Source organism: Sceloporus occidentalis, unplaced genomic scaffold, assembly GCF_023333645.1.
Source record: "Sceloporus occidentalis isolate IW3139 unplaced genomic scaffold, rSceOcc1.0.p SCAF_7, whole genome shotgun sequence".
Taxonomy (NCBI): Eukaryota; Metazoa; Chordata; class Lepidosauria; order Squamata; family Phrynosomatidae; genus Sceloporus; species Sceloporus occidentalis.
In genome coordinates this window covers 43657264-43768226 of record NW_028316987.1, presented here as the reverse complement: position 1 = coordinate 43768226, position 110963 = coordinate 43657264, and the positions used below count along the sequence as shown (strand labels likewise).

Below are 110963 nucleotides of genomic sequence, written 5' to 3'. Positions count from 1 at the left end.
GGATATGCTTGGGTGCAGTCTTAAAGGGTTGTTTCAGTTATGTTTGCAAGGCAAAATCTATCTTGAGACTGATGTTTCAGGTTGACCCCTGTGGCACCCCTGTCAGTAGATTTTAGCCGGAACTTTAAAGGAGCTATTCAGTGTGCTAAACCTATTCTGGAGACAGGGATCAGTACTCTGAATACGTTCTGTAAGTTTAGACTAAAACACAGAGAGCATTCCCTGTCCCACTGTCCTGGGAAGTACCAGCAGCCATTGGTAAACACTAGACCACTGCATGAGTCTGTGCTGAATGGAGTTTTGTTTCAGGCAACCTCAGAAAAGAAAAGAAGAAGAAGAAGAAGAAGAAACAGTAGCAGACGTTCACTACTATTAAACGTGTGTGTGTGAACTGTAAAATTTGTATCAGGAAGTTGGGGCTGTGTTTTATGAAAATGTAAAAAGACACTACATTGGGTATTATCTTTCTTGAATTTCATGGAACATCATTTCCTAGCAATATCACAGCTTTCCAAATGCATGTTGTTTCTCAGCAATAAGATGACATTGCCTTTTGGGTAATAGGGCTGTTTCTGTAGCTTTCATGCATGCAGACCATCGTGCAATACAGTCTTCATTCAAATTACTGGATTGTAATCTCTTTTAACAGAATTATTCCCATCTAACGTCTTACCTGGTTATTATTTTCTGCTCTGATCATTTCTGTTCTGCTAATTTATTCAGTGTATATATATTTTTCTTTCATTTTTTTAAAAAAACAAGATATAAAGTATTGCCTTAATGTAGACATAGCTGTTGTAAATATTTGTGAGATTGTGTATGACTGAAATCCTCAATGTAGTCGTAGAAGAATGTACATTTCTTATGTTACTCTGACCTAAGTGTAATATAGTTGATACATGTGTTCTTTATAATGAAATAAATGATGTTTGCCATCATAATCACTTGTCTTGATTGTGAGTCCCCTTTTAAATTCTGGTTATTTATTAGCATTTCAGCTAATTACACAGTAATTGTGGGACTGATTTCAGGTTGTTGTGAGTTGGCTGATGACAAGTAGGACACACAGGAAACCTGTTGGATCTTCCTTGCTAATATGAGTGTTCCTACTCAAAGTTCCATCCATCCCATTGTTCTCTTTTTCTTCCCCTTCTAGTTTTCCAGTTCTCAGGGATAATGGGAGGTATAGTCCAACATGTGAAGGGCCACAAATTCTCCAACCCTAACATAGGTCAGCTATTGATTATGGACAATTGTCTCTGGTCACAGAAACTCAGGCATTCTTTCTACAGGAACCAAGATGAACTTCCTTCAGAATTTCTTCTAGTATCACCTAGTATGAGGGAACAAATGTTCTCAAAGGATGTCTTCAGCTTCCATCACTTCAAAAAAGAATGAATTTCCAGAATCATCTTTCTATTCCTTGTGGTAAATTGTTAAGTCTTGAAGTAGAGGTATTCCTTTTTGTCGTTCTTCCCAGATGAAGTATGAAGGAGGACAGGCTACTATAGCTGAGATATGTTCCAATCAGGAAACCCAAGCCCAAAGTCCAGCTGCTTGTGTTGGAATCAGTTGATGTTTCAAAGCATAGCAGTCTTCAGAAGAAATCCTACATGCTCCATTGATCTGGGCATTCCCAAGGTATCTATACTGAAAAGTTAGCTTTTGTGTCAGTCCAAGGTTTATTCTTATGTTTCTATCCAGGTTTACTAGTGATACCAGCCATAAAACCCTCTGTGGTCTTCTGAGAGAAGAAGGAAGGGAATATCTGACTTTTGACATGCCTCTGGAACACCAGACTGGTGTCTGGAACACCAACAATTTAAGATACGCAGATAATACCATTTTGTAGTTTAGGGGGTGCATCTACACTGGAGAAGTAATGCAGTTTGACATCACATTAACTGCCATGGCTCCATCCCATAGAATCCTGGGATTTGTAGTTTTGTGAGGCATCAACATTCTCTGGTGGAGAAGGCTAAAGACCTTGTAAAACTACAGATTCTAGGACTCCTTAGGCTGGAGCTACTGCATTTAAAGTGGTGTCAAACTGCATTATTTCCACATACTGTATATTTGGCAGTATAGACAGCACATTTAAAACTTAGGATAAAACTATTGCAGGTTCACTCCCGTTTGGTTGGAGTGCAACGTGTAAGGAGCTGAACTGAAAAACTGATCCCAACTTGTCTTCACTCCACCCTTCTCATAAACTATACCAAGTTACCTTCTCCCTCCCCTGTGTAACATTTTCAGTTTTAGGGATGACAAATTTTAATCTCATCATTTGCAACAACAACACACAGCTTCAACATCTCATTGTCAATAGTTATGTACTAGTCTGCTTTTATATTATTATGATCTAATATTTTATATTATTATGATCTATTATTATGACACACACATCTCAAAAGAATTATTATGATCTATTATTATGACACACACATCTCAAAAGAACTAGGCTAAGCCAGACAGACTCAATAAAACCCTTGCTGTTTAACCACTCAACTTAGTACTAAAGCAATAAAGCAATAAAAACATCCAGAACATCACCTTTCCAATTGAAGTTCCCACCCCTGACTGGAATGGTTGAGTTCTGCCCTGTGTGAGGGATGAAACATTTTAATTCTTGCATACTCATGTGGAGAGAACAGTAATTATATTTCCCATCCTTTAGGGACGAAAATAATTATGAGAGCAACTGACATCCCAAATAGTGGCAATGACAGCAGCAGTGCCAATGGCAGCAAGGTTCAGGCTGGTACCATCTCAGTTTGCATGCCATGAGAGGAGGAAGAACAAGTGGCAGCCTCCATCGTCATAGTTGCTGCTGTGCTTGCTTTTTAAAATTAATGCTTGAAATAAGGAGGGAAAATGCCAGACATTTCAAAAACAACAGCAAAATGTTGGAACGTAGATAACTAAATATGGCTGCACTGCTGAAGTGGGACAGTTAAGGGGTATATTCTAGTTTATATAGTAAATTGTCTGCACCCACTTTTACAGCAAAATAGCAGACACTGTGCAGCAAGATTAGAAAATGTATGAAAACTCTTATGACAAAAATAAATACAGAACATACATATAACTTAATCTGCTGCTGCCCCACAATTATTTTCTATTTTGCTAAGCAGCTGTTAGACTAGTTTGGTTCACAAACACTATTTCATCTTTGTACTTTGATTGCAAATTACTTTTCACTCTGAAAGCAGTATTGCCTCAAGTAGATTTTTAAGTTTTGATAACTGACTCCCTTTATCTCAGAAGAACATGAAGCTATTTAAAGCTCCCTATGTAGTTCTACCAGTGTGTGCGTATTTAAAACAACCTCATTAGAATTTTTAGAAAACCTAAGAGAACTTGGTAGATTTATTTCTGATGTAAATTAAGAGAGGCAGTTTAGTGACACTTTTCTTAAATGAAACCTGTTTAGATATTGGATAATTAGAATGCCTATATAGGAATGGGGAAAGAATAGTTAGGATAAAGCATAGCAATTAAACACCCTGGAAAAGCAACTTTTGTCTCTGTCCTTTATTTTCTTTAAGCTAATGAGAGCTTGTGAAATTGTGCTTACAATATGCAAAAATTGTAAAATGCTGAACTGTGCTTACAATATGCAAAAAATTGCAGTACTGTATTTCTTTAATGAGAATAAACCATTAGTGAGTATGGCATCTAATTTAGTCCCTTTATACACTATCAGAAGGTAAGATAAATGGTTTATTCTCTACTTCTTGCCTTTACCACAAAAGGGAGATTGTCACAGTGGTTACATCATATGTACCCATCTATCAAATTATTATTCAGTTCGCTGCAAGGCTGCAAACAGAACTGACTTATTTTTGTAAGAGAAGCACTTCTTAGTTCTGACTCTGTGTTCAACTGGCTGTAAGAGATAAAATAAGCATGTTTGTCAAATACCTGCTGCAAATTCATTTATATGATAGTATCAGTATCAGTATTTATTTATTTCAGTTAATGACCAGTAGGAAAAAAAGGAACAAGATAGAATAGACAAAACACAACGTTATGCATTAGAATACAATATTAAGTATAGAATTTAAAACAACACTAACTATAAAATATTTGTATTACAGTAATTAAAAAACAATAAGGCATTGTGCTGCCACACAAAAGCTAGGAACCTCGGTGGTAATCTCAGGAAAATGGCCAGTCAAAATTAATCCATATAAAACCCTTGAGTTCTCCCTGTTATACTTTGCAAATTGGATTAATAAAATGACATTGAAGGTCACGGTAGAAAGAACACTACAATAAAACATGCCCCACAATTTCTACTTTCTGAGTCTCACAAGGACATATGCATTCACAATATGGTACATTATTATTTCTTTCCTTCAATACTGTCAATTTAGCCAGGGCAAATGCTTTCCTGTATTTTGGAGCAGTTAATCAGCAGGGAAAAAAGCCCAGCCTCTGTCTCTAAAAGCTGAAAAAATTGAAGCTGCACCTATGTGATTTTCCAACTCGGTATCCCAAATATGCTGATGCATATTTTCTTTAGCTTTGTTTTATAACCCGTCAGAAGAACGGCATTTTATGAGAATCCTAGACTTCGGACTTTCTCATCTACTGTCTTTCCCCACTTTGACTGAAATGTATTACTAGGGGTTGGAGTGGGTTTAAAATAACATTTTAAACCAAGAATTTAATTTATATATCTGACAGACACTGAGCATAAGCTTGAAAGGCTGAGACTACTTCTCAAAAAAAAATGTTTGAACAGATTCCAGAGCCACAAAATTGCTAAACACATGCACTTGTGCTGCATATAACATTTGTATTAAAATCTTAGTATTAGAATGCTTGAATTGCTGAGGGTACATGCTGGATTCCCTTAACATAAAAAAAATGTTTTACTGGTAACTGAATTATAAGTCTGTTGTGCATTTGTTATGGCACAGGACACTTGAATTCTCCATAAACCTATAGATTGAAAAATTATTCCCAAATATTTATAAAATTTGTCCCATTCAATTGGATGTCCACTAATTTCCCAATGATGTTTACAGTATTTCTGAGTAAAAACTAAAACTTTAGATTGATCATAATTAATTGCCAACTGTTCAGTATTGCTATAGACGTCTAGAGCTCTTAATAGACATCTCAAACCTACACATGACAATGACAGAAGTACTGCAACGTCTGCATAGAACAGAATGAATATGGCTGTTCCTGGCAATTTATGTGGATGGGAATTATTTTCAGAAAGTGTCTCAACTAAGGAATTAATATAATTATTGAACAGGGTAGGGACAAGAACATAGCCGTTTTAACTCCAGTATGTGTTGGTATTAATCTAGTCAAATGACCTTCATGCTTTCATCTCACTGGCAGATACGTTTTTCTCATGAAGACTGCAAATAAGAATCAGCAGGCACCTGTCAATGTTAGGGGCCCTATGTTTATGCAATAATCTGTTGCCTGGGATTGTGACAAATGCAGAGTTGTCTATAAAAGCTGTGTAAAGTGTTTCCTAGCAGACTTCATCTAAGTCAGTGCTTCCCAACCTTCCTAATGCCGTGACCCTTTAATACAGTTCCTCATGTTGTGATGTCCCAAACCCATGAAATTATTTTCATTGCTACTTCATAACTGTAATTTAATAGGTGTTTTCCAGTGGCCTTAGGCAACCCCCGTGAAAGGGCCATTTGACCCCCAAAGGGGTCCCGAACCACAGGTTGGGAACCACTGATCTAAGTTGTTTTGCCAGTCTCCAGCACTATTTTCCAGAAAGTAGCTGAATCATGGGTCAGTGATGTGGCAATTAACTTCTATCAATTCTTTGATACTTCTTCTTTAGTAACAACCATTCTATAGTAAAGATGCCATATCCAACTTTTTGCAACTATATTTTTCAACAAGATATTTCTTCCTATCTAAACACTCTTGGTCAAAACAAGGGTTGGCCATGTAAGGACGGGAGTGTTGTCTTGGAGGGTTATTGCATAACAAACCATTTTGCAAATATATAGTTAGATTCTGATTCGAAAGTAAAACAACTCTGGACAGTTTTACAGACAGCAGGGAATCTCTTAATCTCTGAGTTTTCTGAGGGCTGCAGATTTGTTGAGGCCTGCTCTAATTTAACAGTCCACTTAACAGGAAAAAGTCTTAAATCAGACTCTAATCTTAACCTAGGTACAAACTAGCATAAAAACCTTGTGTCTCAAGATTTAAGGCTGCATTTTAAGGTAGATGATCACTTTCACTATGTACAGCCACTCTGAAACTTGACACCAGATTTAACAAACTGCGAAATACCTTAGGGAATTAAGTGTGCCAGATGGGAATGTAAATTGACACTATTATTTCCCTTTTCTCCCCACATTTAGGGGTTATTCAGATATTGTTTTCCTTATTGTGACTATGTAAATAATCTCATTCACACATTCCGGTTTTGTTGTTCACATTTTTTTTATCAGAGCTCTGCAAGTTCTGTTGCTCACCACTGCGAATAAACATGTGCAGCTAAAAAGGCCAATGCAATTTTAGGCTGCATCAGTAAAAGTATTGTATCTAGATCAAGGGAAGTAATAGTGCCACTCTATTCTGCTTTGGTCAGGCCCCACCTGGAATATTGTGTCCAGTTCTGGGTGCCACAATTCAAAAAGGATGTTGAAAAACTGGAACGTGTCCAAAGGAGGGCAAGTAAAATGGTGAAAGGTCTAGAAACCATGTCCTATGAGGAATGACTTAAGGAGCTGGGGATGTTTAGCCTGGAGAAGAGAAGGTTAAGAGGTGATATGATAGCTCTGTTTAAACACTTGAAGGGATGACATACTGAGGAGGGAGCTGACTTGTTTTCACTTGCTCCAGAGACTAGGACCCAGAACAATGGATGCAAGCTACAAGAAAAGAGATTCCACCTCAACATTAGGAAGAACTTCCTGACAGTAAGGGCTGTCCGACAGTGGAACACACTCCCTCGGAGTGTAGTGGAGTCTCCTTCCTTGGAGGTCTTTAAACAGAGGCTAGATGGCCATCTATTGGGGATGATTTGATTTGGATTTCCTGCATGGCAGGGGGTTGGACTAGATGGCCCTTGCAGTCTCTTCCAATTCTATGATTCTATGATGGAGTCAATGATGCAGATGTATGTGAAACATGTTCAAACCATGCAGACCAGTCAAACTGAATTATTTCTGCAGTGCAGATGCAGCCTAAGTCAATTATCATTTGTAGAAGGAACAAATCAGAAAAACCACATATCTTCTCCATAAATTGCCTTACAGGTATCAGGTACTCTGCTTCTGCTTCAGGGGAAATTCACCAAAATGGTTATAAATTACTTCAACATTTGAAATCACCTGCGAAAATCACAAATGCTGCTGGATACATGGCACTCACTTGATTAATAAACTCTTGTGGCCTGAGCCACCTATCCTTACTTGGCTGTCTTTGGCATAATAGAGGAAGATAAACCTTTATTAACAGCAATGAAAATGAACACAATTTAATAACCAGAGCAATTTCAGTATTCGTCAGGGAATCAATGTCAAAGTGGATAACTGAAAGCTTGGTAGAGATCTTTTAATGGAAGTATAGCAATCTGTTGGATGGCGACACCAAAATCTCCTAGCTGGTTGATCAAGGCTGCATCTGGACAGCAGAAATAATGCAGTTTGACACCACTTTAAATGTCATGGCTCAATGTTATGGAATACTGGGATGTGTAGTTTGTTGTGGCACCAGAGCTCTCTGACAGAGAAGGCTAAATAGCTCTCAAAACTATAAACCTCAGAATTCCATAGCATTGAGCCAGAGCAGTTAAAGTAGTGTCAAACTACATTATTTTTTCAGTGCAAATGCAGCCCTAGACTAGAACACTCTCACCAGATGTAGGCAGAATGTTGGATCTTGAAGTGTATCCTTGTTTGCTTCTTGGGTTAATGCAAAGAAATAGTGTGCTCAGGTAAGCTCATGTGGAAACTGAATAACTTAGAAAGGTTTTTTTTTATTATCTTCTTTTAAATGAAGCATTTTCCTCTGATTTCTGACTATGACACACACTTCCTCATGCCATTCCATCTGTACTTGGGCTTGCTTGTGATCGAAACAGCCTTGCTGAATCAAGCTCCATTCAACAACAGAGACTGTTACAAGGCAGGAGGAGAATGTCTTTCAATACCAGATGCAGGCTTGTTAGGACAAGCTGGCTAGTCTGCAGTGGCAATCTTTAAAAAGACTGCCTGCAGTGATTCTTAACTCAGTGGTAAATTGTGAGAAAGATACTGATTCTATTTTTTACCATGCATGTTGTTATTAACTCTACATTGCCAGAGTTATGATTAATGCCCAGTTGAGACTAGTCACAATTATTTGGAGTAACAGCTTCATTAATGATGGTGTGATTCACGGCATTAATCATAGTTTTCTGTACCTATAGCAGGACGTCTGGCTCTCTTTTTCTCTCTATATATGTGTTATATGAGTGTACATATACAGTCACTCACACCTAAATATAGTGTTACTACAAAACTTAACAATGCGTCACACCCGCCAACATTTCACAGATGAAAACCACAATACGGCATGACCAAGCAACATCAAAGAACGGTTAAAATGGCCAAAGTTATTAATGAGGGAAAGCAGACTAGTTAGGAAATGCTGCAGCAGTTTGCTTTTGCCTGAGCTTACTGGGAGGGACAAAATTCTGGCCCTTCTCTCCTCTTTTTCCACTAAGTTAAGTGAATGCAAACTACTTTTGCACTTTGTAAGCTGCAATGAGTTTACAGCAATTGAAGTAAGCTGAATACAAAGGGAGGAGGGAATGAGAGTAGAGAGAAACTGGGACATTTTGAAAACAGCAGAGGATTAACTGAGATTGCCCCTCCCAAAGGAAAGGTACAATGCTGGTGAAGTAGAAGATCAGAGTATTTTAGACATGGCTCAGGTAAAACCATAAACCCAAATTATATGATATGCTAGATACATGACTGCCTGGTGATATGCCTGGTAACAATTTGCTTCTTTCTTCCTCCTTTTTTTCCTTCCAAAACAGCATCCCTGGGAGTGGAGGTGGAGGAGAAGGTGAGGAGTCAGGAATCAGGATTGAGAACATCATACACAAGAATGAAAGATATTTTTTCCTACCAAAAACTCCATTCCATAAGTGCTACTTTGCCGCACTCATACACACAGAGAAAGGAAGATGCTATTAAACATTTTCTCTACAGTGGCACATAACAGCTTCAGGGGCAATTTTTGATGGATGGTCCTCTCTTCATACATTCAGACAGATCTCTGCTCACATGCTACCAGGTGGGCTCTGGGCTGCAAATGACTTTGAGGAGAGTTGGGCTGCCGCCAGAGGAATTTGGTGGACATTCTTTCAGAATAGGGGCAGCTACAGCTGCAGCGGAGTGCAGGCTGCCGGTGGACTCCATAAAAAGGCTGGGCAGATGGAAGTCAAGTGCTTATGCGGGCTACATTCACCCAGGGAAGGATACATTAGGTGTGTATAGGGCTGGCGGAAGGTGTCCCCAGGGAGGGACAGCCTTCGGTGGTGGTCACATAGGTCTGGGATCTGTGGGCGTGGTTTCCAGGGCTATGTAGCCCTGGATCGGGAGTCCAAATGAGGACACGGGGGTGCTGAGGCCAAGGCGGTGCTGCCATTGCGGGGGCAACATCGCAACAGCATCTCCCGTTGACAAGGGACAGAGAGGCGAACGATCTCATGTGCGGACATGTGATCAACCGCATAGGCGGTTACTGGCTGGGCATTCAATAGGTCTGTCTCTCTGTCATCCTGAAGCTTGGCTGTGACCAAGCACTTGGGTTCATCCATCAACCAGGGGTTGGTGGATGAAAGATCCGTATGCTGTTTGGCCAACCCTACTTTCGGTTGTTTGGGTATGTAATAAAGTTGTGGCCTTTTCCCTCCAATTGTGAGTTTTGTGCTTATTCCGCGGCGGCTTCCCTCCTAGGCAATGAAGGATATCTCTTTCCTACCAAAAATTCCATCCAACAAGTCCTACTTTGCCTCATCCATACACACAGAGAAGGGAAGATACTATTAAATTTTTTCTCTACTCTGGCACGTAACAGCTTCAGGGGCAATTTTTGACAAGATCGTAGTAGATCAACCCTACTAACTCACCTACTAACTTTCATGGTCTTACCATTTCTGATTGACACCTCTGACTGCACCAAAGAAAGAAAGAAAGAAAGAAAGAAAGACAAGATCAATTTGGTTATTTATCTATACATATTATGCTCATCCAAACAGAGATCATTCCAAATGTTGAAGGCTTCTTCCCAGGAGTCAAAGAAAGCCACTCACTGAAGCTTAAAGGAGGATTGAGAAAGAAAGAGCTGCTCTTGTTGGAATTTCCCCTTTCCTTTTTTTCTATTGATGTCAGCAACTGTGAGAAGGATGAAAAGGGGGGAAATCATTCAAGTTGTGCAATACCATTTAGAGATAACAGAAGGAAAAACTCTATTGACCCCGTCATATTACTTCGTCTTTCTATAAGAGCAAACTGACTAAACCCAAAAGGTGCTCACCAGTGGCTCCTGCTCATCCTGGTGAGAAATGACTAGCAGGGTGCCATGGGATTCTGTCCTGGGCCCAGTACTATTCAATATCTTTACCAATGACTTGGATGATGGAATAGAGGGCATGCTTATTAAATTTCCAGATGACACCAAATTAGGGGGAATACCTAATACCCCAGAGGATAGGATCAAAATTCAAAATGACTTGAATAGATTAGAAAGCTGGGCCAAGACTAACAAAATGAACTTCAACAGGGAGAAATGTGAGATACTGCACTTAGGTAGAAAAAATGAAATGCATAGAAATACAGAACTCTATGCTACGTTGGGCAATGTAGGATTTCACTTATATAAAGCAATATCGCAATATGCGCACCCTCTCAAAAAAGGGAGGTGCCTGAATTTGGCTTCTGAGTGTGTGCCTTCTTTTGCCTACATTGCACATTAGAAGCATGACAGAAAGGTAGATGTATTTGCTTCTTCCTTAAACAAAAGCTGATACAATGTAAATATCTGATTTAGGCTGGTATATGTATGTCTTTTAAAAAAAGACATGTCAACTGGGGGTAAAATGGACCAGTTGCTTGCAATTACATTCATTTCCAAGAAACCAAGAGCCAGGACTAGTCTGGCCATTAGGCAGAGGGAGGGAATTTCCTGCCTAAGCTAATAGATGTTGGGGGCACAGCAATATACCCTTCTGAATTCCCTGTTGCCAAGCTTAATGTGCATATGGTCTGTCTTGCACAACTAAACATTGCCAGTTTTACAGTAAGATTAAGCTGCCAGTTTGGCTTTGCCTCAATACTTATGAAAGAATTCAGCATGCTTAGTTGTTGTTGTTGTTGTTGTTGTTTTACTTCTGATTTGATAGAGGTCAGTAACTATTAGGAAGGTACTTCATATCCCAAATTGATTTTCAGATTACTAGAAACTCCATATGAGTTTCCAGAATCTTACTATAGTAGTGTTACTCAGTGGTAGATGCAATTTGCATTTGGTCGAGCATAGTATGCACAGACAGATACAATACGATCACAGTCACCTGAGACTATGTAACCTGCTGAATTACAGTACAATCTGGAACGATCTCTATTTGCTGGCAAAAGAAAAGTTTGAAAAGTTGTTGGTTTATTCATCAGTCATCAGCCCTTTTCTGGAAGTTTAAAAAAGTTAATTGGGGGGAGGAGTAATAGCTTTTTTATATTTATATCACGTATAAACCCAAAGTGTACATGCTAGTGTTAGACGTTCTCCTAAACCTACAGCCTGTCTGTCATAACAGCCCATGTCACAGACTGCATTTGCATTGAAGCATAGAAGGTCTGTTGTGGCCATGAAACATGTAGTGGAACTGGGGCTTTTGAGGTTCACACAGTAGTTTTTTTTTAATTAGCAAAGACTGTGATTTATTATTATTATTATTAGCATCAGCCACCCCACATACTTTGCTTTTCTGTTCCTTCTGAATTTAGGAGTATCCTCACTGTTACTACATGTGGAAATGGGAAGAGGCAGTTAGAAATGGTCTGAGAAGACATGTTTCTCCCTAAGTCTAGGCACAGAACTTTGTAAGAAATCTTGAGCAGGATGTGTGTTCATGTTCATGTTTATACAAAAGTTATTTATACACACAAACGGACCAAGACAGATGCCTGCATTTTTTTTGGACTCTCGTGATGCACAACTGCACTTCGAAGTTTACTACAGCACTCCTGGTTGTAGGAATGTTTTTTTTAAAAGGTATTGCTTTATGTTCATTTTTAGTAGCATACCTTACATTTGAAGATTTTGCAAGAACAGGCTGTTAGAAGGCAAATAAATACAGCTGGGCTAGGCAAAGAAGACCCTGCAACAGTGTGTTAGTAGTGGAAGGAGTTAATGATTCATGGGCCCCTTCTACACAAATACACTGGTCCATCAGTATCCACTGGTGTTCGTTTCCAGGACCCACCACGATACTCAAGTCCCAATATATACAATGGCATAGTAAAATGGTGTCCCTTATATAAAATGGCAAAATCAAGGTTTCCTTTTTGCTTTTCGTTTTATTTGGTGAATACAATATTTACAAACTGTGGTTAGTTGAATCTGTGGATGCAAAGTCAGTAAATGCAGACGGCTGACTGCATGCTGCTTCATTCCACTTCAACTGCCATGGCAATATCCTATGAATCCTTATGGTTTAGTTTAGTTTAGCTTGTACTTTAGTGAAGCACTAGAGATCTCTGGCTAAGATTTCTAAAAGTGTGTGTATGTGTCTTAAAGTCACTTGTTGACTTATGACAACATAATTAATTTCATAGAATTTTCTTTCACAAGTAATACTCAGAGTTGGTTTTGCCAGTTCCTTCCTCTGGAACATACTGCTGGTCCCCCATCCAGGGCTGACTCTGCTTAGCTTCCAAGATCACATAGGCTCTGATGCCTGTCTAAATACTCCTCCCTAACATGCCAATCTCAGGATTTATTGGATGTTGCCATGGAAGTTAAAGGAGAACACCGTACTAAATTTGTGTAATGTCAATGGGACTCTTGTGTCAGAATAAGGAAATTATAGCAGCATCCACTTTAAAACATCTCTGAAATATTTGGAATGTTACTGATACATTTTATATTTCTCTTTATATATCCATCTAAAGACAGACAAAGAGATAGATGTGGTTAATTCTATCTGAATGAATGGAGTGGCATAAAGTCAAGTGTTTTCATCAAACTGGTGTGTTTTAATCAAGTTTTCTTTTTACATACTATTGTGTATAATACAACAGGGCCTGTCACACTACTTCACTATAGAAAAATTATTCCACTTTATCTGCCATGGCATCATTTTTTGTGCATGGAATCCTGGGATTTGCCATTTAGGGAGGGGCATTTAGAATCCTCAGTCAAAGAAAACTACAAATCCCAGAACTCCATAGGAAACAGACTGGACAGTTTAAACAGTGTGAGAGCGGAATCATAGTGCCGTAACTGGGTAGTGTGAAAGGGCTCCCTTTTCCTGTTTCTGCTTTTACATGCAGTTGCTATGGCTGCTCTTCATGAAGAAACTTTAAAAATATATTTTTTTACAAAAGATATTCTAGTCTTAGATGTATGCAAAGCTATTCCTTTAACATACAGGGATAAGTGTGTCCAGAAAAGTTCCAAAGTAAGTTCCTTACTTTTAATTGTGTCTGTGCTCCTTAGTGTTTTCAAGGGATGTGTTATATCCATATCCCAAGGCCTGAAATGTAAAAGATATGGTTGTTCAAAACAGTTGAGAACTGATCTATGAAAATGAAAACACCAGTTCAATTTCAGCTAGAGCAACAGTGACTCCCTGTGGCTGCATTGGGGATGACTTGGCTCTTATACTGGAGTTTATCAAATGGGAGGAATTTCTCTTAAATTCAAATGCATGCGCATTGCGTTTGAACTGGCTTCACATTGCCTGAAAATAGCATGCCATTGCCCGAATTTGTGTGTGACAGTCTATCATGCAATAATGTGAAACCCCATGATTGCGTTCGGACTGACTTCCCATTGCTCGAATTTGCGTGTAGTGGGTTATCACACAATAACGTTAAACCCCATGATTGCGTTCAGATTGCCATTGGATTATACTTCCAATTTCCCTTGTCTGATAAACTCCCTCGTGTGCTGGCTTTCAAATTTGAATAATATTACTTTGGAACTTTTCTGTACATTAAACAAATCTGTCTTGAGTATTCATCGATATCACCTTTTGGTTCTTTCCTGTTAGAGAAAAAAAGAGATTGCTGAAAGTTGTAGCAAAAGATCACATGCCTGTTGTTTTTAAACAAACAATGAAACAATTTCTTTGGGCTCATCCAGACTGATTGAAAAATCCCAGATTTTGACCCCCCCCCCCCCCCCATTTTATACTAGATTAAAGTATTCTGGGATAAACAAAATGTGCATGGCTTTCCAAAATAAAATCAGCAAGAACAGGAGCATAATCTGGGACTTTCTGGTCTTTTTGGATGCATGCTTTGTGTCTGCCTAAGACTTAGGTCCAAAACACGCTGCAGAAATAATCCAGTTTGAGAACACTTTCACTGTCCTGGCTCAGTGCTAGGAAGTCCTAGGAACTGTAGTTTATTGTGGCACCAGAGCCCTCTGACAGAGAAGGCTAAATGTCTCACGTAACTACAGTTTCCAGAATCCCCTAGCATTGAGCCAGGGCACTTAAACCTGTCTCAAACTGGATTATTTCTGCAGTGTGTTTTGGACTTCAGTCCCTAAGTGGAGGACAATGATGCTAGGTGCTACCTGTCTTTTAGGAGGGAAATGGAACACCCCACTTAGGCCAGAACCTGCTCCTCCCCACTTATGGAAATATGAGAAATAAGATATGAGAAATATGATATGAGAAATAAAGATGAGAGTGTGTATCCTTTCCTAGCCAGTGCATACAACCGGTGTTTGTTTGGTTCTTCAGCCCATCAACATCATTTGCAAAGAAGACAAATACTGTAAAATGATAAAAAAGCAAATTGATACAGCAAGGCAATAATAAGCACAGCCATCAAAGCTATATATAAGAAAATTAATAACAGGTCTAAACCTCCATTAAAAGTTTTTCCCCAGAGAGACATTTCAGAGATAGCATACTACAAGTGGAAATGCCTTCTCCTTGGTTGCTCTCTCAACCGGCTCACTTTAAATGACCAGGATATCTGGAAGAGGACATCATCAGATGAGCAAACTACAGGATTTTATTTATTTATCTGTTTATTTAATTTATATACTGCATTTCTCCCAATACAGGGATTCAAGGTGACTTACTGCCGTTACTCAATGAATCAGTACAACAACAAAACCTATTACTTAAAACATAATTAAATCTATTTATTTAATTTATATCCTGCATTTCTCTCAATACAGGACTCAACCATTACTCAGTACAACAAAACCCTGTTAATACAAAAATTAAAACACAATTAAACTTAAGTTCTATATTTTAAAAACACAAGTTAAAACACATTTAAAGTGCAATGAAATAGTAACATAGCAACCTTTATTGAAAGTGCTATCTGTCATGGGATATCAATATAGATTATCACACTGCTGAAAAAAGCTTCTTACCACTGCCGAATTCAAGCTTCATTCGGGTTGTATCCTAATGTTATCACATGGCTTTTCTCCCCAAAACCACCATCTGGGTACAGCCCGGCTGCAATGCTGGTCCCTGAACTTGTTTTGGTGGCTATTTTTCAAAGTTGGAAAGCTCTCGACTTTGAAAAATGGCCACCGAAGCAAGATCAGGGACCAGCATTGGAGCCAGGATGGTAGTTTTGATGAGAAAAGCTATGCAACTACACCAGGGTACACAGCCCAAATGAAGCTTGAATTCAGCAGCGGTAAGACACTTTATTTCAGCGGTGTGATAATCTCCAAAGACCCAATGTCCCCCTGAATGAAAAGATCTTTACCTGCCAGGGAAAGACAGCAATGAAGGGGGCTAACTGGACCTCCCAGGGAAGAGAGTTCCACAATTTGGAGCAGCTACCAAGATGGTGCTCTTGTGTGTCCTCACCAGATGTTCCTGTGATTGTGGTGGGTTCAAAATAAAGTTTCCCCCTACAGATCATAACGTTTGGACAGTTTCATATAGGGAGACTTGGTATTCAAGATACCCCAGGGCTTTAAAGGTCATGAACAGCACCGTGGATTCTGCCCAGAAATGGGTTGGCAGCCAGTGCAGCTGTGCCAGCAAGCGTGTTATTTGTTCCCTATAACTTGCCCCCATCAGCAACCTGGCTGCAGTATTTTGGACCCAGTGAATAATGATGTGGGAGCAAATGTCTTTCAGGCATCTGGAGATCAAGATGTGTAGGGCTCACATGTCAAGGAGATAGATGCCTGTGGAGATCTATCAACACCCTGGGATGTGTCTCCCATGTTGGATCCCAGACAGGACTGCAGCAACTGCATTCTGTACTCTTACTATAAGAGAACCTAGTACTACTTCTTGACACCTGCAAACTTCTGGACACAAAGCAAGATATAATGCTCTACAGTCTATGCCAACAACTATTGCATGTGGGTTCTGTCCACTGCTTTTTAGGCTACGAATAGGAGAAACACATGCACAAAAGTGTATTTCAGCCCTGTTCTTGGGAATGGGATCACAGAATCCAGCTCCCTGCTCAATGCAGTATCTCCAGCTAGAGTGCAATTGTACTTTTGCTGCATTTATATTGGGTCAATTGGCAATGGTCATTCTAGAGCAAAGCTATTTTTAGTAACTAGTAATGACCTTTTCTGATTTCTAGCAAATTACCTGCAGTGCCCTCTTAACCCATTGATTTTGGGCTGTCCACAGTATAACCTTTAGCTCTGAACAAATTAATCTATCTCAACAGCTGTGTGTTTGTGTTTCTGTCTGTCTAGCATAGCTCAAAAAACTGTCAAACGTATCCATCAGAATCTTTGCAGGAATACTAAGAAGATCTCAGACTTCATGACAGGGCAATTCTTTTTTAAAGTGAATTTTACTTCATTAAAATCTGGAGCTTTATAAGAATTATAAACATTAGATATACTTAATTTACATGGCTTTTGGAGTTTCATAAACGACAGAATTTTTCAAATGGGTGTTGGTGGGCATTCTTGTTGGTTCTTTACTCCTGCATACATCCCACTGATTCCATTGATAGGAACTAGCAATTCATTGAAGGCCTTCAAGTGCAGTCCGGTCCGGGGATAATTGTGTTGCATCAACCATATGAAGAGATTATGCTCTTTCTATGCTCCTTTTTATTCAGGGATTTAATTCCTTGTTTCATTTAATTAATTTATCGGTAGATTAAGCTTGCCTAAGCAGATATGGTTAGTAACAGACATAAAAGTGACCCAATTATCATTTTATCCTATTGTGATCCATAACCTTCAATGAATTATACCGGCACAAAGAATGATTTTTCCCAGTCCTGTTTTAGTGAACGATTATCACATAACGCCCACACAAGTCATGACATGCTTTCCTGCGGAACCAAAGCAATTGCTTTAACATGTTTATAAAGCAGTGATGTTATATCTGGAAAATTTCCTAAACCTTGACATTTAAGGATGGCCTGCAAGTTGTAGAATAAGATATGCTTGCCAAGGCAAGAGTTACTTGGGTTGCTCTTCTGGCTGCTAAAATATTCATCATCTCAAGGCTAATAAAATCAGTTTCTGCACAGAATAGTGTGATCTCCTTCAAATGTGGCTCAAACGTGTCTGGACTTTCTGGTTTAACCATGGGCAGCACAGACTGTTTAGGGTTTCATCTTCTTCAGTCACTCCAAATATTTCCTAAGCCTCGGAGAAACTGTTTCCCAGGAAACTGATAAATTTCCACCCAATTCTAAAGTGTAAGATAAAAACAAATGTAAGACTTGAAACTAGAGGAACATTGATTTATAGGCTTCCCCATCCCCATTGGAACCATTGGGAGAGGAAAAATGAAATCTGGGTCATGGATTTCCTTTTTATTTATTTTTTTGTACAAAACAGAAGCATGAGCTCTATATTAACTAGTTAAGCAAAGCAAATAAAGTAACCAGCTGTGATATCAATGTACTGAGACTTGCAGCTTATGCATAATGGATTGTTTATGAGCTGCAACTTTCATAATGCATTATACACACACACACACACACACACACACACACACACACACACCCTCTGAAGAAATTCAACCTCGTCTCAGACCAATAGCCTATTTGGCTCAGGGTTTGGTCTCTGCAGTAGATGCCTCAGTGGAATTGCACTCTTAAGAGAAAAATAGCCAGAGCTGTTGCAATCTGACCTTTGCTAAACTCAGTATATATGGTCCCTTACTAAAGTTGCTTTTCTAGGTATTCTTTCCAGCAAACAAAGTCAGCCCTCAAGAGACCTATCTTTTCTCATATATGGAAGGAATTGTTTTTGAAATGGTTGTTCTCGTGTATCTTCAAGTCAACTCTGATATATGATGACCCTATCATAGGGTTTTGTGGATTTTTTTTGGAAAGATTTATTCAGATGTTTACCACTGCTTTTTCTAAGGCTGTCAGTGTGGGACTTAGTGGGGTTTTAATGCTGGTCTCCTAGACTCAACACTCAAACCACTGCACCATGCTGGATTTTGAAATTCGCTTAACATTAGTGTCCCTCATACCATCATGTGGTAAAAAATTTAAGTCAGCTGCTGTGGCATCCTTTTACTTGTTAGAGAGAAGAAAAGAATCTGCAGCCGACAGCCTGTATTTCACACTAGTCTGATATGTGTGTTTGCTTTCAAATAGTACTTTCAAGGACTGGTGGGAGTTGCAATCTGGCCATACCTGGAGAACCACAATCCTCCACCTTATCCTGCCTTAAGAGTCTTTGACTGGGAAACATTTTAAAACAGGCTTTCCCAACCAGGTGTTATCCAGATGTACGACATATCTGGAAGACTTTCACATTGGGGAAGGCTGCTTTCACAAATGCACAAGGAACTTTTGGGGGTCAACAGTACCGTGCTGGACTACAACATCCATCAGCTTTGACCATTCAGCATGCCAAATTGGGGGGGATGGCAGTTGCAGTCTGACAGTCTCTGGATTAAGTGTTATATTTCTTATATTGTTATGTAACTGAAAATGGCAGTGTCTAAAATTACCCAATAGCAAATGTCTTCAGAAATGAAAAACCTCAAAATATCACTCAAAGTGAGATATTTTAATTAGCTTAAACCAAAGTTGTCAGATGACGTAGTTCTTAAAGAGCAGATGGAGCTTTCTCTTGTTATAATATCATTAAATCTAACTGAAAACATGCATAGTATAAGAAATCTCTTAAATGTGTTTCCAAGAAAAATGCATATTGTTCTAATTTAAGACTGGTTCTGGAAGTCTCTGGCTTGCCCCAAGTTGAACCATACAGCAAGGAAATCATTGCCTCCTCTGCTACCCTTATACAAATATGCAGCTTATGGAGGAATTGGATCAAATAAAGCATTTCTTCTTTCAACGTTAATGATTTATTGGCTGCTTTTCCACTCCAAATTTATAAGTGGCTTATAAATTAGTTAGGACTCCAGATTGCAAAAGCAGGTCTCATTGAACTCAATGGGGTTTACCTGTGTGCAGACTTGCACATGTTTGTGCTTTCAAATATAATTATCTGATAAGCAGTGATGAAACTGAAACAAAACAGGACAGTTTCATTAAACAAAAAAAAAATGCAGTAATGAAATATGAGCAACATTAAATTAAAAATAAAACCCAGGAACAAGAATAAGCAGCATTAGCATCATGCCAGTGTATATGAATGATCAGTATGAAAAACACAGTAAAATAAGTTTGCCACTTGGGAAGGTTATGAAGGAAGAATCCAAATCACGGAGAGCACTCAAGTAAAATGACGATGACTGAGGAATACTGCAGCCAAGAAGCCTCTGGTTTTCATCCTATATTCTTGCCAATTGCACTTGAGTCAGAACAGGGCAAAAATCACAGTGGGCAAGCAGGTTTGTGTGTGGCCCATAAGCTACATGTGGCTCCAAGGCTTTTTATTTTTTAGGTCCCCCAAAGGCCCCACCACTCACATTTTGTATTTTTTATTCTGGAAACCAAACTGGCTGGGAGATGTAAATGTCCCCATTTCTGCAATATCTGTGGAAAGAGTGTAAAAAGTTTCAAGTCTGCTTTTTTACTAATGCGTTAATGTGTGCATCATCATTTACTCTCAGAAGGGTCCCTTTTGTTCTCTGCTGGGAAGGAGTTTCAAAGTGTCAAGAGAGTCTTAATGACATTCATCTAAACATTCTGAAAATAACTTCAAACCTGGCCAGGGCAGGAGAGTGTTTTACCAAGGCTGCCATCCTCTGCAGACCTTTTCTGCTGCTACCCTTTTTCATTCATGTGATCTGATTACTACAACTTTTAAACTGCAATTAGACCTGGAAAAAAGAGGCTTTGGAAATACTTATCACATAATGATACCTCTGACCCATAGCTGTGGTTAGGGCATCCCTTTTCATTGATGGGCGAAACCTGTCAATGAGCTCACAATCACGCTAGTCCCCAGGTGTGTAAGGTCACTTCCGAAACATCCATGTTATTGACAGTTACATGGTGTCAGTGTCCTCTTCTTTCCCTTTCTCCTCACTATTCCTCGCTATCCCCAAGCAACCTGGTTGCCTTTTTTCCTATTTTTTTTTCTTTTCATTTTTTAAAACTTAAATTGTAGAAAGAAAACCCAAAAGGCATGCTTGGTTGGCCATAGGCCAGGGAGGCAGGGTTAAAAGGGAATCGGGAAGAGAGCACAATGGTGGCAACAGCGTCAGTTGTGCAATTGCAAAGACATGGTACAGTTCTGTTTTTGTTGTCAAGTGCAATTGTGGTGAGAACAGGACTTGTGCAGTAAAGCTGCTAGTGGCACCAGCAGACAGCCACCGTGCTTCTCACTTCTGTGAGATCCCATTTATCTGTCCATACAGGGATGGCTCTACCACTAAGCAAAGTGAGACCACCATCTCAGACAGTTGTTGCTGAGAGGCAAAGGTAGCTGGATCTGGCTAGCTGGTTCTCCCTAAGCTCACCATGTACTTGTTCCCTTTTACTAGAGGTCAATATATGCCACAAGCCATTTTGAGCCCTAGCTCCTTGAAAGATTAGCTAGCTGCTGCAGGTGTGTGGAGGATGCCATCCCATCAATTGCTAGGTCCATCAGTGTCTCCATATGGATTGGAGAGAGGATGCAATTTTATTCTGTTGGAGTCTGGGAAATGCAGATTTAAAAAGTCACTTTTTCCTGCTGCAAAGTAGACTGTGTCTGTATATTATGTGCCTTCAAATCTATTCTGTCCTATAATGACCCTAAGGCAACCCTATCATGGGGTTTCCTTGGCAAGATTTGTTCAGAGGGGGTTTGCCATTGCCATCCTGAGGCTGAGAGAGCGTGACTTGTCCAAGGTCACCCAGTGGGTTTCCATGGCCAAATCAGGATTTGAACCCTGACCTCCTAGTGCTCTAGTCCAATGCTCAAACCACTACACCATGCTGGCAAAGCAGATTAGCATGGGCCACTGATGGGCCTGCTACTACATGACTATCCCATTTCACCCCCTAATGTCTAACCAGAATATGGTTTTACAATACAGCTTGCCTTCCATCTGTCCCCATTTGGCAGGGACAGTCCTGAATAATCTTCTCTTGTCCCACATTTTCAGCTACTTTTAAAATGTCCCAGTTTCTCTCTCCTCCACACACTTTCCCATTTGTCTTTCTCTTACTTCAATTGCTGCAAACTCACTTCAAAGTGCAAAACTAGCTTGCACTCAGTTAACTGAGAGAGGAGCGGAGGGGGCAGAATCTTGCCCTTCCCTGCAGCCTCTCCTAGATTGTGTGTTCTTTTTCATGAATATCTTTTGCCATCCTGACCACACTCTGATGTTGCTTGACCACATGTGTCCCAATTTTCATCTGTGAAATGCTGAATGGTACGATACAATTAACCTACTAGTTAATCAAGTCCTAGGAGATGGAGCAGATGTTATGACTCTCTCATGTCTAGATATTAGAATATTCACATCTTTCAAAATGGTTACTGATGCCAGTGCTGTCCAGATGGGATCCATTTGTTTCAGAGAATTCCCATCTCAGCTCTTTTATATAGAGCCAGGGTCCTTGACATGAAAAAATAAATACTAGAGAGTTCTGGACTGGGCCCAGACATCACATATACACAAAAGGCCAACAGCTGTATTTCTATTGTTACTACTTTCCAGCCACTCTTCCAGCTTCTTCTGTCTTGCTTGTAGAGATAAAGACAAAAGCTTATGAAGTCATAGCAAGAAATTGTGATTGGCAAAATGGAGAGATAAGTGGCCCTAACAAGAGGATGGGACATGATGCTCACAACAAAATGGACACGTTGCTAACAACTCCAGTTGGTTGTTACACTTCAGGAATAGTAGATACTGAGGTCTAGTTGATAAGTATACTTCAGAGAGTGGCAATTACCAAGTACTGAAGGATGCATTGACCCAAGGATCTCGGAGAGTGGTGCCCTTGCTTTCCTATGCCCACTCATTTTGATTTTTAAATCTCACAATCCCTTGCCTATGTCCTCTAGGAGGCATGAAACATAATTATTTTCAAAAATTGAGCTGAGATTTTTTAGACCCTAAGAAAGCCTTGTTAAAACCAGGAATTATTTTTCTCCAGTTCCAGTTCACATCCTGGTTTTAAAAAGGCTGTTCCTGGACCTAATACAATTTGGAGGTGTGTGTTTGTAGATATACAGAAAAATTGCTACCGCCTTCTCCCCAAAGGGCCTGGGCAGGGTACTTTATAGTTTGCTCATTTGTACTTCATTTTATGCTGCCTTTCTTCCAGAAAGGGGACCCAAGGTGGCTCACATATAAGAACATTTTAAAAACTTTAAAATGAAAGTTTTTAAAACCATTAAAAACACCAAAATAAAAACAATATAAAATGTCATACGTTAAAAACAAAAAACAAGCCATAAGTACAACACACACACATATACCACACACCCCATAAAAAAGCCACCTTATGAAAGAAAGAAGGTTTAATGGAATGTAAATGGAGGAATGAGAAAGGTGGAAGGACAAGAAGGATAGAAGTAAGAAGTACAGAAGTAAGAGAAGGAACTGACAAAGGAAAGGAAATAGTTAGTGGAAGGGTTTGGGGAGGAGGGACTGAAAGAGCAAGAAAAAAATGAATTGCTAGATAATGGTATTCAAAGAGATCTCTACCCGATTTGTTATGATTGTTGAAGATATGCATTTGTATTTGTATTGGTATTTGTATTTATTTTTTTAATGCTTGTTTTAAAAATCAATAAAGATATTTTTAAAAAACCTCCCCATGATTATGTATTAAAAGCCTGTCTGAATTTTAGCCTTGCAAGATTTGAAAACTGGATTGGTTGCCTTTCCAGTTAAAGGCTGTATAGAAGAAGGGATTTTTGGAGGGATTGCTTGTCACACAACAAGGTAACTAGCAATTCTTGTTGAAATTCCCTCTTCTACACAGCTATTAAAAAGACAGGAACTGTCTCCTGTTTTCAACCTGGCAACCCTAGAGAGTGGTGGGCCCTAAAGGGGGTTAAAATGGCCTTGCAGACTGTGACCCACAGGTTGTCATCTGCCCATCCCTGCTATAATGAGAGAGACCCATGAGACAATCCTCATCTGAATTGTTTTGGATGAGTTAGTTACAGTTATAGCCCCACTTTTCCTCCAGTGATCTCAATGCAGTATATGTTCCTAGGGGTGCCAGATCAGGTCTATCTCAAAATCTGAGCTCCAGTGACGATCCATTGTGATGCCAAAGAAGATGGGTCCAGGTGCTGCTGCAAGGTGCAATGCCTGGTGATGTTCTTAAGCATGATGCATTAGGTATGATTCACATATACCCAGACTATGCTATTCATTAAAAAAAAACTTGATTAATGGAGAAAAGTATACCCACATACATATTTCAAGAAAACACTTTCACCCTCTGAGAACTAGATGACTACAGGACCTGAGATGTGGGAATCCTTGATCTCAGCAGGGAGAAGGATCTCCTTCTCCCCACTTTATCCTGACAAGGCATGCTGAGAGAAACTGTCCTAAAGATGCCCATTGGGTTTTTATGCTGAGAGAGTGGGGTGAGGAAGAAACTAATTTGTCCAAGTCCTACTCCACAGTTCTGATCACACCAGCACACTGCTTATGTAATACCCAAATGCTGCCAAGTTTTCCATGTTCTAATTTAATGCTTTTCTCTGGGCACTTTTAAATCTAATAAATGAATGGATGGATGAATGAATGAATCTAAACATTTCAATACATTAATGAAAAAGACAAACATTAGGAAAATCAAATCAGGCATGTTTGTTTAAAAGTAGACTGTTCTTGACCCCCGGGTCAAAGAAGGTAAAAGAAAAGCATTATTGTAAAGTTCATATTTTTGGGGTCCACTTTAAAGTACCTACATATTTTTATGACTTATTGAAGTAATAAAACATACTGTCCATAATTTGTTGACTAGATTTGTTGTTGTTGATTGATCAGATGGGAAACTATCATTTGTGTCCAAATAATTTGCTTGCACAGTTCTAAATCAATTTAGTCACGCAGCTGTTGCCAGTATTGTGCTACATATTAACAGACATCTAGCTTGTGCCAAGTTACATAACTGACATATACACTCTTACCCCGGGTTACGAAATTAATTCGTTCCGCCGCCATTTTCGTAACCCGGAAGGCTTCGTAAGCCGAAAAAGCCATAGGCGCTAATGGAGAAAAGCCGCGATTTGGTGCGAAATAGCGCCGAAAAGCACCAAAAGGTTATTCGTAACCCGGAATAACCTTCGTAACCCGGAAATATTTTTTATTTTATTTTTTTTTCGTAACCCGGAAATTTCGTATCCCGGCGCATTCGTATCCCGGGGTAAGAGTGTAACCATAAATGTTAAAATGATAGATTAATGGATAGTATGGATGTGTGTCCAATTCAGATGAAGCCCAAAGGATGAGCTGGACTGACCCATTTCAGATTCAGATAATTTTTCCCTTGAAGCAAACAAAAACAAAACTGGGCCTGCATGAATTTAAACTTCATGTTTCTGAAGTGTCTTTTTTAGATTTGGCTTTCATGAAAGCACTGAAGGTGGGAGAAGAGGGAATGAGAAAATGGTGCTGAGTAATGGAAAATCCCACCTTCTAATCCTGGAGTACAATTTGACAGATTGGTGATGAGTGATTGATAGATCTCTTTTGGATCTTGGGATATATACCCAGTCCATGTGCTCTGAGTGACAGACTGGTGTTATTAGAAAAATTACATTTGCTCACACTTTCCTTTGTTCAGTTGTTCAGCAGAAAATAATTTGCAGGGTAGGTGTGCTTCAGCTATGGTTTATGATTTCAAATCTTCTCTTATTATCAATATTTTGATCAATGTTTAGACCTTTTCCGGCAGTGAAAAAGATATCTTTTAGTCATTATGGTACCCTTATGCTTGCCATTGTTTTCTTTTCTTGGGTCTCTTTCACACAGGGTTGCCATAAGGCAGGACCTCCAAACCGGGACAAATGTAGGACAAATGTAGGGCCACATTTTCAAATGTAGGACACATTTTTTAAAAATGGAGGACACATGAAAAAATTGATAATTTTTTTAAAATGTTAATATAAATGCATGTTTCTTAGGCATGCTCAAAATGGAGGACATTTTGGCATTATTCCTAGACAGAAGGCTGAAATGTACTTCTCTTTCTGGCCAAACACCACCCCCCAATTCTACAAGAACATTTCCCACTCCCAAGCAGGCATAGCATTTGCAAGATCACAGGCAGTCCCTTGTGCCATTGCAAACTACATTTCCATTTGCAAGATCACAGGCAGCCCCTTGTGCCACTGCAAACTACATTTCCCACTCCCAAGCCTTCTTAGCAATTCCCCCCTTCCTCCTTTTCCTTGCCCCCTCCAACCCCCCCCAAACCCCTGGCCCCTCTTTTTCCCAGGTATGTCTCAACTTAGGAGGGATTTATGGGACAGATCCAAAGCTTTTTTTCTTTTCTAATGGGGGCAAAGCCTTGAGAAGCCCTGGACCCCTGAGAAGAAGAGGAGGGGGGCTTAGACAGAGGAAGAAAGAGAAAAAGAAGATGAGGAGGAGGAAGAAAGGAAGAAAAAGGAGAGGAGGAAGAGGAGCAGTGTTGCCAACAAGCCTCGGAGATAATTCCCGGAAATGCTTGTCCAAAACCCGCTGAATCCCCTCACATCACACTGAATTTTCAGTCACAATTCCCAGAAAATTCCCATAATGTTAAAATGGCGGATGTTTTGCAAATAAACGTAAATATAATTGAATAAAAATAATTGTAACTTATTTCAACTCTCAAAATCACCATTGAACCAAACAAAGAATCTTTCAGTCCTTTTAAGATATTTATTTTGACATGAAGGGGGTTCAGGAAGCTTTGTGCCAAATAGAAATGTGTTCGGATGCAACCGCACTGCAGAAATAAATCCAGTTTGACACCCTTTTAATTGCCATGGCTCAGTGCTAGGGAATCCTGGGAATTCTAGTTTTCTGAGACATTTAACCTTCTCTCTCAGCAAACTCTGGTGTGACAACAAACTACAATTCCCAGGATTTCATAGCACTGGGCCATGGCAGTAAAAACAGTATGAAACTGGATTGTCTCTGGAGTCTGGAGTGAAGATGCAGCCTGAGTTGGGTCCAAGACACACAGAAGAAATAAACCAGTTTAAGACTGCTTTAACTGCCCTGGCTCAGTGCTAGAGAACCCTGGGAATTGTAGTTTTGTGAGAAAGAGCTCTGGTGCCACAATGAACTACAATTCCCATGCATCTGAGGAAATACGCTTAAGTCTAGGAAAGCTCATGCTGCCAACTTTTCTTTCAGTGAGTCTCAAAGGTGCTACAAGATCTCTCTATCATCATCACCATTATTATTATTATCATTATTATCATTATCAAATCCAAATGCAGCTTAAGAACTGGACTTAAATTGGCAACACTGAATCCTGTAGACTCATTCTCTGGGGCTGTGATATGGAAGTGTGCAGGCAATTCCCTTGTTCAACCAGGGAATCCTGGGAATTGTAGTTTGTTGTGACATGAGACACTGCTTTTACCGGCAGCCAGGGCTCCATGCATGAAATTCTGGGCTTGGTGGTTTGTTGTGCCCAGAATCCCATCATCGCAGGGAGCCTTGCAGTTAGAAGCAGTGCCAAACTGGATTATTTCTGCAGTATGGATGGCAATGGAAAAGAGAACGAAAAAGAGAGCCACAAAACAAACTTCTTGGAAGACAGAGCAGGGATGCCAACTTACCAGGTGCTCTGCCCATGCTCAGAGGCATATTTAATCACTAACACACACACACAGTCTCAGGGACATCACATTCACATCACACAACTAACTAGTAGGGCAGCCCATGGAAGGGAGGGAAGATGGAGATAAACACATCCCTGATTATTCTACCCAGGTGCTCTGCCCATGCTCAGAAGCACCTTTCCACCTCTTTTTCTCCTCCATTCTTCTACTTTTTCCCTACTAGATTTTCCTCCCATCGACCCAAATGGTCCTCCTCACAGTACAACAACAACCCTGAGAGGTAGGCTTGGGGCACTCTGCCCAAGCTCAGGAATTCAGAAATTCAAATGTCACTCTCAGGCACACACAGTAGTCCCAACATCAACCCATGATACCATTATCAACTATTGCCTTTGTGATTGTGTGCCTTAAAACTTATGGCTTACTTGGAAATTCAAGGCAATTGGGATTAAGCCAGCCAAATCCCTCACTCCTCCTGGGCAACACTTTGTGCCTGGGTTGGTTGCTTGCCCAATGCCTGCCTCTCTCTCTCTCCAGCAGCCGCTTTGCCTGGAGCGGAGCCTGAATGCCTGAGGGGGGGGGGCAATCAATCACTGTCCTCCTCTCTCTCTGATTGGCTGAAAAAACTGTTAGTGTGATTCCAGAGTTGGTTGGTTTGCTCTTTGCTCCGTTCTGAACTTCTGGCTCTCAAAGGGAGTCGTTGGAGAGAGAGAGAGAGTGTGTTTTTTCTTCAGCCCTCTTTCTGATTGGCTGAAACTGTTACAATCCAAAGGGTTGGTTGCATGCTGCAGGCAGCTTTCAGGCTGGAGCTGAAAGTCGCCGAAAATGCACTGAAATAGAGGAGGGCACGGAAATCACACGAAAAGCTCTGAAAAGTCACCGTTTTCGTGTGAAAGTCGCGAAATTGGCAACACTGAAGATGAGGGGAAGAAAAAAACGGAATAACAAGAAGAAGAGAAGGAGGGGAAAGAGAAAGAGAAAGAGAAAGAGAAAGAGAAAGAGGGGAAGAACAAAAAGCAACTTGCCTGCAAAGCCCTCTCCGCTTGGAATTTGGAGCATCATGCCCAAATAAGGAAGCAAAGGGCTGGCCAATAGAGGCAGGGCAGTGCAGCAGACCCCGCCCCTGCTGGTTTCAGTCCTCCTGCTGCTGCTCCAGGCATGCTTCACAGGCAGCACTCTATAGAAGGCAGGCAGCAGCCCTGGGAGCTCAGAGTTGGGCAGCTCCCCGGGAATGGGGGTGGGGGCGGGATGGGACCGGGCACGCCTCCCAGGGGGCGGGAAAGTCCCGCCCACCACCGTGAAATGGCAACCCTACTTTCACACTACATAATTATAGCACTTAAATCCCATTCTAACTACCATGAAATCCTGGGAATTATAGTTTAATGAGGCATTTAGAACTCACTGTCAAGAAACTCTAGTGTCTCATCTGACTACAAAATCCTGGAATTCCACAGGATGAAGCCATGGCATTTAAAGTGCATCAAAGTGCTATGATTGGGTAGTGTTGACTCTGTGAAGCATATGTGTGCATTGACAGAATTTAACCAATGAACCATCCTTTTTAACCCAGTTAGAAAATGAACCCAGTTTTTCTAAAGTGAGTGTGTATTTAGTTAATCATCATGGGGCTGTGCACACAAGCCATTAAGGCGGAGTCAGGGCATGGTGTCCACATGATGCATGCCCTGACTCCACCCCCAGGGTGGAGTGACACTGCGTGCTGCTCTACATGGCGCACGGCACCACAGCACTCCTCTGGTACTGCATCCACACAATGCAGCACCAATGGAGTGTCTTAAAGCCACAGCGCCATGGCTATCACACCCTGGAAAGGCCAGATTGGGGCCGCGGCGTGCAGTTGCCACAGACCTGATCTGGCGCAGCTGGAGGCGGCTTCAGGTCGCCCCTTAGGGGCAGTCTGCACAGCCTCCATATTACACTACTGTTCTGTTTGTTAATAAGTACCTTGTTTTCCATGCTTTTGGGCAGAATATAACATGAGGCAGACATTTTAATTCAACACTCCCCCTCCCACCTTATAAATGGGGGGTAGAATCTATTTTGGTTCTATATTTTTTTCTTTCCCTATTTTAGCCAATAGTTCTTCACTAAAAATTCATTGCTATTGTTGTCATCTTCTACCTCCTCCATCTCCTTCTCCATCTCTGTTTGTTTCTTTCCCAGCCATTCTTTTAAAATTCCTTCCACTATAAATCAGATTTGATGAATTGCAATACAGTAGTCCCTCCGCATTCACTGGGGTTTGGGGTGAAGGACCCCTGTGAATGTGGGGAAAATGCAAATTAAAAAAAATATATTCTTTTTACCTAAGAGTAAGAATACCTCTCTAGCAATCTTCCAGTGCAACTCTGTGGTCAACATCTGCCAGAACTTGATCATAGAATCATGCTGGAGGACCTACAAATGCCTAGAGAAGTGTTTTCTCTAGAAATTTCTAGGTTCTCCAGTACAACTCTATGGTCAACTTCCAGCAGAATTGCACTGGAGGACTTAGAGATTCCTAGAGAGTACAGATTAATCAAAATACAAAGAATCAAATCTGCAAAAGTCAAAACTGTATATCATTCACCATAGAGTAATCTAAACTTAGGCCTGTTACAGACTGCCAAAATAAAGCTGCTTCAGGTCTCTTTGGAGGTATGCTGTTTAAATGATGCATGCATCCTAAGAATCCAGAAGCTGCACCAAAGCTGCACTCCAGTGCTTAGGAATGGAGTGTGGCTTTGGCGCGACCTCCGGACTCTTAGGACACATGCATCATTTAAATAGCATACCTCCAAAGAGACCCGAAGCGGCTTTATTTTGACAGTCTGTAACAGGCCTTTATTTCTTATGTATCTTGCTGTGGTTTATACATGCACACCAATGTACCCTTAAAAGCCTGGGTTATTGTCATGTGTGCCTTGCCTTCTCTACTTTACAACAAAATACAAAACCCACGAAAGAATGATACCTTTATTGATGAACATATATCATGCTTTATTTTCTCTACTTTGTATCCCATGCAGATACAGAATGGAATTATCCATTCTCAGCTGAAAGAAACATAGGGGGAAAAGGATAGAACACTAAATCATATTGAAATAAAACGATCAGCCTCCTTTATCAGGTGAGTGAGTCATTCAATGACTCCAGATTGAGATGTACAGCAAAATTGTGTGTCCTCCAAGACAAAACTACCAGTATGTGTTGTCTCAGCTTGGAACAGTGACTTGCACAGAGACAAAAGTGTGTCTCTATGTCTGAGTGTTGGTAATTCCCTTACATTTGCTCTAAAACGGGGCTGGGAACCTATGGCCGTTTAGATGTAGAACTTGGACTCAGCTCCCATCAGCCCCAGCCAGCATGTCATGGATGAAAGACACCAGAACCCAACAGCCCTGGGAAAAGCACAGGTTCCCTACTCCTGCTCTAAATGTTTTTCAGAAGTCATTCAGACAGTCAAAAGATCTCCATTTTTAATTTAAGAAAGTGAACTTCATTTCTCAGAAGTGTGGAAAACATGGTTGTGAGCAATTATCAAAAAGGGCTGTTCAATTTAAGAAAATGTAACCCCTCTGAGTCAAAGGGTCTGAGTTAATGTTGGCCTTAACGTGTTATGTGGAAATGCCAATAATTATCAACTAAAGATTAAAAGAATCAGTTAGTTTAAAGGTCTTTACTTAAAGTTATCCAAGAATGCTGATAAATATTGAGAAAAATCATAGCCAGATTCAGCAAATATTGTGCAGTTAGATTCTGTATGCAACTCTGATACATTCTACCTGATGGATTAGTCTGAACAATGCATTAAAAATACTAGTCAAGACCACACTTGTAACAAGTCTTTTTCAAAATTTATTCTAGTTATCTCAACATAAAGTGACAGTGATAATCACAAATGTAAGCACTTCTAGATTCTTCTACCTTACATCACTTGCATACTGTATGTTTTCTCTCGAAGTAGCCAACTGAAGCATCTCATTAGTGGATTTTAGCATAGGATCCACCACACTTCAACAATCTGTTCCAAAGAGTGGGATTTCAATGCACATTATCTTCTCTACTCATTTAAAATGGAGGAGACTTATCACATCATTTTAAGTGAACCAGGACTTTGCGAATGGAAGTGATGCAGGTGTGCAAATAAACAAGTCCTGTTACGAAGAGCCAAATGTAGAATTAGGCTGTCTGATCCACTCTTCTTGTTGTGGCAGGAAGCACTTCATGAACAGTGTCATTTTAGCATTGCAGAAGGAATGAAATTACTATCACCACCACCATCACTACCACCACATATACTGACTTACTCTCCTTTCAAGTGCAGCTGTGCAGGAAGAATTACTGGGAGCTATCTAGAACCTTCTAATATCCTCCATTTACTCCTACATGACAATGCTATTTCCCTCCCTTTTGGTTAGTCCTATCCATACGCCAATCATCTTCTTATCTCTTCTGAAAATTCTGATTGTATTTTTACCCCGAAATGCCCAGTAGAAATTAGTGTAATTTAGAACCTTCCATCGAAAAATGTCTGTCTCTAAGTGTGTGTCTCTTTGTCTCTCTCTCTCTCTCTCTGCTGTTTGTTGTGAAAGGTTTGACTAATTCTTCTTTCTCTCCTGTTCTTTAAATTGGCATTCTACAACACTGTTGCTTAGACAGAGGCAACTTCTTAAATGTCTCATTTCAGCGGACTAATGTGGGTTGGCAATTTAGCCATTAGGAAGGCAAAACATTGAACAATAGCCACAGACAGGGATCATGTGCTTTCAGCTTTTTAGTCCAAGAAATGAGAATAAAGGCATTCAACAAATGATGTTTCACTTTGGTGCAATCAGCAGGGGAAAAAAAAGAGGAATGCGGAAATGTTGCATGAATGAATGTTTGTTTGGATTTTTTTTCCCAACATTCAAATGGTGTTCCGATGCTGAAGGCATTCTAGTGCATTTTGAGAGTAAAAATATATCTCTGTCTATAACTTAAGCTTTGGTAAGAGAAATGTAGTGGCCTACAGTTTTGATGTATTCAGCCAATTGGATTTACAGCGCAGATATAATTCATTCTAATCCATTATTAAGCCAAGAGTATGTGTCTGTGTATATGTGTGCATGTGTATTTGCTGCAGATATGTGTGTCTATTTGTGCACATACATATATACACACACAGGTCTAGCCTGAGTGTCAAACAGAATGCCTTGGCCTATACTTCCATATTAGGAACTCTATTATTAAACAATCATGAACTGGCAGACATAAGGCAACTGGTCTCTGCACCTCTTGTCAAACCACTTGCCAACAGCAACCCCTGACAATGCTACACAGTTTTCTAGCTTCCCACCATCCGGCTGGGTTGTAATCTCTGTTTCCCAGTTCTTATAACGAATGGGGCTGCTTGTCATGTCCACCCATTTCCCTTCAGCTGCCAGGTCATTGATGCCAAGCCAAATCTCCGTTTCTTGCCCCAGGCTTTTCCTCACGTAGTCATAGAGAGCATCATTTTCATCTCCTGCGTGGGGAGTACTAAGGGTGCCACCTTGTGAGATGCAGTCTTCACTGGCTGCGTGATAAGTCTTGGCATCCGGAAAAGCCAGGAAACATTTCAGATTGAACTTGGTGCCTTTCAGACAAACTAGTAAGAGACAAAACATAAGGGTTGTGGGGTAATCAGAAAAGGACCACTGTGATTTGGAGTATAATAGAGTGGGCCCTCCACATTCGCTGGGGTTAGTGGTAAAGGACCCCCACGAAAGTGGAAAACCCTAAAATAAAAAACACTATAAAAAAACTGAGATAACACCTCTTTAGCAGTCTCTAGGTCTTCCAGTGCAACTCTATGGTCAACATCTGCTGGATGCTGACCAGAATTGCACTGGAGGACCTACAAATGCCTAGACAGTTATTGTCATTAAGAATCTTTAGGTTCCTCAGCATGGCTTCTGGCGGATGTTGCCCATACAGCCACAGTGGAAGACCTTAGAGAGAACATGTCATTCAAAAACGTGAAGAAATCAAACTTGCAAAAGTCAAAGCTGCAAATGTGGAGACATGGCTGTACTGAAATCTCTGACACCAGCTGTTAGATTAATAGGAAGGAGGGACCTTGACATTCAACTTGCCAAACCATTGGTAGATCTTCTTCAAACACTTAAGTTCTACAACGATGGAAGAAGTTGTGGTCCTCTAGGTGTTGCTGGACTCCAAGACTCATTATCACTGATTGCTGCCACTGCTCATGGGATATGCAGTGCTACGATGTTTAAAGGGTCACACACTGCCCTCTCCCCCCATTGTACCCTAGGTCAATGATTGTTACCCAGCTTTTGATGAGGCCTTGGGAAAGTTAGCCTCAGTAGTGGTCTCCCTTCAATGCTGCTTCTACGCATTCACGCCTCTTCCTCCAGATTCAAACAATAGTCAGTCAGTCAGTCAGAGGGAGACGTTGTAGTGAGCAAAGGTTGCTGTCATTCCTAGCTCTCCCAAAGTTGACAGGTAGGAAGGTAGCAAGGTACAAAGAGGAGGCCATATAGCATGGCTAAAGGTCATGCAGTAGTCCAACTACTAAGCCCCGAACCTTAACTTGTGCCAGATCTTATGCCATTTCTTACCACCCCTGAGCCCTGACATGCTGTTGCTCGACTGCTGCTACTTCTTATTACTTTTCCCCTGATCATTGTGACAATGACAAGGAAGGCACGCATGTTGTAGCAGCACAGCTGTTGTGGACAGATCTGATCAATCTTTGTGGTATACATTTCCTTTCCAGAAGGAAAGGAAACAATGTGCAAACAAACAACCTGCTTTTGGAGAAGGCAATCAATGTGCACCTATAATTTTTTGGAGAAGCTCAACATGGCTTTCCCAAAAGCAGTCCTTTGGTGCAAAGAAATTGCCTCCACTCCAGCAGTAAAGCCAATCTTTCCCCCTTATCCTTCATTGAGGTTAAATGCAACCTCAGCCATTGCCTTGGGCTTCCATGATTACACCTGTTGAATGGGTTTTGTGTTTAGTTGAAGGTCTGGACTCCTCATTTATGTCAGCTGAGATCACAGAGTGGGATCCCACTGCTGCTAAGATTGCTTCTCTCATCTTCCAACTGAGATTTCCCCTATTTGAGGCTGCTGCTACTGGTATCAGAGAAATAATGATCTCATCTGTCTGGAGATTGCTGGGGAAGGTTGAAAATTTCCAATCCCTTAGCAATCCCCTCTGCAATCTTATCTGCATGCAAAGTGCTGGAATGTGTGACAGCCAGATCCACAGTCTTCTCACAGCCCAGCTGATGTCTCAGCAGTTGCGCTGTGGGATAAAGTGGATACGGCTTCTCAAGCTGTTGTAGCTAAGTGCTGCATAACCCACATTGCCGGAGCCACACAGGCAGCCCTTGGATTCTTCCAGTTAAAGACATGCCCACGGTCCCTCACTGGATAGCTTAGCAGCTGGGTGGTGGAGGTGAAGTTAGGGATGTCATTTGTCCTGGAAAATCTGCAAAATTCCAGATTGAAGGAACTACAAAATGTTTCAGCCAGCTGGAGCAGCAAATCCCGGATTTCTCCTTTGTTGCAGGCCGATAGATAGATTAAAATGTGGCAGTGGTGATGAAGCAGGGAACCATGCAAGACCGGTATTGGCAGAAGCCTCATCCCACCCTGCAGGCTCTAGTTGCTACTGCACAGGCATAACATTGCCACCTTATTCTTCCAGTTCCCATGCTAAATAAGTTCTAGTTCCTGCTTTCGGTAGTTCAATAAATTATTCACTTGGAGTCAATGGATCTAGAGACTAAGGAGTAGATATATTGTTTTGTGCTATATCTGAAAGCATCCATGGACACCAGTTTTGTGGTGTGTTGTATAAAACCTCTAGTTCTTAAGCCTTATACCTGTTTGAAGTGCTTGCTTTTCCTTTAGCAGAGCCACCTCCTGGGAAATATTTTCTAACTGCTCCTTGAGTTCTTCAACCATTTTGAGGCTTACAACATCTATTGAGGAAATAAAGAGAACAAATTAGAACATCTACATGTGTTCAAATAATGCTGTTAAATGTACAGATGGGGTCAGAACATCTGCTGCTGCGAGTCCCATGGCTGAAGCAACAAACGGTAAAGTGAACAAAAGGAGACAATGTAGATTATGCTCACCTCTCATAAAGACTGTGACAAAGTGAGTTATTGATAAAGCTTTTAAAACATGATTTGTAAGAGAGAAATGCAGCAAACAGGAAGTATTTTTTTCAACAGTGATACCTTATCAGTAACTGGGTTTGTGTTTAAAAAAGATAATCCAAGCCACTTCTATCTTTTCTTTCTTCTCAAATCCGTTTATACACATTTTTCTTTGATCTCACTATATTTCTAGTATCACTGTCCCTGCTTTATACTGCACTGAGTTTGCACAATTAAGTGATGTTCATAATTCCATTGAGACACATTACGAGGACCACAGACACCTGGCTGTCCTTCAGATATTGTTAATGCAAGACCAGTTCTTGTTTATATTTTGCCACCACAAGTTACTTTTAAATCACAGTATAACTTCACTGATATATCATAACTGTTTGGGGGGGCTGAGCATGGAAAAGTTACTTTTTTGAATGACAGTTGCCAGAACCATCCTGGCCAGCATGACCATTGGCCATGCTAGTTGGTGAATCTGGGATATGTTGGTTGAGACTTAAGACAAGTTTATCTCAAGGAGAGAAGTAAGCCAGTATTTCAGTTTATGATGCCCCTTTTCCTTAGCTTCTAATAAACCTTTAGATCGCACAATCAGATTAATGGAGCAAAGACTAAAGCAACTTTAGTAGTTGTTAATACTCTATAGCAACTGATTACATCATATCCTCCAACTGTCCTGAATTGGCAGGAACAGTCATGATTAATCCTTTTTCATTCCACTTTTTGGGTTGCTTTTTAAGTGTCCCAGTTTCTCTCTCCTTCTCCCACGTTCCCTCTTTTTCCCTCATTCTACTTCAGTTGCTGCAAACTAAGGCGGGTTACAGACTGCCATAAGGGACGTCCTTAGGACGTCCCATTTTGAAAAAGGGCCATCTCTTCCAGACGCCCCTAACCCTATCACGGACAGAGTCCGTGACAAATGGCGGCGGCTGTTCCACATGGCCGCCACCATATTGACATAGCGGACGCTGTGCGTACGCACGTCGCGCCCCAAAAGTGATGCCGCGAGTGTGTGACTAGCGCCTCGCGGCATCTTTTTCGGGGCCTAGGAAGGAGCGCAATTTCCGTGCTCCTTCCTCGGAGCGTCCAGGAGCCACGCGGTTTAAAGGCTGCGGTTCCCGGATGCTGCAAGCGGAGGCGGAGCCAGGCCGCCGCTTCTCAGCGATATGTAACCCGCCTAAGTTCAAGATGCAAAAGTAATTTGCACTCAACTAACTCAACAGGGGAGAGGAGAGGAGGGAAGAGAATCTTGCCCTTCCCAGCAGGCCTGGGCAATAGCAAACTTCTGCAGTCTCTCCTAGCTTGTATACTTTTCCTCATTAATAACTTTTGCTATCGTGACAACATTTTGATGTTGCTTGGCCATACATGTGCTAGTTTTCATTTGTGAAATGTTGGAAATCTGCCATATAAATAAGTCTTGGATAGAACAGGGATATGGAACTTACTGAGGTAGTCACAATCATATGCTTGTATAAATAGTGGCTTTTCACATACAATAGTAGTTGAGAATTTTTGGCCCTCTGGATGTATTGGACAATTCCCACAATTCAGACTTGCTGGGTGGGACTGGTTCAAGCTGTAGGTCAAAATATCTGGAGGGTCAAATGTTCTCCTATACCTGACAGGAAAAGAAAGAAAGAAAGAAAGAAAGAAAGAGCCTTTAGGGATGAAGGGCGGAGTATAAATACCGTAAATAAATAAAATAAATAAAGAAATAATTTTATATCTGGTTAGAAATGGGACTCACTTCCCACAAAATAAATGGCAAGAATTAAGAGTGTTTTGTAGACAAAAAAATAGCAGATTATATACCACTATTATTACTATACTTATTGCTCAGTTACCATTAATGGGCTTCATTAACTCTACATTGCACATTTATTACTATTTTCTTTTCTCTAATGAAAACACATTCTAGGAAAACTTCTATTCAATAGTGCTCTAATTGAAGGAAATAATTCATGATATATGACCGCTGTTTATAATAATGTTTCACTTGTCCCTACAGAGTATATAGCAATTTTAGCAACTGGTCTTTTGTTGTATTCATTGTTTATTATTATTATTATTATTATTATTAAAATACCCCCATCCTATATCAAAAAGATCTCTGGGAGAAAGGTGGCATATAAATGAAATGAAATAAAATAAAATAAATCAATCTCAGGGTGGCCTACATATAGTGATCACTGGAAACCTATGTGACATGTTATGTGACATAACATTAAATCGATTTATCACAACATGAATATTATTTATGCAATTAGTGTTGGTGAGAAGTTTTCTGCCCTCCCTACATTGTCAGACATACATTTAGATGCAAACATAAATAATATGTATAAGTTTCTGCCATTTCTGCTTCAAATTACAGTTTCATATAAGATGAGCCTTGTCATGGAACTGACATATGAACTCAGCACAGTAAAGGAGAATGTCTGGAGAATGTTAACAACTGGTGACTGTTTTCTGTAAAGATATTTTTTTTAAAATCTGTCATTGTGAGAATCCGTGTCCAAGTCAAACAAACAACTTGTAGCCTTCCAGATGTTGTCTGGCTGCAGTTGCCATCATCTGTTATTGTTGGCTACATTGGCTAGAACTCATGGGACCTGCAGCCCATTAACATCTACAATAGATTCCCTCTTATTGTACATACAGTACTTGACTATAAATTGACCTCATATATAAGTTGAGGGAAAGTTTTGGGGGGCAAAATTGTGGATTTTGATGCGACCCATGGATAAGTTGAGTGTAATACTTAGGCACATATAACAAAGGATGTAAAGAACGAAGTAAAGGAAAGCAATGCCAAAGAACTTACAAAATCACAGCAGGCTTAAATATTTGTGCTCATACTAAAAGCTGGATGGATGAGAGAGTAGAAGGGGATTAGTGCTTCCAGGGCAGAATAAATTCTTGCCTTTCACCATATATATATATATATATATATGTGTGTGTGTGTGTGTGTGTGTGTATATATATATATATATATAATATGTGATGAACATTAAACTACAGTACTTACATTGACCCGTGGATAAGTCGACTCAGTTTTTTTGGGTCAATTTTTTAACCTAAATTTCTAGACCTATACAAAAGTATATACAGTATGTTCTAAGTCAGTCTTTCTAAGTCCATTCACACCACAACATAACAGCAGAATGATTCCATTTTAACTGCCATGGCTGCATCCTATGGAATCCTAGGGTTTGTAGTTTGGGGAGGTTTCTCAGCGCACTGGCTGAGAATTGTCAATAACCATCCTCCTCTTATGCTGTAGGTCAAAAATATATTTCCCAAGCTTTGCCCCTGCAAAACCGAATTTAGCTACATTGCTTTCTGTGTGTGTTGGGTGCCTTCAAGTCATTTCTGACTTACAGAAACCCTGTTTAATAAAAAGTTGCTGTAAGATACATTCCAGCATTATGGAAGGGAAAGACACCGCATATCAAAAAAATGGAACATTAATCAATTTAAAGAAGCAATTTCTTGCTGTAGCCCTTCAAACTTTAAATGGGGGGAAATCACACTTAAATACTTGCTTTGATAGCAGGCATTTCCCCCATTCATTAAAAAAGAAAAAGAAAAACAACACTTAAGGAAGAAGGTGATTTGTGCATGATTTTTGCGTGAGTGTCCCTAACCACTAATAGGAAGTGTAGAAACCAAATGCTACTGTTTCTGACGCCAGTTCAAAGAGGGATGAGTAAACCTGTTGCATCACCTTCCCTGAAAATAATTGAGTGTGCTTGTCAGTCTGTTGCTTTTTGCTTTTGCCTCTGTGTTTGTAGAACAGATAAGCTGGAGCAAATTAAGATACATTCCATGAGTTAAGTTAATGAATGAAATATTCCCTTTTCTCTCTCTCATGCTGTATACTCCAATTCCCCTTAACAGTACCACACATTTTCCTATTAGGAAGATGATCAAGCTTCATGGTCAATTTTAACCTAACCCCCCCCAAATCCATTCTTTTTAATAGACCTAGTAGATACAACTAGAGAACTATATACAGTATTAAAAAGGAGCATTAACATGCATGACTTGAATATCTTTTGGTAATTGCTGATAACTCTTCCTAACTCCAGTGACTGAACATGAAATCCCTTTTAATACTACTTAATTCGAATCTCCTACAAAAGATAGCAAAGCCCACTTAAATTCCCCAGGGGCTTTTCCATAATTAATTTTAACAGAAAAACGTATTAGTAATTATTCATTCTTTTCGCTTTTACACTTCATGTGTAAAAGGTTGGCAATATCCTCATCCCATAAAAACAGCCTCTGGTGTAAATCAGTCAAAGAAAAGAAGTGAGAGCCAGAAAAATTAAAATACACCTAGAAGCAAATATAGAAAACTATTCTGCATTTTTGCTGTCATTTCAGCAAGGAGGTTTACAGCTCTGTAAAAATTATTCTTGTGCTTCTCTCTGTTGTATGAAAGTAGCTGATGGAAAGTAGCTGATCTGGTGCTAACTTCTGGTTTGACATAGCTGTCCTATGCTATGGTGTTTGTGCATTGTTACTGTTTTCAGCTGTGACTTTTAATCATCACATCACTAACAACACTTTCACTATTGGGTGACCAATAAATGAAATTTGTTGTTGCTATATGTCTTCAAGTCAACAGAGGGCCTGAACAGACAGGCCAAAATAAAGCTGCTTTGGGTCACTTTGGAGTTATGCTGTTTAAATGATGCATGCGTCCTAAGAGGCCGGAAGCTGTGCCAAAGACACACTCTAGTTCTAAGCACTGGACCACAGCTTTAGTGTAGCTTCCGGTCTCTTAAGATGTCTGTGTCTTTTAAAGAGTGCACCTCCAAAGTGACCCAAAGCAGCTTTATTTTGGTCTGTCTGTTTGGGCCCTGACTCACGCCAACCCTATCATAGCAGGGGGTTTGGGCAAAATTTATTCAGAGGGGCTTTGCAATTAGCTGAGAGTGTGAGTTGCCCAAGGCCACTTAATGGATTTTCATGGCTGAATAGGATTTGAACTCTGGTCTTTCACACTTCTAGTCCAACACAGAAACCATTACACCATGCTAGGTCTTGATAAATGGAATAAATAAAAGAAAATATCTTGGGGCTCATTGGGACAGCAACATTATTAGTCTATGAAATTTGAGGCTGTTGTACTCCAAGACACTCAAAAAGCCAGCAAATGTGGCATCTCTATGCTAGCCGCTCAGTATGCATCTGAAAAATTTTGATGATAAAAAGATAATCAAATCTTTGGCAAAAAGATCAAATCTAGTACTGATGTAATGCAAAACACCTAGGCTATTAGAAAAAATCTGAAATGAAGCCACCTGAGACAAATCTTTCAGCAGTCCCCTCTACAGAGAAATGTCACTGAATTTAATGAGGTTTACAGGATTGGAAGCCCTATTAAACTATGTCTCCTCTTGCACTCCTATTTATGATAAGTTACATAAGTTATGATATTTATGATAATTTACAAAGTGCAAAAGGGGGAGGGGAGCGACATTACTTTCACAACATACATGTATGTACACAGCCACACCTTCTGTTGTTTAATGTCTTGCACACTGAAGAATTCTGGAGAACAGCAAAGTTTGGTCACAATGTTGTGATATTTTCTGTAGTCATTGCAAAGAATTTGCTCTAGTGTGGGCAAATAGACATCGGAATGAGCTGTATTCAGGATGATTTCCATCTGTCTTCCAACACAAACATGGCACTGTAGATTATAACATGTAATATCATACTTTAACTTGCTAATTAGTGAAGTTTTTCTTTTTAGTATATATAGAGAGAACCTTGTCAGACTAAAAACATAGGAAGTTGACTTATACCGAGTTAAGACGGTTGATAATCCATTCTTGTATTGTCAGCTCTGGTCTTTATCATTTCAGGCAGAATTTCCCCCCTAGCCTTACCTGGAGATGCCTGGTATTCCTTGGTGGTTCCCCCTCAAGTAAGTACTCACCAGTTATAATCTTGTTCAGTTTTCAAAATTAGATGAGATCAGGATGATATGATGATTCCAAAAGAACAAAAGTTTTTAAACCACTCCCACACACTAAATTTAAAAATGGAGAGATTACTAGCAGGTGGGAACATGGGAATTAATCATTCTTTGGAGGGGTGTCTCTTACCTCTCCTGGGATCTGCCTTTTTCTTGAGTTTGGTGTTTTGCTGAGTTGTCATCTGTGCCATGCAAAAAAGGCACACAAGAAGGCAAGCTCCTCGGAAGAGCATTCTCTGGCTGCTGCGGTTGCGATCCTCGAGGGGAGTGAAGCTGAAGTGGATTTGTTCTGTCTTCAGCTAGGCTTCTTAACATGGGCTTTAACCAAAAATGTCTGGCTGAGAAACTGTTCCAGATTCTTCTGTAGCATTCCAGTGACTAGAGGATATTTTTAAAGATTGCTGGGAATGATCCAACATCCTTGGGGCTTTCAAACTCTCCCATAAACATGGAGGGTGTGTGTGGAAATTGGATGTTTCTTTCATTTCCTAGGTTTTGTGTAATTTTGCAGGCAAAATAACAAAAACGGAACATTTTTATTTCTCACTGATTCATTGAGACTACACGATAGTATTTCTACCTTCCCCCTCTTCCTTAGATTCTGTGTAACAGCTAAAGTTGCCAGCTTCTTGGCCTTCATCTTTAGCTTGTTCTACAGACATTTAATAATTTATTTGACGCTTTGATTTTGGTCCCATATTTCCCCTCTGATGGGGGCATTCAAGGTAGCCAACAAAACTGGACAAAAAACATCATTAATGGTTTAAAAATGCAACATTTTTGAAATCATGCAATAAATGACGAAACACTAATTTAAAAACAGGAATAAAATAATCTTTAGGGAACCAACTAATAAACCATGAGCCAAACAGATTGAAAAACATGCTGACAAGGTTCAATAGCATGGCATGGAAACAAAATCTGCTGATTCTGCATAGTAAGCTGTTGGTAAAAGGAAGGAGGATGTAGGATGTATTTTTTCCTAGTAAACTGGCAACTGAAACTGAGAGTTAAAATGGATAGGTTCAGTAATTTTTCAAGCTAGGGGATCAATTGGTTGGAGAACTGCATGTACTCAAATGTTGCCACTACAAACATGCTAAAACAAATCTGAGGTGCCCCAACACTCCTTTTTATATTTAAATATGTCTGCCCCTCAGTAATAAATATATTCATATAGCCATCTGGAAGGAAGCAGTGCATGTCAATGTTCATTCTATGTTATTCCTTTTAGAGTAAAACTGAAGCATACATTTGAATTGTTGCTGTTGTTAACTGCCCTTACATCCCCAACTCATGGAGACTCTGTGGATGAGACAGCTCCAAGACCCTTCATCCTCTATTGCTCTGCTTAATCCTGTAATTTCAGACCCATGACATTCCTGATAGAATCCTTCCTTCTGACATGTGACCTTCCTCTCTTTCGATTACACTCCACCTTTCCTAGCATTATTGTCTTTCCTAATGAGTCTTGCCTTCTGATGATGTGGTCAAAGTACAACAGCCTCTTGGCTTCCAGGGAGATTTCTGGCTTTGTCTGCTCAAGGACCCATTTGTTTGTCTTTTTTACTGTCCTTGGGACTCTTCTCCAGCACATTTCAAAGGAATTGATTTTCTTACCTGCTTTCTTCACTGTCCAGCTCTCGTATCTGTATATGGTGATGCAGAATACAATGGCTTAGAATCACAGAATCATAGAGTTGGAAGAGACCACAAGGGCCATCCAGTCCAACCCCCTTCTGCCATGCAGGAACTCTCAATCAAAGCATCCCCAACAGATGGCCATCCAGCCTCTGCTTAAAGACCTCCAAAGAAGGAGACTCCACCACACTCTGAAGGAGTTTGTTCCACTGTCGAACAGTTCTGTCAGGAAGTTCCTCTTAATGTTGAGGTGGAATCTCTTATCCTGGAGCTTGCATCCATTGTTCCAGGTCCTGTTCTAAGGAGCAGCAGAAAACAAGCTGGCTCCCTCCTCAATATGGCCCCTCTTCAAATATTTAAACAGGGCTATCAATCATATCACCTCTTAACCTTCACTTTTCCAGGCTAAATATCCCCAGCTCCCTAAGTCTTTCCTCATAGGACATGGTTTCCAGGCCCTTCATCATTTTAATCACACTTTGGATTTTGGACACGCTCCAGTTTCTCAACATCCTTTCTGAAATGTGGTGCCCAGAACCGGACACGGTATTCCAGGTGGGGCCTGACCAAGGCAGAATAGAGTGGCACTGTTACTTCCCTTGATTTAGACACTATACTTTTATTGATGCAATCTAAAACTACATGGGCCTTTTTAGCTGCTGCATCGCATTGTTGACTCATGTTCAACTTGTGGTCTACTTGGACTCCTAGATCCCTTTCCCTCATAGTTTCATTCAGCCAGGTGTCCCCCATCCTATATCTATACATTTCATTGGATGATTCTAACTTTAGTGTTTGGTTGTACAGTATATCTTTACTCTTTAGGATTTTATCTAGTTTCTTGATGGCTGACCTTCCCAGTCCTAGTTTTCTTGATTTCCTGATTGCAGTCTCCATTCTGATTGTTTGACTGACAGTATGGGAGCTCTTTAACTATTTTGAATTCCTAACCTGAAAATGCAGTCATGGGATGAGAGATAACAAGAATCCCCCCCCCCCCCCAAAACTGAAGGAAACATGCAAAATTGAACTGACTGCATTAGAGGTGGTGTGTGTTTTCAAGACTTTTGCTGAAGTTAGTCATTTCATATTTGCTGAGATTCTCTGTCATATGGTGTAAGTTGTGTCAGAAATGTACAAGATTGTGAGACCTGGCTTGTACATTTTGGACGCATGAAATCATGCACGATTTAAATGTGCAGATGGCTTAAAATGTGTTCAATTGAAAAATTACACACAGGCATGCTATAGTCAATGTGGGAAATTTATTAAAATGTGTACCTGAGGAAGAGTGGGTATATTGTCCTCATTACTTAGGCTTGGTGGTTTTCCTGACTGTTGGCCAAGTTGGCTGTGGATTCTGGGAGTTGAAGTCCAAAATACCCGGAGGGCTGATGTATGGGTGAGCTCAGATTAGTTTCATTTAAAGTGTGTGTCTTTTGCACCGGACATGGTGAGTGGATTTCACAAATTAAATCAAAATAGGCTTCCCATAAACCTAATATGTGCTCACCACAGAAAACCCAGTGGAGAGATGTGGACTGGTGACTGTAGGGAAAACAAAGCAGTCTTGTGGCACATTAAAGACTAACTCATTTTACTTGCCATGATCTTTTGTGAGAAGAAGCCTATATGATTAGATGCATGGGGAATACTTCTTTTACTGAAACATGGCTAAACATGTCAAATAATAAACCAAGGCAGACCTATTGCCCAACTGGGAGAAAATAAATGAACACTGATTTCACCAACAATATTAGAAAGAATTTTACTGACCATATCACTAACACTGGAAAAAATTGTAAGAAATCAAGAAGTAACATCAAATCAGTAAGCCAACAGCCAAATCAGCATTTTAGGATTATGGGGTGAAATCAGGAAGACAATTTGTAGAAGGGGAACAGATGTGTTACTACATATTGTCAGAGGTTAGAAAGTTATGTTTTGGATGATCACAAAAAAAATTATGTGGGATTCTTGGAATTGTAGTCAAGCATCGATGTCTCCACCCTCTGGGCATGGCCTTTCAAGCTTAGTTTGGACACAGCCAGATTCCACATCAGCAAAAACAATTCCATTAGGTCACAAAGGAATACATAATTCTTTTATACCTCAGTAAAAGTGCAGACTGGGACCAAAATATTAGCAAATGTACCCAAGAGGAGGATGTAGCAACTTGTTCTAGATAGACAGTGGTAGGCATTTTATCACATACACTTCCATTATCTTGCAAAATTTGCTGACACACACACACTACTTTACAGGGATTTGGAAAAGGCTAGATAAATTGACAGACCATTGCTAGAAATATTTAAAACTGGTATGGAGCTGGTTCAGTCCACATATTCTTAAAGATCTGAATTTTTATGAAGATCAGCTCCACCCACTCTCTTGTAGTTCTACCTATGCTTAGAGCTCAGCAGTGGTGGTTGACAGTAGACATCACAGCTTGACGTTCATTCCCATGCATTTATCTGGAGGAAGGAACATATGAAGGTAAACATTTACCTGTCGTGGCTTGAACATTGGACTATGACTCTGGAGACTAGGGTTTGAATCGCCTCTGCCATGCAAATCCACTGGGCAACCTTAGCCAGGTCACACTCTCTTAGCCTCAGAGGAAGGCAAAGGCAACTCCTCTCTGGACAAATCTTGCCAAGAAAACCCTGTGACAGGGTCACTGTAGGGCTGGTATAAGCTGGAGGTGACTTGAAGGCACAGAACACTGATTGAAGCTTCCTAAAATCCTATTGCAATTACATATGATCAGGTTCTTGTAGGTTTCTGAAATACAATGCTACATTTGAATGCAGGAATTCTTGCGGCATAGCCATGTGCCTACACTGGCCTGACACAGTCTTTCAGAGTTCTACAATTTAACTGGAGTTGTGGCCTTCTCACACCGCTCATGAATCTTCATGAATTGTTGCTCATGTAACTTTGAACTGATTATAGTACAATAATCCAGTGGACTGAAAAAACTTGAAATATTACATTTGGGATTAATTTCTTACCTAGAATGGCAACATCAGAGGTTTCCATAGCACAAAAAAGCCACCTGCTGCTCTTGATATTTTCTTGAACTATTCTCAGGGTGTTTAGTTCGTGCTCCTAATCACCTTATAATTACCACTGTTTGATTAAGAATAATATTTCTATAGCTGATACATAAAACAATGCAATTTTTTTTTTTACTATTGAACAAATTAATTCTTCTTTTTTACTGAAGCCCTGAGGAGCTACTGAAATGTTTGGCTTATTCCATGAGGCTTTTGGATGTTACATTCTGAGCAAAAGCAATTAAATGTTTCTGGGACAAACACTGAGCTCTTTGCTCTACAGATGTTTCCTTTTATTGCTGTACTGGATGCATGACAAAGAAAACGTGGCAGTAACTGCGCAGCAAAACATGGAAACTTCCACCAGCCCTAATGGCTAAAGCTTCCATGGCAAAGCCTAATCATGGACCAGACAGCAATTCCGGTTGGGTGTGCAGGCAGTTGTCTGTCTGGAGGAAAATGTCTAAGTACATCTATATGAAAGAGTGTGTCTTGCCAAGAAAGTAGCCACACCTTCCCAAGCAGCAGCATGGAACAGACAGTTCACCTCTGCAACATTATTTAGCTCTATGCAGAATTCTCTAAATCTGATGGTATAGTATAGTGTATTGTGCCAATGCCACAAGTGGAATCATTGCGTTCTCTTACATTTTTGCGAAGATGTTAGTAATATCTTCTATTTCACTAGCAGTCTTTAAACTCGTAACAAGAGTTGTCATGAAAAACAAGATACAAAAGATGTGACTTTATTTAAGAATATATATTTATCTTTGTAAAAAAACAAAACAAAACAATAATGCAACAAACAGGAAAAATAACCACACTCCTTGATTGTTGTTCGACCAGATCAATGTAATGATGGAGCTCATCCGAGGAATCCAACCTTTCTTCGTGACGTTCCAAGACTCTCTTCTTTGTCTAAGGTAGCTTGCAAGGAGATATGCAATAACTTGCCCACCCTCTTTCCTGTCTGGAATACACATGGAAACAAAAACAAACACAGTGTGAGGCAAGAGAATCGAATGTGATGAAAATATACCATATAGGATATATTTTACGAAGATATTGTTATTCTTAAATATTAATATGAACTAGGGAAGGTACAGCATATTGATTTAAAAACTGCCCTCTTACAGTAAACAGTCTTGCTTGGATCTGATCACAATGTATGTTTAAAAAGTAATTACAACCTTAAAAAGTTAGGTGTACAGTTATGATCCTGTTCAATGCACAATAACAGCCAACCACACCAAGATTTTCTGGGCTTATATTTAGTCTGTGCTGAACCTGTCTGCATTTATCTAGTCTTGAGACAGTTACTTTTTTGTATTAAAACTCCCAGAATCCCCAGCCTGATTGGCAAGTGTGTCCAGGTTATCTTGGGAGTCGTAGCCCAAATAAATAACTTCTCTAAACTCTGATTTAGGGATACATACATTATCCTCAGGTCCTGATTCACCACAGTATGGCAAAAGAAAAGACAGATGGGAAATTGCCAGGTAGGCTAAAGAGCAAGAATACCATTTCACCAGACTATAATGGATGCAGACTGTAGATATAAAGTGGTGGAAAACAACATGTAACTATAATAAGGAAGATACAGATTTAAACAGCATAGATAATCAGATCAAAATAATAGGTAGCACATAGCATCATTCGCCTTAACCCTCATCTATCTAAAAATTATTTTTCCCAAGGGGGAAAAAATCTCTAAACCCTCACCATTTCAGAAAAATAACAACAAGCAACATACAATTTGCTGATAAAATAGTAGCCCTTAACCAATTATTGGCTTCAGTTAAAGTGGACCATTGAATCAACTCCTGAGCAGGAAGTTGACACTTATGTATATCCCACTCTTTCAATGGGTTTCCTCTAGTTGAATCTAGCAATTTAATTTAGACTGTAATTTCAGTTGTTTTTTTAACTACCATGCAACATAACAAAAATAAAATTGCATTATGGGAGTAGTGTGGCATTTTTTTTACTCCAGTGAGAATTCCAATGCATTAAGGGTGATGTTGAGGACTGTGATTTGGGTTAATCCTTATAAATGAGAATTCCAGTGCTGCCTCAATGGGGGAAAGAATCCAGTTGCCCCCCAAAATGCAATCAACCTATTGAAAACTAGAGCATATCACTCCTGTTACGCCACAACATAGTTCACAGAAATAAAGTATGGAAACAAAAACTTTTCAATGGCAAAGAAATTAAAAATAACAAATAAATAAACATTCTAGGTTGTTATTTTGTTTTGGTTCTTTTTGGTTTGTTAAAAAAACAATCCTGTATGTCCAAGTAGTTGAAATTTGGGGACACTGTTTACAATTGTGTAGATGACCATGCTGCAGACTATCTGCACTGTACATCTATCATAGTTCTGTGTGGATTTTACTACAAAATGCTTCTCAGGAGGACATTCTGTCCTGTCCTGGGACCGGTCAGTTAGTCAAGGCTCAGCACTTGTTAGATATGATAGCTTTAATTAATATAAAGAAATAAGTGTGCAAGTTTATTGATATCTTGCAAAGTAAGATTTTAAACCAAAACAGGTCAGTGCTTCGCCTTGTAGGATCTACTTACTAATGTACACAAAATTCACACCACCCACTGAATGATACCAGCCTTTACAAATGCCCACTGACCTCCATCATCTCAAATATGCTTTCTGGATCAAGGCTTCCTCTTCCAATTTTTTTCATACAGGTTAGAGCACCTCCACTGGTCACAGAAATGAGGAGGCTAGCCAAGGAACAGGCTTCCTCCTGAAGGGTGGCATCTACTACATGCCTATAACCAATCTGGAAAAAGAAACAAGCAACAAACTCAGGCTGCAATCCCAGGCATAGTTTTCTGTGAATAATGCCCATTGAATACAGTGGGACATATTTCTGAGGAAACAGACGTATCCTGTTATTAAGCCCCTATACGTACATGGAGATGATGGGGCTCTTAAGAGTTGTTCAAGATACAAGAGTCTTCCTACTTCATTTGGTGATGGACGCAGCTCTACAAAATATATCCCAACAAACAATCAATACTGTCCCCCTAATTTAAGCAAAAGCACCCTGCATGTCTTGACTGCTTCTACACTACATCAGAATGTCCATGTTCATCTCTGCAGGAAATACCATCTGAGGTGAGATCGATGGATGTAACAGGGGCTTCTTGGTACCAGCACTTGGTTTGTTAAGCACTCCACAGGCAGGTTTGTCTAGTACCTATTTTCTGACCCTCTGAGCATCAAACAAAAAGTTTGGAATCTTCCAGGTATTTTCATGCATTCTTATACATAATGGCATTATGTTTTACTCTGTCTTAAGTGACACAGTTCAACTGTTGCTTTTACTGATTATAATTCTTTTGTGTACCTATTTGTAAATTCATTTTAGGAATAAAAAAATGTTTTCCAGTGGCCAGAAACTCTGTAATGTTTTTAAAAAATTATGAGAATAAAGAAAAAGTATACCACAATGGAAGCCCATGAAAATTGTAATTTAAAGCTACTTTGGATATAATTTCTATCAGCATGAAATTTAAAAACCATCTCAGAGTCTGCCCTTATTAAATGTTAGTATTTAAAAGAGTCTAAAAAAGGCCACTTTTTAGTGCTTCAGATAAGGGTATGTAATATGTATACTGAAGGTCAGTGTGAAATATTTTTTGGGAGTCGGGGGAGGACTATGACTCCCAAAATAGCTACATTGCTGTCCAGGGAATTTTGAGAACTAGGCCAAAAATAAAATTCTTCCAAACTCTGCTAAGACTGCATGCAATCCTCAACTTCAAAAGACCTCTAGAAATGATCGATTCAAATCTGTGGCAAGAATATTGTTTCTTCCTTGACTGCTTTATTGGGTGGGTAGGAAAAGGGAATGGAGAGGAAAGAAAAGTAGAAGAAAGAAAGAAAGAAAGAAAGAAAGAAAGAAAGAAAGAAAGAAAAGAGATAACATGGGCCCCTTAGAGGAACAAGGACAGAGGAGAGCAGTCAAGAAATTTCAGAAGCTTACTTTGCTTAGTGTCACAATGCAGGGGACATTATCCACATTAAGTCGAATACAGTCATAGGGGTCATCAGAGAGCTCGATTTCCCGCGTGCCTTCTTCATTCAAAACACGTACTTTGGGTATCCTGAAGAAAATGGAAGTGAATGTCAACCAATATGCCATCCTTGAGAATCTGTCATGAGGGCCTGCTCCATTTCCTAATCAAAGTCAGTCATCCAAAGATGACAGAAGATACATGACAGAAGACTTTCGTGGTTATGTGTTCCATTCTTAAAAACATGCATAGTCAAAAATGTGCATATAACTATTGTTGTGACACAGAAAGGGGCAAGCTGGTACCAGCAGTATATACAAAAGTTACATTCACCTGATGCACTGTGGCAACATCAAATGTACTGGTTGCACCAATGAAGTTATAACTTCATTCAGTGTGAACTAAGACTATTCCCATTTAGTTGCTGTCCTATAGCGAATTGCTGCTACAATGCAGCACACGCAAATGTTTAATGGATGCAACTGTTTCTATGGTAACACTAAATTATTGATATACTGTTTTATATTGCTGCTAGCAATCCTGAACTCTTTGGAGAAATGGTAGCATATAAATGGGTGAAATAACAATCCTTAATGAATATGGTTCCAATAGTGTGACTCCACTCTGATGTATTTCTGAGACATCTAATATTGTTGCTCTTACCTATAAGGGTGACCGCATCATCTGCTGTGTGGCACCATCAAAACATAGTTGTGTTAGCGCAAAGTCTAGGATTAGCTTATACTGCCAGAATAGTGCTCTATTATTTGTTTGCTTGTTTGTGTGTTTATTAAATTATTTATATCCCCCATTTATCCAAAGAGCTCAGGGGGCTTACAATACAATCAATTTAAAAATATAAATAATTACAAAAGATTAAAAAATATATTATGTAGTTTCTCAATTAAAAACAGACAATTTAAAACCAATTAAAACAGTCTTGAATAATACAACCATAAAACTTATGCAGTCTGGATAAAATCAGTTTGGCTTGAAGGCTTTAAAAAAGCCAGGTTTTAACTTGGCACCAAAAGGAATCTAACATTGGCACCAATAGGGCAGGGAATTCCAGAAGTGGGGTGCCACCGCAGGAAAGGCCCTCTCCCACGTCCTCCTGCAATATATTGTTGGAGGGCCCCTCCAACAGATCTCAATTCTAGGGGAAAGAATATATTCAGAGAAGCACTCCATCAAGAATTGTAGTCCCAAGCCATTAAGGGCATTAAATGTTATTGCCACCATCTTGAATTCAGAAGAGAAATGTACTGGCAGTCAGTACAATTTCTGAAGAACTGGTATTATATGATATCTGAATGGAATTCAAGTGAATGTTCTAGCTTCTGCATTTTGAACTCGCTTCAGTTTCCAAGTCACCTTCAAGGCCAGCCCCATGTAGTCTAATCAGAAAGTTACCAATGAGAACCACTGCCCTACAGTGAAAATGGATCTAAGTGTACTCCCAGCCTACACACCTGCTCCTTCTGAGGGAGTTCAGCCCCATCAATGGCAGGACATAAGAACCATCAATTTACAGAGCCTCCATCGTATCCGGATTCAGCTTCAATTTATTCACCTTCATCCACCCCATTACAGCAGCCAGGCACTGTACCAGCATCTCCACAGCCCCAGCCAATTCTAATGACAAGTAGTAGATTTGAGTGTCATCAGAACACTGATGTCATCCAACCCCCAAAACTCTAATGACCTCTTCCAATGGCCTCATACAGTCTGCCCTCCCCATACGTGGGGGATCCGTTCTGGACACACGCACACACCCGTGTATGGGGGAAAGAACGTATGCTCAAGTAAATAATGGGGCACGTGCGGCATGGGTACTTCTGCCGGGGCTTGCCTTCCGCGTAGGCTCAAAGCTGTGGAAGACAAGCCCGCCTATGGGGAGGGCTGACTGTATAGACATTGAACAGAATGAAGACAAAATGTAACCCTGTGGCAGCCCACAGTACAATGGCCATGGGGGTGAACAGGAATCCTCCAGTGCCACTCTTTGGAACCAACCCTGCAGATAAGAGCAGAACTACTGTAAAACAGAGACTCCTACTTCCATTCACCAGACCCAGCCTAGTAGGATACCATAAATAATGATATCAAAAGCCATGGAGAAATCCAAGAGAATCAACAGAGCAGCACTCCCCTTTCTTTTCTCCAGAGTAGATTGTCAGCCAGAGCAACCAAGACGGTTCTGTTATATATTGGCCTAAAAACAGTCTGAAATCTGTTTCCTCCAATAACATCTGAAACTGCCCACCCATCACATGTTCAAGAACCTTGCTGAAATTAATTATCACCTACCTTTGGGTCCAGGGAGGTCCTCTTCAGGAGAGGGTGCACTACAACCTCCTTCGAGGCAGCAAGCACCTCCCTCTGATGTAGTGAGGCATTTACCATCCCTTGGACCCACCCAATCTATCCATGCCTTCTAGATCTTTACAGTCAACATTAGCAAGTGTTCTATATGGTGGGATGGACCAATTCAAGCATCTTGTCCACATCATCAGGCAGCACTAACCAAAACTGGTCTCAAGAAAATTAACCAGATGGTGCACTGGACACCTTCCTGGATGCTGCTATAACTGTGGCATCAAGTTCTGAAGAAATACAAATGACTTTCTGCTCAAAGTACCTGGCAAATTTATCACAGAAGGCAACCAAGGGTTCTAATCCTGGCTTCTCTGAGCCTGACCACTATAGGCTCTTCACCACTCAGAAAAGCTCTGCTGGACAGTGTGACAAAGTCAGAACAGATGAGACAAAAGATTGTTTTTTCACCTTCACTGCCACATAGTAGGCACAATGAAAGGTCTTTGCCAGTTTTTGGTTGATTTGCTCCATGACCTACGCCATCTGCACACTCTAACCTTTATCCATCCTGTTTCATTGTTCATAGATTTTCTGTAAACAAAGGTGCACTATGGACTCTAGAGCACTGGATGGTCACTTAAGAGCAACTGCATCAATGGCACTTTCCATCTCATTATTCCAAAATGAGTTCAAAGCCTCAACAGAATCACCAGCCTTATCAGCCAGAAAACCCCCACAGCATTCAGGAATACTTTAGATACCATGAGTCCCTGGGAGTGGACCACCCCTGAAGAGAGGGTCTGCTACTGCCAAACCAAACTTCACCCAATACTTCATACATTTAAAATAGGATTTTCCTATCAGGAGCATTGCAAATGTTTTGGACTACACCTTCTATTATCCTTGACCATTGGTCATCACAACTGGTGCTGTTGGAGGTTGTTGTCCAAACCACCTAGAGGGGCACCAGGATGGGGTACAACACTACAGAAGATACAGCTGTTAAATAAAAAACGCAACACAGAGAGACAGACACCCCTTCTTGTTTTATTAATAGCATGATACTTATGATCTACTACCTTTGGCATAAAACAAAATAGCAACATGTTTGCAGCGAGTTCAAAGCTGACAATTTCCATTATTATCATTGGCCTATAGTTAATTTTAAAACATATACAAACATATACAAACACATTCAGCCCATTTTCTGAACAGAAGGGCTTTTCATTAAACCTTGGGGAAAGTTCTGTTCCCCTTTTGTAAACTTTTTACAAATAATATTCTATCAACAAATAATTTAGAACAGCCTTCTCATCTGTTTTTTAAAAAAAGGCACATTCCCAGCATAATACAGATTTATTCCAAAGCTGAGGTCTTTTCAAATAAACAGCCTAGAACTATTTTGTACAGCCTTTCATAACTGTGCCAAACTGCTATGTAAGTTTTATATAATACAGCAAGAAACAAAACACAAGACAAGATGTTTTCAACCAGACTGCTTGGCAAAGTTAGGAAGCCTGATGGAGTTACAGAATTTCTGACCATGGCTGGAGAACTAAGCTGAGGCTCACGGTTCCTTGCATGGAGAGAGTTACCCATCCCTGATATTGGCTAACACATAGCTTTCTACTTCACAAATTTGCTTTTGAAAAAGATTTATCCTCCCTCACCTGGTATGAAATAGTGCTGCCTTCACTGCAATTGAAATGGCATCAAACAAGTTGCCACCGCACTCCAGTAGCTGAAAAAAAAAATAACACTGAGTTGATATGACCACTCCCATAAATGTAATAGTCCAGGACGCTCTGAATGTACAGTTGGCCCTTGGTATCTGCGGGGGATCCATTCCGATCCCTCCATGGATACAAAAATCCACAGTTGCTCAAGTCCTATTGACCCAAATGTGGCGCAGCTTTGTGGCTGCGCTGCTATTAGGGACAATGGGACTGAAGTCCTCCCTCCCTCTCTCCCTTTTTTACTCGCCTTCCTCCGAGGCTTCTGCCGTGGGCTTGCCTACAGAGGTGGAGGCTGGAGTCCTGTTGGCCAGAGGGATCTGGAGCTGGTGCAGGGACTCGAGGTGTTGGGCCTGGGGGTGGGGGGGCTTCGAGACCCAAGCCTCAGCTCCAGCCCCAATCCCAGCCTCCTCTTGCCGACAGGACTCCAGCCTCCACCCCTAAAGCCAACCCTGGGGCAGACACCTCGGAAGGGGAGGGAGAAGAAAGGCAGGCAGGGAGGCAGGCTTCAGTCTCCAATGGCGGTATGGCTGCATACACTGGGAACAGGGAGGGCTTGCCGTCCACGGAAGCTCAAATCTGTGGATGACAAGTCTGCAGATACCGAGGTCCCACTGTATAATATCATGCTGTTTTTCCATCAAAGAAGATATTCTACTATAAATATTTAAGTCACAAAAATGTCCAGTGATAAAGAGTGTTAATCAAATAAGCTTTTACAAAAATATGCAAGCCAAGTCTGGAGATTTCTTGGCTTGGATCTCAGACTAGATTTTTTCCTGGTTTCAGTAATGTTTTAAAAATATTTTAAACAGAACAGAGAACTTTGCAGTAAAATAATAATAATAATAATAATAATAATAATAATTATTATTATTATTATTATTATTATTAGCAGCATCTTATGAATCCAAAAACACTTTGGACAGCAATGGCAAAACCCCCCACTGTTTTTCCTTTAAATCTGTTGCCAAGCTACTGAATTTTAGTGTGGAGCAGCTGCAAAAAATTCTTTAGAACAACCACCCATTTTAAAGTAAGGTGTCTACTCCCTGTATGTGTTGTTTATAACAAGGGACACAAATCATATGACCAAAGGTCCCTTGTTTTTGTACCCTGGGCTTCCCTACAGTTCTCTTATGCCTTCCTATAGCCTTTTTTCCAAGAATGTGGGCTCCCGAAATGAGAATTTCTGCTCCCAAAGCCTCTAGAAGTGACAAATTTCCTCAAGGTGCTGAACCCATGTATTTTGTTTTGTCCTCACCACAAAATCTGGTGCTATCTGGCCATGGAGGGAGAAATGCAGGCCCAGCTCCATTGGGCCTGGCCTCGATTAAGAAGCAGAGCCTTCCCTCCAGTCCATCTGCCTTGGTCCAGGCCTCAGAGGTAGAAAAGAACTGCTGGACCTGATCCCCTTCCCCACCCCCATTCCCTTCTCCTTTTGTGTCATGTCTTTTTAGATTGTAAGCCTGAGGGCAGGGAACAGTTTAATTAAAAATAATAATTGTAAGCCGCTCTATGAGTCTTTAAGGCTGAAGGGTGGGATATAAATACTGTAAATAAATAAATAAAGGGGGTTTGGGGGGAAAAAAACCAAAAATGGACAGTGTGTGTGTGTAGCCTGTATTTTCTGGGGCTGATGCAGCAAGAAAACTGGCCAGAACTCAAAGCAAAAATGCTTGCTTTGAAGCATGTGGGTTGCTGCCATGCCTGTGAATTTGGCTCCAGTGAAGGTGTGTATGATCATGATGGATTAGGATCTTCATCACAAAGAGCCATCTTTGATATCAAGGAGGATCAATATAATGACATCTATGGGTGTGGTTACATTTAGACTATCTGTTCTGGCTGTGGGAGAAATAAACTCATGACTATTGAACCAGTCAGTGCTTTGAGAAATTTCCTGAAGCTCACATTTAAATTAAGCTTAAACTTGTTTTACTTACCAACACATCAACGTACAGCACCCAGCAGTGCTCTCTGGGACTAATGCAAAGCAACTTCAAGTCAATACTGCTCTCATTGTGAAATATTCTGTAGAGAGTGTTTGCTATTTCAGTGCCGAGCTCCTCTCCACCCCGGCCTTCAAACTCTGGAGTAGCATTTGCTGAACTGGAAGAAAAATATATATATATGTATAACTTAGTTAAAAGGACTCTTGGCAAAATCATAACACTATGCCTATTTCCTTCCTTGCTATTAGGCATAAATAAAATTCCAGTTTCACAGTACAGGTATGTCCCAGTTAACAAAGTACTGCAGATGTGTTCCTGGGCATTACTTCTTTGAAAGAAAATTGAGTGTCAGAGGCAGAAATAACATGGAAAGAACAAGGATAGGTTCCTGTACCACAGAAAAAGGAGTTCCCTGTGTTCTAACAAACTTTTTATCCAAACCTAACAACACAGAAATAGGAAACGAAACCTTGAATAAAAAAAATATTAAAAATCGTCTAGACTAGACTACTTGAAAGCTTCTTCCAAAATGCATCAAAAGATGAATTTCCCCCTTTTACCAGCCTTTACTTTTCTTATAATTTCCATTTTGGTGACCAAACCTATAGACCTGTGCTTTTTTAAAACACCAAGGAAACCTGGTGAGATATGCTTATTTGCTCTCTCATTTTCTCTGTTTCATGCATGCTTAGCAAGAGATTTTGGAGGTAACTGCTGTTTACCTTGCCTTTTGTGGGCAGACATGCAAAATTACAGTAGGAACAGCTAGACTGCAATCCCATTAATGTATTTCCAAGCCAAAACTCTATTGCATTATTTAATGCAGAAACACTGCTGCAACCCAATACCCTAAGTCTGTATTTTTACATGCGCGGGACAGAATGTCCCAAAAGGGCGGCCTGCCAGCGGCCTAATTCCCTCCAGAGGGATGCTGCAGCCGCCAAACTGCGCAGTTTTCCTCTGGAGGAAAAAGAACCTGGAAAAAACGGGTTCTTTTTGCATTGCAGGGCCAACATCACGAGTGCAACAATGGTGCACTCACTACGTAAGTGATGTGTGGTGCCGCACGGGCTCCATGCGGTGCTTATGTCACAATTGTGGTGCCCATGTACATGGGACGCTGGCATTGTTACGTCGCCGCACCGTGCTGGTGCTGATTCTAGGGTAGGGACCATGCAGTTGGTGTGCGGTCCCTAACCCTAGAATCAGCGCCAGCACGGCACAAAAGGGTGGTCTGTACCACTCCATAGCCTCTCATCCTCCTTCCTCCCAGTGCCAATGCTGCTACAAAGAACCTGAAGCTAGACTGAGGATGAAGAGGAAAAGAGGGGTTATGTGGGTCTAAAAAGACACAGTAAAATGAATCTTCAGAGTCCGAGAATTTGGTAACTGAGCTATGCTGTGTAAAGAAATCTAGGGGTCTATTGCATTCCTGTCCATGCTGCTAATTACCTGGACTTTTAATTCTCTCTATCTCTCTGTTTACAAAGGGATTTTGTAGCACCTTTGACTAACAGGTGCTTCAAGATCCCTTTGCATACTGATTTTCTAGACCAACATGGCTATGTCTTTGAATTCTTTCTTTGTCACACTCTAACCACCAGATCTGGAAATTTGATTTTTGAAGTTAAAAACAATTGGTTCTTTCTTTATTCAGGTTAAGGAAAAGGAACAAAGATGAAAATTGCTAACAATATAGCCTGTTCAACATGACAGAGTAAGGAGATGAATGCTGTGGGTGGGAACAGATAGTGACAGCATGATCACTGTATGCTTAATTGGCCATTGCTGCACTGAATGTTTCTCTACTAAAGGAATCTCATTAACGTCCCCAAATGTCACCACTGCTGGATTTCAATCTGAAACACATAGAAAGCATTTCAAAAAGGACATGTAGCCTTCTCCCTGATGAAAAAGGTTACTGTTCAGGAGTATCAGTACCCACCACAACTCAGGAGAGTTACTTTTTGGACTACATCTCCCAGAATCCCCAGACAGGACTGGAGGATCCTGGGAGCTGTAGTCCCAAAAATAATTTTATCAATCTCTAGCACCAATCAAAGGGACTTAGTTTACAGTCTATGACTGTCATTATACCCTATTCCAGTGGTTCTCAAATGGTGGGACAGATCCGGCGGGGGGGGGGGGTGGACTTGCTCAAGGGAGCTGTAAGACTTGGAGGCTCTGATCCCCCCTAAACTTTTTAATGTGTAAAATTTACACATGCATTGAATTATATATTGAATTTACATAAATAAAACTGTTCTAATGTGAACTATGTTATTTCTTTATAAAATGCTAAAATATGAATATACATGGATGTGTAAATGAAAATATGCACACTACATAAACAAAATATTTTTATTCATATACTACGTCCAGTGAGTGGGGCATGATGTGTGCAAGTAGGTGTAAAGGGGGGGGGTCCTAAGGGTAAAAAGTTTGAGTACTACTGCCCTATTCTCTTCCCTGACTCAATTTGTATGGGATTTAGCTCCGTACCAAGAGGAAGCAAGGACTAGCTCCTTATCTTCGCTTTTCTCCAGAAGGAAACTAGTGCACAGTGAACATTTCTAGCCAAGACTTGCCTTGAATATCAATCTGAGACAGGCGGAACCACAAGGTGCTGTGGCTAAAGGTGGGGAAGAAGAGATCATGCTTGTGGTCTTGTGGACAACCTCATTCCAAGCATAGGCAACCCTAACATAGGCCCACATTTCACACCACCACTCTAGGTTGAAAAGTGTGCCCCTGTCCCAAGACAGACAACCATGACTGCTGCCCAACCAATGAAATCTTACTAAAGCACTAATGATTACAACTATGGGCAACTGTCAGGGTCTGGGGGCTCCACTGCCCCCAAAAGTGATCTTGGAGTGTTGGTGGAAGAATTATTCATTTATCTCCTGAAGGGTATTAGAATAATTGTTTTGAACTTTGCCCACTCCTTTGTTCACCCATTAATCCAATAAACCTACTTATCAGTGAATACAATAATTCTGAACAGCACACACTTTGTTTTTCAGACGATGCACACCCAGCAGACACCATCTAAGGGAGATATATTCATTCCCTGTCTGTCAAAGAAGGGGTGGAATGCCTCTTCAGAAATGATGTCTGCTACCTCCACTTTGGCCTTAAAAAAACAACCTTGCAATTCAAATATTCTTTTTCAAAAAACTGCTGTCCAGCTCATTGAGGACACCTTTTTAAGCAATGAAAACACTTTTACCTAACCAGTGAAGCAATTAAACACTGAAGACTTCCTTAAAGTGTTCCAATAGAGTCTTTCTTCCTAGAGAACATGCACAAAAACCGTGACAGTGTGGGAGAAGTAAATGACTATGTCAGAACAGTATCAGATATGATTTCCCTTTCTTTTCCCTTTCAGTGTCTTTATGATGTACTAAGCAACCCACCACAAAGCATTATCTATTTTTAAATGCTTTATACTTTGATATGATTTCCCCCCCCTGAAAAATATAAAGAACACACCTGCCATGCATTGTCCAGATGTTGCCCAAGGGGCAACTGGAAGAAAAAAAAAAAGACAGGATGGCCACTGACCTTTATCCTTTGACTGTTATGCTATTCCAGTCCTCAGTTTTTTGGGGAAGAAGGAGACATGGTAATTAAAATATGGGGAGAAGATTGATTCAAAATGTTTCCCAAATACTTGTGCGTCAAATTACAAGCTCACATTTTAAAGCAATAATATTTATACTGTGTGAGCACAAAACACAGCAGCAGATTTCAAGACTGTAGTTGCCATGGCAGAGGTGTTGGCACAGTTATGTGTCCAACTGAAAACATGCATGGTGAAGGCAAACTCAACTAGGTTTACACTAGTTTGAGAACATATTTATTCCAGGGGAAGGGATCCAAAGAGCTGAGACATAGTTATTGCAATTGGTCATGGCATACAATAAGTAGCTGAGTCAGCAACACTGACTCCAATGGGCCTACAGCGTTTGTGTGATAGGCAGGGAAAGGAGGCTCAACTTGTATGACCCATGTGTGATGTGCAGATCTCATACTGAAAGATCAGCATTCCTTCTAATCAATGCAGAATGTATGGCATGTGACTTAATCTGCATTAGACATCCTCAGGTTTAGTGTTAGGACAAGCCAATAAGTACAGTGCATCTGAAAATGTGCAGAGTGCTGTCTTTTCACCATCCAGTAACTGCAATCAGATTCTATATATCTGAGATGAAACAGTCATGTTGGCTCTGTTTAGCCACAGCACTTTTTGCTTTAGAAATTACCCTGCAGTAAATTTTCTCAAGCTAGAAGGGAAAACTAGGCAAATATCATGAGTTTCCTTGTTGCAACAACTGATTATCAAACAGTAAACATTTAAAATGAGTTGGGTCTATCACATAGCCCATTTGGAGTATTGCTGGGTCCTGTGATTTCCCCATAGCTCCTGCCATAAACCAAACCTTAGTGACAGTAGCTCAAAATCACTCCTGACACTACTCAGCTTCCAGTGTCTTACACAGCCATGGATTTTTCTGCTAACACCTCCCTTCTATCACTTGATACCCCAGCAACACTGAAGCCTCATCATACTTAATATGGCTTCTTCAGAAAGGCAGTCAATACAGCACAGACTAAGAAATTATTTGCTGACACATAGGGAGTATAGGAATGGGGCCAGTTCATTAGCTAAATTCTCTACTTTCTTACAGTATGCTAGAGAACGTACCATTGCCTGCCACCCTAAGACCTACAGACAGAGAGCAGAATATAAGTATTTTAACAAAATAAAGCAATAAAATATCTGCTTTTGTATGAGCAGCTTTTAATCACAGCTACAGATTTGAACATGTAGTGCCTATGATATTTAAGTAACTCCTAGGCTTCTTCTGTGCCACAGAGCACCCTTCCAGCCTCTGGAGAAAGGAGTGCGCCTACTCCACAACCATGAAGCTTTATCATTCTGCTTCCCAAATTAATTAATTCTGATTTCCAAGTATGTCAGCTGCAAATATACATGAGTGAAGCTGATAACTGCAGCTTTCAAATATATGGGCCTATTTTAAATTTTTTGTTGTTGTTGTTGTGTGTCTTCACATCGTTTCTAGCATATGGTTAGAAAAGGGGGTTTACCTTTGCCTTCCTCTGAGACTGACAATGACTCGTTTGAGATCACTTCGTGGGTTTCAATGGCCCAGCGGGAATTTGAACCCTGGCCTCCCAGCCACAGTCTAGCACTCAAACCAATACACCACAATGTCTCTTAATACTTAAAATTAAAAAGTATGTATACCATCTATTTTTCAGGTGTCTATAGGTTTCATGGCCTCGGAAATACGGCTGAGAGACAGGTACATGCTCTTCTTTATTACTGTGCACAGCTCAACATCAGTTAGAGATAGCACCTTACATACCAATATAGAAAGGAAGCTAGAAATGCCCCACTACAATCTCACTGCACTGAAACACCACAAGCAATTAGAGCCTAAACATTTGTAACATGCTTATGAAGGAACATTATAAGTTTCCCTTGGGAGAACAGGTATATACATAAAAAGTCTAACTAGTACATAATCTAATTTACTTGCACTTGGCAATTTAGACTATATAATTATGAGCAAACTCAATTTTGAAATTGTAGTAGAGGTTTAATAGCTAATTCACATGAACATCAAACTATATTACATTCATAATGCACTGAGGATAAGCTCTGTGTCATGCTCAATTAAAGGACAAATGTATAGTTACCACAGCAACATCCCAAGCCTATTTATTTGGGCTTAGTATTTTACCACTTTATTATAGGGTTACATTACATTTACAAAGCAAAATAATATGCTATGCTGTGCAGTTACGGAGACAATGAATGGAAGTGTTTTGAATATTTAGCACTATGTAAGTACTATATTAGCATTTAGACTATGACTGCGTAAATGTGTTTTATACTGCAACACTTCATTGTTGGATTGCTATGATTGTTTCTGTCAACATGAATTTATGCTAAACAAACAAAATAATAGGCAAGGTCACTAGTTGATTGATGCTCCATCCAACACCCTGCCTCACCCACCTCATGGGAAACTTGGATGTTATTCTATCTATAAGGAACTTTCCTTTTACAACAGAAGGTGCAGGCTGTCAATGTTCTATAGTCTAAATGATAATTATGAATATTCTAGGATATCAAAACAGCTTCACCCATGAGCATCATAAGTACAATCCACCTACCATGTGATATATATGCTTTCATCTATATGTATAGTGCGCCCTTTTTTTACGTGGGGAATCTGTTCCGGACCCCTCCCCCGCGTAAAAAAATCTGTGTATGCTTTAGCCCCGTTGAAAGTAATGGGGCTTGTGCATGGTGTGGCAGCACGCACACACCATGGGCACATGCCCCATTACTTTCAATGGGACGCGGCACCCCTTGTGCCCCGCATGCTCCCGTGCGGCTTTCAGTATATGCTAAGAGCCATGCATAGTGCATCCGCATATGACGCTGGCGCACTGGATATCTATATAATATACATGCCCAATTTCTAATTAGCTCAGTCAGAGTTCTGTATGCATGGTCACTGGAATACCAGAATACCTCTTGTCTCTCTATAATGGGAGCCCTGGTGGCGCAGTGGTTAAATGCCTGTATTGCAAGCCACAAAATTGTGAGCCCGATCCCACGGCCTCCAAGGTCCACTCAGCCTTACATCCTTCTGTAGATCGCTAAAATAAATACCCAGCTTGTTGGGGGTAATTAGCTTACACATTGTAAACCACGTAGGGAGTGTTTACTTCACTGATAAGTGGTATAGAAATGTACTTGCCATATTGCTATTGCTATAGTGTTCATGCAAATTGTTATAAGATCAACAACTTAGTGGCAGCTCTCAAATTCTTTAGTGTTGGTTGCATGCCTTGTAACTTTAGATGTTGCCCAAACATTTGGCACAGTCATAAAAGTATTCCTCCAGCTGCGCCAATAATTATGTTCAACATATAACCAGATTTTTTTTTAAAAAAAGACAGTTTTCTTGTGATTCATTCCCCATTTCATTAACAATGCAATTAACACATAAAATAAAAATTCTAGTGGAAGACTCACATCTACACTAAACACAAGACAAAGAGGACAGGAGTCCTGTACTTAACAGTGTATCAAAGGAAGAGTTTCAGCAGCTTTAGTTTGTCATGTAATAATGTCTGCTGAAACTAGCTCTTCCACACAGTTATTAAAAGTATAGGAGACATGCCCTCTTTTGTACACAAGCATCTTTTTTACATACCACTCTTATCTCTCTCAGTTAAAAGAGAAAACAGGATTGTACTCAAAATGAGTTCATAATTAGAGTAATTTTTTAAACATGCGTGCTTGGAGAGTACCACCAAAATCTACCCAAAACCCCAATAATTCAACCCAAGGAAGCTGCAGTAAATGATAAAAAGAAAGTGCTGTTGATATTAACATCTGTTCAGTTACCACCATCTAGTGGTAGGCTGATAATGTGGCTTAACTGTTTCTAAATGCAGCTGAGAAACATACATGCATTACAGTTAAGAATGTAGCTGAGAAACATACATGCATTACAGTTAAGAAAATAATTAATAATAATTAATAAAGAAAAGAGAGGTGTTCCTGGGCATTACATCTTTAACAGAAAATTTAGTACCACAGGCAGAAATAATATGTAAATAATGGGAATTGGTTCCTACCTCACACACAAAAATTAGCAGTTCAATGCATTTCAGCAAACTTTTTATTCAAACCTAACAATGTGCATATGTGAACTGAAACAAGCAGGTCGGGGACGCTTTGAGAAAACAAAACAAAACAGAACCACAGTTGAAACCTCTAGCGACTACTTGAAATGGTCTTCCAAAATGAAACCAAGGATGATTGTATCTCTTTAACTAGCCTTCACTTTTAGACTTATAGATCTATTCTTTCTTATCATGCTGGGACATGTAGCAAGGCAGGTTATCTCTTTTCCCGTAGTCTCTATTTTTCTGTCCACACACGCTCAATTTAACTATTTTGGAGGCAGTTGCTGTTTGTCTTGCTTGTTGTAGGCAAACACACACAACTGAAGTAGGACCATAAATGCAAGCTTTATTATTATTATTATTAAATTTTATTTATATAGCACTTCTTTAGCTTTATTTACTGAATTATGGAAATTATGTATTCTATCAATAAACATAAACACTGCTTATTCTACCAAAATGAAGAATTCTGTAACGATCATCACATTGTCTGCGTACGCTCTAATCCATATTTCCTTTCCTTTAAATTTATATCCTTGTATTGAATTTTCTGCTGTTATTTCAGTAGTGGTAGAATAAGCACTGCTTATTCTACCAAAACGAAGAATTCTTTTGAGAAGGCTTGGAAACACAATTCAGAACCAAAGAGAACAGAATCACTTGCTAAAATCTGCACTGTTCCACAAATATTTGTGCATAAATACAGTACGGGTATTCCATATGTGCAAATCAGTGATTCTGTAAATAATCAATAGTTATGTACGAGCAATTCGTTATGAAGATATGTTACATGTTTTAAGTACTTTCAGTATGCACCGTGCAACATATTGATTTGTATGACTAACTGAATACAGTGCACATTTTCAATATGCACATCTCTGGACAGTATTTTGCTGCCTGCTAAGTTCATCTACACCCTGGAATTTACAGAACTGATCAAATGCAGTGGCAAGCTGTGCAACAGCACAGATAAGCTAATAAACAGGATAAAACTGTTTTTATAAAACAGTTTATAAAATCAAAGTTTCCCCCTTTCCTTTCAGTCCCTGACATCCCAGATACTGGATTCAGCAGGGTCTCCTGCTTAGTAGACATTTCTCATGGAATGTGGATCTATCAAGAAGACGATGGAGCAGGTATATTAACTTCTGTCAATCCCACTATGTAATCTTTATTGTGGATCTATCCTACAATCTTTGAACTGGTGAGATGATGCTATCACTCCAACTAGGATATCTGTGTGGCCCTGTTAAAATACAGCATTGTGCTAGACAGCTTTTCCAGTTCATTTGATATTTCACCAGCATCCCATTCTTCTAGTTTCCAAATGCTAATGCCTGGTACACAGAGGAATGAACATATTTGAGAGACAGATAGGAAAAGGGATTCTGAGTATATAAGGACACTGATTATTAGAAAAAGGAAGAAAAGGTTGAATACAAAAAATAGGGAAGGAAAAGCAGTGAAATCAGATTGTTGGGTTCCTAAAATCATGAAGCAAAAATGCACTAATCTAAAAAACAGATATTTATAACACATTCATCTTAAAATGGTAAGAGTGTGTGTGTGTGTGTGTGTGTGTGTGTGTGTATCTCCCCTGAGGTCAATGGAGGAAGACCATAATAACTGCATCATCCTTCTTGTTGGCATGGAAACTTTGAAAATAAATACAGTGTGCTCAGCCTGCTACTAACATCAATTTAACACTGCTGCTATATAGTTTTATATATTATGAGAAGTTTGCACTAACCAATCAACGAAGAATTCCAAGTAGCCTTCATTTGGTTTATCCAACTTTGGTGCTCCCATTTCTGCTTTGACTCCAACTAGGATATCTGTGTGGCCCTGTTAAAATACAGCATTGTGCTACACAGCTTTTCCAATTCATTTGATATTTCACCAGCATCCCATTCTTCTAGTTTACATATTCAGTATTACCCTGTGCTCCTTAAAAAAGTTTGAAGTCACAACATTAGACTCGAAATCCCTTGGAAAATACTGAAATAACCAACCAACTCCAGTAATGCATTGTTATTGTATGAGCTAAAGTACATGAGCACTGCAAATTAACAGTCTGTATTCAATAGTCAGAGATAATAACATAGTCAATAATTGTTGTTCTATACAATAAGCCCATAATACAAATTATTAGCTGGGCTGTTAAAGTAAGTGAGATTATATCTCTACTCTAGAATTCACACAGCACTTGCTACATAATACATTTCATTTTAACAAAGTAGGACACATGCACATATTGTGTGCACATAGTATACCTTCACTGGTTTGACTAAATAGACTGAGGAGATTATCACATTAGCTTTGCTACCAGGACAGATTTGGGATGTAACTTTCTTAAGGCGGATCTTATTGCATTCGCTCATTGCCAAGCAGTATGCAGTCCGTATGCAACCTGGGCTTCTCCCACAGCTTTTGAAGAACAGGATTTTCCTGTTCTTGAAAAGATGTGAGACAAGCCCAGAAAAATCCAGGTTCCATATGGGCTGCATACTCCCCAGAGATGGGTGAATGTGATAAGATCCGCCTTAAGAAAGCTACATCCCGGGTCTATCCGGCAGCGAAGCTAATGCAATCATCTTCTGAGATAACTAAATTTGCAATTCTAAATGGCATATACATATTTTTCTTTATCTTTCATATATGACTAGGACTTTCCAACTATTTCTATGTTTAAGCGTAGGAAAAAAGTTCGCAGTCAAACATTTAACCAAGTCAATCAATAACCACAGTGCAATTCTTCTGACCAAGTTGACTCAATTTGGCACTTGGCTATCCACTTTATAAATACCTATGTCCACATCACTTTTGCTTGTTTATCTCTTTTCTCATAATACCATATGACTCTCCATCAACCCTATTGATTTTGCCCCCTCAGCTCCTTTCACCTGCTGACTCCTATCTTCTCTGATCATTCATCTTTTCTTCAAATCCTTGCTATTTCTACAAGACCTTTTACTCTGATCACTGCTTCTGAGCCAACGCTTCCTGATCTTTAGGGATCTCACTAGAAAGCTCCTTCTTACCTTGCCTGTTTCCTAGTTTTTGGCCTCCTTGCCCAACCAGTAAGCCAACCTTGTAGCTTTTGGCCAGAAGTAAACAGACTCACCTGTGTATATCTTCTATATACAGTACTGTATATACTTATGTATAAATCTAGAAATATTAGTCAAAAAATTGACTCAAAAAAACTCATTGACTTATCCACAGGTCAAGGTACTGCACTTTAACTCTTATTTTAAAAGGAACCATCTCCTGGTAAATGCCAAAAGCGTAATCTGATCTGAAAGTACTCACTCCCCTCTATATTCTCATCCATCTAGCCTTTAGTGCGAGCACAAGTTATGCCTCCTGGAATTTTGTAAGTTATTTGGCATAGTTTTTCTTTGCTATATCCTTTACATCCTTTGTTACATGCCCCTAAACTTTACCCTTCGACTTATCCATGAGTCATATTAAAATCCATAATTTTGGCCCCAAAACCTGCCCTCAGTTTATACATGAGGTCGACTTATGGTCGAATATACACGGTAGTTAGAACCTCTTTCTTCAGTGGCATCTGTTTTCGTCAAGCCTGTTTTTTCAGTACCCACAGTCCTGAAGACCTCTCTTCCATGCACTCTTCCCTTTTGTCCCTGCTTCTTATCCCAATGCCTGCTCTACCTCCCTCCCTTCAGCTACCCTGCTTTTAGACTTCCTGTCTTGCTTTTAACACAGTTGGAGCCATCTTCTCACTCACCTTACCTTGATTTAGGATAGCTCCCTCAGCCATCTCCCATTTCCTCCAAAAGCAGGAAGCCTGTATTTAGTATACTTTTATTACCCAGACAGACCTCTCACATCTTTTAGATAACCTGCATTTTTTGTCCTCAATATTGCACTTCTATCTTACATTCTTGCCTCACTTTATAATGACATCTCCTTTTTGTAGTTGGTATGCCAGGCGGTGTTAGCTGTATCTCTGAGGAAGGAATTGGCAAAACCACCTCTTAATATTCTATGCTTAAAAGTCCTATGAAATTCATGGGGTCACCATAAGTTGACAGGTGACTTGAAGGAACATATGCACACATATACATCATAAATACATACACATTATTTGCCAACTGCATGTATCTGCCCTGGCTTAGAAAGTTTAAGACACAATAAATGTGTTATGTCTATTATTCTTTAAATTTCCACCAGACTTTGTTGTTATTATGAAAAGACAACAAGTCACTTGTTAACATCACAAAGAGAAGCACTGACTCTTGAATTAAAATAACACTACAAGAAACTCATAACAGGATCGGTTAGGTATACTTACAAGTTTTACTCTAGCAGATCCACTTGTATTTGATACTACATCTGTTTCCACTTCAATACACCTGTAATCTTCACAGCCACGGCCATCAACCCGAAGATCCTCCTAAAATACCCACATGATTGTTATCTAATGCTAACTCACATAGATAAATAGAAGTAGAAGATTACATATATTGGTCATAAATTTGTTGAACAGTATAAATGAATGCCAAATAAAAATTGGCCTCTAAGCATAACCAAGGTCTGCCTTCTGTCCAGTCATTATATACTTCGGGCCAGTTCAGATGGTGAGGTATTCTTTGGGAATGTGTGGCTCCCTGGAAGTTATTGAACCACAATTCCCATCATCTCTAGCCAGCTTAGCCCTTAGCAAGAGCTGACTGGCTTGCAGTCCAGCAATACCTGGAAACCCCATGTTCTTCATCACAGATTTAAAATATGATTTAGGATGATCAGAAATGAGCTATGGTAAATGTCAGACTTATTAACTCCCCTTCCTGTCTCCTCCTCCTCTTCAATGTTCAAGACAAAAAATGTTTCTGCTTTTACTTTAAAACAAATTACAGGTCCATAGAATCATAGGTTAGACGGGATTACAAGGGCCATCTAATCCAGCCCCTGCCCTGCAGAGTACTCCTGATAGAGAGTCATCCAACCTTTGCTTAAAGATCTCCAAAGAAGGCGAAACCACCGCCCTCTGAGGCAGCCTATTCCACTGTGGAACAGCTTGTACTTCCAGGGAGATCTTCCTAATGTTTAGGTGGCATCCTCGTTCTTGCAGTTTGAGGTCCATGCTACATTTGAATTCAGAGAGCTAACAAGAAACTAGTTAAGAAATCAGAACAACTAACCATTACTTTTTTCCTGTTTTGTTCTAACAAATCAGTGTCAGTTACAACAAAACACAGTCCCACAATTTCACATGTATTGTGGAACTAAATTTTGTTGTGGCCAACACTTGGAACAATTACTTTTTGCTATGGTAATTCCCAGAATATCCTGACTTTTCCAGATTCTGTTTTTAAAGTACTTCCTTATTGTTATGTATGGAAGAAGACAAAAAGAGAGGAAGGAATTTTGCAACTCCAAGCCTAGCCATGGCCCCCTTTCTGACCCTTAAACCCACCTCCCTTATGCTCTACTCAGCATGCCTTTACAACTTGGCACTAGGAAAGGGGCAAAATTAAAATAGGATAAACTTCTTTGGGTCACATATAGGTTTTAATTAAATATTAATTAATTCATAATTAATAGTAGTAATATTAATTCCATCCTCTTCTTTCTTTGCCTGGCCCTCTCCTCAGGAGAATGATGGGTAGTGGAAGACACTTGCCCATCTTTCTCTTCCTCCACCCAGACTTCTCCTCTGTGCGGTGAGGTTTGTCCCTCTTCCTCCCCCATTGACCTTAGGACAAAGCCAAGCAGCGGAAGAACCTTGCAGGGTGAGTGTTCAACCATCTTCCTCTACTGCCATCGCCACTTGGCCTTTTCCTCAGGAGAAAGCCAGATGGAGGAGCAGGCTTGCAGGGCAGGTGTTTGCCTGCCCCCCTCCTCTGCTGCTTGGCTTTCCTTGGGAGAAACCCAAGCAGCAGAGGAGCTTTGTAGGGCAGGCATCCACCCTTCCTCCTTCTCCTCCTCCATTTGGCCCTCTGCTCAGGAGAAGGCTGAGTAGTGGAGGAGCCTTGAAGTTGTTCCACATCTTTGTGGGCCGCACAAAATCCTTTGGTGGGCTGCATGCGGTCCTTGGGCCATATGTTGTGCAGGCCTGCTTTAGGGCTTTTCCCCCAACTTTTTTCATACAATTCCAGAGCTCTGCAGCTGTGATTTACAAGCTTTAAAAAACTGAAAAACAAATAAATAAAAAGGCTACCAAAGGAAAGGAGCCGAAGGAGGGGACAGTGGCACCACATGACTGCAATTGAACTGGGGATGACTTTTTGCAGCTGTGGCATTGCATGACTGCCAGTTCATTCACAGGTTTCTCGTGTGAATGAAAAAGGATGGCTGGAGGACAGGGCAGCTATGGGTGGGAGGTGACATCACGCAATCAGTATTGCCAAAGCCACTTCCTTCCATGTGAAATTGCGGTTTAAAAGCAGCTCGTGGTAACCTCCAGAGACGACAATCTGAACCAATGCTAGATGGATGGATTCAATTCACGAGTATGAATCTACAGGGCCTAAGCAGAGCAGTGGAGGATAGGGGCCTTGGAGATGTCTCATCCATAGAGTCACCATGGGTCAGGGCCAATTCAAGGGCAGTTAATCATAGAATTGGAAGAGACCGCAAGGGCCACCCAGTCCAACCCCCTTCTGCCATGCAGGAACTCTCAATCAAAGCATCCCCAACAGATTGCCATCCAGCCTCTCCTTAAAGACTTCCAAAGAGGGAGACTCCACCACTCTCTGAGGAAGAGTGTTCCACTGTCAAACATCCCTTACTGTCACGAAGTTCCTCCTAATGTTGAGGTGGAATCTCTTTTCCTGGAGCTTGCATCCATTGTTCCATGTTCTAGTCTCTGGAGCAGCAGAAAACAAGCTAGCTCTCTCCTCAATGTGACATCCCTTCAAGTCTTTAAGCAGGGCTATCATATCACCTCTTAACCTTGTTCTCCAGACTAAACATCCCCAGCTACCTAAGTCTTTCCTCATAGGGCATGGTTTCCAGACCCTTCACCATTTTAGTCGCCCTCCTTTGGACATGCTCCAGTTTCTCAATGTCCTTTTTGAATTGTGGTGCCCAGAACTGGACACAGAATTCCAGGTGGGGCCTGACCAAAGCAGAACAGAGTGGCACTATTACTTCTCTTGACCTAGACACTATACTTCTATTGAAGCAGCTTAAGAGAGGAAAATGCACTTAATAACAATAGCAAGTACTGTACATTTATATACCGCTTATCAGTGCACTTAAGCACTCTCTAAGCAGTTTACGTGTCAGCTAATTGCCCCCAACAAATGTGGGTACTCATTTTAGTGACCTACAGAAGGATGCTAGGCTGAATTGACATTGAGCCCTTGGCTGGAATTGAACTCACAACCTTGTGGTTTGTGAGTGGCTGCAGTACAGGCATTTAACCTCATGATTCCACATCCAGCTCCAGCACTTAAAGCTCATTATTTCTACAGTGTGGACCAGTGGTCCCCACACGGTGCCCCCTTTAAGAGCTTGTGGACTCCATCTCCCAGAAGCCTCAGCCACGTCGGCCAATACCCTGGACTTCTGGGAGCTGGAGTCCAAACTCTCTTAAAGGGGGCAGAGGCTGGGGATCGCTGGTGTGGAGGCACCCAAGGACTCCCGTTCGAAAGCACCGGAGGGAGCTGAGAAACGCTGCCCTTAGACTTGAGAGGCTGAAAGCGTGGCCCTTACCTGGACGCCGTGAATGACGTAGACCTTCTCCGCCTCGCTGAGCACCACGGAGGCCATGAGAGCCACAGGACTAAGCGCTGCCTACGTCGTCAGAAAGCGCCCGCTTCACCCTCTGCGCGCTTCTCGTCGCATTCCGATTGCGTCACTCGCCGCTTTAGTGTGGAGTCACGTGTGAAGGGCGGCCCAATAGGAAGGAGCCTTTCATTGAGGCGGAGGGGGCCATGACAGCAACAATGCCTTTGCCGCCGCCGCCGCCGCCGCCGCAGTGAGAGACCTCCCTCCGAGGGGAGGGGGGAGGAGGAGGAGGAGGAGGGAAACCAAAACTAGAGGCTCACTTCCCGGTTGCTTCTCACTAAGAGCCCGAATGGAGGGGAGAAAGGAGCCGCGGAGTAAGGGAAGAGAGGAGCTTTAACCTCCCCCTCCTCCTCCTCCTCCCCCTCCGCTTAAAAAGAGGGAGGGGGCGTGTTGGCGCGCGCTTGGGCGGATGGAACGTCGCGTCCCTGGGAGGCAAAGGCCGGCGGCAGCAGCAGCAGCAGCAGGAAGAGCGAGCAGCAACACCAGCGGCGCGCGCGCACGCTTTGCTTCCCCTCCAGGCTGGGTAAGGCTGGAAAAGGGCGAGAGAGCGCCAGTGCGCGTGCGCGGAGGCGGTGGTCGGTCGGTGGGTCGGTGGAAGGGATTCTGAGTGACTGAGCGCCCGCCCCGCGCACTCTTTTTTCATTTTGGGGGTTCAGGGTGACCAAAGATGTCCTCCTCTTCCTCCTCCTCACCTCAGAATGGAGGACCTCCTCCTCCTCCTCCTCCTCCTCCCACAGAAAACAGGCCAATCATTAAAAAAACAAAAGACTAAAATAAAGGAAACCCCCCCCCCACACACACTCTTAGAAATATACTAATATAATAATAATAATAATAATAATAAAAGACCATAATAACAAAAGGCTCACAGGAATGTCAATATCACCCTGTATCATTGTAAATGTCACCATTCTGTACGATTCCTCATATAACAATATAGTATATAATATATCATATAAATAACATAATAATATACTGTATAATAATAATAATAATAATAATATAGGAATCGTGAGGTCCAAAACACACTGCAGCTAATAATCCAGTTCAAGATCGCTTTTTAAAACCACCCAGGCTCAGTGCTATCAGGGAATAGTAATAATAATAATAATAATAATAATAAGGGAATCCTGGGAATTGTAGTTTGTTGTGGCACCAGAGCTCTTTTTTTTGACAGGGAATGTCTCACAAAACTACAGTTCCCAGGATTCCCTTCTTCTTCTTCTTATTATTATTATTATTATTTGTATCCCTCTTTCCCCCAGAACTGGGAGTCAGAGCAGCTTCACAACATTAAAAAACAGTACAATTACAAACATAGAAAAAAGGTACATTAAAAAGGAATTCAGTTATTACAATATTAAAACAGATGGTAGTTATTAAAAGAATGAGGCACATTTTAAAAAGCTAGCACTATATATATATATAGGGTATCAAAATGTATTGGAGTGGTACAGCATCCCAGCCTGTCCTTATCACAGTTCCAGCACTGAGCCTGAAAGCAGTCTCAAACTGGATTGCTTTCTCCAGTGGGTTTTGGACCTCATGATTCTACATGAGGGATCAGTAATTTGGGGGGAAAAGAAAGAACCAGGAGGCCTTCAGGGTCACCAGATGTCCTCCTACTTGCCCCAAAATGGAGGACCTTTGAGAGAAATGGAGGACATAACCAAAACTAAAAGAAAAAACCCTCATAGAAACATAAGTGTCACCCTTCTTAGTCCTGCTCAGAATGGAGGACATTTTTGGCATACTTCTTGGGCAGGGAATGTAGGATGTGTCCTGGAAAAGGAGGACACTGGGCCATTCCAGGTCCAGAGGCAGCCTGGAGAGAGTCTGGCAGAGGAGGGCGGCTCCTCTGCTGCAGAGAAAATGCTGGAGGGAAGAGGAAGAATGAGTCAGGGAGTGGGGCTGGGGCTGGCTGTGTGGACTCTGGTTCCCCTGAGAGCAAAGTGGAGCCAAGTGAGGAGACAGAGGAGGGTCGAGGTCCCTTGGAGACAGGTGTTTTGGGGACTTGGGTAGGACGCTTGAAATGAACGAGTTAGAGTCTTGGACTGTGGAGTTTATCACACAGAGGACAATTGGAAGTATAAATGGTGATTAACCCATGAAAATCCCACAATTGTGCTAATGATTTTCACGCAACTTACTCTTCAAAGTGCTATTGTGCCATGAATAAACCATGAAAATCCCACCATTATGCTAATGGTATCCACACAATGTTGTGTTCAATGTGCTATTATCCGTGAATAACCCGTGAAAACCCCACAATTGCACTAATGGTTTTCACACGACGCCAAGGTGAAATGTGATTAAAGTGCCATTATCCTGTAAATAGCCAGGCAAGAAACAGCAGCCAGTCATTCACAGGATTTCCCTGTGAATGGCTTTTTGCTGTTTATTGCCAGGTTATTCCCTGGTTATTCACAGGATAATGTGACTCTTGTGTTAATCTCATTTTAATTCTGTTTTAATGTCAGTTGCACGATTTTCATGGGTTAATTACTGTTTAAACTCCTAATTTCCTCCGAGTGATAAACTCCTATGACTCTGGAGACCAGCATTCGAATCCTGGCTTGGCCATGGAAACCCATTGAGCGACTTTAGGCAAATCACATGCTCTTGGGGGAAGGCAATCATAAACCCTCTCTGAGGAAACTCTTCAAGAAAACCTCATGATAGATTCATCACAAGTCAGAAACGACTTGAAGTCACAGAACAACAACTGGACAGAATGTACCCACATAATTTATAAGATATCTTTATTGAGTGTTGGACTATGTCTCTGGAGACCAGGGTTCATTTCTGGCTGGGTCATATAAATCCACTGGGTGACTTTGGGCAAGCCACACACTCTCAGCCTCAGAGGATGGCCATGGCAAATCCCCTCTGAAGAAACGTGCGAAGAAAACCCCATGGTAGATTCACCACAAGTTGGAAACTACTTGAAGACACACCACAACAACTGGACGGAGTGTCTTATCAGTTGTGTCCACCTTCACTGATAAAACCTGAGTGAATCAGCAACTTCTCTTTCTTTAACATGCCAAAGGCAGGACTTATTCATGGCATGGGTGGCAGTTGGTATACTTTAATATGTGGCTGCTTAGGAGGCAGACATGCTCCAGCATCTTGGCAGCATTGTGTGCCTAGCATGAGAAAATACACAAATGGCCCATTCTCAATTACTATCCACATACCCCCAGAAATGCCAAGTGCTGCTGTCACCACGCAGTACAGCCAAACGGGCAGCTTTTTCCTCTGCGATTTGGAGGTACAGCCTGTTCTATGTTCTGGGCTCCGTTATTGCTTAGTACTCCATTTTTCCCTTTGGAAAAGAAGCCTTCCAAAACATAGCCTAACTGAACAGAGCTTGTAGTTTAAAGGTGAAATGTCAGGAATAAATTCTTCCAGAACATGGCCACACAGCTCGAAGAACTCACAGAAAACTATGGATGCCGACCATGAAAGCCTTTGACTTTACATTTTAAGGTTTCTTCAGCTGGTGAGGACCAAGACATGACTGGTTACTATTTGGGCACCCATTTACTGTGAGTTCATTTGCATTATCATTTGTGCTTTCAGGTTGACTCCAGTTTATGGTGACACTGGCATTGGGTATTCTTGGCAAGATTACTCACAGTATGTTTGCCATCATCTTCATCTAAGGCTATGACTTGTCCAGTGGGTTTTCATGGCTGAACAGAGATTTGAACACTGGTGTCTTGTAGTCCTAGTCCAGCACTGAAATCAGTACCCTACACTGGTTCTCTCATTAGAAATTCTCAAACTGTAATTTATGGATCATTGAGACTCCATGAATTCTATTCCGGTGGTCCATGGCAAGGCTGCAAAACTATTGTCTGTAATTGGTCTTGTACTTTATATATTTTTTTCTTTTTTAAATAATGGTAATTGATGCCATTTTGATCTTTGGAGGATTATTAAGTTAACAGCCAGACATTTTCATGAAACAGCATCTATTACTTTTCTGCCAGATAAAGGGCATCTTTTTAGTGACTTGGCTTAGGGTCTGTTACTCTCACAATCTGGTGATGGTTTTGAAGCTGCCAAAGTAAAAATGTTATGTGGGCAAGTAACACTCTCTCAGTCTCAGAGGATGGTGATGGCAAACCCCCTCTGAAGGAACCTACCAAGAAATCCCCATGATAGGTTTGCCATAGAGTTGCCATAAGTCAAAAATGACATGGAGGCACACAACAACAACAAAGGTGTCAGTTCTGTAGGTGTTCTGTTTTGTAGAATAAAAAAGTGGCCCATTTAGAGACCTTCAACATTTTCAAGGGATCTGTGAAGGAAAGGTTCACGAACCCACCGTACCACCAGAACTTAAACTTCAGGGTCCATGAACTCCCACATTAATTCCCAACAGTGTGTACAGTGTTAGTACTGGCCTGGGAAGACTCTGCGTCAGGTTTGTTTAGCAGACAGGTTTCGGAGAGATTGCTGCACTCTCTCCAGCTTATTTCACAAGGTAGTTTTGGGGATAAAGTTGGGTAACATAGCTTGCCTTGCAATCCTGTTCAGATTCTGCATTTGGGTGTGGTGTTAAGGCTACACTTCCTGAAGAAGGAATCACATGTGTACTTTAAGGTAAGCAGTGTGGTAAAAAGAGATTTGAGGTGGATAAGAGCTGCAACCTGGGCACGTCCTTATAGCATAGCACTGTAACAGACTATGGACTATTGTCAAAAACCATCCTTCATGCTAAGCCATGGAGTTGCTCTCACATTTTGGAGGGCCAGGTCTGATTTTAATATTGCCATATTTGCTGCAGGTACGGTAGTTACAGAAACATAAGGTAAAACTGCATGTTCTGAATAATTAATCTGTATTGCTCATACAGCTAGATGTTTTGGTAATAAACACATCTGGATCTGATAAGAATTGTTATGTTGCATCGTATTTCTCTAGTTCTCAAATTGATTGTGTTTGATGTTATTGTAATGCTTTAGTTATTAGAGTAGGTTTGTAGTGGTAAGTAGTGTTTTTCATGGAAGCACATCATCTTATGTTTGAAATTCCAAAGAGATACTCAGTTTTTGATTCCTAAATTGCTAATTTATCAGTAACACTAATCTTACAGAATTTCAGGAGTTTACCCACTGTGATCTATGGACAAAACTGGTCCAAGTTGTGTTGTCCAAAGTCGAGCAGCAAATGGAGCCTCTCCTCCCCACCAATCAATTTGTTTTGTACTCTTCACCATAAGTTATTTTGCCATTTGAAGAAGCAAATCCCTTCCCAGTCTCAATATGTCTAATAATAGGGCTAGTCTTTACTGTATTTCACAAAGCACTATTTTTGAATTACTTTTATTGGGTGTTTCTCAACAGGGGTAGGGAAAATAGTTTGGGATCTATTGAAGATCTCTGGTTGATATAGAATAGAGCAGCAACATTTTCATACTCATTAGGTTGTATCCACATTACGTAATTACAACAGTTTAATACCACTTTAACTATCATTGCTCTGTCCTATGGAATCTTGAGATTTGATGAGGTATCTAGAATTTTCTGCTAAGAGGGTTCTAGTTTTGTAATTTAGGGAAATAGACACTAACAGATTTTTGCAAAGTTTTTTAAGTACTGCACTGAACAACAAATCCCAGGATTCTGTAGGATGGAGCCGTGATAGATAAAGTGGTATCGAGCTGCTATAATTCTGCAATGCTATAACACTTTGTGTCTCTGCCTGGTTTTAGCATTCCATAAAAGTTGGGAACATTTTAAGACTTAGCTAAAGAACGGACTTATTTTTAGACATACAAATTAATGTCTTCCTTATATTTTTCCAACTTAACTCATATTTTGACACACTAATTCACTTTGATTTTTTTAAAAAAAACCTATTTATTTTAGCTTAATGAAGTGTTTTTCAGGATAAATTATTTTGATTAAAATATAGTTCCAGTTATGATGTTAGCAAACTTTTAAGAGGTAAAAATTCTTAAGAATTCCTTGGTTGAAGGTGGTCTGAAACTACAAAAATAAGACTTTCAATGCTTAGGTGACAGTGATAATTGTATACCGTATATACTCGACTATAAGTCGACCTCATGTTTTACATGCTTTTGTTGGCTGGCAGAAGCTGGGACTAGCGACAAGAACTCACTCCATCCCACAGCACTTGGGCCTTGAACTGCAGACCTACCAAATTTACAGTTGTCAGGAGTCAGCATCTTAACCTCTGAGCCACCGTGTCCCTGGTACAAGTATAAGTAGAAGGACATTGTCCATCTAATCTGTCCCACTGTAACTTGAATTACCCACATTAGCATTCCAAAGCATTTTGCTACCTGCTCTTAATTGAGATATGATATTGTATCATCTCCTCATTTTGCTGAATTGGTAGTTCCAAAGGGTTTTTAAATTAACTAATTTGTCTTGATCAAATGTTAAGTGATCTTCTAAGTCTATCTAGCAAATATCTCGATTTTTATAAGCCTGAAACATGTTTTTTGGACAAGAGGAGAAGCTAAAGTCTTGCCATAGTACAGTGCTACTGAAAGGACACTAACAAACGATTGCAGTGATCTTTAATACGTAAGCAAATTATTTGAAACAACTTATGTAGACATTTTGATTAGCTATCATGCTTATTTCAGCAAATAGCATAAATAGGTTTTCTAATGCTTTTGTTGAACACATAGCTTATATGAGAGCTGTGTGAAAGAAAGAAAAAACAAATTTATGCCTTAATAAACAAAAATCCAACTTTGTTTCAAATGTTCAGAGCTCTTTATGACAGAAACTGTTGGTATTACAGGATGAAGTCATAAAAAGCATTCTGTGCTCCATGCTTTTATGCCCTTGTACATCAACCCATATATCTTAGCACTACATAGGCCATTATTTAGCAGCAGTGATCTTTAGTGCTTTGCACTTGTGCTTTGACACCTGAGAGAGACTGTATTAAGATAATACATGGTAGATGAAGAGTGTCAAACTACAAGAGACTACAATTTCGCCTTGGTCATAAGAACTTGCTGGGGGGCCTTGGGGAAGAAGGAATTGCATGAAGGTGAGTGATTGGGCTGGTAGAAGAAAGATGGAACTTGTTCTCCTCTCCTTTCAGGCTTGGACTTTTACAAAGATTATTATTATAGGTATTGAACAATAGACATTAGAGTAGAAGTGTATTTTCTTAAATTTTTTCAAGCAAATGATATTTTGCAGTGTCCAGATTTTGCACCCTTGATATCATGTATCAGAGAATCAGAGAAACCATGTAGAAACTGGTTCATTACGCCTGGAAACCCAACCTGCGAAGTGACCAGTAGGCTTGGTGTGTTAAGAAAGTTCAAAATGGCCTCCAGTTGTACAGATAGTCTATGTTGCTCGATATGTGTTACATCTCACTTCCACTTTCTGATTTAATATTACTGTGCCAAACTGGTCTGGGGGAAGCTGTCATCCCGACACACTCTCAGTCATTTTTATTCAGTAGCTGACTTTGCTGCATTTAAACAGAGCAATTTCATAGCATAGTTACTGTACACATTTGTGGCATAGATATTCATTAGAAGATTTTAGCACCTTGGAGCTTGAGTATGAATTATATCCTGCCCATATTTCCCAAGGAGCAAATTGACTGTACATTGTTCATATGATTAGTGCTTTAGTATTCAGGGCATGTTTTTTGTATTTCCATTAGCATTAGTTTCACTTTGTTAAAGCAATTTCCAGCTTTAGCCTGTGGTTCTGTAACTTGTAGTACCTTATACATTAACTGCCTTTGTAGTTCAGTTAATGCATCTGGTGTAATAGGATGTTCTTTGTGAATTTGCATGCCATAATAATAAACTGATATGTTTCTGATGCACTGTAGCACTTTCTTTTGTAGCCACCAGTAAACAGAGCAACTTTTTTGAAAAATTAGACTATAGTCAGCCACCCTATACATGACATAACTTGTAAAGAAATGGTCAGTGGGACATCTTGTAAAATTGTGGAAGTGTCCAAGCTCATCAGAGTTAGCAAAGCAGTGCATGGTTTTAAAATTTTAAAGTTAAACCAGATGTACTGTTGAGAAAGAAGTCAGAAGCATTCTATGAAGAAAGATGGGAGGAGAAGAGTTAATTAGTAAATCAACAGTTACCAGTGCATTTTAGTATAAATTGTGAAATTTATGTAAGAGTTCTGAGAATGTGTTCACTTGAGCAATATGATAGGTACCAATTGTTTTGAGGTGGTCATATAGATGTCAAAATTTGGTTAACAAAAGAATTGATGACACATGATAGCTAGAGTTTCTGGCTGTTGTTCCTCCCTCAAGTAGAAGTCAGTTGACTAGTGAATTTAATAGAATTATTGTGATGGTAGATAATTGGTTTCTGGTTTGATTCAGTGTGGACAATAAGGGCTCGATTACTTGTATTTTAATTGGTTAAAAGGGATGCGGCTGTGACTGGATATTTGCCTTGCAATATCTAAACTTGTTATCACAATTGTTCACACAGCAGAGGTTTGCATTTTCCCATTTGTATAGCAGGGAATTATAAACTTGGGATCTAGATGTGAGATTTTCTACCTCCCCCATTTTTTCCCTAGAGGATCTAATTTTCATATGTCCAGAAGTACATACAGTGTGGCCGTGTCATACACGGGTTTGAGCATATGCTCAAACCCACGGAGAGCCGCATGGGGTGCAAGGGGTGACATGTCCCATTCAAATGAAGGGGGGTGCATGCCGCTGCGCCACCACACCACCACCATGTGTACAAGCCCCATTCAAATGAATGGGGCTAGAGCATACGCGTAAGCCAAGGGCGCACTTTACTGTATGATTTTAATTGAAACTTTCACCCAAATTAATTGCCACATATCAAGTTTACTTGAAATTATCTTCTGTGGATTATTGACTGACAGAAGATTTTAAAACACAAATGCTGGCTCTGAACCAGTGTATGCTACAAAGATAACTAAGGGGCTCAACACATGGCCCCAAAGGAGCGGCTTCCCACTGCTCCTTTCAGCATAGGATTGGGGCTACAGCAACCTCATGCTGCGACCCTGATCCGGTGCTTTGCCAGTGGTAAAAAGTGGGAAAATGCTGCTCCTTTTAGCGCCAGCAAAAAGCTCTCCTTGCCGTAGCAGTAGTGGCTTTTTGGTGCTCCTTTGGTGCAGTGTTTCGAAACACTGCGCCAAAGGAGCACCATTACACCCCCGTCGTGTGGTTGGGCACACAGCGTGACACCAGCGTTGGGGTGTGCAGCGTGCGGATGCCATGCCCCCCACTCTGCCCTGAGGCCAGCATTTAACTGCAGTTTGGTTAGCCGCTAAGTATGCTTAAATAGGAGAAAAGTGTTCCTGTTGGCCAATAGAAAAAATGCCACAGGATCTTTCTCTTATGAATTAGGGAACAGTCTATTAAATGCATGATTATAAAAGTCTGCTCTGAATTTATTCACTGATATGAAATATGATAGTATTCTGTATTTTTGTTAATGTAAATGCTGTTTTGCACACCAAGTCAATTTGCATTTAGTGTATTTTTTGGAAGGACTAATTCAGGCCGTGTGGAAATAATATTGTTTCCAAGAGTATGCACATCTTCAAGATATGGAATTCCATTTGCTTTCTTTATTTGCATTTGGACATCTAGCCTAAACTTCAGAATTCTACAAGAGTCTGAATTCCATTCTTTCCCCTTTCTTTCTAATTTCATAAGACACCCCCCCTCCCAATAAAATCCAATATTTGAATCTAGGGGTTCAAGTACTATTTTTCTTTAGTGGCATTTCTGTTGATTAAGGTATTTTAGATGCCTGTAGGATCCAGTTCTTTTGACTATTGAACTTCTATGGCATTTGATTAAAAGTATGACAGGAGCCACATTGAAAACAGGAACCACACCAAACTCAAGGCATGTAAGTCACTCAGGCTCATCCAGTTGACTGCCGAATTCTGACTCAGTTGTTAATACTTCAGAAAGTAAAAAAGAAAATCATATGAGGATGAGGGATCTTGTAGTACCTTTGAGACTAAGGGGCAGAACAGACCACTGCAAATCTGGCTGAGAGAGCCGGATTGGGGATGCAGCAACTGTGGCCCCAATCTGCCTTTTTGCTGGCCCAAAAAGAAGCGGCAAAATGCTTCTTTTCTCACCCCACCATAGCCAAAATTCTGGGTTTTTATATGACCCATGGATAAGTCAAAGGAACCCAGCCCAGCCCCCCCCCCCCCAGGAGAAAGACCATCCCCCCTGCATCTTCTTACGAGCTGGGTTTTCTCCCCAGGTGGGAGCACAACTAGGAAGAGGTTTTATGGGTCAATTTTTTTTACCAAAATTCTTGATTTATACACAAGTATATACTATATTTCTTCTGCATCTACCTGGAAGCATTTCCAGAAGCTGTTCTTCAGCTGTGTTTGTACTTGATAAATGTTTTGATGAAACACTGATTACAAGTTCTAAGCAGCTTTCAGCAACTAGCACAGTATCTCCATTTTCACATGTCCAGTGATCATTCTTAGGAGATTACCACACAAGGGTGTTTTGTGCTGTAATTGTGCAGTTTCTTTAACGTGATTATAACAATAGTAATAATGCTGTTAATACACATTTTCGCATTACATTTCAATAGCATGACCATCCTTGTTTTGTGACAAAATGTTTCTGGTCTTTGTTTTTCGCACAACTCACATGAACCCAACCTCCACCCCCCTTTTCCCCACTGCTTGACACATGTGTTTTTATTTATTTACTTTTCAAAATCTTGCAATGACAAGATTAGACCTGTAATCATGAGATGGTTTGAACAACTCATTTCTGATGATTCAGGATTCTTGAATTCTATGCTGTCATTTTAATTTTGGAATGATATAACAGAGGCAGGGAGGAGGGTTCATGACACATCCACTTGCACCACGGCAACTTCACAATAACACTACTATAGCCCTAAAGTGATCCACACTTGCACAATCCTTTGAATGTAGCAATATTGGTGCTTATTGACAGTTGTCTCTCATTAATGTGAAATGGCACAATAATAATAGTATAACAGATCAACAATAGATGAGTGATGATGCTGTGCAAAAAGGAGAGGAATTGTAGATTGTAATTCTTCTCCAATTCCATCGCTAGCACCTTGCGTAGTAATCTCCTTAGTCACAGTGAAAGTGCCATTTCATACAACATTTTTATTTTATTTCACTTCCAGATTGAATAGTTACAAAAATCTATAGACAGGTGGACTGAGTTGCTACTTTCCCACCATCCCTGCTTCTATCAGTGGGAACTGATTTCCTAAAGCAAGTAAATGCATATTTTCACCTTCATGAATAAGACATTTTACTCTCTTAATAAACCATAGATTATTTTTGCACACGGCAGAGTTTCAAGTTACAGTTTTCTTTCAGTGTGTCTCCCAACAGAGAGAGGGGTTATTTTTCATCTGAGCACCTGCTCCAGCATCCCTGCATTGTATCCTGACCACAAAATGATGTATTTATTCCCCCCCCCCCTCCAAATTACAAGTGTTTGGTATTTCCAAGAGCAAAATGCAGTGGATTTGTGGGGGCAGCTTTAGCCGCAGGTATTGCATGTCTGTAAACAAACAAGGAGAAAGGTGCATATGGCAGGTGGTGAAAACTTGAGGACATGTTCTGCAACTCTTTAAGTGACAGTATTGCAAAATGTTTAGACGTTTTATTCTACATGAATTCTGCAACAAAATGTGAGCCTATCCTATCAGACTAGATAACAGCTAGGCCAATCTCAATTATTGTCAATAGCTATCTTGGCATTTGTGACCATTTAATTTTGAAATACCACTGACATGTTTATTGTCTGCCTGGGCAGAAGAGCTCCTTTCACTGGAGACTGTCTCAGCTCTGTTCAAAGATCAAAGTACAGTACTAAGAGCAGAATTTCTGCCAAGGCTTCTGTTTCTCTTTTTAACAACTTCAATAAAATAAGACTTTCATTGTATAGTTGCCCCTCTGTTTTCATGGATTTGGAGTCTGCGTCCCTTGCCCATTTGCAAGTGGCAAACGGAGGGCAAAATGGGGCTTGTGCCTGTGGCATGCACCCCTGGGTACTCTCAAGTGCGCACCACCATTCAAGTCAATGGGGCTTGAATACGTATAGGCGATTTTTTGTTTTCGGGGGCCAGGGGGTCCGGAACAGATCCCCCATGAATACAGGGGTGACTGTATTATACATAATGCATATTTATGAATATTTTACTTGATTGTAGACCACTCTTTCCATCAGAGTCAAGATAGGTAGCCCCAATATATTGTTCTTGCTTATTCTCAAAAACCAGAATTTGGAAAAATCAGGGACTATAGCATCCAAAATCCCCTAGGCAGCTTGGCCAGTTTCCTGGCTGTGCATAAATACATGTCTGTAAATGTTGACCAACAGATACTCCAATTTTATGGATTGAAAAACGGGGATGGAAACCACAGAATAAGTACTGCTTTTTATATTGACAGGATTGACTACAAAGTTGTGCAGTGCCTTTCAGTTTGAAAGAATACTGTGAGATCTTTATCTATAACTATAGTACTGTGAACTAAAAGCAGGCATTAGGGTTTAAAGAGTTGCCAGTGGTTTAACAGGCTTTGCTTCCCTCAAGATGTACATCTACTTTTTTTTCCCAACTCATGTGTCTAGTCAAACGTGTTTGTTAGGCTTTTGATGGAATTAGATTCCCTCATTGTCTTTGTAAAGGCTTCCCTATTTAGCTTTTGCTTTCCTCCTTATCTAGAATTTTCAGACCCCAAGACAAGAGATTAGAAATGACTTTTCCATTGCAGCAAACTAGATTCCTTGAAGTTTGGTTCCTTATCCATAAGGTAACAAAGGTAGAAGAAAGATTGGCAGATAATGGCCATGCGAAGCCTAGAGAGACCAGTTCATCTGAGAAGTAGGGAATGTTAGTCACTACAACAAGTAAAACTGCATGGAGGCATTGTCAGATGTGTCAGCTTGCAAAGCTGGAATGAGGAACATCTTCTGAGCATTAGTCCTGACTAGTACAGGGTACCTGGTGGGCATGGGGACTGTGGTAAAGGATGACAACCATATATACTGGTTTGTACGTCTAAATATTTATGCCCAAAAATTGACCCTGAAATCCCAGGTCGACTTATTTACAGGTCAGTATGGTAATGTGAAGCAGCTCTTTCAGATTTCCCTATGTGGTGGGAAGATAGTTTCTTTTTCTCTTGAGCCAAGCAGAACGAGTCTTGCTATTAGACAAACAGAGTCCCTCTCCTGCCTGCACTGTCTGGGTGAAGGCTGAAAGCAAAATTGAAACAAACACTGAAGCAAAAAGCCTCAATTAGAGTTTCTCTTGCTGTACGCACACATACACACACTGCAGGAGCCTCCAAGTTTTATCCTTGACTTATCCATGGGTCATGGCAAAATCCATAATTTTGACCCCAAAACCTGCCCTGGACTTATACATGAGGTTGATTTATAGTCAAGTTTATATGGTGTATACATGTTGTAGCACGAACTGAACCAATGAATTCAGTCATCAAGGCTAAATGCTTTCCCCATGTTGTGATTATGGATTTAAGGAAAAGGAATACTGTACTTAATTCCCAGTGTTCCTTGTGTGAGTTTAATTCTAAAAGAATAAATAACTGTAACTTACGCTTGGATATTGGTTTGAGAGTATTTTCCCAAAGAATATAATTTTTGTTATAGTTTTAAATTTACTGTAGCACCTGAACAGTACAGAAAGCGGTATTTTAGTACTTCGGATATGTTCATCCTTAAAGACCTATTTTTCAGAAATCCAGTAGATCCATAATTATATTTAAAATAGTCCAAAAATCAGTAAATGCCAGGCTAAAATAAATGCCTTAATGGGAATTACCTATTCTTGTCATCTTTAAATTGCACCAAATGGATAAGCTTTTCCAGGTATAATAAAGTCCATTCTTTACTCAACCAAGTTGTGGACATTGGGCATTTCCCCCTTTATTTATTGCCTAACAGTCTGAGCCATGATAATTGTATTGCCAACCAGCTTATGGTTTTGTAATGGGATTGTCATAGCTAATGATGTAATAAAGTTCATATTAAGTCAGTGTAACTTTCTAAATGAGTTTTAAAAATTGTCTCTTATGAAGTATGCATGTCTGTCTCTGTCTCGCTCTCATACACAAACACACACACACAGAACTAAATAACTCCTTTCCTTGCTGGTTGCACTTGTGTTCTAAAGTAATTAGATGCACACCTAGTGCATCTGTAGTTAGATGTACAAACTGTATTGGTGTAAAATGAAACATTCCTGAGGAATTACAAGAATTTCCACTTTTGTGTTTGTAGAGTAGCAGATGCTCATGATTTAATACCTGGACAAACTCAGGTTTGAGTAATAGTTTTTCTTTTTATACTTGTTTAAAAACAAACCTTTAAATCATTTAATTAACTCAAATTTAGTTGTAGGCAAAACATATTTCCCCCCATTTTGATATGAACCTAAAGTCTCAAAATGTGATTAGCTTGGGAACTGCTAAATAAGTAAAGAAACACACAGAGAGAGTCATTGTTAACATTCTTTTCTGGCTTGCTGCATCCATTCACCCTCCCATTACTGACCCCTCTTTTATTTTAATCTTCCCTTTTCTACAATTCCCTCCATGAGCTGCATGTCAACAGAGAAGGTCCTCAGTTAAGTTTGTAAAGTGGAAAAAAAAGAGGAAAAAATATTCCAAAACCTATTTTTCAGATCCAAGAATGGACATTATAGTCTATGATGATTACTCCAGTCCACCGTTTCAGAGACATTGAACGGAAGCCGGAATATCTCCAGCCAGACAAGTGTGTTCCACCTCCCAACAGCGGTTCCTCGGGAACCATGTGGTTTATCCGAGATGGCTGTGGTATTGCCTGTGCAGTCATCACCTGGTTTTTGGTATTCTATGCTGACTTTGTAGTCATCCTTGTTATGCTGCTTCCATCAAGAGACTATATTTACAGTGTGATCAACGGAACAGTTTTCAACACTTTGGCATTCCTGGCTCTGGCTTCACATATGAGAGCTATGGTAACAGATCCGGTAAGTTTTATCACTGAAAATATATTAAGCAGCTGGCATTTCTTGTTCTTTTTCTGTTATTTAAAGAGCAAATCTAGCGATAAGGTTTGTATAGACAAGCCTCCTTGAGTGAGAAGGAATTTAATATTTTAAAAGCATAGTTGCTTTTATGAACTGATTTTTTATCATGTACTGCAGTGTATTATTCAGTTAAGAAACTATATGGTGATCTTAAGGAGTCTTCTGAATAAGGTTGAGGATACCAAAGAGGGAGAAAAGGAAATGTCTCCATTCTGTTCTCTCACCAGTATAGGTAATGCTTATGGCATGTCATGGCATGGAGAACAGAAAGCTGGAAAAACCTGTTGTGTGTGCCTGTCACTTCAGAGAAGTATCATTGCAATTAAATTACATTTTGAACAAAAAATACTTGACCTTTTCTTGTTAGAGTGTTCATTATTGATCTGTTCTGTGACAAGGTTTAATCAAAAGTGCATTTCAGCAATTTCAACACTTAAGCTATGCAGAAGAGTAGAGGTTTAAGATGCAGGTAAACAAATAGTTTCCCCATTTTATTTGTGTCTTTAAATTCCATACTTACCAGTATGTGACTTATTCCTCAAATGAACTTTTCTGTCAGACTCATCATGGCAACCTTCGAACCTTCAGCTCCATTTTTTCATAGGTGAAAGTGAAAACAAATCAAAAAGATTAACCCAATTCTGTGAAATAAGTGGGAACAGTTTTATATTCCTAACATTTCTATGCACTAGGAGCTGTTGCTGACCTCAAAGAGGCAATAAATAGGTCCTCTAACCCAGGAATAGGGAATATTTTGCTTTCGTGCAACACGTATCAACATTCACCACTCTTAAGGTTAAAAAGGGTGAATGGGAGGTGCGGTCCAATAACATCTGGAAAGCCAAGTTTTTCCCTCCCTTAATATCTACTGCTGCACACACCATTTATCCATTTACAGATAGACAACTGTTTGATTATGGATGAGTCTCTTTTCTTTTTATAACTGTATGCGTTCAAATTTGATGGCTTTTCTGAAAAGATATTGGGGATTGGTCAGATCCCCAATTAGTGACTTAGAGACAATACAGACTGGTACTTTGTGCCGGCCTGTGAGCAGAGCTAAGGCACAGCGCCCACAAACTGGTTGCCCTAGCCCTCCCACCAGGGTGCCATTTTGGCACACACCAGTCTATATGGGGTTGTTGCAGCCCCGATCTGGCCAGTAAAGGGGCAACTGCATGCTGCTCATCTGTACAGCCCCTTAGATACACTTGAGCATGACAAATGTCCCACATTCATGAAATCACGGATGCAGAAATGGAACCTGTTGCTATGGATGTACTAGGGACTCTTCCGCACAAGGCTGGTTCTTGCAGCAGTCACACTATAAAAATAAAATGGAAATATAGTCCCCCCCCCCCTTTCTCACGGACTTGAGATCTGTGTTCTTGCCTATACACGGAGGGGCAACCTCTGTGAACCCCAATGGGGCGTGCCCCCCGTGCAGGTGCACCCCATTCAAGCCTAAGGAGCTTGAATATATGCGAGTTTCTGTTTTCGCAGGGGAGTAGAATTCAAAGGCATATCTGTGTTGTTATGCAAAGAGATTTGGTAGCACCTTTCAGATTTGTATAAAGAAAGAAATTTGTGTAAACTTCTGTAGACTGAGGTCCAAAACACACTGCACAAATAATCCAGTTTGAAATTGCTTTAACTGCCCATGCTCAGTGACAATCCTGGGGAATTATAGTTTATTGTGGCATCAGAGTTCTCTGACAGAGAAGGCTAAATGTCTTACAAATCTATTGATCCCAAAGTTCCCTAGCACTGAGCCAGGGCAGTTAAAGTGGTCTCAAACTGGATTATTTCTCCAGTGTGTTTTGGACCTGTGTCTACTTCATCAGATGCATGTGATGAAGTGCCTGTGGACAGATGTGGATGTAAATGCCTGTGCATAGGCACTTTACTCCATGCATCTGATGAAGGAACTCAGTCTAGGAAAATTTATGCTACAAATGTCTTTCTCCAAATCTGGGGCTTCTGGGAGTGCTTGAGGGGCTGAAATTGGGATCCCAAGTGCTGCATGCAGCTCATGGGGCACACTTTGCTAGCCCCCTGCATTAAGTTATTGGCATATATAGCTGGGACTTCTTCCTTTTTTTTACTGTTTAGTTTACGTCTTTATCCTTTAAGCTGTATTTTCTAATTGTATGTTTGGTACATGCAGTGAACAATCATTAAATGTTTTTTCCCATTTTCTCTATGGGGTTTAGTGTACTATTGAAGTTGTGGTAGTGAGGTATTAACACCAATCTCAGTTTCACCTTTTGGCTTATAATTGGGTCATATTGTCTCTGTATAAAGAATGTCTGTAATGAGACCCACTGAGTTTTCTGATGACTGAAAATGTTCTGATGGTCATGTTTTCATTTGCAGGGTGCTGTGCCCAAAGGTAATGCCACAAAGGAGTTCATAGAAAGTTTACAGCTAAAGCCAGGACAAGTGGTTTACAAGTGTCCAAAATGTTGTAGTATCAAACCGGATAGAGCACATCACTGCAGGTATTAATATTACTATTGTAAAAAAAAAAATCCTTTATTTTAAAATAGATGTGATGCATCAGTGTTAAAAACAACTATGTTCCAGTCAGGCTAAGCAGGAAATGTATGTACATAAAAAGATTAAAAAGGAACAGTTTAAAATATCCTGTATGTAGTATTAGTATGAAGTCAGAGGCTCCCGTATAAATTCATTGCAAAATATGTGCTTTTTGATTTTAAGTTCCCAGGTTCATCTCTGTTGTTATCGTTGTTGTTACTGCTGTTGCTAGCTTTTCTTGCTGCTGCTGCTTGCTTATATTGGTGACAAGTGAATTATTTTTTCTGTGGCTTGAGTTTGGCATGTGCCCTTAGCCACTATACACCCCCGCCCCTTGCCCCACTTATCCATTGTGATGATATGGGCACTTTTCCTTAATATAATTGGCACATTTAAGAAATGATTTTCCAATACACTCCAAATCTAATCCTTGAAGAAGTGGTGCTGACATACTTTTTAGCATGCTTTCAATTCATGATGTCAGGTGGTATCTTGGTGTGTCTTTCCAGTAGCACATTTACTCATGAAGAAAATCCTTGTCTTTCTGATTGTACTTATTATCCCCAATTCCATGCTCTGGCCATGCTCCAGGGGTAAGTGGCACCATTGGCCTTACCTGTAACATCCACATATTGCCGTTTGATATTTATAAGGCGAAACCTACATTCATAAATTATACCATGTGGGTAATCTGTGATCTTCAGGCTTCCCTTCTGCTGCTCTCTGAATGGGGAAACAGGGAAAGCAGACAATGGGTAAATAGGGATTTTAACCAGAATCACCTGAGAAAGTTGATGCCTCAGCTGTTCTGGATGTTCTGCACGAATTAGTCAATTTTGGGGGTGTCATGTGACTCCATTGTAGAGTTACTTATTAGGTTCCACATTCCTACTTTCTGTGTAGCAGGCTTTCATGTGCTTTTATTCTTTAATTGCTCTTTATTTGTATTTATGACTGCATAGAAGAGACACAAAGTACGTATGTACATGTAGAGGTAATTTCCAGGTAAAACATCTGCCAAAACATGTTGTTTTTTGGTGTCTTCAAGTCATTTCTAAGTTACAGCGACCCTAAGGTGAGCCTGTCATAGGGGTTTCTTGGTAAGATTTGTTCAGAGGGGCTTTCCTTTGCTTCCCTCTTATGCTGAGGGTGACTTCCCTAAGGTCACCTGGTTTCCAGAGTCGTATTCTAGGGCTCAAACTACTATACCATGTTGGCACTCTCCACAGAAGGATACTCTCCACATTTGTGATGCTGGCATTATTGCCTTGGTGGGCTTAGGCTCAGTGCAGGCTTTTTTCCTGATTTGAAACAGAGGCCAAGTTTGTACAGTTCTGATTGACCAATTTTTGTGTCACTTCTCTCCCACCACTGTTCCTTGGAGTAGAGCTGTGCAGAAAACTGATTGATTTTCCCTTATGTCACAAACCCAGGCAGAAAGTTACCTGATCCTGATTCAGACTTATGGTCTGTCTAAGTATGGTGACCCCCCCCCCCCGTCAGTTCTCAAGTAATTTAAAAAAAAAATGTATAGGTTTATACATTTATAGTGGGTGCGTGTTTAGATGTGTATAAGAGAGTGTGTTCTAATAGTGCTTGAGGAGATAAACTTGCAGGCACTTGCATGAAAAAGAGATGGAAAACCCCCACCCCAAAGTAGAGCTGACAGCCTCTTTACAGAAATGATCAGTTTTGTTTTGGCTTGGAGTCAAGTGTTTGCATCACAACAAGAACTAAATTAGGGGAAATTAGAACTTGCCCTGCAGTACTCCTCCCTCCCGCTTTCTTTTTAGATTATGGTTTTTTCATAGCTGGAAGGGGAAAAACAAGAAACTACAGGGTGCAGTAAATACAACTGTCATAGATACAGCACATAGAGCACCTCTGACTAGAAATGATGGTATGATGCTTAACTGCAAACCTCACTTTCAACAGGCTTTATTTGCTCAAAAAGAAGCAAGGAAATTTTTTCATGTTAAGATTTTGAGCTAACAAAGCATGAATCAGAGTAGACTTCTCTGATGAACTGTACTCACATAATTGCAGTCAAAACAAGAATGCCTGATCCAGCTGATGGTATTGCAGTAGAGTTATAACTTATTAATGCTGCTCCAAATCCAACTGACATTTCTTCAGTTATGAATAATGTTAGGTATCTACAATGATATGACTTCAGTTTAGGTAACTTGAAAGCAGCTTTTGGAAAAGAGGAAATATTTTCTCCGTGATCTGATAGCAGTGAAAGATTAGATTTGGATAGCGGATAGGGTTTTATCCCAAGTTATTACATATATATTGTTCTTCTTTTAGTGTTTGTAAGAGATGTATACGGAAAATGGATCACCACTGTCCATGGGTTAATAACTGTGTAGGAGAGAATAACCAGAAGTACTTTGTACTGTTTACAGTAAGTAGTTCACTGCATTAATTTTTGTGAAGTAGTTCAAACAGGGGCCTTCAGGAAGGAATTGCTCATGTTATTTTCTTAAATAATTTAATTTCTTAAATAACTTATATAATTAGGGTATAATATTCCTTGGAAAGCAAACAACTTTATTAACATTGCAAAACGTTTGAGAAAAGGCATGATAATTAAGGAATAAAAATAGGCTCTTGAAACTAAGTGTACCAGCTATTTTCTTTATTCCATATGTCACTATATACTGTTTTTTGAAAGTTCTAAAGTCTAGCATTTAATCTGTTGCTACATTTTGCTTCATATTAAGCTGTGTCTCTCTGTTCTTAGTAGTCATGTATGATCTGGTTCTCTTGCTTTGGACAAGCTTCTTAACCTGTACTTACACTGCATTTAAGCCCTACTGTGTTCAAGGAGCATGCTGATTGGACTTTGAAAGGGAACAGTCCGGCTGGCATTAGACTTGTGTGCTTGGCAGACGGGTCAGATTGGAATGTCTTTAGACTTTTCCATTTATATTTATATTTCAGTAAGATTTTTTGGTAAGATTTTGTAACATTATCAGTAACTCCATTTTAAAATATTTAATTGGCCGGGAAATTGCTCTTATCATAGAACATATACAGTAGTATATTTAATGGAAGAATTGGACCCCTTGTTCAGGCCTTTAATTTATGCCAGGTACTTTTCCACTGAGTATATCTAAGTCTATTCATTCTCTGACTGAAGTAATTTAGGCAATGGGGTTGAAGATAAGGAATCTTAAATCATGGGGACTAGAATAATGTCTGTCTGTTTCAGCTCCAGCTAAAAACTGGCAAGCCATGTGAAACTCTTTAGATTTTTGGCTTTTTCTGAAGAAAGAGGGAGTGCTAACAATTTGTAGGAAATTATTTCTGCAAATAAAAGGAACATAGCAGAGTAGTTGCAAAGACAAACTGTAGGAGGGAAGAATGTTACAGTGCTGTGACATACGATTATCTTAAGTAGAAGCAGCCACCTTAAAGATTGCTCTTCTGTTTAAGAAACTGCAGCTGACAATGAGAAATAATTTGTTTAATCTCAGTTATTTTAAAGGAACAGTCTCACACTATGCAAAACATGACTGCGTAGAATTGGAACATAAACTGTTTATGGTACAGTATAGCCTGGGGATATTATGGTACAGTATGATCCAACTTATATGCCTACCAGTTCTGTGTATATTTGCCCAGAAAGAAGTTTCATTGTATGCTTGTATGTGGTTGTCAAAATGGCTGGTGGGTGAGGGGGAGACTGCAGTGACTACTTTGTCTGTAGTTCCATCTCTTAGCTAAATAGAACTAGAATTAAAGGAAAATACCATGGGACCTTAGTCTCTGTGAAGTGCCATCCATGGATCTGAGCATCCGTTGGTGGCAAACCTGCATTGTCCCCAATGGCAGCCCATGCACATGGCTGTGCTGCCATTAGGGACAGCCCCGTTGTCCCTAGTTGCAATGTGTGCACACAGCCACACCGCCATTAGGGACAGTGCGACGGGACTTACCTGAACCCCCTTTGTCCCCAATAGTAGCACAGCTGCGTGTATGCACCACAACTGGGGACAACAGCAGCTGTCCCTAATGGTGGTGCAGCCACGCAGACTTGAACATCTGCGGTTTTGGTATCTGTGCAGGGGGAGGGTCCGGAACGGATCCCCTGCGGATACCGAGGTTCCACTGTATACTGAAAAGTATGCTGCATTTGTCTGATAGGAGCCCTGGTGGCGCAGTGGTTAAATGCCTGTACTGTAGCCACTCACTCAAAACCACAAGGTTGCGAGTTCAAGACCAGAAAAAGGGCTCAGGCTTGCATCCTTCCAAGGTCGCTAAAATGAGTACCCAGATTGTTGGGGGCAAATTAGCTTACAGTTGTAAACCGCTTAGACACTGCTTAGGCGGTATGAAGTGGTATATAAATGAGGCTTGTTTGTTTTGTTTGTTTGATAGCAAGATTAATTCTCTGGAGGAATTCAGAACTAGACAGTAGAGAAAAAGTTCACAACTCTAAGTACTGTACTCATGCCATATATATGGTTCAACAAATACAAATTGGTTTGGGTGGGGGGTTGCTGGAGAAGCCATATAAAATCATTATTCTTACTCAAAGCATCATTAGAAATTTTGCCCATGCAGTAGAATTGTGCATAGAATAATACCTCCAAAGCTGTGTATCTTAACAGACCAAAACCCATATTCTGTTTCAGATGTATATAGCACTGATTTCTCTGCATGCCCTAATCATGGTTGGATTTCACTTCCTGCATTGTTTTGAAGAAGACTGGACAAGTGAGTACTGACAAATGTAACCTTTCCAGATCTAGAGGAAATAAATTGTTTTCTTTAAATGTTCACCTCATACCCTTCATCACATATTTGATTTCTGCAGCTAATATCGCAGTGGTATGCTATTCAACCCTACATCCTGTCTAGGATAATGTAGCCAGGCTTGTAATAGCTGGTATTTGCTTATGAAATAACATTTTCTGTACATCAGTCCCAGAATGTTTAAAATTCTCATCTTAAATCAAGTGTGATCAACCCATAGCCTGTGGACTACATGCAGCTGCCCAGCCATTTTTGCACACAAACTCTGCTGCCACCATACCACTGGAATTCTACAGTGAAGTAGCTTTGCCACTGGAGGGTTGTGGGCAGCAATGTGCCCCTCCTCAGCTATGAGAAGTTGGTCATCCATTCTTAGAAAAGTTCAAGTCACAGTTAATTTTGGCTTTTTTTGGACAAGATATTTTCATATGAAAAATATATTTAAACCAGACAATATATAAGTATGATAACAAATTACTAAAACTATTCAATAAAAGTAGTAGTAAACATAATAAAAAGATCATGATATTCTGAGAACGGTCCTCTGTGTTAGTGGGCAACTGTCAGGAGTTAGGAGGTTGCATTGGTCTCCCCCTCCTCAAGATTTTGGAGGGTTCAACCCCTGCAAAAAGCTTCTATGGTGTTAGAAGCAATTTTGTCATTGTAAAACAGGAGGTGCCTGTTTTCAAAAAACAACAGCAATAAAATCTACAAGGAAGATTAAAGATAAATAGCAGAATTGGAATATCTCTAGAAACTCCAGGCCATCAACAGTGAGTTGAACAGGGACCATGGTTTCCTGGTATGCTATAGATCAGGGGTAGGCAACCTGCGGCCCGCGGGCCGGATGTGGCCCGGCGAGGCCTTGGGACCGGCCCCAGCCCGGTCCTGCCGCCGATTGCCGCCGGGGCCTTTGGCCATTCGCGTGCAGGGGCAATCGTCTATAGAAGCCTCAGAAACATGCATTTATATTAACATTTTTTAAAAAATCAGCAAAAAAATTTCGTGTGTCCTCCACTTTTTAAAAAAAGTATCCACCATTTGAAAATTTTGTCCTACATTTGTCCCGGGTTATTTATTTATTTAATTTTTTAAAAAAATATTTAATTATTTATTTTTTGGCTTCGGCCCCCCAGTTGTCTGAGGGACAGCAACCCGGCCCCCGGCTCAAAACGGTTGCCTACCCCTGCTATAGATATTATAATACTAGTTAACACCCCAGCCTCATGAGGGCTGTCTTACCCAGTTTACCACATCTCTTTTTTTATTTCTAGCCAGCATTATACTACATTCCATAAACTCACTCTACCCAATTTCACTTTAGGCAATATCTTTTCACCTGAACGTGTCACTTCATCACTGTACTCACACATTTTGCCTTTGTATTGCTTATTCACACATACAGTCTGTTCATTCATAGCTGTAGAGATCTGTTCCTAGGTACTTCATTTCATGCATCTGATGAAGTATGCTTAGTCTACAAAAGCTTATGCTACCAACTTCTTTCTCTCAAATTTCGCAGTCTCAAAGATGCTACAATATACATACTGTTTTAGAATAGCTAGTGATTCACTACCTGTTAGGAAAAAAGGCCCCCCGATCCTAAACTGGCTCAGGGATCCTAAAAGATGGCAGAGTTGCTCCATGCCCCCCAGAGGGTATTTGAGAGCCAAAACATGGGTGGGGGGAGAGTACAAAACCAGTCTTGTACCAGCCTTGCCACTGTACTTTTTCCATCCCTGCTCTATGAAGAACCAGAACCTCATAAAAGTAGTGGTTCCATGAAACTTAATATGTTGAATCAACACAGCATTTACAGTGGGCCCTTGGTATCCACTGGAGTTTGATCTCTGGACCCCCCACCTCCAGGTGTAGTAAAATGGTACATGGCAAAATCAAGGTTTGCTTTTTGGAATTTATATATATATTTAATATTTTCAAACCATGGATAGTTGAATCTGTGGATAAGGAATCCATGGATATGAAGGTATCCATATTTACTAGATTCATGGCTTTGCTCACTTTTGAAGATTTCAGGAGAGAGATTCCAAACCAGGAATTGTATTACACATCATTTTTAGTTTGGAAACAAGAGTAATTCCCAGCATAAGACAGCTTGGGATGGGTAACAGTATATCAGAGCTGACCCCCTCACCATGTAGAGAGGTAGGACGTTTTTTTAAAAAAAATACTGTAATTCGAAAATTCATTAAGAAGAACATAATAAAACTAAATAGTTGAGCAATATAACAGATTGGATACAGTCACATGTTACAGTTCATCAATAAAAGTCCAAGCAAAAGAAAAAAAAAAAAACAACCAAAAACAATTGTCACATTTCATAGTTCGGTATTAAGTAGCGAGCAAGTCCCTCCAGAATCTCTTCTGCATGCTATACACTCCAACAGTTTCCCAAATACTTCTGTCTTTTATCTAGATCCTTCACAAAGTGGTGACTGGAAATGATGTTGCATCACTCCCCATTGCCATTTTGTGAACCACAATGAATATAGATACTTTGGGAACAGATTATGGGGGCTTTCTGTTTGGGCTGGAGATATTTTTGCACGTTTTGTGGGCTATCCACTCAGTTTTTGGTTGGGAAAGGCCTGAAAATTGTGCTGATTTTTTTTTTTTAATTTGACAGTGGAGGAACTGAGTGGAAGCTTCAGGAACTGCAAAAGTAGAGTACAGGGACCATATGTAACCCACAAACTACATTTTGCTTACCCCAGTCTAAAGCATTCAGTGCTTTGTCATGTTCTGTTTTCACAGAGTGTAGTTCTTTCTCTCCACCGACTACTGTGATCCTACTTATTCTCCTGTGTTTTGAGGCTCTCCTCTTTCTCATTTTTACATCTGTTATGTTTGGAACACAGGTGCACTCCATCTGCACTGATGAAACGGTGAGTACTTCCAGTCTACTTCTTTTGTTGTTCCTTTTGTTAGAAACATTATTTGTTTTTGTTTTTCTTTTCTTGTCCTAGTAAGTAAAAAAATCAATGTGAGGTAACCATCAAAAACAACAGACATATTCCAGAGGTAGGTAGGGACATATGTGAAAATGAAAGTATGGTACCTGTGAAGAATATTATATTAATTGTCAACTGGAATTTCCTTGCATTGGTCCTTTACTTCTGGTGTAGAGACTCTTGCACACTAAAGTCTGGAATATCCATAGCTGATATCGTTCCAGCATTCTGGTTTGCAACTATAGTATTTACTCATGTATAAGTCTAGAAATTTTAGTCAAAAATAGTTCTAACAAAAACTAGGTCGACTTACCCACAGGTCAGTGTACCTTAACTCGTATTTAAAAAGGAACCATTCCCTTTTTGAGTAGAGTGGCAAAAGATAGAAGTTTAGTCCATCCTGGGAGAACCTGAAAGAAGCAACAAACCCCTCTAGTCTCCCCTACAGTGCTACATCTGGCTTTTTTGAATATCTGGGTAGGAAAATAACAGTGTCCTTTTGAATCATTTTCCTTTCCTTCATACTTTATATCCTTTGTGACATGTGCCTCTAAGTTTCACCCTCGACTTATACATGGGTTATATCAAAATCCATAATTTTTGCCTCCAAACCTGCTCTCGACTTATATATGAGGTTGACTTATAGTTGAGTATATATGGTATGTATTGCTATTAATCACACCTTGACATAGGAATGTACCATAATGACATGAAAAATATGGCAGAATTTTTACTCAAGTCCAAATTCAACATATTTGTGGAGGAGTTTTGCCTTACAAGCAAGCATGATTGCCCTAGTTGGTCCCTGAAAAGTAGATCCAGGCTTACAGATATGCATGCTTTAAAGCAGTTGTTCTTAATTAAAATTTAATTCCTCAGGGCCCTTACTTTCTGCCATTTCAAAGGAAAATTATGAGGGCCTTATTGTGGACTTCACTGAAATCACTTGAAGGAAATCTGTGATTGACTTGGAATGTCAGAGAAGCTACTGTGTTTCAAGAGTAAATTGTTTGCTAATAGTCATTATTGCTTTATAGCAGTATATGTACCTAACACTGCATATATTCACACAGGAGGGTGCCCTTGTGAGATTTTTGACCACAGTTTTTAGAATCTCCTAACCTGGGCAGAGACAAAGATCTTCACCTGGTTCCAAAGAGTTCAGTAGAAAGAAAGGTTTCCTTGCAAAGGAATTCCAAAGTTTAGGGTGCCATTACCAAGAAGGCCCTGTTCTCCATGGCAAGTCACCTCACTTGAACAAGGGATCATGGAAAACCACCTCAAGGAAGACCTTAGTACCTTGGTGTATCTGTGCAGCAGAAAGTAGTTCATAAAGTTATCCAGGTCCCAAGGTATTTAGGGCTTCAACCATTAAAACTAGCAATTTGAATATAAGTACTCATATGAGTGACCTTCTGTAGAGAGGTGTTATAAAGCAAATTGTGTAAACTTCTCTATGCCATTGTGTGCTCATTTCCTTTCATCTCTTTTTATGAACTTAAAAGCCTTGAGTACATTAGAACTTCTTGTAGGAAAGGTGCACCACTCCTTTGATCATGTTGGTGGGTCTTGTTTCGTGTTTCTTCCAGTGCTAGATGGGATATGTAAATTGGAAGTATACATGATCATTGTAATTACTTTGTTGACAGCTTCATATAAAGGCATTATGACACTCAAAGTTTATCTTGTCCGTTCTAATGATTTCCAGTACTCAGTGTATTTGTGTTTTTACTTTAGACTGAGGCCTGAAACAGACAGACCGAATAAAGTGACCAGAAGCTGCACAGAGAACATGCCGAGCTGGAAAAAGCTGGCACAAAAAGGAGTGTTGAAAAGCTGCTTCTGCCACCATTTGGGATGGTGGCAGAGGCCTGCTTTGAGAGTGGCCCATGCAGTCACCATGATCTCCTCTTGATTGTGGCCAGTCTGGTTCGCCCCTGAATTGACATTTTAGAGAGCCACAACTTCAGCCTGCTTTTCTGCGTAGTCACAAATAATTAAGGCTTCATCAGAATAGTATACCTATATGATGTTTGACTTTTTGCTTCCAGTATCTCTTTGCACATACATTGAATCCCATGTGCTGTTTTGTTGTTCATTCACCAAGTTTGGATAAATTCTTCAGTAATTCACCAGTTTGCTTTGAGTTTCACGATCCTGAATAATTAGGTGTATTATTCAAACCTGGTTCTACTATCAGTTCTGACTAGAATAAGTTATGAACAAGTTAATATTATGAGACCTAGCAAGGATCTAACAATAATATTAATAGTAATTTTTATTTATATGTCCCGCCTCTTCCAAGGATCAAAGTGGGATTACAGCATTAAAGGATTACCAAGAATCTAGACTCTACTGCTTGCCTGTGTCAGGAGTAGAAATTGTGCGTCCCTTCAGGGATTGCAATGCCCAACATCCTTACCAACACAGCCAAAAGTGAGAGTGCTCCAACACCATCAGGAGGGCTGTATAGTTCCTACCTTTGCTTTGTGTGAACATAATCTGTTCCTACTCTTTCCCCTCCACTTTTAAAGCCATTTAAAATCATCTCTTCTAAATTTATTTGAAGAATTTTGTTAGAAGTGGTTTGAAATTCTCAAGCAGAAGCTTCTATTCAGATACAATGATAAATTGTCACAAGCATTAATTGCCTTGTGTTCATGCTCGGTCTCTTTCTCTGTATGCAAGGACTATATTAGAAACTTTGGGCCTATACAGATTGGGAGAAAGGGGCGGACAGAGGCTGCCTCTTTCCCCCCTGGATTGTGGCCATGCCAACCAAATGTTACAGCAATAATGTGCTGGGTAAAAGGAGCTGCAAAACATGGCTCATTTCTGTACCACTGCCAAGGCACCATAAGCGCCCTGGAGCGCCGTTTGGCTGCAGCGCACGAGGCACATCATCATTGTGCATGCTGTGCAAAATGGCAGTGCACCAAGATGACGCCTGTGGCGTACGGTAGGGCTCGAGAGTGTGCAGACGCTCTGCTCTCCTGAGTCCTACTTTCAGCCCCAGGCCAGCTCAAAGCGCCAGTCTGTACTAGGCCTTTATTTGCAGTAAAGCAGAGTATGGACCCAGCAGATGAGTGCTTCTCATCTGAGATTTTGCTCTCTGTAAACCAAAGTTTCTAAAGTTCAAATAAGGCAGCAAACAGTAGTTGCTGCCATGGGATCATAAGCTTCTAATCTCCTCTTGTCCAGGCAAAAGAAATGGCTTGAAGTTTGTGCCTGCAGTGAACCAATGTGTGCTGTTAGGTCTAGAGGCAGCCCTTCTCCCCCATAAATCAACATGTATAGTGACACCCATTTCTTTCTTTCTGTCTTTCTTTCTTTCTTTCTTTCTTTCTTTCTTTCTTTTAGTAAATTTTATTGATTTAAAAAATACACATAACATACCATATACAAATCAGATATCATCCTGAATCCTTCATAATAAGTGAGTGTGCATTCATTCCTAATTTATTTTTTATAAATAAAATATTTTTATTTAAAAGATGAGCAGTGTACATTTCCACATCAGTGCCTTCCAGTTGTTACATTTTTAGGTCAGAAAACATTACTTGCATCTGAGAACAATGGGTCAGATGTTGGTATTCTTCCAATGTTTTCCGCAGTGAAGGCAGATGAAATTGATTCATTTAGCCTCACTGCAGTCTGCCTGCCCTCCTTCAGAATTCCTTTGGTACTTTTATCATTCAAAGGCCAAACTGCATCCCTGGCAAATATTTTCACTTTGTTTATGCCTTCAGTAATTTCCTCCTCAGAGTACTTCTTTACCTTAGTAATTTGTACATTTTGTGAATGTTAATACTTTCCCCCCCCAGCTCAGTTTTTCTCCTGTTAGGCAAAATTTCAGCTTCCTTGCTTTATAAGGTTCCTTGACTCCATTTAACCAAAATAGCATCATTTATGTTTCATACACATTCTTATTTGTAGTTTACATTATTATTGGAGTATCATTTTGCAGTGGTTTCAACCAAATTTCCAGATTTGTGCTTACTGTGTTTTACACCTGCTTTTTATACCAAATGCTCCTTTTGACTAAAATTGCTTCTTCTGAAACTACATTTGACTGTGTTTGATGTTTTAGCCATTACACACACACACATACCTTTATATATATATTCAGTTTGAGAGCATGATGATCAGTGTTCTCGGTTAAGGAATATCTACATTTCACACCCATATGTAACTGCTGTTTAGTATCAAAATGAAGGATCATTTTCTTAGCTGTATAATAATAATAATAATAATAATAATAACAACAACAACTATTATTATTTATACCCCACTCTTCAGCCAGAAGGCTATCAGAGTGGCTTACATATTGTTAATTAGAGATTATATATTCTGTTTATCTTGTTTGCCCTAATTGTTGTATAGATATGCTTCATAATAGTTATTATGTGCTAGCACATGGAAAGCTCTGTTGAAGCTTTGGGCAATTTCCAGTGGAGGAGGATGCATTGTCCTCCCAACCCATTGCTGGCATATTCTGCCATTACAGTTGCTGTGGCACCAAATTTCCTGCTTTGCTGCCACCCATCCCACCCCTTTAAGACAGGAGGCACAGGCAACATGTGCCTTGTTGTAAATTTAACTGCATCTTCTTGCAGCTGCCACACTTCCAAATTTCAGGAGTGGGAAGTCCACATGGGTAGTGGACTAAGCAAACTTATTTCTTGTTCTGGCTCTTATTGGTTCCCTAATCATACTAAGTAACACTTTTATTGTCTTTGGAAACATTTTCTGTGTTGTCACTTTCATGTGCACTTGTGCTCTAGATAACCAGAAATTTCCATCAGTACCAAATTTCTGGCTACCTTCTTGATTTATTTTTCTGCTTTCAAGATCCCCATTTGTAAGGTGGGTAGCATCAGTGTGTCCTCTCTGCTCTACAGCCATTTTTGGCCTGGCATTTCTGTTCCGTGTGGCTCCTATGTTTCTTTGACCAATTTCTTAGTGTTATTGCACTTAGTTTCTCTTTTGATACCCAGAGGTGAAAAGTGTGATCTCTGTTTAAAAATGTTATGGAAAGTTGGTCTTAAAAATGTCAATTGTACAGAAAATAACTGAATATTTGCCAGTTGTTTTTTTTTTAAAGAAACAGTCTTCCTTCTGAATGCAAATAATTATAAAGTGGTCAGCAAACTAGAAACCTAATTATCTGAGAGCCCTGTGTTTACTCTCCTTCTCCCCTTTACTAATATTATTCCTTTCTCACACGTCAGTGTGCTTCTGCTTAATCCTTCAACTCTTTCCCCCTGTTACAGGCTGTGCTTTTGTTAGAGGTTTCAGTGGAACTTCAAAAGCAAGGCTTATTGATACCAGGACATGTCTTTACCTTGCTCATGGAGACACTGAAAATTGCTGGAGCATGGGATAATGTTCAGGGATTTCATATCAGCCAGTTTCATAAAAATGTAGTTCTGCCATATTAAGTACAGTATGTATGCGTATGTATGTATGTGTTTTGGATTAAGAGTCTTGTGGAATTTCCTAAACTTTGCACAACAGGTGTATGATAATCTCTTCATAAGTTGCCACAGATTCCCCCCCCCCCCCTATTCTTTATATTTTTGAAAAAGTATTAATAGGGAAATGTTTAGGAAATATTTCCAACCATAAAAGAGTAGTTGAGGGATCATTTTCCCCGAAATCAGAACTACAAAAATAAGTTCCTGACTGAAAATGTCATATTTCTGTTTTCAGGGAATAGAACAGTTGAAAAAAGAAGAGAGAAGATGGGCTAAAAAAACAAAATGGATGAACATGAAAGCAGTATTTGGCCATCCTTTCTCTATAGTTTGGCTTAGCCCATTTGCTACTCCAGACCAAGGAAAAGCAGACCCATATCAGTATGTGGTCTAAGAATTCATGAACAGCATTTCCACTAAAACAAAACCACATTTACAGCACTGCAGTTATTATACATGAATGTTTGAAGTGAAAAGGCAAAATCTTTTTCTTTCTTTCAAAAAACGCCTATTAAAATGGCTGAATCTTGCAGAGAAAAGGCAAAAAACAAACAGAAAACAAACCAGCCCTGTATTCTGAAAACTTTTGGTAATTCTGTTTCTGGTGGCTGAAGCTTTTTCTTTCCTTTTTTAAAAAACTTGTTAACTTTACTTGATCTCTTTTGGTTTCTGTCTGCTTTCTCTGACATAACTAATGTGAACAGGGATCCTTGTTCCTCTGTGCCCACCCACCTGTATTGACTGTGTACTTTTTACATCATGATTGACATCTGAATGACAGTCTGTGCCAACAGTGCCGTCTTCTTACATAAACTCCTATGGACTCCTCGGTGGCAGATGATGCATTTAGTTCATAGTAGACCTCTCATTATGCTGTTTGTATCTAACTCCCCACCTCCCACCCCACCCAGCAAGTTCAAGTCTCACTTCCTAAGACCTGAAGGATGGAAGACAAAAGTGTGACCCTGCAAGAAGGCCAGTTAAAAACACAATTGCTTTGCATTTAACATTTAAAACACATCGACAACGTTACATTATTATACTTCAGAAATACACAGAAAAGATTTCTTGCACATCTGGCCCCCAACCTACTCCTGTCTCTGATTAGCAGGAAATGCTGCCTTCCTAGTTTAAGTGATGGAAGTTTAAGTTTTTGTGAGTATGTGTGAATTGTAATGCCTTATAATTTGAGAAGGAGGGAATGCTGATTCAAATGTGTAGAATAGCAAGTTAAATATTAAGGGATACTTATGGAACAGTCTTCAAGTATAGAAGAGGCTTGCCAAATCCAGGTGAAACCTAAGGACAGAGTGATTTGTGTAGATGTGTCAGCATTGTCCTCTCTCTTTCTCTCTCTCTCTCCCTCCCTCTCTCCCCTTTTTTTTACACATTACCACATTTTTATATCTCTGATAGTTTATTCTCTTTTTATATTTATACATATATTTTACATTGGGGAAATATCATGTGTTATTTGTGCATGCCTTCTGTCATGATTATGTGAATGGCAAATTGTGTATGTAGTCAGCACTGGAGAGATGTGTAGAGGACATTCTGTTTTAAACAAAAGCAGGTAGAACAGATTACACCAAACTGACTGAGTCTGTAACACTTTTGTATATGAGCAGGGATTTTATTATAAATTTTGGATCTTAAAACTACTGATGGGAGAGTGATCAGATTAACTGCATTTTAAAAAAACAAGTCTAAAATGGTAGAACTGCAAATAAGCTATATTCCTGAATTTATTCTTTAGACTGAATCAAAGCCATGGAGCGGAAGGCAGTGGAGGAGGCTGATGGATCTGTATTGTTTTGAAATAATGTGAACGATGCATCTTTTCAATTCTGTCAATGCTTCCGTATGGGAAACAAATGCAATAAACCTTTTCTGAATACTGTTTCTGTGCAGTTTTTTTGCGGTGAGGGTCACTTATTAAAATTCTTTAAGCAGCCAGGATGATAAAAGAAAGAAGGTTGATTAACTAGAACCTGGGTTTTAAATGACAAAAAACCCATTAAAAATCAATGGTATATCAGCTGCACTTTTAAATTTGGTATAATTGACTATGTTCAGTAAGTAAGGAGACATATCTGTAACAAAATCTCTTTTCCTGCTTTCACAATTTTGCATTTATGCATCTGTATTACTATAGGAGTGAGCACAGCGATTGTGCTGAGCAAATTTGTACAAGACAGCAAGCCAGGGATCTGTGAAAATCCTGCCTTTTTGCATATAAGAAGCTTGCTACTGCTTGCTGATTGCTAAGTGGAAGCAACTAAAGAACCATGACATGGTTTATTTATTTCCCAAAAATACAGGCAGCTACCCTTCTCTGGTTTGTTTCTGTCTCAGAAAATCTGAGAAACAAACCTTGCAAACCTTGGATTCTTTCCCTGGTGTGTTGGAAGAAAAAAGAGAGAGAAAGGCAGCTGCCTGCATTGTAGGACATCGTAAACAAACCCTGGAGCATAGTCGTTATTTAGCCATTGCAAATGGGAACTGGTTGTCTCAAGTGGTTCACCAAATTCACTTAAGTAGGAGTATAAGTCATTCCTCGGAGGTACGGTGCCTTTGCCTATCGCATTTTTTCTTTTGTAAAACATTTGTGGGAAATGAATGTTTCCTGCTTAGAAGTAAGATGCACTCAGTTCATTTAAACTTAGCCCAAACCATTTTACAGAAATCCTCATATTTGTTCATTCTCTTTTCATTGGTTTATTTTTAATGTTTATGTTTGTTAGATCCAGAAAATGGCTAAAAACTATTTTTCAAGACCATATTTCTGTTCTGAATAAAATAATTTTCAAAGCATTCCATGGTTTTAACCACAGAATGATCTGCAACATGATGACTTTGTTGTCTTTACTAAAACATTGCCATATTCCATTATTTCCAGTTGTACACACATTAGAATTTCCAAGTATTTTGTTTACAAGAAATCCAAAACTCTGAAGAAAGAGTTGGAGAATAATTGAAAACAAGCCTTATTGAGATAAAACTATACTGCAGTGAGAATTTGAAAATGAGTTTATATAGTCCTGTGTTAAGTCATTGATCCAAGTGCCTTTCTGATGCATTCTGCAAGGCAGTCCTAGATTGACTGGGAGGTGGTGAACAACGTTCAAATATTTATAAGCACATAGCTCTGAAATTCTGTCCCCAGGGAGGCTTGCCTGCTGCCCAAAGTGATGTATTTTTGGAACTTGGTGAAGACCTTTTTATTCCTCCAGGCTTTTAAACACTAAATAAGATTGTTTCAATGTGTGTATTTGGTTTATTATGCTGCTATTATCCATATTTTTACTGTGCTATTGGTTTTGGGTTTTTTTAAAATATAAATCACCATGTAAATATATTTATATTGAAGGGTAGTAAATGTACATATTCATGAACAGCAGTTATTAAATTTGTGTTAAAGAAATGATTCTGTATTAATCTAAGTACTTCCTTTTCTTTCCAAGTGCATTAAAATATTCCTGTGTCTTTTAAAAAATGCCATGATTTGTCTTTTGCTTTTAATGAGCTAGATAATTGAGGACAGATATGATATTATGGATAGTACAATGGAAATTTCCAAACCAAGATTGTGTCTCCAGAAGAACAGCTTCTATTACAGCTTTCATTGCATTCACATGCATCCCTATGAATGTAGTTGTGTACGATTACAAATTCATACACAGTACTAATAGTTTACAAGTATGGTGAGACATTTCTCCTTTTCAAAGTATAATATTGTGATTTTGATTGTCCATCACTACATGTAAGAGTTCCTGGGCAAAGTTGGGAACAGCTCATCAAATCTCTCATTTTTGCAGAACTAGCGCTTCATCTTCTGACAACCATAGCATTGGTTCATACAATCCTAATCATATCTGTTTAATAGATATTGGCCATTTTGTCCTCTCCATGGCTACACACCAAGACCTATGCCCTTCATGTCGGGCTCTGGGTGCTAGTCTCTAGAACAGCAGAAAACCAGATGTTCAAACCTCAAGATTTCTCTTCCCTGAAGAATTCTGCCCCTAAGTGAAATTTCCCTTCAATCTCCAGATTTTGAGCATCGCAGAGAGAGACGTTGACAGTCACACCTAGAGCTCTTCTGGGGCATGTCCATCTGGGGAAGATAGTCTCTGGAAGTCATGAGAGGTTCCAGTTGTTTTTGTTTGGATTGCCTCTGCTGATTCAGACGTTACATCCAGTCTCTCCCTTGTGTCCTTCCCCTTCCCATTGTTGACATGCAACATTTCAAAAATTTATTTTCACTGATTTGTATTGAGCTTTCAATATTATTTAGGAGTGACGGTTAAAGTGTTCAAGTGCTTTAGCAATATTACACCACTTAAGCTTTAGGGCCTCATTTCTACTACAGTTTAAACCGGATCATGATTCAATACGATCCGGTTTAAATGAACATGATTCCCACTTAATCCGAATTGCAATGCTTTTCACCCATTTAACCTGCGTAAAAAAGACACTTTTTTCTGCTCCTTCTGGGCTGAATCGATTTATTTTGAAATAAATTGATTCATCTCAAGTGGGAGGTAGGCGGATTTGAAACCGCCCCCCCCCCCGGCTTCCCTACCCTCTCCGTCCCCAGCCTTCTTCCCAGCTTACCTCCTCCATCCTCCCGGCCCGGCCTGCTTCCTCCATCCCCCAGGCTTACCTCCTCCGTCCTGGCCCGGCCTGCCTCCTCTGTCTTTATTCTCCGCCATGTGGCCTGGCCTTCTCTGTCATGCAGCCTGGCCTCTGCTGCACGGACTTGCCTCTCTGACTGGCCAGCTATCCCTTCTCACAGTTTCCGGCACCAGCCTTGTTCCAGTGCAAAGGTAGTGAGAACCACACTCGCTGCTGAACCAGTTTCTGGACCGAATCCAAGAATTGGTTCAGCTGCGAAGTGGGAATGAGGCCTAGGATCATGTTTTAGCACTAGCATTCTTTCACTCACTTGATCTCTGCTAAATATGTGTCCTCGATTCAAACTACAGAACAGATATTCCACCTAAACATTAGAAGGAACTTTCTAGTGGTAAAAGCTGTTGAACAGTGGAACACACTGCCCTGGAGTGTGGTGGAGGCTCCTTTGGTGATTTTTAAACAAACTGGGTTGTTATTTGGTGGGAGTGCTTTGATTGTGTATTCCTGCATGGCAGGAGGTTGGACTGGATGGCCCTTGAAGTCTCTTCCAACATTTATGATTTTACGACATCTTCAGATACAACGTCTAGAGGGGGTTACAGATAACATATGTATCTTTTTTATCATAGAGATTTAATCTTTTTTTTTTGGGGGGGGAATACTACTACCAGTAGTAGTTCTCAAGATTTAATGAGTTGTGGTCTAACAGTCATAGGGTTATAGATTTGAAGGGATCACATGAGCCTTGTAGACCAACCCCTTGCCATGCAGGAATCCCCTGCTAAAGCATCCTTAGTACTGGGTATCAAAACTCAAAGTCCTGCAAACCTTTAATGGGAGTCTATTTCACTGCTGAACAGCTCTTACTGTCAGGAAGGTTTTAATATTTAGGTGGAATCTCTTATATATTGAGTTCAATACTTTGTCTCTTAGAAGTTTATCACATGGGAGTGAAGTGCCCAAATCCCATGGATAAACTGAGTTTAAAACCGTGAATATCCCGCAAGAGTAGGATTGTTTTCAGATGACGTTGTGTGACTTTGGCATTAGCTGGACATTAACTTGTGCAAAAAGCTGCAAAATTGCATCACTTTTTAACTTTGGGAAAAACTGGATTAGCAAAAACATGCTGGCTCCATCTTTTGAAGGAATGGTTCTCAAACTGATTTTCCCGACATTTGAGATTTCTGCTCCCTTAATTCCTGAGTACTGGCCATACCAGCTTGGATTAATGGAAGTTGAAATCCAAAATATATGGGGGACCAGAATTTGGAACCACTGTGACATCCTTTCAAATATTTCAAGATGGCTATCCTATCACCTCTGTCTTACCTTATCCAAGCTAAACACATCCAACTTCCTAAGATGTTCACCTAAAACTTGGTTTCCAGACAGTCAGTCTCAAAAATAGTATGCCAAAATTATCCTGGAAGAGTTGACACTACAAAAAATATTGTGTAAATAATCCTGAGATCTTTGCCAAAAATATTGCACAGTGTTTATCAGCTCAATGCTACTTCTTGATGTATCGAATCCTAGCATATATGAACAAAACACATTTTCTCAGATTTGAGAAGTTGCTTTGACTGGTAGTTGTGATGTGAGCAATAGAAAGAAGACTGTGTAATGGGATACATGTCACTTTTATTATTCTACTGTTAGAGCAATTAATTGAATCCCATGTAAATTCGGAAACCAAAGTGGCTCACAGAAGGAAATCAAAATCTACCCATGCAATTTTTAAAACAATTAAAATTATCATAGTGAAAACAACATAAAATTATTTTAAAACATACAAAAGTTTAAATAAATAAATAAAAACTCCCCTCCCCAATAAAAAAGCCTACCTGGTGCAGTTACATATTAAAAGCCTGCTTAAACAAAAAAGTTTTGTTCCTAAACTTTTCTTGTGACTTAAACTGGCATATGGACTTCCCAAATATTTCGTTTTCTTCAGGGGCCTTAGAGGGGATATTATCATCTTCTTTTAAATAGAATTTAGATTTTGATCCACTTCTATAGTGAGAGCTTCCTTTAAAAAAAAACAACAACAACCAAAAAGCAAAATTACAACAAAATTCACATTTATTAAATGTGTTAAGAGTCTATATCAATTAATCATAGAGTGTGTTCATATCAATAGGTTTGTTTAAAGTATTTTTTTTAAAAAAAGTTTAAATTCTTTGCAAAAACATTTATGTCCATTAAGTTTGTAACACAAGCTGTATTTTGTACCCAAAATACACAGGTGTGGTTCAGAATTCTGTACCTGGGGAGATAACTTGACAACTCTTGTTACCTGTAATCTTCCCTAGAGATATGTGCAAAAAGATGTTTTATTCGTGAACCAATGTGAGATGAACACTCATTTGTACTTGTCTAATCAACCTACAATAAACTGTCCCCCCCTTTTAAAAATTATAAGAGGGATTTATTCTGGACACTTGTTTTTTTATTTCTTGGAGAGGCTTTATATCCATGATTTAAAAATAAAAACCTTAAAAGTGTGCCGTTTTAACAACTGAATTCCAAGCGCTGCAGTGTCTGCCTACAATGAATAAATGTAAACTGTTTTGTCTCCTGCAGGGCATAGAACGGCTAAAAAAACAGGAGCCAACGTGGGAAAAAGTCAGCGGCTGGGAAGGGTTGAAGCTGGCTTTCGGGAGTGATCTTTCACTGCGATGGTTCAATCCTTTTTCAGACCTGAGTTGCCAGAAGTCTCCACCAGCGGGTACAGCAACAGTTGCTCCATCTGAGATGGTGGCTCAGGAAGCCTTTGAGCAGCTTTCTGATCAAGAGGTGGTTGTGGAAATGTCTTAGTGAATAACATAAAGTGCCTGTACCGACGTCAGTATCCTGTTGAAATTTGTGCACTTGAGGCTTAGCTTTAAAGGACCATGTTGCATGAAAGCCTTGAGGCTTTGCCATTTCTCTAGCCGAGGGCCTCACTAAATGAAATGCAAAGCAACTACATTCCAAATGTTCTACTGCTGATGACAGTTTAACCAAAATCCCATAAAGTTCCTATGGAAACAATAACAGTTTTGTCAAAACTTAGCAAAACTTTTAAAAATATGCAATACAAATTACTGTTGGGGAGGCAAACTACCAAGCTTAGTTTAATTCATTAGTCCATTCAGCTGGGTAGTATCTTCTCAGAAACTACCAAGAGTGGTCAAACGTGAAGACCATGACAAAATAATAAATGAAATCTTATTAAATTGTTTTAAGCATAAAATTAATATATCAGAGAAAGGGGAAAATATATAAGACCCCCCCCCCCATTCTGTGAATGCAAAGATGGCTATCAACATCAGGTTGGCAGTTCTTCATGGGGGCTCAACTACAGTGGAGGCCTAGTGATCCTAATGATTTCGGAGGAGACTGAACCTTCCTAACCTAGCCTTGGAGGGGATCAAACCCTTTCTTTGAGGGTCCATGTTTTGAAGAAACCCAAACCAAGGACAAAAAAACCCTTAAATCCATCCAAGTGACTCTGGGAAACCAATGAAATCTTGTGCTTATTTCTGCTCAAACATATTCAGAAATATTCTTTTTTTCTTCAAGTGGCTGCTCAGGGAATATTAATGTGCTATAACTGATTGTTTTTGTTACAAATGATGGTTCTCTTGCAAGGTGCAGTGGTCACTTAGCAAAACCAGCACTTAGCTAAGATAAG

General features: G+C 40.0%; 3 protein-coding genes across 4 annotated transcripts; 1 reads left to right on the top strand and 2 right to left on the bottom strand.

The window, feature by feature from the left end:
• Positions 1-31032: 31032 nt before the first annotated feature.
• CLEC3B (C-type lectin domain family 3 member B) lies at positions 31033-41871 on the bottom strand. Its single transcript, XM_089532769.1, has 3 exons — positions 41662-41871; positions 35246-35344; positions 31033-32995 (listed from the first exon to the last, which is right to left on the bottom strand). The coding sequence occupies exons 1-3, from the start codon at positions 41762-41764 to the stop codon at positions 32595-32597; spliced, it is 603 nt and encodes a 200-aa protein (XP_089388895.1). The 5' UTR covers positions 41765-41871; the 3' UTR covers positions 31033-32594.
• A 5101-nt stretch (positions 41872-46972) lies between these two features.
• Positions 46973-71911, bottom strand: EXOSC7 (exosome component 7). The gene is made up of 8 exons (XM_089532767.1): positions 71709-71911; positions 68341-68442; positions 65770-65864; positions 56271-56436; positions 54262-54332; positions 50242-50362; positions 48877-49032; positions 46973-47201 (listed from the first exon to the last, which is right to left on the bottom strand). The coding sequence occupies exons 1-8, from the start codon at positions 71763-71765 to the stop codon at positions 47097-47099; spliced, it is 873 nt and encodes a 290-aa protein (XP_089388893.1). The 5' UTR covers positions 71766-71911; the 3' UTR covers positions 46973-47096.
• A 66-nt stretch (positions 71912-71977) lies between these two features.
• ZDHHC3 (zDHHC palmitoyltransferase 3) lies at positions 71978-110424 on the top strand. 2 transcript variants are annotated; one of them, XM_089532765.1, is made up of 7 exons: positions 71978-72306; positions 86506-86835; positions 89272-89396; positions 91744-91840; positions 94077-94158; positions 96973-97103; positions 109871-110424. In XM_089532765.1, the coding sequence occupies exons 2-7, from the start codon at positions 86530-86532 to the stop codon at positions 110102-110104; spliced, it is 975 nt and encodes a 324-aa protein (XP_089388891.1). In that variant the 5' UTR covers positions 71978-72306; positions 86506-86529; the 3' UTR covers positions 110105-110424. The 2 variants fall into 2 exon arrangements, with proteins under 2 accessions (XP_089388891.1, XP_089388892.1); XM_089532766.1 differs by lacking the exon at positions 109871-110424 and adding an exon at positions 102882-106084 and having other exon boundaries at positions 71989-72306.
• The last annotated feature ends 539 nt before the right edge of the window (positions 110425-110963 follow it).

Coding starts and splice junctions, on each gene's coding strand:
- CLEC3B (XM_089532769.1), bottom strand. CDS start 41,764: ATGCTCTTCCGAGGAGCTTGCCTTCTTGTGTGCCTTTTTTGCATGGCA. Junction 35,345..41,661: donor AAAGGCAGATCCCAGGAGAG/GTAAGAGACACC, acceptor TTTCCTCAATAG/ATGTTGTAAGCCTCAAAATG. Junction 32,996..35,245: donor AAAGCAAGCACTTCAAACAG/GTATAAGGCTTA, acceptor GTCTCTTACTAG/TTTGTCTGAAAGGCACCAAG.
- EXOSC7 (XM_089532767.1), bottom strand. CDS start 71,765: ATGGCCTCCGTGGTGCTCAGCGAGGCGGAGAAGGTCTACGTCATTCAC. Junction 65,865..68,340: donor GATCTGCTAGAGTAAAACTT/GTAAGTATACCT, acceptor GTATTTTAACAG/GGCCACACAGATATCCTAGT. Junction 47,202..48,876: donor GCATATTTGAGATGATGGAG/GTCAGTGGGCAT, acceptor TGTGTATTCCAG/ACAGGAAAGAGGGTGGGCAA.
- ZDHHC3 (XM_089532765.1), top strand. CDS start 86,530: ATGATGATTACTCCAGTCCACCGTTTCAGAGACATTGAACGGAAGCCG. Junction 86,836..89,271: donor GAGCTATGGTAACAGATCCG/GTAAGTTTTATC, acceptor TTTCATTTGCAG/GGTGCTGTGCCCAAAGGTAA. Junction 91,841..94,076: donor AGTACTTTGTACTGTTTACA/GTAAGTAGTTCA, acceptor ATTCTGTTTCAG/ATGTATATAGCACTGATTTC.